This window comes from Nuphar pumila, chromosome 3 (assembly GCF_984573655.1).
Source record: "Nuphar pumila chromosome 3, dmNupPumi1.hap1.1, whole genome shotgun sequence".
Classification (NCBI taxonomy): domain Eukaryota; kingdom Viridiplantae; phylum Streptophyta; class Magnoliopsida; order Nymphaeales; family Nymphaeaceae; genus Nuphar; species Nuphar pumila.
This window is the reverse complement of record NC_143251.1, coordinates 115,412,564-115,556,742: the sequence shown is the minus strand read 5'-3', so window position 1 is coordinate 115,556,742 and position 144,179 is coordinate 115,412,564. Positions and strand designations below refer to the sequence as shown.

The following is a 144,179-nucleotide window of genomic DNA, read 5'->3' as shown; positions in this document are numbered from 1 at the left end:
AATATTTATAGTTGGGTCTGTATCATCCCCTACCCTTAAAAGGAAACCACAAAAAGTGGATCTTTAATAATGTACATGTTTTGGCAAAATTGTAAGATAGTCATATTTGTCTAAAGATAAGACCACTAAGCATGCATTAACAATTTGTACATGGGATTCTTTTTGGATTACGAGCAATGTTTGGAAAAAATTATCACCTAAAGCAAATATTTTACCACCAAAAGGATCTTTATTACCCATGATGTTCTAAAATGCTGTTACGGTCCAGGTAGACCCTGATAAAAAATCTTAGTCGTCTGGGGGTAGTTGAGAATTGTGGGGGCACATTCATGGGGTGCCCTCCCCTATTTTTGGTCATGCTTGAGGGGCATGAAACCCTCTTGAAAGTGGGGTTATGAGAAAGCTAAGAATGATAAATGAAGGATTAGGAAGTCAACTTATAGTCCAAGGAGGCTTAACTAAAATTAGGAGCATTTTAAAATTTTTTGAAATTTGTGTAAAGAACTTACAAGGGCCTCCTAAGCCTATATAAGGCCTTGTATTTTTCCTTGTTGAGCATGAATGAAAATTATAATTCTCTCTCTCTCTCTATGTCATGTTTCTCTCTCTCTCTCTCTCTCTCTCTTCTTTTCTCTATGGTTACCTGACCTTCGGTAGGTCGTGTGAAGTTTCCTTGGATTTTTTAGTGCTGCCCAAGGTCCAGCCAAGTCTACACATGACCAAGCTGAGCATACTGATATGTCCCTGCCATCCCAAGCCTTTCATAGTGAAGTGGACCACATCAAGTGAGTTTAACCCTTTTGGGAAGTCATTCACATAGTCCCTATGGTCTGTATAGGCTGAATCTCCTTCCTTCATCACCCAACCAAGATTGAACCCGTAGTCACCTAGTTAAGCCTATCTAAATCCTATAGTCACTATAAATCCTGTCAGACTACAAAAATTCCCTAGACCAAACCATGAAGAGTTTGGTCTTGATCTTTGTACTTAAGGTACTTCAAAGTGCTCTTGGTCAACCCTCCAAATTTCAGAGTTAATTGAGTGCCCAGTGCATAGAACCAAATTTTACAATCTTGACTGCCTGAACCATAACATGTTTGCCTCTGTCCTAACTCGAATAATTTGGCTACTTTAAAAATTTGTAACTCTTGGTTTCCATGCCCTCTGACCCTAAAATTTGGACATAACCTACCTTAGGGTGTCAGGAACCAACTCACAGATTTTATATTTTTCTGTTGCACCATTAGGGAGAATCGAATTTTCTTCAAGACCCTTTTTGTAGCCAGCCACCCTGTCTACCCAAGTTGACCAATTGTTGTCTTGCCCCTTCCCGTGTCCGAACCCTTGGCCCACATCCAATGCTTTAATGGCAAATTTGTTGGTCATTGGGGCCTCATCCAAAAAAAAAAATAGTTGTTGCCTTCAACAGTTCAATTATTGAGCTTGTTTTGGGATATAACATGTTGATGTCTCATTGGCTCTTCTTGGTATCTTGAACCTTGAGTGAGATGTTCTTCCACCTGACAATATAGTCACTGCCAGAAGTAGTTGTAGCAATGACTAAGTATCAATTAGAACATTTCATGCAAGTAGTGCACGATAAAGATATATTTTTCCAATACCACCAGGGCCATCAACAAAAAAACATGCACCCTCATTTTCTAAGAACCTTTTCCCAAATAGAATCAAAGGCAAACTTTTGCTCCTCATTTAAGTTATTGACAAGATTACGATTTTCCACAAATGCATCCTCTGCCAGCAATTCACTAATCAAAGGGTTCATTGAGTTAATAGAAGTGCCTATTTTTATTGTTGGAAAATCATAATCCTTGGTGCATTTATTGTATTGCCTTAAAAACAAATCAATTTCTTGTAGCACCAAGTTTGCTAGATATTATGTTGATGCAATACCTCTTTGTATATAATCTTCAGTAAGTGAAGAAAAAAATTCATCCCAAAGCATGCACACATCTATAGGTTCAGAGTAGACCAGAATTATGGAAAACAATTGTCGAAGGTTTCTTGCCAAAGAATATTCACTTGCCTCTAACAAATAATAATGAGATGCACAGTTCCACCAACGCAAGAAGGGGTCTAGCAGTCCAACTCTGGCTGCCAGAAGTGTCGCTTGACCCACCCTAGAAAACCATGTCCTCACAACACAAGTGGTTGTCTCTATTATGGCAGGATAGGCCACTATGTGAGGAACTGTGCCAAAAAAGCCTCAGATGAATGGTGGAAGAATGTTGGACCCTCCCAACAAGCGCAGCAGCGTCCTCCGTTCCAATGACCGCCACCACCGCCATTGACAGTTCTTAATTCCTCAAACCATGTATGACTACGAACATGATCAAGTAATAACTGTAAGTAAAATTTTTCACCTTTAGATGGATTATAAGTATAAACATGTCCAATTACAAGCCCTCTTTTTCTTGGGGACCAGTGCTTGTATTTTTTATTTCGAAATAATGTGTAGGAAATTCCTTGTGCAAATAAGCACGAGCTTGAGAATCATGTTGATTTCTAGTAAAAAAAACTGTCAACATTGTTTTTTGAAAAAGCTCATTGTTTAAAATGTTTTTAACATGATCTCCACCTCAAAACATAACAATTTATTGATCTAGTAGGTGCAACTGTAACCTGTATACAATTAGGCGAATCTCAAAAAGGGTAAACTTAAATATTCTCCATGCAACTTCTTGTGGCAAAATCCATCTAGCATCTCTAAAAGTATTGACTTCATTTGTAGCCTGATATGCTGATCTCAATCTATTACTTATACAAGTACTTCACCTCTTGAATGCTTGCACAAATTTCAATATTGGTATGACAATTATACCGCAACAACAAAAAGGGGCTATAAGGAAGGGCCCATCGATTATCTAGGTTATGATTTCAAACCAAAACAATACGACCATTGTCTCACTTGTGATATACACGATATGAATCTTCACCCTAAATCATCATTTATGAAAAACTTTTAGGATATTTTGCTTTGCACTTCCTTTTTTTTATGTAAAGTGACCTTGGATGGAATGCCCCACATGGTCCATGATTGGATGGAGTGCCCCTATCAAACAAAATCGAGTCCTCTTTTGGAACAAGTTCTACTGAAACATATTTATCATAATCATCTACTGAGTTCATTTTTTAATATGGATGCATGATTAGCAATATATGCACATGTGGTAGTCCTCTTTTCTGAAATTCAATTGTATGAGCAAATGTAGGCACATGTCCATGTATATATGCTTATCTAACAACTGGTGCTTCAAGTCAATCAACTTTACTCTAAATATTCTTGCTGCTAGATCAGACGATCAGGAACATGTTGACCTGACAAGAGTTCACTTTGGATCTCCTTCTAATCAAGATTGCATGTCATTGTAATAAAAAAATATGATCATCCAATCTGATGTACAATTACTATGACATTCTGAAATCTTCTTCCTCAATCCTCCAATGGATGATGAAATTGGATGTCATTTTCTACAGAACAGATAGAGTCTTCCATGCCTTTGTACATGTCAATTCTTAATTTTTGTTGATTACCTGGGATGTATCTCAATTTAGATGTCTCAAGCTTTATAAATATCATCAAGATATTGTTAAAAAAGTTTGCCTCCATACAGAAACATGAGCCTTGAATTTTTAAGGATTTAAAATTTATAAGCATAGTATTCACAACATGTGACATTTCTCTCATTTCCATAAGGTGTTGAAGATCTTTGAATGTTTGGGTGCCAAGTCACTTCTGCCTGTAAATAAAATAGTGGATATTGAAGTAAATCATAACAATGTGATGTTCATGGTATTCTTATAAAGCCTTCAGTTCTCGATAAAAGAATAATATCTCTATCCTAAAATCCATGTTCTTCTAATTTCTCTTATATTGATAGTACAAATTGTCCTTTATGGCCAAGTGAGAGATGTTGAGAATATATAGCCATAAGGTAATCATTGAGAAAGGCTTTATATATCTCCCAATGATTATGAGGCTATGTAATAAGTTAAATAAGTAAAATTAAATTAAATTAAATTAAATTAAATCAAATTAAATCAAATCATAAGATTATAATATATGTTAATATATAGTTACATACTCTCTTTGAATTCAATGGATGCAACCCTTGAGTTGAAGAAGCACTTCTCCATTGGACATGTCCGAATCCGGTCTCATTTCAAGTGTTACAAAAGGGCTTTCAAGGTTATATTAGAATACATGAGAAAAATTTTGAGATATAATAATCCCAACATACTGTGTGAAAGGCAAAAGGTTGTGAATAAAAAATTTGTTTGTGTTACATAACAACATACAACCTTTGATTCGGGTTCACCCATTTCTATACCCATATAATGTTGGCGTATTCGCATAAATTGAAACCTAAATGCAAAAATACACATACCGGTAGATGCCATGGTCGATGCAACTGGAGGGTGCTTGGCATTTTCCTCAGCCTATCGACACCCACGATGAGCCCAGGCCTTGGAGTTGATGACGAGCAAGACTCTGAACCCAATGACAGTTATGGGAAATAGGCTAGAGGCTATCGTTTATGACTACTTCTCCTCATACAGTCTTGCCCTCCATTTATAATAGAAGATAGGGGGTGGTTACAGAATGTGAGATCTTCACATTCACGTAACCTCCACCCCACTAAACACCCATTTAGTGCCTACTAACAGCCCCACTAACCCACTCATAGTGTCAAACAGGGTCACACTATGGGTTGGGCCCAAATCCAAATGTCCAACATTCTCCCACTTGACCCATTGACACTAAAAGGGTAATAAATTGAGGTTTATACCGTTATCTTGACCCATTGATGCGTCTGCACTGCATTCAGATCACCACGGACTCCATCGAGCGTCATCACACCCTTCTTTGAATTAAAGCAACCCCTCCTTATTGCGTCCGATTCAGATTCGCCATGCTGGGGTCACTGTCAACCCCAGTGCGCACAACCAATGCGGGATTTAAATCGCAACTGGACAGCAGAATGTCACCCTCCGAAACAGCCTGCACACATGGAGCAACCATGGGAGGTCAGCGGGCCATGCACCCGTTGCACCAGCAGAGCAACGATTGCTTCTTACGCCAACTGCAGGCTCCATGTGGCAACAAACGTGCACACCACACACACATTGTGCGCAGTGTGACAATAGTTGCACTGCCATGCATGCACACACTGTGCGTGGCAGTGGTTGCTATGCGTACACCACATTGCACGTGATAGCGGTTACACATCAGCGTGCACAAGTTGCGTGTGGCAACGGTTACGCTGCTGCACACGTGAGCCGCGTGCGACAATCTACATTTGAATTTCAAATATGGCATGCCTTCTGCACGCCGCTATGTGCCACGCACCACGCAGTGCGACAAAGGTGTTGCACGATCGCATGTGCCTCTACTGCTTGTAGCATGCGCCCTTTTAGCGTGCAGAAGCGGTTGTCGCGCCAGCCGGGCATGCTTTCCCCCTTGGCGCCCATTTTTTATTTTTGAGAAATTTGAATTCCAAGAAGGCTATTTAAATCCATGAATGTAATGTGCTTGATATCTTTTAAAAAATATATGAATTATCGCCTGTTAGGCTTTGGTCTTGCGAGACTCTTCCATCTTCCCCTCCACTGAAGAGAGGTTTTTCAGTATAAGGGAGTGAGATCCCTTCTCACATTGCCATTTCAGCTCACGCAAGTGCTGCGAATCACTTGGGTTTGCTTGGGCCATCAACGATGCATGATCGACGATATTGGTGGAGTAGACGTATGCCCGACGAGCCAAGGAACCGATCGGCGGTCTAGGAGATTTCTCGTTCCCCCCTTCACCAAAGGAGGTTTACAGTATCGGGCTGATCAACCACACGGTTCGCACTTCTTCATTCAACCGTGTTCAAGTTCTCACTTCGGTAAGCACTTCTCCCTGTTGAGTTTATATATCTTGCACGGTGGTTTTCATTACCATGAAACCCTCCTTTGCAAGTAACTCAACACTTTTTGAGTTGGCCTTGCTGACTCACTACTTTAGCGTATGGACACTCCATAGGTGCCTACGCTATTGTCTGTTTATGACACTTTACTGGGAAGACTCTTCACGGACTGGAAGAACGCGGGTCACACACAACTCCATAGCCTTTGGAGGCTTCAATCCCTGCAGTGTTGCTTTCCTTTTGTGTAAGTGTGTTATACACTTTACAACACTTTACGCGTCACACTGCAAATACCATATTTCCCTGTGCCTTGCCTGCGGACTGCCCTACATTGCATCACACCACCCTGCACACCTGCATCGCGCATAGTGTTGCACTTGCGTGCCTGTCGCCCATGCTGCGTTTTCCCTACACGACTATCATGCATTGTGCGTTATGTCGTGCATCCATCTCGCGTGCTACCATATGAGTGTCTGCCACACGTGCCACATCTCCCCACGCAACTGCTGTGCTTTGCACCCTGTACTCATCCTGCACACTATGCAGCGCCCCACATGTATTGTCATGCATGCTACCATGTTGTGCCCTGTGCCTTGCACAGTGACCCGCGTTCGCCATCACGCGTTGTGCATCCTATAATGCTCCGCGCACCTAGTGCACCCCACCCTGTGCGTCGTCACACTGTCAGTGCTACATGCTGCAGCACTACACGCGCTGCGCATGGTTGCCTTCTGAGCATGTTGCGCACTGTCCTGCGCGCATAGTGCGCCACACCCAAGGGTTCTGTTCTACACCCATGTGCAGCCACTGAGCAATGCAGTGTCGTAGGCCTCTACGACCACCACATTTGTGCATGCATCTGTGATATGAACCTTAATCAAAAGGCTGATCGAGAATCAAGCGGACTAAGCCACACAGGACAACATAGGGTCAACTATGTTCAGGGGAATTCGGTTGGACAATGCACATGCTTGAGTCGGCAGTGAGAACTGAGCAATGACAGTCAGAAGGGTGAGTAAGTGCAACATAGTAGGCAACTGGATCAGTTGAAGCAAATCAGCATGTGCAGTAAACACAGGTTAAGTGGTTTCAGTAGAGGTAATAAGCACAATAACAAGGGAATTTGAAGCATGGGCCATCCAAATCCATTTGGCGCCATTTCTGTTCCAAACTATAAATAGGGTCAATGTGTTGTAAAATGTATTCTGGACATTTGTAATCTCAGATTTTTTATCAATAACATTTCTGGTTTTTTGGATCCTTAGGGAGAAGGCCTCAACTTGAGGATTGGGCCTTACTAGCCTTTGCATCGGCTAGTGAGGATCATATTTTGCTAGATCAGTTCATTCCTTTCTATCGAAAAGAAGTCTATGATCGGATCATTTCTCACGGTGACATAATTGATAACTCCAGCTTGTTACAATACCGTGAAGGATCCAAGATAAGGCTTTGGACGAAATTAGAGTTTCATAAACTCTAGATCATTGAAATTTGAATTGCAGCTAAGTGCAACTACACTGCCACATTAACACTGATTGCATAATCTTTTCTTAGACTTACTTCCTTTACATGTGACTATCCATTTGATTGATGATTTGGTAATGCATACAGAAGATCGAACAGACACCTGAACAGAATCTATAATCTTACAGCTTCCAGTGAAATTGAGCATCTGCTCAATTCACTGAACTAATCATTCCAGCTAAGTGCATAAGCACATCGTTGTGACTTAAACTGATTCTCTCTCAAATACTACAAGATCTAAACTGTGTGCGCAGATCTGGATTGAAGATAGATTTGCTATTGTCTTATGGATGAGAATGTCGTTGTATGTACTAAGAATGAATTCCAGTATGCACATAACTGAAGATTACGCGCCTATATGCACTTAGGCAGTGAAGCACCTGCATGCGCTAGAAAGCACAATTGTGTGTGTTATCCAAGCCACGCCTGTGTGTGCTGAAGGCTTAAAGCAAATCAAGTGCCTATATGCACTAACTGGAGGTAGGCGGTGAACGATCTTCAGCTAGAGCCCTATCAACCGGTATCAAAGCTGATGTCACCTAAAGCGACACCATTCAAGGAAGACATGTTGGACGCGTTGCAACAATGTTTTGAGGAAAAGCATGAGCGGATCGTGGCGCGAACCACATCAATTGAGAATAAGCTAGATTAGTTTGATAGAAAGCTATCAACTCTCCAGTAGGATCTCATAGAAAAAATGGATGAGGTGTTGTTGCATTTGCGTGCAAGTGGGAAGCAAAACTTGTCGCATGAGGAACCAGCCACAACACAGTCCCCTATAGAGTTGATACGTGCAGGTGAACCATTTGCGAGTTGTGCGCACGAAATGTGTGGCCTGCAATATCCTGTGAATGAATCTATTGTAGACCGAGTTGATGCACAGAGCAATAATGCCTTGTGGCAAGACGGTTATGAGCCTGATGCTAAGACAACAGGTGCATTTAGGAGTCAAGCGGAGGCGCACTACACCACAACAAGTAACATGCGTAGTGCACTGGCATGCGATGCACACAACATGTGCGATGTGCACTACGCACGCAATGCAGATTATGTCGCTTACTGTCACAGGCCTTCCGATTACTCACTTGATGCTTGCGAAAGCTTAGATAACTTAGAGTACAAGAGAGCGAAGGAAGAGAGAGGGAGAAAAATTACAATACCTTGAAAGTAATCACAGCGAGGGTGAACAAAAAAAAGCTCAACACATTTGCATTCATTCATAATTTTGCCTGCAGGCTCATTACAGTTCAGATCTACGGGCTAACCCTTCAAGGTATTTATCAAGCTGAACCAAAGTGCAAGGGTGGCCTGGAGAAAGTTATAAGTGATTCGACACTTACATCAAGACTCAACCAAAGTAAAACAGACTCTAAACACAACTATATAAAGTAGGTCACAAGCTCCCCTCTTTAAATCATGCGCTGCCCTCGACACCATCTATTTCATGGTAGGCCTTGACTTCATCTGGATAATGGCTCTTCATCCAAAACGTTAGCTCTTATGTCAACTTCATTGTCTCCTCTCACTGCACAAAATACTTCTTCGCTTTGCCTAAGTAGTTGACCTTGTGGTGAAAGATCTTGCTGAGATGCTTCTCGACCCGTTGTGTTGTTAGGGCCCTCTCCCTCTGTAGGATAAAAGCGCATTGTGACACGCTATATTTCGGATCCTCCTCGTCCGCATAGAACGGTTTTAGGTTGCACACATGAAACACTAGGTGCACCTTGAAGTCTTGGGGTAGGTCCAACTTGTATGCTAGGTTTCCCACTTTCTTGGTGATAGTGAATGGTCCCTCATACTTTTTGATCAGTCTGCGCCACCATGAAAGATGCTTGTGCGATCCGAGTAAAGCTTCACCAACACCTAGTCCCCCACACGGAACTCAGCAGGCCAATGACGCTTGTCTGCCCACTTTTTCATCCTTTTAGCCACCTTGTGTAGAAATGCCTTCGCCGACTTAGTCTACTCATGCCAGTCTTGAACAAACTGATAGGTGAAAGATGACCTTCCCGTCTCTTATGCGGCTAGAGTATGCAGGGTCAGCGGTTGCTGCCGGTAGCTATCTTGAACGGGTTGTGGCCTGAAGACTTATTCTTCTAAAGATTGTAGTAGAATTGGGCCACGTCCAAAAGCTTCACCCAATTTTTCTGATTGGCACTAACAAAGTACCTGAGATACTGCTACAATAGTCCTTTGATGTGCTACGTCTGCATATCGGTCTGTGGGTGAGAACTTGTTGAAAATAGCAGATCAGAACTGATTAACTGAAATACTTCATGCCAGAATTTGCTCATCAGGCAAGGATCATGATAGCTCACAATGCTTCTTGGTACACCCCAATGCTTCACCACATGCTTGACGAACATCTCTGCAGTCTTCTCTATAGGGTACTCCTTGGAAGCTGGGATAAAAGTGACATACTTAAAGAAATGATCCACCACCACTAGGATGAAGCTAAAGCCATCCACCTTTAGTAGACTAACAATGAAGTCCATGAAAATGCTTTCTCAAGGACGTTATAGAATAGGTAGAGACTCAAGGAGACCGACAGTCTTCTGGTTGGTCCCCTTGTCTTGCTGACAGACGATGTACGTTTGCACATACCTGTCTCCATCGTCTCTTATCTGCGACCAATAGTAGCCACATTCAAGGAGTGCTAAGGTTCTCTCCTTACCTGAATGACTGGACCATAATATATCATGGCACTCTTTATGCAATTCACGACAAAGGCTTCCCCACTGTGACACAAAAATGCGTCCCCTTTTAGTCACAAAGAGGTTGTCCTGTAGCCAAAATTGCCGAGTCCTTCCCGCCTACGCTAGAGAGACAATGTGTTATGCTGCCGGGTCTTGTTGCATTCCTTCGTAAATGTGATCCAGCAATGCGCCCTTCAAGTAAACTTTGGAAGGCTTCGCTTGCATAGCTACCAGTTCAGCCTTGCGACTCAAAGCATCCACAACAACGTTGGTCTTCTCCACCTTATACTCTAAAGCAAAGTCGAACTCAGCTAAGAACATTTGCCATCGAGCTTGCTTGGGCATCAACTTCTTCTGTGTCTGGAAATAGGTCATGGCAACATTGTCTATCTTGATGACAAACTAGGCACCCAGAAGATAGTGCCACCAGGTCTTGAGGCAGTGCATGATGGTCGTCATCTCATGCTCATGCACAATGTAGCGCCTCTTCACATCCTTCAGCTTTTGACTCTCGTAAGCAATCAGATGTCCCTCCTGCATGATAACTCCGTCGAAGGCAAAGTCCAAAGCATCTGTGTGGACTTCAAAGAGTCTTGAGTGGTCCGACAACCACAACACTGGTTTCCTCACCAAGGTCTTCTTTAAGCCTTCGAAGGCATCTTGGTAGGCTCCTGTCCAGAGTCATACCTGATTCTTCTTTAGTAAGTCCGTGAGGGGCGCAACAATGAGAGAGTAGCCTTCAATGAACCGTAGATAATAGTTGGCCAAGCCAAAGAATGACCACAACTCTGTCACTTTGGTTAACGGATTTCATTCTTAGATGGCTCTTATCTTTTGTTCGTTCATGCACAGTAAACCATGCCCCACGACATGGCTAAGGAAGTTGATCTCCTCCTGGACGAAGAGACACTTCTCTCACTTGATACATATGTCATTCTCCTTCAGCACCTGAAACACTGTTTACAAGTGTCCAACATGCTCCTCCATGCTGCTATTGTAGATTACAATATAATCAAGATAGACCACCACAAACTTGTCTAAGTAAGAGTATAAGATCTTGTTCATCAATATCAAGAACGTGGTCGGAGCATTAGTCAACCCGAATGGCATCACCAAAAATTCATAGGCACTATAGCAAGTGACACAAGTTGTCTTTGTCTCATCACCGTCAGCAATCCTCACTTGTCAGTAATCGATCATAAATCTAGCTTCGAAAAGATACGAGCACTGCCTAGCTGGTTGAATAAGTCCGCTATCAGTGGAAACAAATACTTGTTCTTCACTGTGACCTTGTTCAATACACAATAATCCACACATAGCTTTTTAGAACCATCATGTTTCATCTAGAAGAGCACATGGGCGCCAAAGGGTGCTTTAGAAGAACGAATAATGCCTGCCTCCAGCATCTCGTCGAGCTGCCTGTGCAATTCCTTCAATTCAGTTGACCCTATACAATAAAGGACCATGGTAGGGAGCTTTGCTTTAGGGGTCAATTCAATCCTATGGTCAACCTCGCATCTCGATGATAGTCACTTTGGCAGTTTCAGGGGCATCACTCCTCAAAATGCAGCCAACAGTGAGGCAAGGCTCGATGACACTGCTGCTTCCACCTTTCCTTCTTTGGTGCTCACGGCAACTAGGAATGTCTGCTCTCCCCATTTGATACCCTTCTTCAATTACATAGTTGTTAGTATTGAAGACTTGCCTCCTAAGGCACTATACCGTGTGTGAAGAGTTTAACCCCATGATCGTCAATGAGTTAATCTTTCGCACCATCATCATATTCTGGCTGCAAAGAAACTCTATGCCAAAAATCATTTGAAAATCGTCTAGGGACACCACTGAGAAGTTGGCTTTGCTGGCGCAACTCCTGATTTGGATAGCCACATCCCTTGTTTCACCAAAGATTGACTTGGCCTCAGAGTTCGTCGTCTTAATGGTCCTCTGCTTTGGCCTAGGCTTCAAGCCCAACCGCTTTGCCTCTTCCCGTGAGATGAAGTTATGCGTGGCCCTAGAGTCTACCATTGACATAGTAGACTTTTTATTCACAATGACTTCCAAATATATGAGTTCTTTGTTAATCGATATACTTTTGGTTGCATAGCTTCTAACTGCATTGATAGTCTATATGGATCCTATCTTGGGCTGCACGACCTTGACATCATTACTTTCTGCTTGCATTGCATTGACCCATCTGTTGTCCCTCACGAGGCGCTTTAAACATTGCCTAGTGATATGTCTATCGCCACAGAACCAACAAGTCACAATCGACTCTTTATTGTCGTTAGTGTTGTGCTTTTTATAATTTTGTCTATTGTCAAAATAGTGTTGGGTCGATGCCTCACCCTTATTGTCGCATCAATCCTCCTTCTTGCCTCTGTGGTCCGGCTTCTTCCCAGTCTTAGTCAATAGAGTGAAGAACTTGCATTGTGTATCCACTAGTCATTCGGTTGTCACATACACATCTTTCAAAGTCTCAAGATTGCTCCTTTCTACTTTGGACTATGCTCACGGCTGTAGTCCCATAATAAACCAGTTGAATTTGTCTTCATCTAGCATATTGGGTACGTCTAGCATAAGCTTCTAGAATATCCTGATGTAGTCTATCAAGGCTCTAGTGTGCTTCAATTTTGACATCATCCAATAATCTTGACACTGTACAATCCTCGACATAAAGTAGTTTTGTAGCTCAGTTTTGAAGGCTTCAAAGGTATCAATTATTCATTGCCTTCTTTCCATGTTGCTATGTTTTCTTCTCCACCAGGCTATAGCATCTCCATCAAGTAGATTTGCTGATCACATTTGAATTAGATCCATGATCCAATTAATGTGATTTGGACTGGATTGAGATCCGGTTTGCCTCAATATTTGATCCAAAACTGTAGAACAACAATAATTTTCTTATTTTAACTCTAAATTTCACGAGATTCGAATCGTAGCTCCTTGATTCTTGAAACATCATAAACATGAGATATAAAACAATAAAAGACATATAAATGTATGATTTTTATACTAATCATGAATGCATTATCAGAATATATCATTTACAGAATCAATTGTAAACTTACAGAACATTTAACATATCATACAATTTACCGATCATATCAAACTATGAATATATATAAGTAATACATGAATGTCAATGTTGTTTGTATAAAAACGTGCAATTTATACTCAAAGAATATAAACAATAAAAAAATATGCACTCATTGTTGTTGTAGATGAGTTATATGCGCTCATAGTTTCTTGTTTACCTTATTTACATATTCGAGAAGACTAACTTGAGTCTGTAACATCACTTTCAACATGCGGATTTTGTCTAGTGCAAGAGCTAACTGAGATTCCACAGTGGAATAAGTCTTTCTCTGCTTTGTGACATTCTCCTTCTCCTCCTCAATGACCCTCTTTGCGGAGGGACTAGTGGGAACCTGTTGGGATACAACAAGTACATCCTTGTCATCAATGGCACATACCATAGATGAAAAGTCGATATCTTTGTCGTTATTACGCCACTCTTCAATTTCGAACAAGAATAAAGTAGGGGTAATCTTTTTTTTATCATTTGTTTGCAGCGAAACAGATTTGATACGGTGCAAAGGAGACAGAGTTGCTAAACAAACCCAAACTGTCGGATGACTCAGTTGACCATTTGACACTCAACTTCATTCATATTGTGCAACCAAATGTCTATCCTCGTGTTGTCCTTTACTCCCTCAATCACATCAACATTCTCCTCGTCCACCATCATGCCTTCATAGGGGTACCACTTTACCTATAGAAGCTCAAATAATTCATGGTTAGTCATATATCACATTATGTTTCAAAAAATAGAAAAATCATCAACAAAACTTACATCTAGCTTGCTCGGCTTGCGCAATAATTTTATAAATTGGTCATGTGACATGTGATGACCCATCAATCTTCCGCTAGTCACCTCTTTTCTTTGTGATTGACAAAATATTACAACACATAAAAATCCACATACACAATGATGCATTGGAGGTCTTATAGTGGTTATGTGCTCCAATATCCAAACCTACAAGGATTAATACACACTATAGTAATCAACAATTTAAAATAATGTTTGATTAATACACAAAAATAAATATCTTTAACAATACCATCCCCGCCATGTTTTTTCTTTCACTCCTCACACTACTTAAACTTGCATACAAGTGTGAAAGTGAGGTTTCTCCTCATGCATATTGATCAATGCAATCCAAGTCTTACAAAAATTGCATGTACGATGCATGGATCAACTTTTTACCAGTGTTGATAAATAAGCATATCCCAAAAAAGTAGAGCAAGAATGCTCTCACTTCATTCTCCACCCTACTACCGACCTTCCCTCCCACACACGATAGTTTCTCCATCTTACCTCTCCCCCCCCCCCACCTCCCGCCCTTCTTTTGAAGACAAAAAAGGACATCAACCATGACAACTTAACATTTTCTCCGTTGAACACATCATCCTTCAATCCGAAATAAATATCACACAATGTTTAAAATCTTCCCACCGATGTTCACTCATTAGCTCTTCATGACACTTCAATCTGGTGATTTGTGCTATGTCCTCCAACATGATGGTCATCTCAAATCTCTGAAATGGGATGTGTTGGTTGCCGAATTCTATAACTGCACAATAGCCTCTAAGAGGGGGCGGTCAATGTTTCATGGTGTGATCTAGAAAAATTGTTGAAAATGCATCCCATGCAGCAACTCCTTTGCTTTCTCTGTTAGTCTTATGTACCACTGGTATGCTTGAAACCAGTAGAACCATTGAAAGTGGGATGACCGATCTTTTAAATTTTTTGGTTGTGGATCTTGCAATCATAATTAATTTTGTTAAAATCAATCAATTAAATCATTTTATGAAATATATATAACAATTTATACATTATACTGCAAGAATCAAACTAGTTATCCTAATATGTTTCACACATACATGAATCAATGAAAAAATAATAGTTCATGATTCACACACACACGCACACATATATATACATATAACATTTTAAATATTGAATCAAACAAGGAGATAAATATATAATTGATACCTGTCCAGGAGCACCAGACCTTGTTTCCTGCTGTAACATCTTCTTTAGAGCTTGCACTTTATCCTCTAGGATTGGATGCTCTGACTCATAAGGTTGATCCCCTCCTTACGATCATTCAATGCACTTTTTATCTCAGCTTGATCATCTCGCTCAGCATCCAAAATAGCCACAGGACCTTGGGATACATCTACTTCCTGAAACTTAGCTTTGGGTTTTTCATCATCCACTTGATGAGGTACCTCAATCCTCATCTCGCTACTGCCACAACAGTTGGCCGCATCTCCAGCCTTATATATCCGAGCATTCAAGTCCACAACAATATCAGAGCGTGCCAATAGGCCACTTTTATTTACCACTGAGTGACTCTCTCGTTCTTTAAATACTTTCAGGATAGGAGGCAAGATTGTGGCAGCAAACCCTGCAATTTTTTCTACACATTTATGGGCCACTGTGAAATGACTAGTTGTTGTTTGACCAACTTGATTTCTATATTGTGCTGAGTGTGCAGTTTTCTGAGTTTACATAGAGTGCCTTTTCTGTGAAAAATGTCAGTCACCTAAACTCTTGGCATTAGATGTGGCTCCCTCTCTATCAACGAGTCAGTCCAGCTCCTTGTTTCATAGTATCATTCATGAGCCAATTTGTATTTTTTATGTTGTGCACTAACAATAGATGTGGACTCTACTGACATAGTCCTCTTAGTTTGCATATTATATTAAACAAATTAAAAAGTTCCAACAATACCAAGACATGGAATATAGGTAAACAGACATACAACATGTATATGCAGACAAAAAACTCAAATTGTTGAGGAAAAAAAACAAACGATTGTGCTAATTTACCATGTTTATTGTACAAGATCAGCAAAATATAAATAACAAAACTAGAGGATGAAATAAAAGCATACAAATCATCGAAAAAAATGAAGAAAAAACATGTTAAAAAAAATAACTCGTTTAATAGTTAAATATGTGCTTATCAGAAAAAAATGACATCAAAGATTTCAGAATACTTGAGGATGAAGTCCCCCCATAATAGTTGCCAGAATAGTTATCAGAAAAGTCATTGTCAGGAAGCAGGTTAGGGACTGCATATATACCTAAAAAATTCTGCGAAAACAGTATGGGTTATGATGTTTTGGTTTTTATAGTCATGACGTTCGCACATAAATTATCTGTGAACTTTGTGAAATATGTGAGATGTTTCGAAGTTCGCACATAAATTATTTATGAACTTCGTGAAATATATGTGAACTTCATGAGTTTTTTGTGATGTTTCAAAGATTGATAGTAAAATGAGGTTCACATAAAAGTATTTATGAACTTCATGATATATGTGCGATGTTCCAAAGTTCAAAATCAATAGGAAGTTCACACATAGATTTATGACATTCGTGATGTCCACAAGAAAAAATGTGTGAAACTCTTTTTAAGTGGTTGCTTGTGTTTCTCGAGGAGCAGAGCCATATATCACGTGAAGTTTGCCAGTTCTGCAAATGCGAGGTTTAAAAAGGTCACAGTGAAATTGGGTATTTGTGATTTTGGACATCGAGAGAATAGCAAAAATTGCAGGGCATTTTCGAAAACAAGTCATATTTTTTGTACAGTATGGTCATTTATCGTATCTGAAATATATCCAATAAAGTATACTTGAATGTATCTGCCTCGTAGATGGTACTATCATATCTAGTATAAATAGGTCAAAAACATGCATTTGTGCATAAAAAGCACAAATTGGTTGGATTTTATCTGGATCTGAATACTGATGGAAAAGCTAATCTAACTTTAAGTTTGGATTTGTAAAGAGATTGATCGCGCATATGAATCCAAAACACATCCAGGTTCTATTTCATGTCCATATCCAAAAATAATGTATTGAATTCATGTTAGAGGTCTTATCAGATCTGATCCATTTGCGTCCCTAGTTGTGTAAAAATCTTATATAATTTGATTAACCAAATGGTAATCTAAATATTGGCTTCGAACACCTAAATCCAGCCCCAAATCCAAATCTCACAAAATATCTACCTGCTTGTATGTACAACACAGATCAACCAAAGTTCAATAACCCAGATCAACTAATGTTTTGGATGTGTGTAGACTTCGTTTGGTTCGTGAGTGCTCAGGTCGGATCAACACTTACATCCAATACCAAGTCTGACTCGTATATGTTCCACCATTTCTAGTATTAGGTGTCACATAGAAGGTTGCAAATGGACTGGATTTGGATAGACCCTAAATTTGGATTTGAATTCTGATATAACTTTTTGGATATGGAGATGCAAAATAAACTTCAACTGTATAGTTGGACCGCATGTCGCAAATATCAATATATTTTGTTGGATTTATATTTAAATTGGAAAATGACCATACTGTATGACAAAAATAATATGTTTTTTAAAATGCCCCTTAATTTAACAAATCCACATAATGGACAATATTGCAGGTTCCTAATTTTTTCTTGTCACTTTTACCCCTCACAGGTATGAATTTTCAATTTTTGCATGCCATGACTTTAAAATAATACACCCATGAATGCAATGCTCACGTGCAAAAATCATAAAATTTATGGAAGCCTAATAATTGCGAATTTAGGGATGAATATTACATGAAGTGTTATGAAATTATGTAAAATTGTGAAAGTCTAATATTGTAAAATTTTTTATTAGAATCACACTCGTATTATAAAATTTTGTCCCATATAAATGACATTTCGTTTTGCAACCCCTTTTTTCATTCAGATGCCTTATTTTCATTACACCTATCATTCTTGTGGTCCTCAATCCTTTCGACAACATTCCAGCGACATTTCGATAACATTTAGGCAAATATTTTGGTAGATGACAACTTTGCAAAAATCCCTAAATGCATTGATGATGATTTATCGACTATTTTTTAGTTTTTTTGGTATGTAGAACGTTGCATGTTAGTTTTCTCATTTTTTTTTCATCCTATAAAATGTACATATAGTTACTTATTTTTGTTTGTTGCTTATTAATATTTGGTGGTTTTATCAATATTTATCTTTGTTTGATTGGGGCTATGGTTGATTGTGAACAATCATTGAATAGGAGTTGGTTGTGTGGGGTATTGTGGGTTGTTAACAGAGTGATATGTTGTGTGGTTGGTAGGCAGTTATGATAACTATTGAAATGGTATTTATAAATTACTATAGCACTGAGAAACCCCTTTGGAGATCTATAATGGTCTCTAAAATAATAACTATAAGAAATTTGTAGCATTAATGTCTTATAAAAAAAACATATAGAAGAGTTAATGGTCTTTGAGTATAAGTGCACTACAAAATTAGTGAAGATATATGAATACATCTCTTGGATGACAATGATGTTCAATCAATGTTATATAGGAGCAACATTTACTTAGTTGCTAGTAAAGCTATACGAATTGACAATGTTTGCAAAGTGAAACAAGTTGGAAGATGCATAGTTAAATATCATGTGGGAGTCTGAAGTGATGTACAATAATGAAATGATAAAAATCTTGTGGATAATGTGCATCTATCTCAACCACCAACTATTGAGTTCACTTCTCTGACAAACATCCCACCGTTCCCAACATCTAATGATGATGAGAGGATCACTGCAAACAATATGAAACCACTTAGACAAACCAGTGCCAGCGATTTGTATGACAACCAACCTTCCAATATAGATGACAAATCTAGGTAAATGTTGAAACTCTTTCTAATTTATGCTTGAACTGGAGGTGTTATTTTTTTTGTTAATCTTGAAAGTTAAGAATGCAAGAATATTGCATTTTTTAAAGCAAAGAGAGCCATAGATGCAACATATTTTTATTTACTTTGTGCAACAAATTAGTCATTTTGCACTAGTAGCAATGACATGCATAATGCAAAATTAGATGATTCTGAGTATTACATGTCAACTGAGTCAGACTAAAAAACAATAGGGGAATACCAAATTAGTGATGATTTAGAACAAGTATTGGTGGGTGAATACGATGCACTAGTGACATTTGAAAAGTCAAACCCTTAGTTCTCAATGAATGAATTCTCATTTAATGAAGAGCAATTGAAAATAATTGATGCAGAGGCTTCTTAGTTGTATGATGAGTTGCACACTGAAAAATGACTCAGAAATGATAGGGGATGACTAAATTAGTGATGATTTGTAATAAGTACTAGTAGGTGAGAATGATGCACTAATGATATTTGGGATGTCAAACCCTTAGTTCTCAATAAACACATTCTTATTTAGTGAAGAACAATTAACAATAATTAATGGAGAGGCTTCTCAGTTATAAGATGAGTTGTACAACAAAAAACTTAACGAATGTAAATAATTTCAATACCTATCAACAGAGTCAAGCGATTACGAAATTGCTTGTGGAAAAAAGTTTACTGATCTTGAGCAATGTCACGAGTTTTTGAGAGATCATATGGTTAGAAATAACCTTAAAACAAAATTTATGAAGAGCTGCAGTAACAGAGTTACTATCGTTTGTACGAGAAAGAACTCTTGGACTATGGTAGATTGCCTCTAGAAGATCCATTGCACAAAGATGCGAGGAGCAATGTTCTTTAAAGTGAAGAGGTATCAAATAAAGCATACATGTGGTGGACTAGTGGGCAACCTTATTATGGAAAAAGTGCTTCAAAGTGAATTTCATGTGTTATTCACTGACACTTGCACGATAACCCGAAGATGACTTAAAGAGAAATCATGAACAACCTCAGTCGCGATGTAGGTGTGAAGCTTTCTTGCAAACAAGCATGGTGTGGACGTGGATACTAGGCTGATGTTATATGGTTCATTCGAGGAGTCCTTCAAGATGCTTCATGTTTATTGTCATAATTTGATTACGACTAACCCTAAATCAATAGCTTTCATTAAGACTGATGCAGACAATAGATTTATGTATATGTTTTTATCCTTCTGGCCATGCATCACTGAATTTGTCAAAGGATGCCCTCTACTTCTGATGGTAGATGCCACCTTCCTAAAAGGAAAATACATATGTATTTTATTATTTGTCCACACTATTGATGCTTTCAGTGATATATTCATTGTAGCATTTGGAGTAATAAATAAAGAGTTGAAGAAGTCATGGAAATGGTTTTTGAGGCATTCAAAGAACCAAATAAATATCTACGATAATGATAAACCCAAGGTTAAACAACAATTGTCAGTTATCTCAAATAGGCACAAAGGACTTTTGTATGTTGTCTATCGCACGTGGCGTAACTGTCATTATAGATATTGCATGAAACACCTGACAGAACTTTTCAAAAAAAATTGGTGCACCACTTAGTGCATACTGGCGGTGTGCCACCAAAGCACCCATGAAACAATAGTGTCATTTTTATATTTTAAAGATACATGAGCAAATTGAAGAAGCCTATAAATATGTTGCTGATATGATAAAACTGATACATTAGGCTAACAATCATTTTTCTGCTACATGGTATGCATGCTTAACTACTAATATAGAAAAGTGCTTTAATTTGTGGATTCTCCTCATACTTGACAAGCCCTTAATCCCACTTATTACGAAGCTTCATCTAATGTTGATAAAACTTTACGAGAAAATGGTTAATAGAAAAAAATGACTAAAATTATGGTACCTGAGGTGATTACAAAGATTAAAGAGTGTCAGATAGAAGCACAAAAGCTACACATCCATCATCGTTACGAAACCCGTGACTGAAAGCATGACTACTATGTTGCTCTTGAAAGTATGCAATGCTCTTGTAAAGAGTGGTAGGTTAGCAGGATTCCTTGTGAACATGCCATCACATGCATTTTATATGAGGGCAATCTTCCAACTGATTATTACAATAAGTTTTATACAGTTGAATCGTATCTAGCTACATATGATACTTATCTATTTCATTTAATAGCTGATAATGTCCCACACGTCACTCCTCCGACCCTTATTCTCGTCTTACCACCAATGCAAATTAAGAAAGAAGGGCAACCTAAAGTGAAGAAATGAAGAACGGAACAAAAAGAGGTAGTGCCATACAAGTGCAGTGTATGTCATGAGCTTGGTCATAACAGACAAAAACACAATTATGAAGTAATGTGTGAGTATTCATTGCATTTATAAAGTAGTCTATGACATGCTTTTTTGTAGTTTACATAATGTTTTTTCAATATTGTGCTTCTTTTATTCAAGTACTCATTTGGTTTAATGTTGTGTTGCATGTTAGTTTGTGGCAATGAAGTGTCTAAGTCGAAAGATGAACTTGCTTGCATTTGTGGATGCAAGTTGATGAAGGCAACCATCACTCTTTCAACAATGTAAGTTGTTTGTTTTTTGTTTTTTAAGGAGAATGAATTGTGTATATATATAATAGGGAATGAAGTTGTTGGATTATTGTTTTTTGAGTAGAACGAATTATTTATATAAAAGAAGAATGAATTGTGTATATAACCAGAAATGAAGTTGTTTGATCTTGTTTTTTGTTTGATATGTGTTGTTCATATAACAAGTGATTGATTTATTTATTAGAATAAATTGTGTATAATGTGCATATAGCATAGAATGAACATGTTATGTAACTGGTATTTTTTGCCTCAAAAAGGAATTTTGCAAGGTACATACAAATTTCAGTTTATTTTTTTTTTAATTAGAAAGAAATTTTACAAGGTACATGCAAATTTTAGTTTACTTTTTTAAAATAAAAAAGGAATTTGGCTTCAGTATTGCAAAATTAGGTCTAGAGAGAGAGAGAGAGAGAGAGAGAAGAAAGTTGAAAAACAAAACTAAATTGTGAGAGCTTTCTCGTGGATGTAGGCATTCATTGCCGAACCACGTAAAATTGAGTGTTGACCGGTGTGTTTGTGTGTCAATCTTTGCATTATTTATCTTTAGAGAGAAATTGTGATGAATAATCAGGTTTTGTAGAGAAAAAGAATATCCTAAGAAGAAGTTAGGATGAGTCTCTAGTATGCAAGTCCGCATGGTCTCAATGAGCTGAAACTCATAGGTGCAAGTTGTTTCGACTCAATCTCATACTGTAGGTTCAACTTGGCCAAATTGCTAAGCATCGGCACTTGGTTCATGTTTTTTTATTAAAAAGGAAAACAATACTTATAGCTGTTCATTTTTTGAATTGCCAAAAAGACCTTTTCGCACATGTGAATCTGCTGATTCAAGGGTGCCCTGATCCTCTCTAAACAAAACTTATAGATTACATCTATAGTGTTGATTGAGTCGAAACAGCATGCACCTATAAGTTTCAACTCATCGATGCCATATGCATGCGCAAACCAGAGAATTGATAATGAGACTTGATCTTCCAACTTGAAAGTTCTTTCTGAACGAAGATAAGGAAATATTTATTTTTTGCTCTTCTACATACTGAAATTAAGGGATGATAATTTAACGAAAAAGTTTTTATTTCCAGTATTGAACATCGTGGCATGATAAAGCTTCAGACAAATTAAAGATGACATCAAGCGTACGTTTGGTTGCTTGTGGTCTGCTGTGCAAATGAGATTCACTTTCTAAATCTCATAACTCAAATCTCATGAGATTAGAGTTCTCATACAAATACTATTCACTTTCTAAAACAAATCTCATTTGCAAAGGCAAATGAGATTCACTTTCTCGTGAGGGTACCTTTTATGTTTGGTTGCTTTTGCAAAAAAAGCAAATGAGATTCACTTTCTAAAGTGTGGGAGTAAATCTCATGTGATCCAACCAAACATACCCCAAGGCACTGTCAGAATTCTTGAACCATGAATTTTCTTTTCGAAGAATTCTAACTATATGGCATTCATCCTAAATTTTGGATATGCATATCATGAAATATGGCCGAGTTCATAATCTCAAGTTTTCTGCTACTGGTAGGAAGTGTGGATTATCAGATATTCAAACAATAATGATCACAAACTTGACTGGTATTTGAAGCAACGGACTTCATGAATTGCCAAAATTTGATCACGAATGGATGACATTTGAGCCATTTATGTGCTTCATAACTATCGGTAAAAGCTTCAGAATGCTAAGATTTATGAATTTGGTAGTGTTTTAATGAAGGAAAATGAATTTGGTAGTCTTAGGAGCCGGTTGTTTCACCCTGAATGGAGGGAAAGAATCCCACTTTCACAGTTTGCTTCCCCTCATCCCTTATCTTCGTACCCCTCTTAAGGGTTGTTTTGATCAAATCTGACCTTATAGATGATTTCCTCAACATCTAATTGATAAGAAACAACCCTTGGATTGTATTTTTTTAACAAAAAGTATGATTTTTTTTAATTATAGAATTGTGTTTTGTCAACCATTGGTTTTGAATTGCCAAAAAGTCCTGCACACAAGTGGGTTTTTGACGAATTAAATGTTGATCTTCACTAAATGTGTAACACCCCGATCTGAGACCTCAGGAGTCTGAGTTCGGTTGGTATTACTTCCCAGAGGGAAGAGTGCAAAGCTTACACAGAGAAAAATGTGGTTGAAAAAAAACTTTTCATTTCATTCTCATAAATCAACTTTTTCCTTACAATTGTTCATCATTCATAATAAAATAAAGCAAATACATCTTATTCAATGACAATGAAAGTAAAAGATACCAATGCTCTGTTGAAGAAGAAGAAGTTGCTCACAATTGAATGATTTAATGTCTGGAACCTACAGTTGTAATTAAACAAAAATGGGGGTGAGTCTACAACCCAGTAAGAAATAATCATAAGTAAATAAACAACAATTTACAACTGTAGTGGGCTCTAAGCCCCTAGTCTTATTTTAATTCTCGATACACCACACATGTTTGTATATTTTAATTTTTCCCATTATCATTCTCAAATACTCTCTTTCACACAACTATTTCTAGGCTGGCTATACCGGTAATAGCCATCTATGGGCGTAGCAACCCTGTAGAACACCTCAATTCTACATGTTGGCCAAACAATGAACCATACACTCCCAGTGGTCCCCAGACCACCAGGCACTGCAGTGAACCACCACGGGGACCCCACCGGTAGCTAGCCGGGAGGTCAAGCTCTCAATCTCGGCATGGTTCATGCTACATCCTAAACATGATGGTTATCAACCATCCATGATCCTCTAGAGTCCCAAACCAGTGTGAGTGAAATCCTAAGTCATAACTAAGTTCACACATTGAACAATTTTCTCACATTCAAAGTCCACTCGTTCTCTCACGAGTGGTGTCATGACTAATCACAACAATCTCATTCTTAATCTCATGGTGACATTAGGACTCACACCTCTCTCACTTAGCATGCAATGATGTAGTGTCTCTACATCGTTAAATCACCGGCGGCCCACTCTCCATGGTGGCTGCACTCTGGCGACGAACCAGGTAGCCCTTGCCACAGGTCGCCACTTCCGGGATTTAAGGGGTCATGCATGCTGATCTCAAAGTATCTATTCACACGTGAATAGATTAAATGAGACTCTAAACTAAACATGGACTCATCACAATGCATAATATTTAGCAATCATATAAACATGCAATCACAATTCGAATTTCTTTTCATCATGCATGACATATCAAAACTAACTTGCATATCACATCAACATGTATATAAATCAACTCTAAATGTCAAGCATGGAATTTATGCATGTCTTGGTCTCTCAAAACTATCATGCTAATCATTAACAACATAATAACAACCAACGTAAAAATGTTTATTTACATCTAGGATTACTTATAATATCCCTTACATCAAGTGTTGACTCTGTGCTCTCTCCGAAATCGAGCCTCACGAAGCTCTAACACTAGGATCTGGTCATTAAGGTAATATACTTTAATCAGTTCACAAACTTCTTACTAAAATTACCAAAATACCCCTCTCAAATCTTATTAAAGAAACCACGGTTTCTGTATTACTAGTTTGACTGGAGTTCATAGACCAATGGATTCCTCTTTTCAATACGAATCCAACGCACCAAACCTCACTCGATTTCGAGTTTGGAGTGCGAAGATATGTCCATTTTACTGAAATGGATCTCACGGATCCAAATGGATCTCTTGGTACATTTCGGATTTCGGGCCACTTTGAGACTACTTTCTGATCAAATTCTGATCTGGATCCAAACCCTGTCTGTTTGGATTTAGATCCTTTCATAAATGGATCCAAAACTGTTTGACTGGATCCAGAAAGTCTGATTGGGTCTGAACTGGATCCATTCTATTCTGACTGGATCCGGAATAGCCTGACTGGATCCAGGACAGATTGATTGGATTTGGGCCTGCTGGGCTGGATCTTGGACAGTCTGATTGGATCCAGATCTGCCTGACTGGATCCAGGATCATCAAACTGGGTCCAGACCTGTCTGACTGGGTCCAGATCCGAGACTGATCCAGTCAGATCTGGACCTGATTAATTTGGATCTGAGATAGGTCCAGACTGAACTGGGTCCGAACTGGAAACCTAGATCCAGACCCGAATGGTTCGGTTTGGATTTTGGTTCAACCGGATCGGTTCAGACTCGATCCGGTCTGAACCGGTTCTACTTAAACCCACAATTAACTGAATCGGTTTGGCTTGAACCAGTTCGACTTGAACCGGTTCGGCATGAACCGGTTCGACTTGAACCGGTTTGGCTTGAACCGGTTCGACCCTAACCGGTTCGCCCAATCCACGTGACCCGGTTTGGTCTGGGTCGCACCCAGGCCGAACCATTTTTTTTTTCTTTTTTTTTCTTTTTTTTTTACACTTGGTCTGGGCGCGACCCAGACCGGAGGGCTCGGTCTGGGTCACACCCAGACCGAACCGGTTCCCCCCAACTAAAAGGGCGGAAGGGGTTGTGCCCCTTCCAATTTCTAAAGCAGAGGGTCGGCCCCTGCCGACCCTCTCTCTTCACCCATCTATCTGGGCCGGCCTCCAGGGCCGGCCAAAGGCGTCGGCCGGTCGCCGGGGCCGGCTGTCGGAGTCGGTCGCCATAGGGCCGGCCAACCCCTCCCTCGTTCTCTAACTGTTTTTTTTTTTCTTTAACTGTAACTCGCTGGCAGCCATGGCTGCCGGCCCACTAAGCTCTAAACCGAAAAGAAGAACGAAGAAGGGCTTACCTCGCTGCTGCTGCCGCCGTCCTCGCCGGTAAACACCTCTCTCGCTCCCCCTTCTCTCACGGTCCCTCCCTCTCCCGCTCGTTTGGTGCGGTGGAGGGAGGCTGCGTGAGGGTTTTTATAACCCTCACGCAGGGTGAGGATAACCCTCACCCCCCGTGGATTTTGGGGGGTGAGGCTTATCCTCCCCCCTCCCGTTACGCGGTTTCCCCTTTGGGGAAACCGCAGTTTCCATATATATATATATATATATATATTTAAAAACTTAATGTTTATCCCCTCCGGCAGAGTCGCTAGAGGGGATAAACATTAAGTTTTTAAAAAAAAAAGTTGAACCAAAATCCAAACCGAACCATTAGGCTCTGGATCTAGGTTTCCAGTTCGGACCCAGTTCAGTCTGGACCTGTCTCAGATCCAGATTAATCAGGTCCAGATCTGACTGGATCAGTCTCGGATCTGGACCCAGTTTGATGATCCTGGATCCAGTCAGGCAGATCTGGATCCAATCAGACTGTCCAAGATCCAGCCCAGCAGGCACAGATCCAATCAATCTGTCATGGATCTAGTCAGGCTATTCCGGATCCAGTCAAAATAGAATGGATCCAGTTCAAACCCAATCAGACTTTCTGGATCCAGTCAAACAGTTTTGGATCTAGTTATGAAAGGATCTGAATCCAAACAGACATGGTTTGGATCCAGACCAGAATTTGATCAGAAAGTAGTCTCAAAGTGGCCCGAAATCCGAAATGTACCAAGAGATCCATTTGGATCCGTGAGATCCATTTCAGTAAAATGGACATATCTTCGCACTCCAAACTCGAAATCGAGTGAGGTTTGGTGCGTTGGATTCGTATTGAAAAGAGGAATCCATTGGTTTATGAACTCCAGTCAAACTAGTAATACAGAAACCGTGGTTTCTTTAATAAGATTCGAGAGGGGTATTTTGGTAATTTTAGTAAGAAGTTTGTGAACTGATTAAAGTATATTACCTTAATGACCAGATCCTAGTGTTAGAGCTTCGTGAGGCTCGATTTCGGAGAGAGCACAGAGTCAACACTTGATGTAAGGGATATTATAAGTAATCCTAGATGTAAATAAACATTTTTACGTTGGTTGTTATTATGTTGTTAATGATTAGCATGATAGTTTTGAGAGACCAAGACATGCATAAATTCCATGCTTGACATTTAGAGTTGATTTATATACATGTTGATGTGATATGCAAGTTAGTTTTGATATGTCATGCATGATGAAAAGAAATTCGAATTGTGATTGCATGTTTATATGATTGCTAAATATTATGCATTGTGATGAGTCCATGTTTAGTTTAGAGTCTCATTTAATCTATTCACGTGTGAATAGATACTTTGAGATCAGCATGCATGACCCCTTAAATCCCGGAAGTGGCGACCTGTGGCAAGGGCTACCTGGTTCGTCGCCAGAGTGCAGCCACCATGGAGAGTGGGCCGCCGGTGATTTAACGATGTAGAGACACTACATCATTGCATGCTAAGTGAGAGAGGTGTGAGTCCTAATGTCACCATGAGATTAAGAATGAGATTGTTGTGATTAGTCATGACACCACTCGTGAGAGAACGAGTGGACTTTGAATGTGAGAAAATTGTTCAATGTGTGAACTTAGTTATGACTTAGGATTTCACTCACACTGGTTTGAGACTCTAGAGGATCATGGATGGTTGATAACCATCATGTTTAGGATGTAGCATGAACCATGCCGAGATTGAGAGCTTGACCTCCTGGCTAGCTACCGGTGGGGTCCCCGTGGTGGTTCACTGCAGTGCCTGGTGGTCTGGGGACCACTGGGAGTGTATGGTTCATTGTTTGGCCAACATGTAGAATTGAGGTGTTCTACAGGGTTGCTACGCCCATAGATGGCTATTACCGGTATAGCCAGCCTAGAAATAGTTGTGTGAAAGAGAGTATTTGAGAATGATAATGGGGGAAAATTAAAATATACAAACATGTGTGGTGTATCGAGAATTAAAATAAGACTAGGGGCTTAGAGCCCACTACAGTTGTAAATTGTTGTTTATTTACTTATGATTATTTCTTACTGGGTTGTAGACTCACCCCCATTTTTGTTTAATTACAACTGTAGGTTCCAGACATTAAATCATTCAATTGTGAGCAACTTCTTCTTCTTCAACAGAGCATTGGTATCTTTTACTTTCATTGTCATTGAATAAGATGTATTTGCTTTATTTTATTATGAATGATGAATAATTGTAAGGAAAAAGTTGATTTATGAGAATGAAATGAAAAGTTTTTTTTCAGCCACATTTTTCTCTGTGTAAGCTTTGCACTCTTCCCTCTGGGAAGTAATACCAACCGAACTCGAACTCTTGAGGTCCCAGATCGGGGTGTTACAAAATGAATGATGTATATCACATCTATAGAGAGAGATTCATTTGATAAAAACAACTTGCCTCAATGAAATCTGAAAAAGGGGTACGAAGATTGGGATGAATGGAACAAAACTACTACTTTCAAGGGAAAGTTGGCCTCTTACCAGCTCCGAGTGAAACCAACACCCCAAGTGGAAAGTAGCATGAGGGGCCGCCCATTTAAATAGGCGAAGGCACAAATGCCATCAAAATGGTGTTGCACAGGAATGACGCCTTCCGCCCTAGAGGAATGCAGCCGGCCTCTAATTATGAGTTGAGATCAAAGGAGCGGCTAAGTGCCATGGCTATGTGACACTGGCCAATCACATGACAGCATTGCATGGGGCCCGTGGCCGCAGAGGGCAGGCACCACATGAAATGCTGCCATGTGATTGGCTGTGTCAAATAGCCATGTCGCTTTGCCACTCTCTGGATCCCTGCTCCCTTAGTTATTCCATTGTGATGTGACCAAGTTCATGAACTCATAGCTTCGGGCATTACCATTTAGAGAAATGTTGGACTTTATGAGCTTTAATGTGTAATATATACCTAAAGCTAAACTTGGTTATGTGGTAGCCATTATCCAATATGAGTTTCATTCATATCATTTCTAATGCCCACAATGATGTAAATGGTGCTCACCTTTGACACAATTCTTTGTTTTGGCTGTGATTAGATAAATATGTCACTACTCAAAATATCCAAACATGGCTACTTGATTTTTTTCTTGATCATATTATTATTTTTTCGCCTAAAAAATTAGAAGCCTTGGTCAAACCACTTGTCTAAGTTGTCTTCTGAAAAAATCAGGCGCCATGTAAGTTGTTGCATGGAAAAATCAGGGATCATGTAAGTTTTTGCCTAAAAAATTAGATGCCTAAATTTTTAGGCGTGCAAAAGTGTTAAACTAAACACTAAATTAGCCATGTTGGTCCTATTTTTTAGCTTGCTGTTAGTAATGGTATTTCCAATAAAAATGAGTCATCTACGTAATTGCCCATTTCTAATAATATAATTTTATCGAGGACTTTACATTCCTGGTTCATGGACTCCCCAAGTTTGTTTGATGTCTAGTGACATGACACGGTTAAGCTCGAATCAATCACAAAGCCTTGCATGATTAAAAAAAGAGAAAAAAAATGATACCAAGGGTAAGTACTTATTCAGGCAAATTTTGGCCATTTTACATTATAAATGCTAATAATTTATGGGGTTATGAATGACATCTTGGTTCCTAAGGTACCATTTGACATTCTAATATGTCAATGTAGTTACAACAAATTGTTGGCCTTTTCATTATCAATTTCTAAGTTGTTCATGACCAAGATCTCCATCCTTCTGATAATATTCCCAAACTCTTTTTAACAATTGCTTAGCACATAATGCATCCACTGCAAATGTTTACAGTGTTCTTGGTACATGAGCATCGCATTATCATCTAATTCTTAGGAATTGTTTGAAATGCGATGGAATTTGACAATATACGCTTAGTCTATTTCGTGTGTGCTTGTCACATGCTGTGGAGCATTAGCTGTTAAGAAATGGATCCTGCCAATCTTCCACAGCCCACATGACCAAGTTTCTCATTGAAGCAGCCAATCAGGTAATCTTCGGGTGGGACACCCAAGCCTTTACATACCAAAGCTTGTCTTGTCCTCATGCTTAACAATGGGGGCGCCGTTTGTCTGGCAGGACCAGTTAGTGCACGTCAACGTTACAAGTTCGAATCCCAATGATACTGGTAGGGTCTGCCTAACCTACCAACCAATGAACCACAGCTTTCTCTGTCTGAAAAAAAAAATCAAGAGGTATATACGTTGTGCACCTACCAACCAATGAACCAAAGTATCGACGTATTGCAGTAATGTGTGGTATATAAGGCTCCCAAATATCTCCAACACTACGAAAAAAGAAAAAAAGATCTTATCATCCAAAACGATATTTCACTGACCCAATATGTGCAGAGGGGCAATCCTTCCAGCCAATAGGATTGCTCCGTGCACATACCCTGTAGCTAAAACTCATCATCAGCATCAGCCAGTGAGATTTGCAAAAAGGAAGATGCCACCAAACCAAAAGTCCCATTAATGAAAAACCAAATAGACCCCCACTTTTTGCATGTAGTCCTTAGAGCAGCCACGTTTCATTTACTCTCCCTTGTGATCCCACCACGAGGGAACAAATACTAAAAATTTCATAAAACTAATGGCTACCAATTTTTCAATGCTCTGACCACACAATTTTTATACATTTACAAATTATCGTGTCTTCATTAGAGTCCCCCCCCCCTCTCTCTCTCTCTCACTCACTGAAATCTCTGTTTGAACTGAACCGACAAGCTAACACAGGGTCAGTGAAGAGAAGAAGTGCCATGGCCTCTGTAGTTCCATCACACTTCACCTTCTCCTCTAGACACACATGCCCTGCTTCCTTCTCCTATCTCTTTAAAACTACTTTTGGCTCTACCCTTCTGCAGAATGGGGGTCTTGGGCATGGTAGACGTGCAGATGGCAGGCCTAGATTGGCCAACATAAGGTGTGCAGCGGTGGGCAATGGCTTATTCACTCAAACCACCCCTGAGGTCAGGAGAATTCTGCCTGAGGGGAGCAACAGTGGCCTCCCCAGAGTGAAGATTGTCTATGTGGTGCTTGAGGCCCAGTACCAATCTTCACTCACTGCCGCAGTGAGGAATTTGAACAGCAGGGGCAGGGACGTTGAGTTTGAGGTTGTGGGGTATCTGGTGGAGGAGCTCAGAAGCGAGTCCACGTACCAGACATTCTGCAGGGACCTAGCTGATGCCAACATCTTCATAGGATCGCTCATCTTTGTCGAGGAGCTGGCGCAGAAGGTGAAGGCCGCCGTCGAGAAGGAGAGGGATAGGCTTGATGCTGTTCTGGTCTTCCCTTCCATGCCTGAGGTGATGAGGCTGAACAAATTGGGCTCTTTCAGTATGACCCAATTGGGGCAGTCCAAGAGCCCCTTCTTTCAGCTGTTCAAGAGGAAGAAGCAATCTGCCGGATTCGCCGAAAGTATGCTGAAATTGGTCCGGACGTTGCCGAAGGTGCTCAAGTACTTGCCAAGTGATAAAGCTCAGGATGCCAGGCTGTATATACTGAGCCTGCAGTACTGGCTCGGTGGGTCGCCGGAAAATCTCGAGAATTTCCTCAAGATGATATCTCGTTCTTACGTTCCGGCGCTCAGCGGAGTGAAAATGGACTATTCGGAGCCGGTGCTGTTCCTAGATACCGGAGTTTGGCATCCCATGGCGCCCTGTATGTACTCGGATGTGAAGGAGTATCTGAATTGGTATGGGACAAGGAAGGATGCTATGAATATGAAGATCAAGGATCCGAATGCGCCGGTTATAGGCCTGATACTGCAGAGGAGCCACATTGTGACCGGAGATGATGGCCACTATGTTGCAGTGATCATGGAATTGGAAGCGAGGGGCGCGAAGGTGATACCAATCTTTTCAGGGGGACTGGACTTCTCGGGTCCGTCGGAGAAGTTCTTCGTGGACTCCATAACAAAGAAGCCATTCGTGCACTCAGTCGTTTCGTTGACAGGGTTCGCGCTCGTAGGTGGACCTGCTCGGCAGGATCACCCGCGGGCAATCGAAGCATTGAGGAAATTGGATGTCCCTTACATTGTGGCTCTCCCTCTGGTTTTCCAGACAACAGAGGAGTGGCTTGTAAGTAGTTTGGGGCTGCACCCAGTTCAGGTGGCTCTTCAGGTCGCGCTCCCGGAGCTTGATGGCGGGCTCGAACCGATCGTTTTCTCTGGTCGGGATGGTAGAACAGGCAAGCTCTGACTCTGAACCCAATCTATGACATTGCTGGTTGCAGTTACTTTTGATGCTCTGCTGATACTATTTTTGGTTTGCTACTCAATAGGTAAGTCCCATGCTCTTCACAAAAGGGTGGAGCAGCTATGCACCAGAGCCATCAGATGGTCAGAACTGAAAAAGAAATCAAAGGTACATGGACATGTTCAAAACGGAATTCATTTCTTTTCTTTCTTATCTGCTGCTTTTTCCTTTCTCTTTTGGCTGGTCTGCTTGGATTTTAAACATGAATTCTTGTTTTGCTCATTGAGGTTGTGAATTAGTTAAGACTGAATTCATATTTTGGCTAATTAGGAAGGTTCCTCCTCTTTAAGTTGTATCGAGTAACACCATACTCCGATCACCAACTTGTTGGTGATGTTTTACGGTCGATTAAACATATAACTTTGGTGGTGATTGTATCTATAGGAGGAAAAGAAGATTGCAATCACTGTGTTCAGCTTCCCTCCGGATAAGGGCAATGTGGGAACAGCGGCATATCTCAACGTCTTCTCCTCCATTTTCAGTGTGCTCAAAGATTTGAAGAGAGATGGATACAATGTTGATGGCTTGCCAGAGACGTCAGAAGCTCTCATTGAAGGCGTAATTCATGACAAAGAAGCAAAATTCAGTAGTCCAAACCTTAACATAGCTTATAAGATGAGCATTAGGGAGTACCAAAACCTCACTCCTTATGCAAAGGCACTGGAAGACAGTTGGGGAAAACCACCAGGAAACCTCAACTCAGATGGCGAAAATCTGCTTGTCTATGGCAAGCAATATGGCAATGTGTTCATTGGTGTCCAACCCACTTTCGGGTATGAAGGTGATCCTATGCGCCTTCTATTTTCGAAATCAGCAAGCCCACATCATGGGTTTGCTGCCTACTATTCATTTGTTGAGAAGATCTTCAAGGCTGATGCGGTGCTGCACTTTGGAACACACGGTTCACTAGAATTCATGCCAGGGAAACAGGTGGGAATGAGTGATGTTTGTTATCCAGATAGTCTCATTGGAAACATTCCAAACATATACTATTATGCTGCAAACAACCCATCTGAAGCCACCGTTGCCAAGAGACGTAGTTATGCAAACACCATCAGTTATCTCACCCCACCAGCAGAGAATGCTGGTCTCTATAAGGGTCTGAAGCAGTTAAGTGAGCTTATATCCTCTTATCAGTCTCTCAAGGACACAGGCCGTGGTCCACAGATTGTCAACAGCATTATTAGTACTGCTAAACAGTGCAACCTTGACAAGGATGTGAGCCTGCCTGATGAAGGTAAATTTAAGGGCTTTTAATATTTCTAAACAACTGAATCGAGAGAGTGTGATGGGATTGTTTATATTGAAGTGATGCATTACATTCTGCTTTTTTAATTGCTAAGTTATAGAAATCTCAAAAACTGACATTTACTTTGCACTAGAGGGATTATATGTATTCTAATAATTTAGAAAACGAACACCAACTTAGAGCGGATAAGCAATAGTTGTCTATGAGAGTCAGAATGTTGAATTTCCTGTATAAATTTGATATTTCCTTTGGAATTATAACAAACATTCACATACTCTTTCAGTGAAATACATTATTTTAGATCTAGACTTGATGACAGATATCTAGAAGTAAAATGGGCTATGCAGAGCATTCAAGTTGTTCACTTGGTCTTGATATCTCTCTTATGTAGATCAAACCAGAAGCTACTGATAAATATATAGAATTATAGATCAAACCAGAAGGGAATGTAAAAGCTAATGATATGATTATATTTTAGTAAAGCTACTGTCAAAGATCCAGTATGCTTGTGTTGTTGGAACTACTGAATACTGTATCTTTTTTGAAGAACTTAAATGTGCTTTGCAGCATTTTGTCATTGTTCTTCTGTCATTCTGCCAATTTCCATTACCTTGGCTAATTATCTTTTTCTTGTTCTTGAGCAGGTACCGAGCTAACATCTGACGAGAGAGATCTTGTGGTTGGGAATATTTATCGTAAGATCATGGAGATCGAGTCTAGGCTCTTACCCTGTGGTCTTCATGTCATTGGGGAGCCACCTTCTGCTATGGAAGCAGTGGCAACACTTGTTAACATTGCTTCCCTGGACAGAGCAGAAGAAGGAATACAGTCTTTACCAGCAATACTTGCTGATGCAGTCAACAGAGACATCCAAGAGATTTATAGAGGAAGTGACAAAGGAATCTTGAATGATGTTGAGCTCCTTCGACAGATTACAGATGCTTCACGTGGAGCCATCTCTGCCTTTGTTGACCAGACTACCAACAATCGTGGTCAGGTTGTAGATGTTGCCGAGAAATTAGGATCAATTTTTGGGTTTGGTATAATGGAGCCATGGGTTCAATATCTTTCTAAAACGAGGTTTATGAGTGCCGACAAGGAAAAACTGCGTATGCTTTTTACATTCGTGGGCGAGTGTCTGAAACTGATTGTGGCTGATAATGAGCTTGGAAGTCTCAAGCAAGCACTTAAAGGTAGCTATGTTGAACCTGGTCCAGGTGGTGATCCTATAAGGAATCCTAAGGTCTTGCCGACTGGGAAGAACATTCATGCCCTTGACCCTCAGTCAATTCCAACTGCTGCAGCCTTGGAGAGTGCTAAGATTGTGGTTGATCGTTTGCTAGAGCGGCAGAAGGCTGATAATGGTGGAAAGTATCCTGAAACAATTGCATTGGTTCTGTGGGGAACGGACAATATCAAAACTTATGGTGAGTCATTGGCTCAAGTGTTGTGGATGGTCGGAGTGAGACCGGTCACTGATACTTTCGGTCGTGTAAACAAGGTTGAACCTGTAAGCCTTGAAGAACTTGGTCGCCCAAGGATTGATGTCGTTGTTAACTGCTCTGGAGTTTTCAGGGACCTCTTCATCAATCAGGTAAACCAAGAATACTAACCTTATTGAGTGCCCTAACTCAAATTTCACTTTCATATATACTGCAAGGGAAAAGAACCACTGTCAGCGTTGTTTTTGAAAAGCACTAAAGAGCCTTTACATTTCCCAACTAAGAATCCGGATTCTATGGCTGACTGAGTTCACAAAATTTCATATCGATCATATTTTCAATCAGAAATGCAGCACTAATTGAATGTAAAATCATTACTATTATGATAATGATATGATAATGACTTACTCTAATGCATGCAGATGAACCTTTTGGACCGTGCTGTGAAGATGGTAGCTGAGCTTGATGAACCAGAAGATATGAACTTTGTAAAAAAACATGCAGCTGAGCAAGCAAAGGAGCTTGGAGTGAGTGTGCGGGAGGCTGCAACGCGTGTCTTTTCCAATGCCTCTGGTTCTTACTCCTCAAACATCAACCTTGCAGTTGAGAACTCTTCGTGGAATGATGAGAAGCAGCTCCAAGATATGTACTTGAGCAGGAAATCCTTTGCTTTTGATTCTGATGCGCCAGGGATCGGCATGACAGAGAAGCGTAAGATGTTCGAGATGGCGCTCAGGACTTCAGAGGCCACCTTCCAGAACCTTGATTCATCCGAGATCTCCCTCACGGATGTCAGCCATTACTTCGACTCTGACCCCACAAACCTGGTGCAGAGCTTGCGCAAGGATGGAAAGAAACCAAATGCATATATTGCTGATACAACAACTGCAAATGCACAAGTGAGGACCTTGTCTGAGACTGTGAGGCTGGATGCAAGGACTAAGCTTCTCAATCCAAAATGGTATGAAGGGATGCTGTCAAGTGGGTATGAGGGTGTAAGGGAGATTGAGAAGAGGTTGACCAACACTGTGGGCTGGAGTGCGACATCTGGTCAGGTGGACAACTGGGTGTATGAAGAAGCCAACTCCACATTCATTCAGGATGAAGAGATGCTTAAGAGGCTCATGAACACCAACCCGAACTCGTTCCGGAAATTGGTGCAGACCTTCTTGGAGGCAAACGGGCGTGGCTACTGGGAAACCTCTGAGGAGAACCTTGAGCAGCTGAGGCAGCTCTACTCGGATGTCGAAGACAGAATTGAAGGCATTGATCGATAAAAACTGAAACCTGTCTCTCCCAAGAGGATCTGTTTCTAATTCCAGACATAGTATTAAAGCAGCTTGTATCATGTTTCCGTTAATTGCACGAGTCTTTTTTAATGTAAAACAAGTGATATTCTTTCAATGAATTTGAACTTGAATTAAAACTCAAGGATATCATTATAACTCAGAGCAAAGCATGCCAATTAAATGTCTTCGACTTTGGTTGCTCTCACAAAGAAGGCCACTTGACATCCCAGACTCATTTTAGTTGGATTCGTAAATGTTTCCATATCCAATTATCTAAATAGGTCATATTTGGTTTTAGACTTTTACATCCGAATCCTAACTGGAACCCGCTTAGCACTTGATTCCAAATACAAAGTGTATCTAGTTAGCTTGCTCAATCAACTGCAGTTCGGTAATATCTTTTCCCCATGCATACCAAATCCGACACTATCGAATTAAAGTCACATCTGATTAAGTCGCAGGAAACTTAGTAACATGCTCATTCTTGCGGACATTTCCAGGAACAATTATGTGAGCTAATTTTTAGAAACTGTCGGACCAAACAAAACGTTTCCATCTATCACAAAGCATTTTCAAATTGACTAAAATGGCCGGTACCACCAGACTAATTCTCAGCCAATCTGACATCAATGGCACTCAAACAAGTTAGAGTATCAATGCCATGATAACGTTTCAACTCTCTCTCTCTCTCTCTCTCTCTTTATATATATATATATATATATATATATATATAGGCCCCCTTTTTTGTTAGGTCTCGTTAGGCCCCTTAAAAAATCACAGTTTTAAGTATTTTTTCACACATTTAACACTGTAGATGTGATCTATAGGTTTTGTTTAGTGGGAACCGGATTTTTTGGATCGCCGGAATCTGACCTGTATACAGGTTTTTCCAGTGATCCAAAATCAATGGCTATGAAGGTACCAGTTTTTCCCGACTCATAAAAACATGTTTTTTTGTCGAAAAAACATGATCCAAGAGTCGATTCTCACTAAATTGATTATGCTAAACACATATAACGGTTCAGATATATCATAAAATACCTAAAACCTATGGGGCAGAACGAGAAATAGGGCCTAATATGTTCAGTTCTCTCTCTATATAAATATATATGACATCAAAGGCACTCAAACATGTTAGAGTATCATTGCCATGATGACGTTTCAACTAGCAATGGACGCTCAGCATTTTTCACTTGCAAAAATGGCGAAAAGGGGGCGCTTTTGAAGCGCGGGTAAAGGTCTCAATTCCGCTGGGATCTTTAGCAGTGCTTCAAAATGCTGCTAAAGCCCCTTTATATAAATACCGGGGGAATCCTTATGACACTTTAACAGTGTTTTAAAGTGTTGCTAAAGGTCTCAGTGAAAGTGGGACCTTTAGCAGCGCTTCAAAAGCACTAAAGCATAATTGTTTGCCTTTACTCAACATTTTATGCTTTTTTTTGGTGTTTTTGTATGCTGACCATCCATCAAGCACGCACTATGGATGGTCAGTGTGTTTGCATTCCGTTTAAGCAGCTATTGATTAAGCAACTACCACTTTTTGTATATATAGGGTAAATATTGGCTACTAATGAAGGTATGAAATTAATGAGCTAGAAATCATAGGTGCATGTTGTATGGACTCAATTTAACCACATAGATGTGTTCAACATGGTTTTTTTTGCTAAGGATCAAGCCTTGTATCGTGTTTTTCTAATGTAAAAAAGTGATCTTTTGAGTTATAAAACTTTGATACATTGTGTGCCATTGATTTTTGGACCCCTTTAAAAACCTAATTACGTGTCATAATCACATGATTCAAAACAAGTTTTCTACTAAACAAACCATGTAGATCACATATGTAACATTTGATTTACAAAAAAATTGAAAAATTTTGAAGAAAAATGTGATTTCTACTCATTAGTTTTTTTACTTCATTAGTAGCCTATATATATATATATCGTAGTTTTTTGTATTTTTTTCTCACATCTAACACCATATATGTGATCTATAGGTTTTGTTTAGTGGGAACCGGCTTTTGGACCACCAGAATCTGACCTGTATATAGGTTTTTCCAGTGATCCAAAATCAATGGCTACGAAGGCATCAATTTTTTTTTGTTCAGCTCTCTCTCTCTCTCTCTCTCTCTCTATATATATATATATATATATATATATATATATATATGTGTGTGTGTGTGTGTATATATATATGTATATATATATATATATATTATATAGTAGGTAGTAAATGTCTACTGCCAGCCTGCTAAGCTTTTGAAGGGTTTTCCATGTTTTTCTTAAATTTGGCCGTATAGATGTTTACATAGTTGATTTTATAAGAATTGACTCTTGAATTTTCGATTCCAACATGCCGTTAGGTTTTTATAAGGTTTAAAAATCGATGATATAAGATTTTCATAAATATTCAAGGATTAAACAACCATGTTTTATAAAAAAAAAACATGATTTGTAGGGTCAAATTTTGCGAAAGAAAGCACTTGTTCACTCGCGATGGGCCAAACAATGTACCTTACACCATTCAACTTTTTATGATCAATCAAACATCTCCCTACATAGTCATCATTAGGCATGATGTCACTTTTAAATTGTCTGAATTTTTGCACAAAATGGCTTAAAGGTGCACACTATGCCGCTTTCTTAAAAGTGACAATTTTTCCCGTGAGTAAAAAATGAGGGTATATGGGTGAACTGCAACTTCACTTCTGAGATACAATCAAACCCTCACCGCTTGTGCTTTTCTTGATCATCTTTCACATTAAGACAATCAACTACCATGACACGATTATCCCGAGCAATCACATAGAGAAAAAAAAAAAGCAAGAGTGAAAAGATGAAAAGAAGAAAAAAAGAGCCCACCAGCTAAGCCATGAAAAGTCACACTAAGACTAAAGAACCTTTCAAGCACGCACCGACTAACGTCTAGAACATTGAGCTAGCCGTTTGGGTTAGGTGGTGCACTCAATTATGGTCCAAAATGTCCCTTGATTGGTTGGTCAACCTCCCAAACTATTTTTTGTTTAAAATTTTCTTTAAGACGGTTTTAAATATTTTTTAAAAAGGTTTTATGGGGTAGAAAAAGGTCCACAAAGAGTAGAAAAAAAATGATCAAAATCAAATAAAGACCAAGCTAAACCAAATTCGAATCAAAATACAAGTTCAAAGCCAAAACCAAGTCTAAAGCCAAATCCAAATCTAAATTCAAGTCCAAAATTAAAAGTTTAATTAATAAGCCCTCATAGTCTACTCAATTTAAACTCATTTGTATTTCTCAAAAATGATAGATGTGGGAAATGTGGGACTAAACGAATTTTATAAAGTGAACTTTCCCTCCAAAACCATTTTCCAAAAACTTAAGCAAAGAAAGGGTTATTTGGCCAATGAGCTTTGTTCAAAAGACAAATAATTTTGACCCAAAACAACACATGTAACTCTAAAACGTGAGAACCATCCTCAAAATACTAATTCAAATGCTCTTCAATATAATTCAAAGGTTGCTATAAAAACATATATCTATTTTAATATGGACACTGATGCAAAGTCATGGCCCTTAGGTGTTTTGGCATTCTGCAGAAACCAGAGAGAGAGAGAGAGAGAGAGAAAGAGAGAATCACAATGTTATTAACTTATTCCAGATCCCCATAGAATGTCATATAAACTAATCAGAATCTGGAACAAAGTTGATTGGAGGTTTCAAAGATCAAACAAATCCAAGTATGATCACAATTTAGTCTGCCAACTAACACAAACATATATTGTAGTCTATAGTTCATTATCATCCAGCAGAACATTTTATTCTCGCCCACTACGTGGTTCACATCCAACAGCCTTTAAAATCAACAGTCGGAAGCAGTTCATGCCAGCATGCCAATTGGGAAATGCCATATTAAAGATTGGCAAATTTTTTCTCCTTCAGGCTTTCAACAGTCTCTTTGAGGCTCACTTCTAAAGGAATATAATTGATTCCCAACTTTTGAATTTTCTCTTTGGATACTTGGTATGTAGGAACAAAAGGTTTGTCATCTTCACACCTGCAAAACAAGGAATCGATCATTAACATCTCTAGCAGAACCAAGAAATGCACAACTTGCAGGTGAAACCATACCAACCATGGACCATTTCATGTGTAATAGAAACTTAACATATTAAGATGGGCACATGTGGAAGGCACATGCATATATGATGCATGATGCACTTCAAACATAGCAAGATCAATGCACAACTGTAACAAGTGCTACTCCTAGTAGTAGTATCACATTAACAACAAAGAACAGACATATACCATGAAAAAGTCAAATATCGATACACATTTCCAAAATATACTTGAGCAAGATCATCAAATGGAGCCAAAAAGCATAGTAAATCAAGCAAAACTGCAAAACCCACTACATGTGTGTCCCGCATCTTTAGCACCAAAAATTCCTTTTTTCCCCTCTTATTAATAGATTCAAGATGCAATATATTACTTATAAAGAATGATTAATATTTTTCTTTATGAAATAAAGAATTATTAATATGTATTACACTTCAGAGTCTCAGACACCTTTTGAAAGAAACATATATCTTACAACAAAAGTCTGAGAACCAACACTTTGTGCGGTTGACTGCAAAATATGAAACCTGAAACGAAATGCAATTCAAGAACCCTCCACAAAAGTTTGTGGCAATAAATAAAAGAGTTCACAAAATTCAACTCTGGAAAGCCTACTTTTCTGGAAGCTTGCAATCAGGGTATAGCTCACGGAGAATTTTCACTAGTTCTGAACTATGGGCAACCCTCTCAACCATACAATATCTTCCACTGGCTGAGGCATCCTCAAATGCTAGAATATGAGCCTCAGCAACATCTTTGACATTAACCCATCCAAAACTTGCATTTCGAAATGTTGGATTACCTGTATGTGGCAGAAAAATAAAGAGAATAAATTGTTCGGCATTCCATTAGAACATAAAGGCATTAGAGATATCACCAGCCAGAGTTTTAATCATGCTATGCTTACAGGTCAACCCATCCATCAACACGGCATTACATGCTTTACAAGTGATATAGTTAAGAATGACCTATGTGATACATCTACAGATAATGCAGGTGTGCGGGCCAAATGTTGAGCTGATTGTAGAAACCATATCTGCTACACATTTTAGATATATACAAACCATGGATGCATCTCGCTGTTTGAAAGGTGCCTAAAACCATATACTCCAGTAACAACTTCAAGCTCTCAAGAGAATAGCTGCATAATATGAAATCTATTATAGTCAGAAAGGAAGACCCACATATTTTTAGGAATCCTCGCCATTTATGTTAAGGAAAAAAGAGTGTAGTCCAGATAAAGAAAGTCCCACCTTTTCAGAGACTATCCAAAGACTAAAAGTCCAACTAAGCATTGTTGTAAGAATCGTTGTGAATCGGCCTGAATCAGCCGATTCATATCGATTCGGCTCAAAATCGATTCTACAAAGGGCCGATTCAGTTTAATAATTTTTAAGTTCTTTTAAAACATTTTTTTATATTTTTCTTTTCTTTTTTATTTTTAATGACATTTGTCATGTTCTGGCAAAACATTGGCTGATTCAGCTCAATTAGGCTCAAATCTAAATTGGCCAATTCTCTGAATTATTTTCAAAATCGATTATGGCTCGATACTGATTCTGACAACATTGCTCATAAGCACACTGGTTCCATAATTATGTGTTTTTCCAACCTCTTTCTTCAAACTAGTTTAATCAATGTAAGCTATATGATGATCTCTTGCCACCTTTTGTACTTTTTCCTGATAAAAGTCTTAATTATCACATATTCATTATTGAAGTAGTAGCTGGCTATTTCGTCGGTAGATCATGCTATTAAAACTGGCCAAACTTGCCTCAGTGATTGCCTTCCCGGATTTTGCCACTATTTACAAATTTTCATGATATTTATGAAGTTTTTTTGTTCTTTTTCTTTTTTAATGAATAAGCTGGGTGAATAAGGGCTCCTCTTATTCATCAGGACATATCAATCAGTACAATCAACCATTCTATCTGTATATTTATCTTTCAACAAGCCAAATCCCTTAAGTCCTAGCATGATAAAATCATTTGCAAAAGAGGAGTTAAGAAATAAGGTTTCATGTTATTAATTGCATAAAAATTAAAAGAATAGAATCCTTCATTTTGTCCTATTTCAGCAATTGACTCCTCCACAGTTTATCTTTGCAAGAACTTGCAGACTTTTTAAGCCTAGCATAAACATTATTTTATTTTGCTGTCTATGGTACATAAAGACGAGTTGTACATATGACTTATCCAGCTTTCCCAATGGATCTTCATTGTTGAAAAGTATAGGACAGATTCTAACATTGAAAAATCCAGACTGTCAAATTTTCTGAAATTCTTCACATCAACAGTGGATGCAATTTAAGACAGCTGCTCTCAGTCACTGATTTAATTATATCTAAGATATATCATATAGACTTTTTTTCTATACCTAAATGGATGTGATTTTTTCCTTTGTTTCGGTCCATGTCAGAGTACAAAGTGAAAATGGTTAGAAATCCCATGCTTACCATTTGTAAGATTCAAGATTGCAGCAGCACTGGTATTCAGTGTCGGCTGCAAAAGAGGACCAATAACCATTGCAGGATTTATCGTGACTACGTCCATTTTGGTCTCTCCTGCAAACTTCCAAGCATTCTCCTCAGCCAAGGTTTTTGAAAGTACATACCATGACTGCAAGCAGTAGAACACTGTAAGTAGAAGAAACTTATGAAGTGACTGTTAAAGTGAGAATAATCAGACATGATGAATACAATTTTGAAAAAGAACAAGAATTAATTAATGAGTAAAAGATGCTGATCTGTCAGAGAAAAAATTTCTTGCAAAAATAGTTCTCCATTTGATAAAACCAGGAGTAGCAGCATAGAGAGAAGTATCAAGAGGTGGAAATGACAGACCACCAAAAAAATATATGAAAGCATAGCCAGGAAACGCCCAAGAAACCCTAAAGAAGAAAGACATGGCAGCAGAATCAATGCAGCTTCTGCTAACCACTTATTTCCTATTAGCCCACATAACTAAAACAGAGGAACTAGACACAACTTTCCTTTTAGATCTAAAACAAGAGCACAATCACTTCAGATATAACACAAAAAAAATCAACCAAAGGATATAATCGGAGCATTTTACCGTGTTAATTTTTTTTCTTGATTATATAGTACTAATCTTAAAAAAAAAATCCGTACTTGTTACACCATTATGAATAAAAGGTTAACCAGAAAGTCCTCAGGTAAAGGAAGTCATCAGAAAAAAATTTGAGAGAGAGGGAGAGAGATGAATCACTGTATAAAGTCCATCAACCTTTGCTTCCCTACAGAAATCTGCATCTGAAAACCAAGTCTCATCAACTACCACATCAGGAGTACGTGCCCATCGATTAAAGACAACAGCAGCCAAAGATGATGTCACAACCACCCTTCTAATGGAAAAAGACTTGGCACATGATCCGAGAACATTTAATGTGCCTTTAACTGCAGGATCAATTAATTCAGCCTGATATGTAAGAGCAAACAAAATGAAAATGGTCAAGAAATGAATATAACAAGCGAGGAGTTGAAGATGCTAAAAAATTATCAAATAAATACAAGTATAAAATGCTATTGGATAAAATAAAGATGCAAAATGGATGGTTATTAGCTTTTTTATGTTCTTCTCTACTGTTCATGTACTTGAGTTGTGCACGACAAACAGAAACAATATTAGGAAAGATAAGGCATACCAAAAAGAGCAGAAGTGCATGAATAGAGCAAGAAATGAATGGCAACTGTCTGAAAAGAAAAAGGGCATAGGATGAACCCGTGGGTCTTGCACATTATGGTAGAACGGTGATGCTGTATGGAAAACACCTGCACAGCCACTGACAGCATCATCAAAGGCTCCCTCATCCAGTAGGTTGGCTTTGAACAAATGAAGCCTTTCACTGGCTCCATCAAGAGCACGCAAATGTTGTGTCTTATTTGCATCATCTGAAAATCCATATGTTGATAATAAGCAGATTAATCAAAAGGAAAAAGTCATAGAGAGACCAGGGCAAGCTACTAAAAAGATTTCCAATGCCAATTATGTACATAGATACAAGATATGTTACATGACATCTGAATCCAAATGATGTGTTGGTGTAAGCACTGGAATAAAACGAAAAAAAAAATTGTTCGAGCAATTCTAGATGGATTAAAAAACCAAAATGATAAAATATTTTTCCAAAAGGAAAGAGAAATAATTTAAAAATAGGAAGAAAAATGAGCGGAAGAAAATGATTTGAAGAAATTGATAGGACAAATTTGAGAAATCAAGCAAATTTCTTAGTAAAAAACCTAACAATTCTGGAAAGGGAAAATGATGCTTAAGAGGAATGAAATCCTCATAAGAAATGTATTCAAAATGGAACTTCAATAAAACAGTGTTTCACATCACAAAGAATATGAGAACTGCAAACACTACAATGTGTTGCTTATCCAGTCCTCAGAAAGAGGATATTGGAAGATAGAGTAAAGAGCCAATCCGATGCAACGCCACCACAAATGGAAACAATATCAACATGTAAACCTTCAGCATAAATCAAGACAATAGATCTCAGCTTAAATAAGATATATGGACCAGATAATCTCGGGCTTGAATCCCACCACAGGCTAGCCCCATTCTTGGCTATCCAAAAGTATACAGAATTCAGTACTTCAAGTTTTTACCACTTCCTCATATTCATTATTTCACAATGATCACATGTTCAGAGTCTCATCCGTGCAATTTCTTCTTTTTCAATCTTTTCTTTTTGTGGAGCGGATAAGGAGATTATTGTTCAAGTTCTCCATTCGTATTGTAACAATCCCTTGTTGGGTCTGGCTGGGGGTTTTCCCGGCGACGGCAACCATTCGGCATCCCTGTATGGCGGTGACCCTGCAAAAACAAAACAGAAAAAGCAGACAGCGTACCTGAGGCTGCCATTGACGGAGGGCGGAGGACGTTGCCGGAGAAGGGCGCTCTTCAACTCAGCCGGTCTGCAGCCACCACAAGCGCAAGCTACCGTATGCAAACGGTGAGTCGATCTTCTTCCCTCCTAATCTTTGTATTTGTACACCTTCATGGGTTGCTTATGAAACCCTTTTATAATCATCGAATGGAAACGGTTGAACAACCGTTTCCCTTTTATTCGGTAATGAGTTTAACGGAAAGAGCAAAACTAATGGGGAGCGTTACCCACATCGTGGGTAACCACCACCAACGTGGTGGTTAATCCCAACATTCTCCTACTTGCTCCGACGATAAACTCTTTAACTAGAAAATCTTATGGGAATAACTTGATGAATAAAATGACCTTTATATTCTATTCTAAAGGTCCTTAGTTGAATCTCTAATCCTTAGGAGATTGACAACAACCATAATGAGAATCAAAACTGAAAGTGATCACTTTATTTACATGCATATGTCAAAAAGAGTTTAACAATCCCATCCTCATTACATGTTCGAAATATAATCCCGGTGCTAGCCCTTTAGTAAGAGGATCAGCTATCATCTCTTTGGTACCAATATTGACAATATGCACTAAATGATTCTCTGTCCTTTCTTTAACAACAAAATACTTCAATTCCATATGCTTGCATGACGTAGTACTTTTGTTGTTGTTTGAAAAGGACACCGCAACTTCATTATCACAGTAGACCTTCAGTGACTTCCCAATGGAATCGATCACCTTTAACTGTGATATGAAGTTCTTTAACCATATAGCCTGCGAAGTAGTCTCGTACAATGCAATGAATTCTGCCTCCATGGTGTAGGCAACAGTGAGAGATCGCTCCCCCAGCAAGTAAGAAGATGTAACGACCCCAATCCATACCCTTTAAAAATGCGATTTTTTTTTTTAATGCGGAAACCTTCCCAGAGATCTGGGGTCCTCACAGTTCCACTTTTCATTGGATAGCCCAACCACCACAAACGAAGTTGCAATCATCATCCATAAGAACCAACTAAAACTCTTTTATTAAAGAACCAATAAGAGTCTCATACACAACTCAAAAGTGAAGTAATCAACTGCAGAAATTAAAAGAACTAAAAGAAGTAAAACTAGAGCCACTATGTCCCCTGCTGAAACTGACAAGCGCAAGTATGACTCTCATCCATCCCCAGTAGTCAGTCCAGCCTCATTGTTCACCATGCTCCTGTAAAAAACCAACAAAGTAGGGTGTCAGAACCGAAATTCTGAGCACAGCTACTTCTAAAGAAACCAGGTGAGACAAATAACATGGATAAGATTTCAAGTAATGATTTGAGTGAATGCAGATATAAAGTTGCAACATTCAAATATTCATGACTACCGACAATTTCATATGCTCACCAGTCAAGAATAGTAAAACAATACCATATATCAGGAACTAAATAGCCAAACCTTGCAGCATGATTTCACAAAGTAAATCATATGCTACCATCAAATGATGCCATGATATCAAGAATGATTCAAACATGCATGATCTAATGCATAACAGAAAAATGCATGATTATCTGCAATGCATGATTTCTTCTGTTATCTTTCATTTAAGTTTCATCTTTCCATATGCATGCCCTATTAGATGCACACAACCTTAAGTTCCTCTTTTTAATTTCTGTTGCCCGCGGATACACCAAACAGGTACAATCTCCGAGGTCAAGTAGGTTCCCAGGGTAGCTTAACACACAATTTGTATTTTATTACTGGGTTCCAACTTAGCCCTCGACCGATATAAGGAAACAGCACCATCCATCGGAACATTAGACCTCCACATCTAATGTCGGGGACACAAGGGACACCCCACGCCCACAAATGCCACTTCCTTGGTACCATAAACCTCACAGTTGTGACTAACACACCACTCCCGGGTAAAGTGGCGGATTCTCCCTAAAACCGTGGCCAGGAGAAAGAACCTCAATATCGGGTTCGGGGGACAATTTTACAGCACACGGAGTTTTCGTATCCTCACAGTCTCCCCAAGACCGGATATCCAAGATTCTCATACTCCAGATGAGATATCCCAGAATGTATATTACACTGTTCTTATCCATTATATTTTTATTTAAGTCCATTCTTTAAGTTTGCAACACCATATGCAAAAGTAAAGTGAAAACCCGCATCCTCCCTTGCGGGGACCCATTCGGGACTCCAGCCCGTATAAACCACTAGAACAGTGTAGTAAAGTGTCAAACCATCTTATGTGGTTCAAGTGATGCAGTTAAATACATATGTGAAAGAAAACCAAACCCACGGCTCACCAGGCCAATGATGTCCATTTAGGCCATCAATGCACCACATAATAAAACCAAATTAGTGTTTCATTCATAACACTAGGCCAAAGTGCCAAAAGCATGTGCACTTATGAAATCATAAACCCAAATATATGCATGTCATAATTCATTCATATGCATTTTCAATATGTGTGTGTTACCTACATCACATATGGGCATTAACCAAATCCATGGTTTCTTTAAGTGTGTGAGTGTACATGTACCATTTCACATATAAATCAAGCGTACATGTTCAAAAAGACTTACTAATAATTGAATCATGCTCACACTCATGCGTACCATAATCATAACAGTCAAGTGAAAGCATAAACCTCCACGGCAAGTGTTTCCATACAATCCAATACACAAGCTTTTAAATAACACATGGACTCTAGACAAAAATATAATGTTCAACTAGAGACAACAAAGCAAGATACATTACATATAAAATTTCAGTTTTATATGTCCATCCTCCCTAAACAGTGTAACATGAGCACTATTATACACAACTGAAAATTTTCGGGTTATGTTGCAATGATTCCACGCTACATCTTACAAACTTTGAGCTTAACCACACTCAAGCACCATCTTATGCCAATAGACAGCCTACAGCACCACATTAGGTAATGCATGCAAGATTCTGTCGGACTTTAACAATTCATGAACCTAGCAGCAGTGTATTACACTATTCATGCTTTAATCTGGAAATAAAATTTCAGGAAAATATACAATACATAGTTCTGATATGCAATTTCATTTACACTTACTGGAAAATTTTCTGTTTTCCATGTACAAGTTCCATACCGAGCCACAATTTTGTGTTATTAAACCAAATTTGGTTGTCTTATACTTACAGAAAAGTCTCCATATCCGTGAGTATATAGCAACAATTGATTTTATTTAATACCCCAAAAATTCAAACATTATCAATGGACTTAAAACTATAAACCGAAGTTAATGTACAGTATGTAATTACTTTGAACATCTTTATGCTTAACACTGAAAATCAATGTATTCTGAAACATAGAGCAGAATTCCATTAACTGTCATTGAACTCGTTCTTCATTAGGTTGTGTACAACCCATACATCTGACAGTCGATGTTGTGATGCAACAATGAAAAAAAAAATCCAAAATGGGTACTAATGCCATTTCCTCAGAACAAGAGAATGTAAGTATTACATGTTATCGACATAAACAAGTATATCTGGATGTGCTAATATATTGAAATTTACACTCATTACACGGTGTATTCTTATAACAAGCAGGACTTAAAACATTCAGACATTACAAGAAGCTACACTTGTAACTATACATTACAGATTTCTTACTTATTTTTAATTTTAAAAAAAAACCAAAAACGATTTTACTCGATAACCCAACAAGAGGCCATCATCGTGTCAGTCGATCGATGTATATATATATATATATATATATATATATATATATATATATATATATATATATATGCATCTATCATTAGTTGCACTGTTTCACATTAGCCTCATGGATTTTTAGGGAAAATATAAAATCAGGAATGGACTAATAGTTAATATTTGCACCCAAGTTACGATACATAAAAAAATCAGCTCCAGGAGTCGAGTAGCATGGTGACAAATTTGCAGTAATGACTTACCTGATTCTAGGTTTGGGATTTTTACCCCAACCGAGATCCCCAAACAGGGATCAACAAACATCGTACCTCCCCTTCTATCAAGAACACTGAGAATCCCAAATCTAAAACCCTTAACCGACAAAAATTTAGACCCCCAACTAAAAACAAAGGAAAACACCCCTCATCTGGAAAGACCCGAAACCCCCAAATCATAGATTTGGGGTTTTAGGTTTAGGTTGACATAAACCCCAAATCCTTCCCTCAAACCCCCACATGGAATCGAACCCATGTTCGATCCCTCACCTCGTTTCCAAGAAGACCCGTACCTTTTGAAGAATTTTCCGGCGATCTCTCCGGCGATCGAAGGCTGCAATCGCGTGGGTTGGGTCGGCTGATGTTGCTCCACCCACTGCCGTGACCGATGAAGCCCCGTTTGGTTGCGGATGGCCGGAGCCTTGCCGGCGACAAACCCTCACTCTGGCATGCCCTTCTTCTCCGATGTACACACAGACAGAGAGAGAGAGAGAGACGAGGGAGAGAGAGATCGAGTGAAAGAAAGAGAGAGAATGAGTGGAGAGGGCAAAACTCTCTCTCCACTCCCCCCTTTATCGGCGGGACGCGGGGTTGGTTATGCCCTGCGTAACCCCCCTCCCCCTTCTGTTTCCCCATTCTTGAAAACAAGAATCGGGCTTCTGTTTCACGCCCCCCCTTAATAAGTGAAATCAGGTCCGGGTCCGAGCCCGTGACCCGCGATACCAAATCCAGTCTACAACTGGATCCGGGTCGCCAAACGCTAGCGGATCCTCAGTTGGATCCTTGCGGGTCCAACTGTGGGTCCGACAGTTGTTTATTTATTTTTTATTTTTTATAATTAATGTTAATTATTTATTTAATTTGAATTTCACATTATACATATAATTTAACCCCCATCAATATGGATCCGCAAGTTGGATCCAAGTGGATCCAACTGTGGATCCTCGAGTTCGCTTAATATATATATATATATATATATATTTAAATAAATGTCTAAAATTATGGTTATTACAGAAGACGTACCCAGTAGTAGACTTTTTACTATCAAGGCATCCTCCTAAATCCGCATTTGAGTTGCCAATGACCTCGAGGTGATCAACTTTATGATACGTTAGCATATAGTCTTTTGTCCCTTGCAAGTACCGCAAGACTTTCTTGGCAGCCTTCCAATGGGGTAAACCTGGGTTAGACTGAAATATGCCAAGTACCCCTACTGCAAAAGAAATATCTGGTCTAGAACATGTCTGCGCGTACTGCAAGCTGCCAACAACTGATGCATATGGATAAGCACTCATCTGTGCTTTGTCAATATCGTTCTGTGGACAATCCTTTAGGCTCAGCTTGTCACCTTTTGATATGGGTGTAGAAGTAGGAGAACAATTCTCCATCCCATATCGCTTTAACACCTTTTCTATATAAGATCTTTGGGAGAGGCCTAGAAAACATTTTGCTCGGTCTCGACGAATCTCAATGCCAAGAGCATAAGCAGCCTCACCCATATCTTTCATATCAAAATGTGATGCAAGAAACTGTTTTGTCCCTGAAAGTAACTTTATATCATTGGTTGCAAGTAAGATGTCATCCACATACAACATCAATATAATGAACTTACTCCCACTTTCCTTAAGGTATATACATTGATCAATAATGTTTTCTGTAAACCCGAAAGTCACAATGACTTGGGAAAATTTAATATACCACTGTCGGGAGGCCTGTTTAAGTCCATATATTGATTTGTTAAGCTTACAAACCAAATGATCGTTTTCAGAGAAACCAAGAGGTTGTTTCATGTATACCTCTTCATTCAGATCCCCGTTGAGGAACGCTGTTTTCACATCCATCTGATGTAGCTCTAAGTCATAATGAGCTACGAGGGCCAGAATAATCCTCATTGACTCTTTAGTTGAGACATGAGAAAATGTCTCATTATAGTCAATGCCCTTCATCTGGGTGAATCCTTTAGCAACCAATCTTACTTTATGTCTCTCTATGTTACCTTTGGAGTCCTTCTTGGTCTTAAAGGCCCATTTACACCCTACGGGCTTTACTCCTTTAGGTAACGTGACAAGATCCCACACTTGATTTTTAGCCATAGAGTCTAACTCTTCTTTCATGGCTTCTATCCAGTGTGAAGATTGTTTGCTTTCAACAGCTTCCATAAAAGTCAACGGGTCATCATCCATATCTATGAAATCACCAGGCTCCTGAAGGTACACCACATAATCAGGATGTATGGCAGATCTCCTAATCCTTGTGGATCTCCAAACAGGTCGTTCCTAAGGCTCAGATTGAACCTGATCATCCTGTTCGTGCTCTTCCGCATTGTCCACAATAAGTTCACTTTGGATTTGTGCATTAACAATCGAATGATCAACCACACCATCATTAGGAATAACAATGTGGTATCTTTCGATGTTTTCCTTAACAGGTGATGAAACTGGATCATGTATTTCCTCAAAACCAATGCTTTGAAGTGCATTCAATCCTACTGAACCATCTTCTAGGAATTTAGCCTTATCCGTTTCAACAATCTGTGGTGAGTGAGATGGGCAATAAAACCTGTACCCTTTTTTATCTTTCTGGATAACCAATGAAATATCCACTGGTTGTTCTTGGATCAAAGGCTTTAATGTGGGGGTTATATAGTTTAACCTCTGCAGGACATCCCCATATGTGCATATAAGACAGTGATGGTTTCCTACCTGTCCACAACTCGTAAGGAGTTTTAGGCACAGATTTCGTAGGAACCTTATTTAAAATATGCACAGTTGTCCTTAAGGCTTCACCCCACAACTTTATGGGAAGTGTTGAATAATTTAACATGGCCCTGACCATTTCTTTAAGCGTACGATTTCTCCTTTCAGCTACACCATTTTGATAGGCACTACCAGGCATAGTATATTGAGGCACAATGCCTTCCTCTTTAAGAAATCGCGCTAATGGTCCTTCCCTTTACCCCATCTCAGTAAACCTACCATAATATTCGCCACCTCTATCAGACCTGACTATTTTAATAACCTTATCGGTTTGTTTCTCTACTTCTTTCTTAAATTCCTTAAACATCTGAAAAACATCAGATTTTTCGAAAATCAAGTAGAGATACATATACCGAGAATAGTCATCAATAAAGGTGACGAAATATTTTTCGCCTGTGTAACAGGGAGAAAACGGTCCACATACATCCGTATGGACTATTTCTAATATCTCACTACTGCGTTTGACACCCTCTTTATATGTGTTTGTATGCTTAGCCTTTATGCAATCAACACATGGGTCATTGTCAGTAAAATCTAGAGATTGCAAGATCCCTTCATTTACCAGTCTCTTTATTCTCTTTTCAGAGATATGACCCAACCTTCGATGCCAAAGCATGTAAGATTTATCATCTGTCATGCTACGTTTATTTCCAACCAATGCGTATTCAGAAGTCAAAGACTCCTGAGTTTGGATCTTCACATTCAATCTATATAAACCATCATAAACTGATGCAGAACTAATTTTAATTGAATTTCTGAATATGAACAATTTGGAATTTTCAAACTTAAAACAATATCCAAATTTATCCAACTTTGAAATTGAAATTAAGTTTCTACTATACGATGGAATATAAAAGACATCATGAAGATCTAAAACTACGCCTGTATCCAGAGTAATCCTGCAAGTTCCAACACCCTTCACATGTGAACGCATCTTGTTTCCCGAATAGATGCTTTTCTCATGCATTGTTGGTTCCCTTCTGCTCAGGAACAACTGTAGACAGTTGGAAATATGAACAATAGCACCAGAATCAATCCACCAGCTATTTTCAGGAATTTGTAATAAATTACATTCATGAAAAACAAATGACAAATTACCTCTCTTTTCCAACCACTTCTTGTACTTTATGCAATCTGCCTTTATGTGTCCCTTCTTCTTGCAAAAGAAGCACTTTATGGGAGTAGAGTTGGATTGCTTGTCTTGAGATGACTTATCCCCAGTTGGCTTCTTCCTAGCATTTCTCTTAAATGCATTCTTCCTTGGTCCTACCTTGGACGTATGAGAAGCCATATGTGCACTCTGCACCTTCTCACCTTTCATCCTCTCTTCTTCTTCAACACACTTGGACATAAGTTCATTAAATGTCCATTCATCATTATGTGTGTTGTACGAGATTTTGAAAGGTCCGTATTCCAAGGGTAAGGATGTTAGGACTAAATCCACTAGGAAAGAATCAGAGATGGTGAGTTTCATGTCATTCAGCTGAAATGCTATGTTTCTCATCTCCAAAATATGCTGGTGAATGTTTCCCCCTCCAGTATATTTCATAGATATCAGTTTTGACATCAGGGTACTGGCTCTGACCTTGTTTGAACTCACAAACTGTGCCTCAATGGCATTCACGAATTACCTCACTATTCTGCATTGTGGGATAGCACTTCGAATGTTCTTAGCTACTTTAGATTGCAAAAGCAATAGGCTAAGCCTATTCGAGCGCTCCCATTTCTCAAAAGCAATCTTTTGATCAACAGTGCTCTGATCAGTGAGGGCAGCGGGTTCATCTATCCTTAAGGCAAGATCTAGATCCATTTACCCTAATGCAAATAAAACAGTTTCTTTCCAATCACTAAAATTAGATCCATCTAGAAAAGGTATAGAGCTAGAGCCATCTAAAATCACAGAACTAGAAACTGCATGACAAAAGACACGTATCAGGAAGCATTCATGCGAGAGTAAAACTTTAGTGGAAAAAGCAAAATAATAAAGGCCCTTGATATGCTTCTTTCCAGGCGAGTGAAGGGGGTCATCAGAGTCCTACTTTGGTAAGAGCTCTGACACGCGAAACCACTTCGCCTACCGACCATATTCGGTAAAACTAAGGTTCATGTGAAGTTAGACCATCAACACAAGGTACCTTTGGATACTCATGTGTGATGTATCTCGACACATTTACCTTATTCTACCCTACTTAAATTCCAAACACGATAAAACTACCTTTGGGTCGTCTATCGTTTCATGAATCTAAGTACAATGTGCATATCGGCTTAGGAACTGTATGATAGTATAAAATTCATTTATGACTCACGTGTATTCAGTCACTTTGGTGACATGAAAACACTCATTCATCTAACTATTCTTAATGCTAATATGCAAAATTATATCTTAAAATAGTCCGTAAACCGAATGGACCAGACATATGACTCTTGAAGTGGTTCTAAAACTGAATGAACATGTCATATGTTCCACGAACCAGTCTTAAAACACTCTGAACCAGTCTGAAACAACCCTGAACTGGTCATCCAAGGGTCCGAACCGGTTCTGAACCTTATGAACCGGGTCAAGTATGAACAAAAAGTTCATAAAAACCCTATAACCGTATGCCAAAATCCCTGTATTTTCTTATATTTAAGAAAACAGGGTCTTAGCATCTCGAAACCGGTGAAAAACTGGAAGGAACCGGCCAAAAACGGCTCTGAACCGGTCCCGGAAAGGGGTTGAGTCAGTCCATGATCTGGTTCAGGCCAAATAGTGCCTGGACCCTCCTGGATCCGGGTCAGACCCGACTGCAAACTGGATCCGGGTCAAACCCGGGGTTATCCGGATCCAGGTCGGACCCGGTATAGGCCGGATCCGGGTTGGACCCGGTATGGTCTGGATCCGGGTCGGACCCGGTATGGTCTGGATCCGGGTCTGACCCGGTTGCAACTAGATCCGGGTCGGACCCGGTACATACCGAATCCGAGTCAGACCTGGTACTGACCGGATCCAGGTCAAATCCGGTAATGACTGGATCCGGGTCGGACCCGATAATAACTGGATCTGGGTCAGACCCGGTTAAGATTTAGATCCAGGTCAGACTCGGGGGTTCCTTGATCCGGGTCGGACCTGGGGCATACCGGATCCGATAAATGGATCCCGATAAACACGTGAAATACGAAATAGGGTTTTTCAAAAAACCCTATTTCGCAGTTTCACTCATCGCCGCCGCCTGCCGGCGACAAACACCGCCGCCTGCCGGAGACAAACACCGCCGCCTACCGGCGATCAACATCGGCGCCTGCCGGCGACCAATGCCGCCGTCCGCCGGCGACCAACGCCGCCGCCTGATGGCGCTTCTTCTCCGACGAAAACAACCATTCATTCGCTAGTGAAAAAAAACTGGGAACTGCAGGAGCCTTTTTCAGAAATCCGACGACTCAATAGTCGCCGGCGACGGTCCCAACAGCGCTTTAAATGGCGGATGAGGAGTGAAACGCCGGCGGGGTCCTCACCGACAGGAAACCCCAAAAAACAGAGGTAAGAGATTTTTTTTTTTAATCAGTCTGTCGCCTAACGGCGACAGGCGCCGGTGACCAGCAGCACTGTCACCCCACAGTGACCTGCTTTGCTGGTCGACCTAGAGCACACCTCGCAGCGGAAGCGGGGTGTGGGCCCATAACCCAATGTTGGGTCCAGCTGGGGGTTTTCCCGGCGATGGCAACCATTCGGCATCCCTGTATGGCGGTGATCCTGCAAAAATAAAACAGAAAAAGCAGACAACGTACCTCTGAGGCTGCTATTGACGGAGGGCGAAGGACGTTGCCGGAGAAGGACGCTCTTCAACTCAGCCGGTCTGCAGCCACCACAAGCGCAGGCTACCGTATGCAGACGGTGAGTCGACCTTCTTCCCTCCTAATCTTTGTATTTGCACACCTTCATGGGTTGCTTATGAAACCCTTTTATAATCACCTAATGGAAACGGTTGAACAACCGTTTCCCTTGTATTCTGTAATGAGTTTAACGGAAAGAGCAAAACTAATGGGGAGCGTTACCCACACCACCAACCTGGTGGTTAATCCCAACATCCCTCCATTAAGAAACCTCCCAACATCCCTCCATTAAGAAACATCAACCTTATATAGTTGCGTCAAAAATCAATAATAAACAACAATCTTTTCCAAATGAGCATATGTGGAACAAGACCTCCTATTCCAACGTCCAAATTCAATCCACCCATTATTTAAGAAACAAACTTATATAGGAAATAAGACTAACGCAATCCAAATGGTCAGAGAGAAACGTTCATCTTCCATCATTGGACCAAGTTACCATATGATCGTCCATAACTCCAAAAACCCATAAAAAATAAAACTAAAATACGCACACGGGAATGCTTAGAATCGCACAGACATTCAAGTACCTATTTTTTAAGCAAATCATCGACAGCTGGGGCGATTGAATTTCACTTAGAACAAAACAAAACAAAACAAAGTAAAACCTGGGTCTCTGACAGTAGCTCTGACGGTGTAGCCTCTATGAAGGAGGAGTTTCACCAGCCACGACGCTATGTAACCAGACGCCCCTGTTACGCACACCACCTTCCTCATTCTCTCTCTCTCTTGGTTGCAGTAGGAAGTGGGAAGTCAACACACGAGCATTGCCCCCACACCTCTTTAAGATAATATTGGCATACTCTCTCAAAAAACAAAGAACAGACTCTATTGAAGACAGGAGTAAGGTACAACAAGGCTATTTTCGTCCATCGACCTTCTCACGGAGCCCTTACATGGACGTTATCGCTCATACAACCCTATAAAGGCATATTTCAAACATAGGAGTTCCAGTTCCCAACAATCAATGAGAAGATCATAGCCCCACTCGGTCCTCTATGAACCGTATGAGCATGTCCTCTGTCTCTCCCACTGCGCTTATGGCTCTATGCCCCCAACTTCTTTTTCGCCCAGATCTTCCCTTTCTATTTTTCGAGAAGCGGGCCTTAAGGGTTGACCAACGATAGGATATAAACGCGGGAAAGGCTGTTGAGAAGAGGACATGTGATCAATTTGTAATCGTTTCTAACTAAGTCTATTGGGTGCCACATCGCCCTATCCATAGAGGAAAATGACGTATGGGAAAGTTTATTTTCTTTCCTACCAATATCAATATTTGTAGTATAGTCAAGCTTTCTAACGTTAGGAGAATTCTGATTCGCTCTCGGTATAGCAGTGATAGGATGATTGATTGTCAAGTTCCTGATGAGGTCTTTAGTTGATAGCCTGCCCCACTAGGAGAAGTTTTTTTATTCTGTCCTATTACTTTCGAATCTATCAGCTTCCAAGTTGACGATGATATGACATGATGGGAAATAAACATTTTTCCAGCTTTCAGACTTTGACAAAAATAACCATAGTGTTTGGGAGGGTATCCCATAACGCATCTTTCATATTTGGCCTCCATTTTGTGTTTCATGGAAAGTAAGCACAACCAAATATTTTTAAAAATTTATAATTTGATTCCACTTTGAAGGATACTTTAATTGGACTTTTCCTTTTGATAACTTTAGTTGGAGTCCTATTCATAAGATACTTGGCAGCACTTTTTGAAGTATACTGGCTTCAGCCATCATAGTGAGTCCACATTCAACAATATGACGAGAAATTTTGAGAGCCCTTGATATTTGCCTCCCCAATCTGAGTGAAGAAACTTAATTTTAGAGCTTGTAACTAATTCAACATGGGCTTTGAATTTTTGAAAGACTTGAAATAAATTTGATTTTTGCTTAAGTAGATATAACCAAGTGTACTTAGAATAGGCATCAACAAATAAAGTATAATAATGAAAACCTTCAATACTAGTGACTGGGGCCGGACCCCAAACATTGAAATAAATAATATCGAGCAAACCGTTTATTGGTAAATGATGGCTTTTTTCTACTTGACATGCCTCACACACCTTATTCTCAATGAAATCTTGAAAGGGCAAACCAAACTTATTCAAAAATTTTGCCACAATATCAAGTGCAGGATGTCCCATGTGCTTGTGCCAAAGATCAATGCAGTCTTTTTCTGAAACACATGTCTGCTTATTTCTAGCGAGAGCCATTTTGTAAAGTCCTCCTTCACTTTTCCCTTGAATAAGAGTTCTCCCTGTGTTGCAATCTTTCACATAGCAACAACTTGGGTGAAATTCAAAAAATACATTGTTATCTTTAGCAAATTTCCGCACTGTTAAAAGATTTTTTGAGATTTGAGACACATGCAATATGTCATTCATCATGAATTTATCAAAAAATGAGGAACTGATATGCTTGATACTCAAACCTGACCTATCTCCAATTTTGACGTTGTCATCACCTTGATATTCTGAGTGAATAGACAAATTATTTAAGTCACTTGTAACATGATGCGATGCGCCTGAGTCTGGGTACCAGTTGTTGTCATCACTAGAGTCATTGTGAGGAGCCACATGATAAGCACTAGGAAGAGACGTTGGATTATTTTGAATATAAGTTTGCAACTGATAACATGTCCGGGATGAATGGCCCAATTTTTTACAAATTTGGCATATGATGTGTGGTTTATCATTTTAGTGTCGACCACCTCTACCACAAAAGTGACCTCGATTTCCATGGCCTCTTGGAGTAAATCCTCCACAATTTTGATTTTCACAATTAGGTTTGAGTATCGTGTTCACAAATGCATTAATCTGATCGGACTTGGTTTTATTGATGCCAATGAGATGTCTTTCTTGAATTAGAAGAAGACTATAGAGCTCATTCAAAGAGATTTGATTTGGACGAGTCTCTATAGAAGTTTTAAAAGCATGAAAATCAGAGGGAAGGCCTTTCAACAATTGCATAACCAGATCCTCTTCAAGGACCGGTTTAGATGCAACGACCAACTGATGAGATATAAAATCCGACCTACTGAAAATATCTATCGATAGATTTGTTTCCTTTCTTGAGGTCCTGAAGTTGACCTTTTAGTTGCATCACACATGATCTTGAATGAGCTGCATATGACGACTTGAGAGAGTTCCAAACCTCGAAGGAGGAACTTAGCCCAATCACTTGACTGTAGACTGATTCACTTAATGAGGAGATCAATCAACTCATTAATAGTTGATCATGTTTTAGCCAGGCAATATACGAGGGATTTAATTCTGTTGATCCTTTGACATAACGAAGAGGACACCCTTTACTACCATCAACATAACCCATAAGATCATTGCTGATCAGAATGGGTTTTAATTGAGAACTAAACCGCCAACGTTTGATGAAGAATATTGATTTTCGGTGCGACTGGATTGAGAGAATGACATTGAGCTTGAGGCCATGATGGCTGAGCTCCGATACCATAAAAGAAAAAACTTTTAAAGTTAAGATCCAATATCCACGGTGCCCTCTCTCTCTCTCTAATGATGGTTTGAGAGAGGCTTTCCATTAAATTTATAAGTCACAATACACATATGATCCCTTGATTCAAGGGATCAGTCAACAACTGATTTGCATGACAATAGGAGCTATCCTTAGCAGTTACATATTTCAACAACTTTCTATTTAAGTCATCATCATCCTCTCTTCTTTTACCAGTGGTAAATGGCGTGAATGCTGGAACTGATCTGGAGTCCGGATTCAGTACCGGTTCATGATGGCTAACAAGTTGCCATCGGTGATTTAGGGTGGGGGTGGTGTTTCCCTTGGATTATCAAAAAAAAAAGTAGGAAAACATCCAGTCTATGCCTTGTTCCTCCACACAAGATGTCCAAGACAGCCTTAATTTTTTGTTTGCAACCACACAAAGCTCTCCGTCCTGAAAAAGAAAATGTCCTTGCTTCCCTGTCATTTTCTAAAAACTATTAAAATTAGCCTTACCATTTCTCTCTCTAGGCCACGATTTGAGATTTCCTTTCAACTCCAGTTTGAGCACTTACATTTTGTCTTCTTCCCCTTATTTCTCAAAAGAGGTTACTGTGCTTTACTTGTTCCAAGTTTCTATCCAAATTTAGTTTCCCAGTGTGGGCCAAGAAAAAAAAAGAAACAGAATTGGTTTAGTTTGTTCCACAGAAAGAAACTCTTATTATCAATAGCTAGAATAATTTTTTGTTTTAAATTTTACAGAAAGGAAAGAAAATCAAATGGGTAGATCTTTGACATCTTAACCAGGGTTCTCTGCATCATAGGATGAATCTTTTAGAATTTGTATCAAACTCATGATTTAGCTATAAAAAAGAAAAAAACAATTCAATTTCTAAATGATTGAAGGAGAACACTGTATGTGTCATATTGTGAAAATGTGGTAAAGCATAATAACCTGCCACCATGCCAATGTAAGGTGGCATATGGGACAAAATCCAGTAAAATATGAGCAGGAATATTATTTAAAAAAGAACAGACTCATAGCTGAAAGAAACAAAATTTTCCATTAAATACTTAGACAAATTTTTCAATTTTCCTTTGGAATGGTATTTGGAGATTACACATAGGGATGGAAAAATTTCTGCAGAATGCAATGAAATAGGGAAACTATCGCTATCTTAAATGTTTTCCTCCGCATAATTATTAGTTTATGATTTGATTTCAGCTATATAGACTAGAAATTATATGAAATAATGGTTGAAAAAACAAGGAAACAAAAAACTGACAGAAATTGGTTGAGGAATTACCTGTGGAAAACACAACTCTTTACCTCTTCCACAGAGAGTGAGTGTGCGTTGCTGGTTTTCTGAACAGCCATATACATTCCCAAATACAATCAACCGTTATTTGATGAGCGGACAGGGGAGAAAAACCACCATCAATCATTAAAACAAGTTAACGTATTGTATTTCATGTATTATAAGTATTTCATATATCTCAAACTAATCCCATTCTCAAATTATTAGTATTTCTAAAGCGAGGAAAACCCCGAGTGGGGCCCCCAACAACAACAACCCTGTCTTACGTGGCTCACCTCTAAAAGTTATGGACACATCCGTTCACCGTTTTGGTAAGCAAACAATTACTCACTTCAATACCGAACTTGAATTCCTATACCTGCCCGGGTTTCCCGAATGGCAGCAGGCCCGCAGAAAAGGTGTTGACCCCTTTGTCCCATGTTCGACTCACACCAGATGTGTGGGTGCTTTTAACTGGTGGGTTCTGAAGGGGCTTGGATGTCGGTGACCACTTGGGATTTACCTTGCTGGGGGTGCTGAAAAGCGTTTCCTCGTTGAAAAGGAATTAGCAGTGTTTTTCGAGTGATGCTAAAGGTCCCAGTTCCTCTGGAATCTTTAGTGGTGCTCGAAACCGCCACTAAAGCCTATAAAGGATGCACCCATCCTTTTTTAAAAAGAACTTTTAGCAACGGTTTCAAAAACCGCTAAAGCCATTTTTGGCATTTGACGCTGTTTCAACATTTTTTCGTAAAAAAAAAAAAACGCTGAGCATCCATCACGCCCATGATGGACTCTCAACAGCTTCTCGTAGGTAGCTGTGCACCTAAGGGTTGTATAGAGAGACTGTTAGCTACTTTAAAAAAATGCAAGAGTGACGGACGCTTAGTGCCTAAAATTGCAAAAAAAACTCAAAATAGAGGTTTTAGTGATGTTTTTAAAGCGCTAAAAAACAAGAAAATATATTGTGTGTGCCCCTGCTGCGCTTTTAGCGATGTTTTGAAGTGCTACTAAAGGTCCCAGCAGAATTAGGACCTTTAGTGTGCTTCGAAAGTGCCGCTAAAGGGTATTTATAACCAAAAATGCATGTTTTTAAGGGAATAACGCACGTTTTTAAGGGGAAAACATGTTGAGTCATCCATCATGCGTGTGCTGAGTGTCCATCGCAGTGATGGACAATCGAGAATTAGTTTTCTAGAGAAAGATCACTTTGGATATTTTTAGACTAATGACATTTGCATCATAAGGCAAACATTGTTTTTGTTTGGCTCAAAATTTATAGTTTTTTGAACCAAGCTCTTTGGCCAAATAAACCCTCCGGTTATTTTTTGAAAAATAGATTTTGGAAGGAAAGCCTACTTTATGAAATATGTTTAGTCCCATATTGAATATTTTTTATAAATGCATTGGGTTTAAAATGTATAGAGTTGACTTAGAGGGAAGGACCCTCAAGGGGCATGTCAATTTGAATTTTAGACTTGGATTTAGATTTGGACTTGGCTTTGGTTTCAGATTTGAATTCAACTCCACTCAGTTCGGGCCAGTCTTGATTTGACTTTGACAAATCATTTTATCACTTATTTTGGATAATTTTGTACCTCTTAAAAAGATTTTACTTTCCAAAATAGTTTGATAGTTGACTAGGGTAACCAAAGGTCATTTGCAATCTAAATGGCAACACCTAGTCTTAATGGCTTGCATCTTATTTTAGATAATTTTATACCTCTTAAAAAACTTTTATTTTCTAAAATAGTTTGGTGGTTAACCAAGGTAGTCAAAGGTCATTTGCAACCTAATTGGAGAGTGACACTTAGCCTTAACGGCTAGCATCAATGTCAATGGACACGTTGGGATGCTAGTAGGCACATGAAGCCTGTTATGGGTAGTCGTTTAGGTCGTAAATGGGTGTGTGTCATCCGTTTAGCCTTTATAGACCCATGCAAATAGTCCTCTAAACCATTCTACTGGGGTCTATGTAAACCCTAGCTACCTCAGGTCAGTCTATTAATGAGCTTATTCCATCTCCACTCTCTCTTCTTCGTGTTCTCTCTCTCTATCAATTTTTCGTGAAGTTGTTCAAAGTAAGTGTGATGTGGTGGTCAATCTACTCAATGCTATGAGTGGTTGGTATTACATGAGAGGTGCATGCTTAGATATATCTCAGAAACAAGGTTGTGTTTAATCCTGTCGCAACCAGGTTCAACCCCGATGGGGCAACTGTCGCTTTTAAGAAAGTGTCATTGTTGTGCACCTCCAAGCTTTGGTCTCACCTATTGCAAAAAAAAATCAATAATTTAGAAATGACATCCTAAATCCATGGTGTCAATGGTGAAGGTCGGAAACCAGGCGCTTTCTAATCCCTATTCGATGGGACCAAGGTGAACTTTCTTATCGTGGGCAAGGTGAACTTTGGACTTAGATTTGGATTTGAAGCTTTAATGGGTGCATGCCACCTGTTTAGTCTTTATAGACTCATGCAAACAATCATCTAAACCGTTCTGTTGGGGTCTATATAAACCCCAACTACCTCAGGTCAGTCCATCTGTGAGCTTATCCCTTCTCCACTCTCTTCTTCATGTTTTTTTTCTCTCTACCATTTTTTTGTGAAGTTATTCAAGGTAGCCATGACGTGGTGGCCAGTTTACTCAGTGCTATGAATAATTGGTATTACACCTAAGGTGCAAGCTTGGTTGTATCCCAAAAATGAAATTGTATTCAACCCTACTACACTCATGTTCAACCCCAATGGGGTAACTATTGTTTTTAAAAAAGTGTTGTTATTGCGTGCCTCCAAGCTTTGATCCAACCCATTGTAAAAAAATCTCAATAATTTAAAAGCGACATCCTAGCTCCATGGTGTCAACGGTGAAGGTAAAGAACTAAGATATTCCTAAGCTCTCATAATTTGATGAGACCAATTTCAAGCAATGACAAAATAAGTTGATGATCTTCCTTACTATGACTAAGGTGATGTCCCTGTTAAGTGAACCTTGTCCTCTAGAACAAGAAAAATAAACTATTGTTGATAATAGGAAGCACCACAAGTGGAAGAAAGATGACGATGTGTGCCGAGAGTACATATTGAATGTCATGTTCGACCGTTGTTTGATTTTTACTCAGAAGTGAATTCCACGCAAAAGCTTTAGGAGCTCTTCAGAATAAATACAACATGGAGGATGTGAGTAACCGTAAGTTTCGTGTTAGCAAATATATGAATTTCAAGTTTTTTTATGACAAATCATTTCTACCTCAAATTGATGAAATGCAATTGTTGTCTCACCAACTTAAGATAGAAGGCATGAACCTTGGTGAGTCCTTCCAAGTGGCTACAATAATTAAAAAATCACTCAATTCATAGAAAGACTATTGTAATATATTAAAACATAAGAATGAGGATTTTACCTTGGAGAAACTTCTTTCTCATCTTCAAATTAAAGAAGAAGTTCGCCACAGAGATAAGAAAGAGAAAAAGAAGTTGGCACCAAAATAAATATGATAGATCATAAACCAAGGTTCAAGCTCGATTTGAAGTCTAATATTTTAAGAAATTCCAACGTAAGATTATTTTTTTCTATGTATGTGGCAAACCATGACACTATGTGAGTGAGTGTCATTATCGCAAGAGACATGCCACCAAGGCAGAAGCTCTTGGAGAGAACCTACAGGTTATAGTAAGCTCAATTTTATGGTTTAAATAGACAAAGGATGGTATGTGGATTCAAGGTCTACAATTCACACTTGTAATGACCAAAGTATTTAAAACAAATGATGTCGTGGGGGAAGACAATCGTGTTTACATGAGAGATTTTCATCCTAACAAATTGAAGGAAAAGATACTGTAAAACTCCAATTCAAAATCAAGAAATATCATCTTACCCTCACGAATGTATATCATGTACCAACCGTGACTAAGAAGCTTGTATTAGCCTTCCTATTAATCATATATGATTTTAAGCTTGTGTTTGAATCTAGAAATTTAATATTGTTAAAGAACTGTGTGTTTATTGGTAAAGGCTTTGTTTTTTATAGCCTATTTAAGCTAAATGTGATCACTTGCTTGACTCTCTTGAAGTTTGGCATGCTAGACTTTATCATGTGAATTTTGGTTATATTAAGAAAATAAGTAATTTAGGTTTAATTCTTGTTTGTAAGCATGATCATTATAATAAATGTGATGTGCACATTCAAGTAAATTTTTTTAAAAAACCTTTTCATAGAATGAAAAAGGGTTCTAAAATTTTTAAACTCATACATAATGATGTTTATGATTTGAGAAAAAATCCAACTCATGGGAGTAATCTTTAATTGCTAACATTTATTGATGTTTTTTATAAATTTGCTTATGTTTATCTTATGAAAAGCAAAGATAAGTCATTTTAAAAAATTTAAGATTTTTAAGGCTGAAATTGATACTTTTCATAACTGCAAAATTGCTTCAATTAAGTCAGATAGAGGTGAAGAATACTTATCTCATGATTTTATTAAAATTTGTGACTAACATGGCATACATAAAAAAAACAATGCACCTTACACTGTACAAATTTCATCTCCACATGATTGATAGAGATCTGTTAACCTTTCTTGAAGTCATATCCTCACCTGATAAGAAGCTACTTAAAGTGAAATTAATTTTATTTTTAGAAATAAAACATGGATTTTATTATATTTATCATCTGGTTTAAATAGATTTTCAAAAGAAAACTTAGAGTCGATGAATCAATTAATAAATTTAAGGCGAGATTAGTAACAAAAGACTTTAAACAAAAATATGGGATTGATTATTTTGACATGTATATTCTAGTCTCTAGAATTACTTCAACTAGAGTTCTTATATCATTAGCTTCAAATTTGAAGCTTGAAAATCATTAAATAGATGCTAAAATTGCCTTTCTAAATGACAATTTAGAAAAAGAGATTTACATGGAACAACTAGAAAGTTTTGTAGTTCTTGTTAAATATTACAAACTGTCAAAACAAACTCCAAAACAATGACATGGAAAATTTGACCAAGTGATTTTTAGTTATGGATATAACACCCTTGAATCTAAAAAATGCATTTATACTGGGGTTGATTATGAAAACATTGTCATAATTTGCTTATATGTATATGACATGTTGATACTTAGCAATAGTATAGAATGCATAAATGACATTAAGAAATTTTTGTTATTTAATTTTGATATGAAAGATATGGGGTTTGCATATGTTATTCTTTAAATCAAACTTGTTAGACATGAGCATGGTTATGGTTTGACTCAATCACTTTATATTGAAAAAATGCTTGGAAAATTTGATTGTTTTGATTGCAAGGTTGTTGACACTCTATTTGATCATTGTGTTAAGTTATCTAATTACACTAGACGAGGTATTTTTTAACTTGAGTATTCTAATATTATTAGTAGTACTATGTATGCTATGAATGAAACTAGACCAAACATAGTGTTTAACATAAGCAAACTAAGTAAATGTATTAGCAATTCAGAACCTAAGCATTGGGATGCAATCTTCAAAATCATAAAGTACCTTAAAAAGACATTAAATTATAAGTTATATTATATGAGAGAACTCACTAACCTTGAGGGACATAGCAATGCAAATTAAAATTCGGATAAGAATGATTTCATGTCCAAAAGCGGATGAGTATTTACCCTTGGATTTGAAAAAATATCCCGAGCATTCAAGAAGCAAGCTATTATAACCCAATTCACTATGGAAGTTGAACTTATAACACTAGCATCTACTAGTATAGAAGTCGAATGCTGAGGAATCTCTTGATTGAGATTAGATTAAGTAGCAAACTCTTGCCACCTGTAGCAATTCACTGTGATAGCCAAGTTGCTATATATAAAGTAAGGAGCAATATATATAATGAAAATCTAGACATCAGTCTAAAGCACAATACTACGAATAATTTACTCAAGCAAAGAGGAATTTCAGTAAAATGTGTAAAAAAAATTCAAAATTTGGCAGAACTACTTATAAAAGGATTTTCACAAAAAACCATTAAAAATACATTAGAGAGAATGAAATAAAAACTTACTAAAGAAATTACCTATTATGGAAACTCAACCAAGTGACTCGGGTTGGCTAAATTCTTTGTTCAATTAGAAGAACATGTGATTGGAGTAATTGGGTGAGCACTAAAGAATACATAAAGATAAATAGTGTTTTTATGTCACATTTTGATGTAAGTCATCAAAAACTTGTGATATGAGTAAGAGTCCCACGACTCTTAATGAGAACTGTAGACTAAATTTGCTAAAGTAGTTTAAACAAACTTTTACTTTTGACAGACTCACCTATATGAGTGTGAAGGTGTGAGTCACCTTCTATGATATTGAGGTTGTCACTAGAACACTCATGATGTAGGATACTGCATAGGACTCTAATATATATAACCGTTTGTAAACACCCCAAAATTTCCACCTTCGCTCACAAACCCTTTCCTCTTGCCACTGGGACCCGCTCTCTAAATCTTTCAGTGAACCAGTTGGTTGATACCTGAGTCACGGCTATTCAGAGCCTGAATTTTGCCCCAAATATTTCAAAATTCAATCTCCATTTTGGCTCAATTTCAATCATCAATTTTTGCCTTCGAACAGAAATATTCAATTATTTGTCTCTGACAGGGGTCTAGGACTTCAAATCCCTCACCCAGGGTTTACCTTTTGTAATCATTTCATATTATTTCCTATCATTTCATACAACTTCTTGTCATTTCATGTCATTTCATTGCATTGCATGTCATCCTTGAGATCCAGTACTCTGGTTTTTCAAAATCTTTAATCCAGATTCGAGTTTTAAAACCACTATTTTGAAATTAATTTTAGAAACCTGGGTTTTAAATCGACAATTTGCCATTTGGCCAACCCCAGGACTTTGCATTTTTCATTTCAAAAACATTTTCCTCAGAAAAATAGTTTGGATTCATTTTAAACTTAATTTTTAACTGATCTCAATTCTCGAATGAGACCCATCTAGGTGGTGTCGCTTCTGAATCTCTCTTTTCATCCAGATTTCTCAAATTTCAGAGTTTTAGTTGATTTAGGACTCTGTCTTTTCACCTTTTCAAACCTTTTCAAAATTTCATTTTGATTTTAAATCAGAGGTAGCCTTACCCCTCGTCCATTTCCTTCATTTTGTCCAAAATCTTAGAGTTTCAGTTAGACTAAGACTCTGTCCCAGAGTTTTAGTCGGATTAGGACTCTATCCCGATTTCAGCCTTCATTCCTGTTTTTTACTTGTTTTCAAAAACCTTCTTATCTGACTTTCAAAAGAAACCAAAATCTCAGAGTTTCAGTCGGACTAGGACTCTATCACGGAGTTTCAGTCGGATTAGGACTCTATCACGGAGTTTCAGTCGGATTAGGACTCTATTTCTCATCGCTATTTTCACATGTTTTCAAGAAAATCTTTCAAAATCTTTCGAAAGAAATCAAAATTTTAGAGTTTTAGTCGGATCAGGACTCGACACTAGAGTTTCAGTTGGATTAGGACTCTAACCCTGACTTCAATTTTGAAAAAATCTTTCAAAATCTTTCAAAATCTTTTTTATTTATTTTTCAAAAAATCAAATTCCAAAATTTTAAGACTTTATTGTAGAGTTCCAAAATTTTAGGACTCTACCTTAGAGTTCCAGTAGATCCAGAACTCTACTTTGATTTCCTCTTTTACTATTATTTCACTTATTTTTTGAAAACAAATTCAATTCTAAGAGTTTCAAAATTCTGGTACTCTATTTTAGAGTTCCAGTTGATTAGAACTCTAACCCTGGTTTCATCTTTTTGTTTATTTTTACTAATTTTTGAGAAGATCTTTCAAAATCACTTCGGTTGTCTCTCAAAAACCAAAATTTAAGAGTTTCAAAATTTTAGGACTATAGTCAGGAGTTTCAGTTGGTGTAGGGCTCTAATTTTCTCGAATTCCATCCTTTGCTTTTATTTCCATCTGTTTCAAAAACTTTTTTTTAACTTATTCAAAAACTCAGATGCGAGGCCCACATACGGGGCACCACCTTCGAGATATTTTCAATTCATCTAGGACTCTAGAGGATTTAGAATTTTGAACTTTACCTTTTGTTTTAAATCATTTTGAAAATCTTATTTTTAACCCCTTTATTTTCAGGTTTTTAAAATCATTTTCTAAAAAACAAGTGAGGCCCACAGTAGGTGGCGCCACATTTGAAGAAGTTTTGATTAGTCTAGAGTTTAGTTAGTGTTCTAATTAGATTAGAAGTTTGAAAAAAAAAATTATTTTAAAACCCTTTATATTCACTTTAGTATTTAACTTAGGTTTTTAACTTTTTTTTTTGGTTTAAAAACCAAATGTGGGCCACATTAGGTGGCGCCACATTTGAGATACCTTAGAGTCTAACTAGGAGTTAATTAGGGTTAGTAATTAGAGTCTAGTTAGGTTAGGACTCTCTTAGAAAATCGCCCCTCTCATTTTGAATTATCTCTTTTAATTAAGAGAGTTTTAAACCAACCAAAACTCTTTCTAATTAATGTTTTGAAAAATTATAAATAGGGGACTCTAGGGGGGGGGGGTCAAGCCATGTTGTTCTCTCCTTCTCTCTCTCCCAAAATTCATGGTTCTCTCCTCTCCCTCAACCTTTCTCCTTCCTTCATTGGTGCAGCCAAGGTAAGCCTTCCTTCTTCTTCCTTTTCTCCTTCTTTTTTTTGTATTTTTTTTTATGAATCTTTTCCATTGTCGCCTCTTTTAGCATGCTTCTCCCTCATTTTTATTTAAAAAAAAAATCATGTGAGGGCCTCAAGATGAAGATCATCTGATGTTTGATGGTGCCTTACACATTTTTTATCCATTAATAATATTTATTTTTTTGTTTATTATGTTAAATGTCTGAAAAAGATCACGATTCGACCGTTCAATGGATCAAAACCCTCTCTTAGTGGCTAAATCAAATTCCAATCATGTTTTCCGTAATTTTTTATATTTATTTTATCATGTTAATATTTATTTTATGTGTTCATGCATCAAAACATGATTCATTGCATTATTTGCATTTTTTAATAGTGTTTATATGCTTAAATTAGGTTTATTCTTTCGCTTTATTGATAATATGCATTCTTGATTCCGGGCATACAGGAACAACATTATTTCATGTTTATTTTTCTGTTAATAAAATTTGATTTTTTTAGGGTTAAATTATGCATGTGTCTGAGTTTTCATAAAAAAATTGGATTATTTTGAGTTCTATAACCCTGCTAAAAAAATCAGAAACTGAACTCTAATTCTGGTATCATAAAAGTGTTGTACAAAATTAGATATGGTTTGTCGAAGCAATATCTCCCTCATCGAAGATCCAATCGATGATCCGTAAAAAGGAATGGGTTTGTTATGCTGTATCACATATTCTTTGAAATTTTTAGATTCTTTTGTGGTTGTTTGCTATTTCTCCTCTATCAGGAATCATAATCTATTTCACAGTAACCATTATGTATCGTTTAAACCCTAGTTCAACTTGCGCAGTATGTATCTACCTAATCGGAGATCTGATCGATGATTTGTAAAAACGTACGAATTTAGTAGCATGTATAGTTTTATCTGTGTAATTTATTTCATTTTTGAACTCTGTCTACTATTTTTAATTGAGCAAAAATCAGAACTGTCTTTTTTTGGAGCCGTTATGTATTCACCGGAATCAAGTGTATATTGCCGGAACGATATCTCCCTAACCAGAGATGCTTTTTTTTATCTATAAGAGGAAATATTTTTGTCCAGTTGTCTAGTTTCTCCATGCAAAATTTTACTAATTTTCATTACTATTTGATGTCTTATTCGGGTCTGACACTGGATAGGTACGTACCCGCAGGCAAAATTGCATATTTTAGGGTTTTATTTAATTTTCATATCAAAATAATACCAAAATATATTTTTTTATTGCACTTTAATTTTAGAGTTATTATAAGTGTCTATGTTGATTTTTGTAAATTTTGGAATTCATTTGATATATTATTTAGTTAAATCATAAAAATAGGGTGCCCGTAGAGTCCCGATTCAACTGAAACACATAAAAAATTTGATATTTTTAGAATATTTCAATTTTTTTATGAAAGGTTTTATATTTTTAGGATTTTATCATGTTCATAAGCATGCTAGGGTGTTTCACACTTGATTTGATATTGATTTGAATCCATTTGATCCATGAATTAAAAGTTTTACAAAAATCTTTTCTAAAAACCCTGATTTCAAAGTGAGTCTTGTTTTCAGGGGCATTTTCATCATTTTTTTAAAATTCTAAATTTCAAAGTTATTTACTTTTATTATTTATTCAATTTTGCATCATCTTTTATTATATTTATCTTAGGAAAACATGGAAAAAAGCTTATATCCGGATAAATCCAAAAATTTCTAGATATTGATGGATAAATCCTAAAAAGCCAACATTTGTCCACTAACAAGTTTGCTAGTTTTGCAGAGACATTCAAGACTGTATTTTATTTATTTTTTTTTTCTTTTTTTTAAAATTTATTATTGATGTAAATTGTAAAAATTTGGAATAAGAATTTAATTTCCTTTTAGAATAGGGTTGCATTACATATAGTTTACTTTTTTATATAAATGTCAATGTGTGATGGATGATGATTCATGCATATTTAAACTCACATTGGTCTACACGAATGGCACATGCATTTCCTTCTAAAGAGTTGATAAACTCAGTGTGTTTCGTATTTGTGTCCATAGTGAGAATATGAATGAAACCCAGATTTATCATCTTTTTCTAAGTTACAAACAGCCTACACTCTTAGGCAATCTTCAGAAATTATTGTATATTTTTAAAACTTTTCTAAGTATTTTCTCATTTTAGAATCAAATGAAGTATATTCAATACATATTTGTGGTCATAGTCTGGGATATGTAAAGAATTTATTTCATCTAAATTCTATAAGACACAAAAAAATTTCTTGTCAAAGATTTTCCATAAATTCTTCAAAAACAATTTTCTCAAACTGCATCCATACATCATCTAGGTTAGATTACATCATGAAAATACTTTTACAGAACCACACACCCATCCCTTTTGATATTTTCAATCCATTTCAGAGAAATTGATTTTCTCAAAGTTATTCTGAGCCTTTTCCTCAGAAATCGATTTTCTCAAAACATCAGGTTTTCCTCAAAAATCAATTTTCTATTTCTTCAAAATACTTTCCAAATACAATTCATGATTTTTAATGGTGTCTTTTCTCCAAGTATTTCCAAAATTTCTAAGTATACATCATATTTTCAATCTGCGTTTTTTAGAACTTCATAGCACATGCCTGATTCTTTGTGCATTTAGGAATAGAACATTGATTTAGACAGTTGAGTAAAGCAAAGCACATAATTGATCCTTGGTTCGATTATCCCTGGTTATGACACTAGAAACGGTGGAACCTCGTACCGACATGCGAGTCTCATTCTTTGGAATTATCTTGCATTTTAAAATGGAGGCGAGTTATTTTCAAAATCCCTTTTCAAAGGTCAGTTTGACTTACAAAAGTAAAATTTTGCAATGATAACAGGTTTGGCAACTGATATGGGACCTCTCTTCGCCTGATCAAACTTTTGTTTTGCTCTGTTCAATGTGTCAAAATCGTATTCTACAATGTCAGCTTTATTTCATGTGAACCTAAGAGCCTAAAATCAAACCTAGTTGACATGGATCACATATAAACTTAGGCATGATTTTGTAGGACTGATTGAGGAGGCATTATTCATGTTCACATAGACTTAAGTCAAATACAATCCTCCTCAATCTAGGATCTGATTGAAAATATTGTTTGCTTCTCATAAATTTTTCAAAATTCTACTTCTTTAGGTCATTAGAGCCTTCTGTTTTCTTGCATGTTGATCATATTTCAAAAATAACCCCACCTACTTTTATGTGACCACCACGTTGCTGGACTTTCTTTTAGAACTATAGTTCGGGATAAAGCCTCACAACTCGGCCACCTATTTGGGTTGATCCCCCCTGCCACATACCGAGGGCCATAGTCCAAAGTATGTTGGCAGACGCTCAAGGATGATGGAAAACATGAGCCTAGAATAAGAGAAATTCTTTTTATGCCACGTACATCGAGCTTCAATTCGAGTATATCGGCATAGCATGATTGGATACAGATGATCTGAGCCTTAGAGTTAGGGTTCTACAACTATTTTCAAACTTGTGTATTTAGAATCAGCCTCTTAGAGAATTTTGTATGTGCATACTTATTTGTACAAGATGTGATTGAATGTATCTTAGTTGTTTCCCTTTATTCCTTTTATTCCTTTTATTCCTTTTATTTTGCCATAATTTTTCTGAAAATACTGGATGATTTTTCAAAACCCCTTATTTTCCATGTATTTTACAATCTCTTTACAAGAATTTCATAAAACTCTGGATGATTTTTCCAAATCCTCTGCTTTTCCTTAAAACTCCAGGCAATTTTCTATCCTTTCGTTCCTCTGGATCTCGAATTTCTAACCTTGTTTTTATCCTGCCTGCAATTTCTTCAAAAAATCATGTGCATTTCTCAAGTTTGGTCCAGATTTCTTCTTTGTTTACAGTCTATCCTGATGACATCCAGTTAGCTTAATTCAGTCTTTCTTGAGGGCCATATCTCTTACGAGGTACGACAAGGTCTTCCTGATCATCGGATTCTGAACACTAGATCCTTCATTTCCCGATGGTATTATTCCTAGCTCAACAACTTCTCCCGTATGTTCTCGGATCATCTGTGCGATTGCGGATTGAAATTGACAGCATCCGTAGGAGAGCAGATCATTAATAGCAATTTGATTCAAGCATTGGCAGAGCGATGGAATCTGCACACCTGTACCTTCTGATTTCCATGAAGAGTGATGACTCTACTATTGGATGAATTTTCAGAGATCATGGGTCTACCTGAGTCAGCTGGTCAACCAGAAGATCCATTAGAGCAGCAATTTTTTATCAATGTCAAGGGACTCGACCCCTAAAATGCTTTATCCTGGATGACTAGATGCAGATCCTGGCCGCTGATAGAAGTCTATGGGACTAAGTGTGTTGACTTGTTCGAACTATACCAATGATATAGAACTTTTAAAGAAGTCGATTCCTTATCCCAAGCAACACGAGAGAGGATTCAACATGCAATGGTCTTATACACAGTAGGACTAGACTTCTTTCAGGATGGAAAGAACTACATTAATATCAGAATTGTATAGCTTTTGCAAAGATGGGAAAGTCGACAAACCAATCGTCTCTCAATTGCCATGGACGCACTTGTTTTCTTATACCGTGGGTTGACCCGCTTTACGCTCAAAGATTTGATCTTAGTAGAAGGGTGTATCTACGCATTATAGTCTTGGTTCCTCTGACATGTACCAACTTGAGCCAGCTCATTCAGATATAGCAGCAAGAAGACACTACCTACTTCCCGGTATAGATTCTTGATCGAGAACCTCCATGAGGAATAAATCGTGTGGGACTACTTCGATCGTCAGGAGCCACCCCCTCGATATACTTATGTATATGGCAAGAGATCCAAGTTGCTCGAACCCTTCTTCTCCATCTATTACCAGTCAGTGCGATGTGTCAGGTAGTTCTCGCAGAGGCAGAAGCACATTGAGGCACGATTATTGTCAGGCATTGTGCCAGATTTCGATCTAAAGTCAGCTCAGTGGTCCAGAATATACTATTCTGCCAAGCATAGCTGGGATTCTTTTGTTACTCTCATTGTTTTTCGTAGTCCTCAAGTGTCTTCTGATTACCATGAGTGGTGACAGATTGTTTGTTCACCCCTTCTTTGTCAAGATTATTATTAATAAAATTATTTTCCTTCAACAATTCTTATTTTATCATGGTTTGACGTCCTCGCCTAGGTAACAAGGCATATTTTAGTTGTTTATTTTTTTTACAAGAATATCAACGCAATTATCGTGATTCCAGTGATAACACAATCCCTAGTAATGGGATATTCTTTAAATTGTCAACCTCATCCTCAATAAATATTTTCCCTCTATTTGTCTTTATCCCAAATCGTTTTTCAGAGCCTAATAATCCATCCTATTTTACAGAGAGCACTTGTGATTCTACATGGTTCAGATAAGGTCCGACAAGAAAATTGCACTCGTCCAGCATATCAGCTATTCTTCTTTATCTGAATAAGAAATGACCTCTCCACGATCTGCCAAGGACCAAAGCCAGCAGTCCAATGATGACATTGATCCTCACATATACTCGTTGTTTTGGAAGATGATGATTAGAATATTGTCTGAGCAAGCTGAAGCCAGTCTCAGAAATAACCCACCAAGAAGAAGACTCACTTCACTCTTTCTGTCAACAATAATAAAGGCAACAAAAATGATTGTGATAACAATTCAGAGGGATTCAAAGGCCAAAAAGAAAAGTTCTTCAACAATGATAAGCCTCTTCAATCTAGTCTCCAACATAAAGAGAAAGATCAGGAAAAATCAAAGCGCAAGGACTAGAGTACTGATCGAAAGTTCACCCCTCTAGACCAGACACTCGAGAATGTTATGGAATACATGCTCGCGAGAGATATGATCTGTTTGCCTAAAGTCACTGATCCCAGAACAATTATGGGAAGATTCAAAGAACAGTCCTGCAAATTCCATCGGGCAACGAGACATGATACCGAGCACTGCTCCATCTTGAAGAACATCATCCAAGATTGCATTGACAAGAATCTCTTCATTGGGGACGAAGAAGAGGATCAACCAACCATCTTGACCAAGCATTTCCAATCTAGCTCTTAGAAGAAAGCAAGCACCCGACAAAAGATAAACATGACGGTTGGGGTTGCGATCACGAATTTACTCATCTAGATCAGCCCCTCGAAAAGATTCTTGAATATATGTTGGTCAAGGGAGTGCTTAAACTCTAAAAAATTGTTGATTCTCCTGTCACAAAGGGCAAATGGAAAGATCAATTTTGCAAGTTTCGTCGAGCATGGGACATGATATCGAGCATTGTTTCGTCTTCAAAAATATCATGAAAGACTACATTGACTGAAAGCTTCTTGTAGAAGGCAAGGAGGAGAGTCAACCAGCTAGCTTGTTCACCTTTTCTGACCACTCAAGAGAATGATGATGCCAATATTCCCTCATCTCTTTTATTTTGCTTTTGTCATTTTGAAGAAACAATTTAGTCTTCATTTGTCATCTTTTCTCTCCAAGACATCAATAAAATATCAAATTTTCTCATAGCTTGGCACCATCTTCTTTATACATTGTCGCTCTTTCTCTTTCTTTGCAATGTCTTTTTGCAAGGAGTAACCTCTTTTGGAGTGCCTCTCGAGTCAATCAAGAAATGCATTATCAATTTTTCACTTGTTATCTTTAGAGAGCGTTCGTCAAATACCAATTATTTATCCTTCTGTTCAATGTTTTATTTCCTAGTCACACTGGGCATCCTTTGAAAGTCTATTTTTACCTTAAAATGTTTTGTATGCAGGCGGGATCAAACAAAATCTTTCATCGTTCATTTACATCTATTTGCATTCATTTGCATATATTTGCACTCATTTGCATTTGTTTGCATTCATTTGCATTTGTATCAAATTTATAATCATTCAGGATAAGGGATAATCCTGAAACCCCGATGGTTGTCCAAGTCATCGTGAGGGTGAAGATTAAAAATCTTCCATCACAATCATCAAGCACTTTCAAAACACCAGTCTTTTCCAAATTCGACCTTCAAGTCGAGTCTTTTATCAAAACCATCTTCGTTGGTCATGCCAAAATCAACCTTTGGGTTGAGCCTTTTCCTAAATCCAGTTCTTACTAGTCGAACTCTCTAAATCTAGTTTTTACTAGTCAATGTTTCTAAACTCAGTCCACACTGGTCTAGTTTTCTTTTAAAAATTTAAATTTTGACTCGAATTTCCTTCTTTAAAATTTTAGAATTAATCTATAAAATCCGAGTTCTGACTCAAATTTTCTTCCAAATCCAATTCGTCTAGTTTTCCCTTAAAGATTCAAGTTTTGACTCGAATTTCTTTCTTTCAAATTCAAGAATTGGTCTAAAAAATCTGGGTTTCGACTCAAATTTTCTTTCAAATCTAATTCGTCTAGTTTTCCTTTAAAGATTTGAGTTCTGACTCAAATTTCTTTCTTTCAAATTCTAGAATTGGTCTAGAAATTCTGAGTTTCGACTCGAATTTTCTTTCAAATCTAATTTGTCTAGTTTTCCTTTAAAGATTCGAGTTCTGACTCAATTTTTCTTCTTTTAAATTCCAGATTTGGTATAGAAAATCTGAGTTCTGACCCAAATTTTCTTCCACATCCAATTCATCTAGCTTTCCTTTAAAGATTCGAGCTTTGACTCGAATTTTCTTCTTTTAAATTCCAGAATTGATCTAAAAAATCTAAGTTCTAACTCAAATTTTCTTCCAAATCCAATTTGTCTAGTTTTCCTTTAAAGATTCGAGTTCTGACTCAAATTTTCTTCTTTCAAATTCAAGAATTGGTCTAGAAAATCTGGGTTCCGACTCGAATTTTCTTCCAAATCCAATTCGTCTAGTTTTCCTTTAAAGATTCAAGTTATGATTCAAATTTTCTTCTTTCAAATTCTAGAATTGGTCTAGAAAATCTGATTTTAGACTCAAATTTTCTTTCAAATTCAATTTGTCTAGTTTTCCTTTAAAGATTCAAGTTCTGACTCAAATTTTCTTCTTTTAAATTCCAGAATTGGTCTAGAAAATCTGGGTTTCGACTCAAATTTTCTTCTAAATCCAATTCGTCTAGTTTCCCTTTAAAGATTCGAGTTCTGACTTGAATTTCTTTCCTTCAAATTTCAGAATTGGTCTAGAAAATCTGAGTTTTAACTCAAATTTTCTTCCAAATCTAATTCATCTAGTTTTCCTTTAAAGATTCGAGTTTTGACTCGAATTTCCTTCTTTTAAATTCAAGGATTGGTCTAGAAGATCTAAGTTTGACTCGAATTTTCTTTCAAATCCAATTTATCTAGTTTCTTTTCTTCAAATTCAAGAATTGGTCAAGAAGATTAGAGTTTCGACTCGAATTTTCTTTCAAATCCAATTCATCTAGTTTTTCTTTAAAGATTCGAGTTTTGACTCAAATTTTTTTCTTTCAAATTAAAGAATTGGTCTAGAAGATCCGAGTTTCGACTCAAATTTTCTTTCAAATCCAATTCGTCTAGTTTCTTTCCTTTAAATTCCAGAATTGGTTTAGAAAATCTAAGTTACGACTCGAATTTTCTTCTAAATCCAATTCATCTAGTTTTTCTTTGAAAATTCAAGTGTCTACTCAAACCTTCCTTCAAATTCAAGAATTGGTCTAGAAAATATGAGTTCTGACTCAAATCTTATTTCAAATTCAATTTGTCTAGTTCTTTTTGAAGACTCGTGTTTTGACTCAAACATTCCTTCCAAACCCAGCTTTGCATTGGTCCTTTTACAAAATCTAACTTTATGTTGGTCCCTTCACAAAATCCAGTGTTTTTGTTGGTACTTTTTCAAAATCCAGTGTTTCTGCTGGTACTTTTTTCAAAATTTAGTGTTCGTTCTGATACTTTTTTAAAATCCAGTGTTCATGCTCGTGCTTTTTCAAAATCTAGTGTTCGTGCTAGTACTTTTTCAAAATCCAGTGTTTTTGCGGGTGCTTTTTCAAAATCCATTGTTCATGCTGGTACTTTTTCAAAATTCAGTGTTCATACTGGTACTTTTTTAAAATCCAGTATTCATGCTGGTACTTTTTCAAATCCAATGTTCATGCTGGTGCTTTTTCAAAATCCAGTGTTCATGCTGGTACTTGTTCAAAATCCAGTGCTCGTGCTGGTACTTTTTTAAAATCCAGTGTTCGTGTTGTTACTTGTTCAAAATTCAGTCCTCGTGCTGGTACTTTTTCAAAATACACTGCATGTGCTGGTACTTTTTCAAAATCCAGTGTTCATGTTGGTACTTTTTCAAAATACAGTGTTCATGCTGGTACTTTTTTAAAATCCAATGTTTGTGCTGGTACTTTTTCAAAATCTAGTGCTCATGATGGTACTTTTTTAAAATTCAATGTTCATGCTGGTACTTTTTTAAAATCTAGCGTTCGTGCCGGTACTTGTTTAAAATCCAGTGTTCATGCTGATACTTATTCAAAATCCAGTGTTCATGCTGGTACCTTTTCAAAATCTAGTGCTCGTGCTGGTTCTTTTTCAAAATCCAATGTTCGTGCTGGTACTTGTTCAAAATCCAGTGCATGTGCTGGTACTTCTTTAAAATACAGTGTTCGTGCCGGTACTTTTTCAAAATCGAGTGTTCATGCTGGTACTTTTTCAAAATCCAGTGTTCATGCTGGTACTTTTTCAAAATCCAGTGTTCGTGCTAGTACTTGTTCAGAATCTAGTGTTCATGTTGGTACTTTTTCAAAATCTAGTGTTCATGTTGGTACTTTTTCAAAACCCAATGTTCGTGTTGGTGCTTCTTCAAAACCTGGTGTTCGTACTGGTCGCCCTTCCAAAATTCAATCCAAACACTAGTCTCGCATCAGGATTCAGGCTCAATGCCAATTTTCAGACCTGCAAGCTAGTCAATCTTTATCAGACCCCCGGGTCATTCAAGTTTACCAAACCGACCTTTGGGTCACCAATTTTTAGCAATCAGAACTCCGGGGTGCCATTTTGTCAAATCAATCTTCGGGTCACTAATTTTTATCAAGCAAACCTTCAGGTTATCAATTCTATCAAAGTCAATCATTTTTCTGACCTTCGGGTCACATCTGCAAATCATGGTCGTCCAAGATTCAACCTTTGTGTCAAACTCGTTTCCAATTGGCCCAAATAAATTATTAATCATTTTTCTTGCGAGAGACCCTTTCTTATATGGAGAGTTCGAGGGAGCTCATTCTTTTTGCAAGTAATTATTGTTCATTCGCCTAACCTCTTTTCTAGGGAGAGTTTGAAGGGACTTGTGTTTCATGAATAGTTTGCAAAACAAATTTTTTTATCACACAAGAAACCTTATTTCCAGGGAGAGCTTCGACGGAAGCTCGTTCTCCTTGTGACCCCCCAATATTTTTTGTTAGGTCATCCCATCAATGAGGACCCTGTTTCCAGGAAGAACATGATGAACTCGCTCCTCTATGATAATTCATCAACCTTATCTAATCGGCTACCTTTCTATAAGAGAAGCATAGAGTTAGGGAGTTTTGACGAAAACTTAATTTTTCTTCGAAAGTTCATTTTGTAAACACCTCATCTTCAGGGAAGATAGGAGTATTTCTTATAACCCGTTCATGTAAGGGTCTATCCTGAGTCTCTCCTTAAGGGAAAAGAGATGAGAATTTAGCCACAGATGTGTCGATCAGATGTCAAGCAATTTCTTTCACCAAGGATCTCAAGAATATTTTTCCAATTTGTCATAAAAGAAAAATAATTATTGATCTCAAAATCTTTATTGCACAAAATTTTACCTCATGTTACCTTCAGTATTCCCCCCAAAAGGACAAAGCTTTTATGAAGAAAGAAGAAAATTCAAGCTCTTTTCTATTGGTCAACCAAAAGGATGAAGAAAAATCCTTGATATGACCGACAAAAAGAAATCCAATAATGTTGAAAAGTAATAAGTGAATTGATATTGATCATAATTATGGCACATTTTTAAAGATCATTCTTTTGGTAATAAGGCAGTGGAAATATCCTGAGTGAAAAAGAATCACTCAATTTTAGTATCTCTCCAATCAATCAAGTTACAATCAACTACTTGCAAAAGGGATCTCTCAATCATTGTCAAGTTGAAGACTGATGGATGAGTTAGACCCCCTGGGCCAAAAGAGACTCAGATCATCTCCAAGTTGAAGGAGTATGTGATGTGTTCTCTCAGGAAAAGTTTAAATCATCGCCAAGTTGAAGGCTGATGCGATGAACCTCCCACCAATCCCTAAAAGATATTTGATCGTTGTTATCATAAAGAGATTTTCAATCCAATGAGACAATTTTATCAATATAATTCTTGGGACTAAAGAAGACGCAGATCATCTCTAAATTAAAGGAGTGTGTGACGTGCCTTTTCAGAGAAAATCAGAACATCACCAAGATGAAGGCTGATGTGATGAAATTCTTTTCAAATCTCAAGAGAACTTACTTTTCATGTCTCAAAAGAGCGCAAAAGATTATCAAGAGATTTCAATTAAAGAGACAACATCAATATGATTCTGGGACTAAACAAAATTCAAATCATCTCCAAGTTGAAAGAGTTTGTGACGTGTCCTTCTAGGGAAAATCAGAACATTATCGAGTTGAAGGTTAATGTGACAAAATTCTTGTCGAACCCCAAGAAAGTTCAATTCCTATGTCTCAAAAGATTGCAAAAAGATCATCATGGGTAAACTCCAAATATCAAACTGCCAAAAATCCTCTTTATGCATGCGAAATTCTTTTATCAATATTTTTTATAAAACACTTATGATACTAAAAACAAATTCCTTTCTTTTCATATCAAGGAAATGGATAGCTTCCTTGAAGAAACTCAATAATAAATTTGATTTTGATTCTAGATTCTACGAAGTTAACCCGGTTGGAGGTAATATCATATATAGAAAAGGGAATATCTTTCAAACATTTGTGTTTATTTTCAATTGTTTTGAATCAACTACAATTTTTATCTTATTGGCAATCTTTTTAAGTTATCTTGACATGAAGCGAAGAACTTGATGTCTATTATGATATATCATGACATTATTATTATCCCTCTTTAGGACTTGTTAACAAGAGTTTTCAAGATCCTTTCCTTCTGTTTTAATCTGAGTGCCTAGGCTCTCAGGTTCGCACACTTCTCTGTGTTTCCTATTGTCCCACCATAGACAGTTCCCGTTCAGGGTAAGGGTTAAACTTGAATTATTTTTGTGAAAGGTTATTGTTTTAAAAGTCATTCAGCCTCAGCAATGAGATGCCCAAGATCAGCCCTTTTTCAAGCTTTAGGAAACCTCATTTTGATCTTTTTACAAACCCCTCTCGGATTTATTGTGCAAAATCCGAAGGTTCCGTCATGGTTTCTTCATTTGAGGATTTCGTTATCCATACTCGTTCAAGTTAAGGGTTACATTTGAGTCTCACTTCATGAGATATTTTATTTATACCTGTTCAGGTTAAGGGTTACACCTGAGCCTCAGTTCATAAGGTATTTTATCCATACTCATTCAGATTAAAGGTTACATCTGAGTCTCACTTTGTGAGTTATTTTATCCATACCCATTCAGGTTAAGGATTACACCTGAGCCTCACTTCATGAGGTGTTTTATTTATGCTCATTCAAGTTAAGGGTTACACCTGAGTCTCCTCCGTGAGGTATCCTTTGTCCTATCCAGGTCAAGGGTCAAGCCTGAGCCTCATTTTGATGAGGTGAATTTTATTCTCCATTCTTTATTTCATATCTACCATCATTACAAGAATCAATTCTTTCACATTCAGTCAGATTCGTCTAACTGGGGCATTTTTATAGCCCAAATTTGATGTATTTTTTTGCCACTAAGCTCGGCTTTCAACCGGCTTAGTAGCAAAGATGGGTATCTATAAACACCCCAAATTTTCTACCTTCGCTCAGAAACCCTTTCTTCTTGCCACTGAGACTCACTCTCTAAATCCTTCAGGGAATCAGTTGGTCGATACCTGAGCGAGGGCTATTTAGAGCCCGAATTTTGCCCCAAATTTAAATATTTCAAAATTCAATCTCTATTTTGGCTCAATTTTAATCATCAATTTTTTCCTTTGAACAGAAATGTTCAATTCTTTGTCTCTATCAGGGGTCTGAGACTTCAAATCCCTCACCAAGGGTTTACCTTTTGTAATCATTTCATATTATTTTCTACCATTTCTTGTCATTTCATGTCATTTTATCGCATTGCATGTTATCCTCGAGATCTAGCACTCTGGTTTTTCGAAATCTTCAATCTAGATTCAAGTTTTAAAACCTCTATTTCAAAATTAATTTTAAAAACCTGGGCTTTAAATCAACATTTTTCTATTTGGCCAACCTCAGGACTTTGCACTTTTTATTTCAAAAATATTTTCCTCAGAAAAACAGTCTGGATTTATTTTAAACTCAATTTTTAACTGATCTCAATTCTTGGATGAGACCCATCTAGGTGGTGTCACTTCTGGATCCCTCCTTTCATCTAAATTTCTCAAATTTTAGAGTTTTAGTTGATTTAGAACTCTGTATTTTCACCTTTTCAAACGTTTTTAAAATTTTATTTTGGTTTTAAATCCGAGGTAGCCTTACCCCTCATCTATTTCCTTTATTTTGGCTAAAATTTTAGAGTTTCAGTCAGACTAGGACTCTGTCCTAGAGTTTTAGTCGGATTAGGACTCTATCCCGATTTCATCCTTCATTCATGTTTTTCACTTGTTTTCAAAAACCTTCTCATCTGATTTTCAAAAGAAACCAAAATCTTAGAGTTTCAGTTGGACTAGAACTCTATCACAGAGTTTCAGTCAGATTCAGACTCTATTTCTCATTGCTATTTTCAAGAAAATCTTTCAAAATCTTTCGAAAGAAATCAAAATTTTAGAGTTTTAGTCGGATCATGACTCTGCTCTAGAGTTTTAGATGGATTAAGACTCTAACCCTTACTTCAATTTTGAAAAAATCTTTCAAAAACTTCTTCATTTATCTTTTAAAAAATCAAATTTCAAAATTTTAGGACTTTATTGTAAGTTTCAAAATTTTAGGACTCTGCCTTAGAGTTTCAGTTGGTCTAGAACTCTACTCTAATTTCCTCTTTTTACTTTTATTTCACTTATTTTTCAAAAACAAATTCAATTCTAAGAGTTTCAAAATTCTGAAACTCTATCCTAGAGTCTCAGTTTATTAGGACTCTAACCATGGTTTCGTCTTTTTGTTAATTTTTACTAATTTTTCATAAGATTTTTCAAAATCTCTTCTTTTGTCTCTCAAAAACCAAAATTTAAGAGTTTCAAAATTTTAGAACTCTAGTTAGGAGTTTCAGTTGGTTTAGGACTCTAATTTTCTTGAATTCTATCCTTTGCTTTTATTCCCATCTGTTTTAAAAACTTTTTTTACCTTTATTTTAACCTATTCAAAAACTCAGATGCGGAGCTCACAAACCTAGCACCACGTTCGAGATATTTTCGATTCATCTAGGACTCTAGATGATTAGAATTTTGATTTTTACCTTTTGTTTTAAATCATTTTGAAAATCTTGTTTTTAACCCCTTTATTTTTATGTTTTTAAAATCATTTTTTGAAAAACAAGTGGTGTAACGCCCCAACTTTTTATAGTAAAAATTTTGGAGTAAATATTTTTTTTTGAAATAGCGGAAGTGCGAAAAACACAAGTCGGGTGCATTACAGGGTAAAACAGAGAAGTACTAAACATACCATTCATTAATTGAAACATTAATGTCATTAATTACATCTTTTTTGCCCTCTCGTGCTTGGGAAAATAGGTGACATTGAAGACTTCTACAAATTCAGTCCATGATACTGGGTCGTCCTGGAACTTGATTGCCCTGGTGGTTTCCCACCACTTTTCAGCATAATCCTTGAGACGATATGTCCCAAAGTCCACCCAATGCTCCTCGAGCACCTCCAGTACACGGAAGATACGTTCGATCTCTCGTATCCAACTCTCAACAGCTTCTGGATCCGTCTTTCCGGAGAAAGCAGGAGGATCCATGTCCATGAATTTCTTGTAGGACATAGTCCCACCGTTTGTACTCTTCTCGTGGGCAACCTGATGTAAATTATTGCCCATCTGCTGCATTGCCGAAGCCTGTTGACCAACCACCTCGGCCAGGTTGTGCAATGTCTCCATTATGTCATTGCAACGATTTGACCACGTCATCTATGTGGACAAACCATTAAATAAACAAAGAAAAAAAAATGAATTTGTCACCATCCTCTATTTATAATTTCATAGAAACACAATATACAATTTTACTAATTTACTTCGAAGATATTAAAATCACATTATACTCTACCTACAAAGTCATCGCGGTCGCTGGAAGAGCCAAGATCTCATGTTTTTTAGTCCCGCTCTGATACCAAAGCTGTAACGCCCCAACTTTTTATAGTAAAAATTTTGGAGTAATTTTTTTTTTTTGAAATAGCGGAAGTGCGAAAAACACAAGTCGGGTGCATTACAGGGTAAAACAGAGAAGTACTAAACAAACCATTCATTAATTGAAACATTAATGTCATTAATTACATCCCATAACAGAAATGTAAATCTACTAATCAGAGTTCAAACAGTAAACACTGAAAAACTGAGATCTCTTGACTACTTCCATACGCGATGCCCACGATACTCCAATTTAATTGCTTCCTGAAAAATATTTAAAGCAGAAGGGTCAGACTCCTCTGTCTGTGTAAGAAGCATTATATTCCTATGTGGTGCTCAGTGTCCTGTGTACAAATATGTGCAACATTTGTAGATATAACTAGCATGAAAATTTATATCATTCTAAGGAAAAGATTATGCTTTCTAATTCATGATACTGTGCAAAGGATAACTGAATTAAAGATACAATTATTCACATTAGCAAAATCTGTAGATTCTACAAGTTTTATGAAAGTCATATCAACAGTACACCATTCTTCAAGGATGAGTATTTCATTTAACTTAATCTATTTAATGATTATCTTACTCTTACCTTGTGGGTACGCACAGGCATAGACCTCGTAGCGGACCGAGACCATACGGGGGTCTATTATTTAATAACCCGTATGACTAGCCGTACGGATATCCAAAGGGGACGGTCAATGACCGAGAGAGAACTCCCCAGTGGCTAGAACAATTATTAGGATGCACCCTGTACTTCTGCAGAAGACTTGGATTTACCACCTAGGACGCACTGGTAGTCCTGGTCCCCTAACTTCGTAGACTGAGGACCTGGTGAGACGCCTAGTTCTCACGAAAACAAGAATGTCCACGAAGCTTGTACCACCTACCCTCTCTACGGTAGACCATGGGTCCAGTAACATACACCATCTTTCAGGTGTACCCAGAGCCCGGAGAATCCGGTAACATATACTGTCTTTCAGGTATACCCAGAGTCTCAAAGGTTTTATGTTTTATATTTAATTTTACATTTTCTTTATAACCATGTGCGAGCTATCGCACTACGAGGGGTCTGGTAACATGTACCTTCTTTCAGGTATACCCAGAGCCTCAAAAATCTCATATTTGATTTCTCAATTATTTTCCTGTGCGAGTCATCGCACCATAGAGGATTCTCAAAATCCCGAACCCGCCTTGGGGGTTCACACACATTGTATGGTTTTCTTTTGTTTTTTTGTTTGTTTGTCAGGGTGCCATGAGCACCATCAAGATAGCATTTCTCGGAACATGGCTCGACTCGGAGCCCAAAATTTTCATATTTGTTTTACGAACTATGTAAACATTCGTACCCAAGAATCATGCCATTCATGTGGCACGGTTGGCTTGATCTAAACATATGAATGACCATGATCTGGTGAGACTGGTTGTATGCACTCGGCCGCAATGAGTCTGCACTCGACAATGCTTTATGATTGCCACCCTGGGGTAATATGACCCGAAGCATGCGGCTTTCCCATCGCCCACGATTGGGGAGGAGTTGGACCCATGGGTCCAGCCTGTCACACTGTGGTCTCACCAAATTCCCCGAAATGGGAAATTATCAATTTTATATATATATATATATATATATATATATATATATATATATATATATATATATATATATATTCTGCTGGTTACTGCAACCCCCCTTGCAGATCTGCAGCTTATAAGCACCAGCATCCCGATTGTGGCAAGCCTACAACCAGTATTTTTGATGCCACATTTTCGCAGCCCAACAGAGGCAGCTATGCCATTGGTACAAGTGGTACCGATGACACTAGCATGAGCAGCGTGTAATGCCCCCACAAAATGGGTCACTACCCAGCTTAGTAGTAGACCGGCCTGGTCGGGCCAATCCCCCACAAGGTAACCCACACGATCAGTTTGTGCCAGGGTAACGTGCATCCTATTGGATCACGTTACCCCACGTTATATCCAGAATTTTTTTTTTTTTAAAACTTGTGACCGTAGCATTGTTGGGCAAGGCAGACCATCATGGATGCCTAAGATAACACCCCTTGAACTGGGTGTCTTTTAGAGATCTAGTTCCTGGTATAAAGTCTTAAAGTTATACCAAAAATAAAAATAACAAGGCATACCTATACCCAAGTGATTTTTTTTTCTTTTTCCATATTCAGGTTAATGGTATGTGTCTATGTAAGACTAGTATCGTATACAGCCTCCTGTTAAACAATCTACTTGAGTGTAAATTCATATTTAACAGCACATGTAACATGGGAAAAAAAATCATCTAATTTAATTAATACCTAGGATGTATGCCTAACAATATTGGTTGGTTGTCATATTAAACATGTCAACAGAAGGTAAGGTAATCACAAAGATACACAGTTACAAAAAAAGTCGGATATACACATTTTTTCACAATTAAACCTATATATATATATATATTTTGAAACTAAGTGCCTTTATGACAACCCATCATTTGGATCCCTTATAACAGAAATGGAATAACGTGTACAACCTTTAAATTGACTATATGATCAAATTACAGGTTATAACAAGGTTAACATACTAGTATATATATAGTAGAAAAAAATATGTTTAGATTTATTTCAAAAGTATGCATTAAAGACAAGGTCATATGTACATCTCGTGATCTTATTGAGAAACTAAATGTATATAACAAACGGACATGTATAACATCACAACATGTCTAACGTGATCTTCCAGCATGTTATTTCAACTACATATTTGTATTTTTTTTTCTGCCCAATAATCGTTTGATAGTAGCTGGGTCATGGATTGAAACACGTTGCTGCCAGCCCTTATTGATGGTGTCGACTCAATACATCGTGATAGTGCTGCAGCATAATTACACTACAGGCCATCGACCACTACATACAACATAAGACTCCTTACCTTGTTGGAGCTTCTTGCTGGCAATAATGGTGATTCTCTTTCCTTCACGTTGGAGCCAACACACACCTTGATAATGGGAGTCCACGCCGTCCGACAATGGGGGTCGACCACCACCGTGAGAGAGGGAAAGGAAAAACGTTGAGAGAGAGAGAGAGAGAGAGAGATAGAGGGAAATCTGAAACTCTTTCTCTTCCTCCACCTTTAATTCCTTCTCTCCCCACGTAGGGGAGTTTTAGTTTTCAAAAACCCAACTTCCAGCCCACCTTTTTAGTGGGTGCTTGGAAGTCCCAACTTTGCCCCTCCCTCACATTAGCAAAGTTATTCAAACTTCATTTTTTTTTCTTTTAGTGGTACCCTCCCCCATTTGGTGGGATTTTCCTTATTCCTTGAAAAAGTGGAGTTTAAACCAACTCCCACGCGTTTTTTGTGGGAGGTGGTTATGAGATAGAAGTTTTTTTTTTTTTTTACATTATCCCCTTTTTGTGCAAAAAGGAAGAATCCATGCACAAGGGGTTTTGAACCAGGTTCATCAACCTACGGGGTAACGAACCCCACCACTTGTGCTACACTATTTTTCGTTACAAAGTGTGTGAATTAAAGTGTATTTAACTCTTTTAGTCTTGTTCCGGATTTTATGAAAAAAAACTATGTTTTTCATTTCTACGTGAGCACTCCGGGGTTTTGAACTTGGGTTGTGGCTCCCCACAACCGTGCATCCAACCACTACACCACACCATCACTTGGTGTTTACTTTTGCAAGAAAATTGTATTTATGTCATATTTGGACATTTTTTCCTTGTTGATGGATTTCTTCCATTTTCAGGTGGATTTTTCACCCGTTGGTTCTAAACTTGCCCTCTCTTACCTTAAATATGTTTCGGATCTCATGCTATTATCCCAAAACCATTTAATTTATCATTGGTTCCTGTGAACCGGGTCGGATTATCGGATCTTGCCAAGATCCGGATCCAAATACCACTTTTGAGAGTTTGTTACAGGTTTCGTTCTAGAAACCACAAGTCATAAAAAAAATTATACTGCCTAACTTAAAATCTTACTATTTCACATAACTGTTCCCTTTTATTCATTTAGAATTTCATAAATTTCACGGATTTTACATCCTTCCCCTCTAAAAAGAAATTTTGTCCGCAAAATTTGTAATACATATCAATCAAACAATTGTGGGTATTTGTCCTTCATTGCTGCTTCTGGTTCCCACGTGCATTCTTCTAAGCCATGATGTCTCCATCTCACTTTGACTAATGGGATGACCTTATTTCGTATCACCCGCTCACTGCGATCTACGATTTCAATCGGTCTCTCTTCTACGGTCAGATCTTCTTGCACACTGATGTCCTCAAACTGAATCACGTGTGATGGATCTTGAATGTATTTTCTCAACATCGATACGTGAAATACATTATGAATCTTGGCAAGTTGAGATGGTAGCTCAACTCGATAAGCAGTTTCGCCGATCCGCTCTAATATTGGGAAAGGTCCGACGTATCTAGGACTCAACTTTCCCTTCTTTCCGAATCTGAAAACGCTCTTGGTCGGCGATACTTTGACAAACACTGCATCTCCCACTTCGAAACTAAGCTCTCTGTGTCTCTGATCCGCATAACTTTTCTGTCGACTCTGTGCTGCTCTAAGTCGATCTCGTATCTTCTGTATTTGTTCAGTGTAATGTTGAAGTACCATTGGCGACTCAATTGTTCTTTTGCCAACTTCATCCTAATATACTGGTGACCTACAAGGCCGCCCATACAGTGCTTCAAAAGGCGCCATGCCAATACTCGCATGGTAGCTATTGTTGTAGGCGAATTCTGCTAGTACCACTTGAGCATCCCATTCTCCTTTCCAATCCAGCATACAAGCACGTAACATGTCTTCTAGTGTCTGTATGGTCCTTTCCGACAGTTCGTCGGTTTGTGGATGAAAGGCAATGCTGAACTTCAACTTAGTTCCCAATGCCTTTTGTAACTGCCCCCACAATCGTGAGGTAAACCGAGGGTCTCTGTCTGATATGATAGAGATTGGCACTCCATGTAGTCATACTATCTCATGGATATACAGGTCGGTCAAGCTCTCAAGTGACTGACTTTTCCTCATCGGTAGGAAATATGCTGACTTAGTGAGTCGGTCAACCACTTCCCAAATAGAGTCATGGTTCTTTCGGGTTCGTGGTAACCCCATCACGAAATCCATCGTGATATGTTCCCATTTCCATTGATGAATTTCCATCAGCTGCATCGTTCCTCCTGGCCTTTGATGCTCGATTTTGATTTGTTGACATGTCAAGCACTTTGCGACGTATCTTGCAACATCGCGCTTCATACCATTCCACCAGTACCTGTATTGAAGATCTTTGAACATCTTGGTACTGCCCGGGTGAATAGTATACTTGCTCTTATGTGCCTCTGCCAATAACTCTTCTCTGGTCTCTGGGTCACTCGGTACCCATAGTCGATCCTTAAACCATATACTTTCATCCTCCTTGCGCTGGAAAGCCGTGTCTTCTTGCAATGTCAATGCCTCCATCTTCCCGTACTGTGAATCTTCCTTTTGCTTAATCATGTTTCGCTCTTGCAGTTCCGATCGTACCGTCAGGCTAGTCAGCCTAAGTATGCCTTGATCGTCGGAGAAAGGTCTCCATTCTATGAACTCAGAAATCATCTTCCATTCAAGACTTACCAGGCTAGAAGGATTCCCCCCAGCCTTACGACTAAGGGCATCAGCAACAACATTTGCTTTCCCGGGATGGTACGAGATTGTAAATTCATAGTTCTTGATGAACTCGAGCCACCTTCTTTGTCGCATATTAAGTTCCTTTTGAGAAAATAGATACTTCAAGCTCTTGTGATCAGTGAAGACTTCGAACTGCTCCCCATATAAATAATGTCTCCAAACCTTCAAAGCAAAAACCACGGCTGCCAACTCCAGGTCGTGAGTGGGGTAATTCCTCTCATGAATCTTCAGTTGTCGTGATGCATAGGCAATGACTTTGTCATGCTGCATCAGTACACACCCCAGTCCAGTACCAGAAGCGTCTGTGTACACCACGAATCCTCCGCTTCCAGACGGTAAGGCTAACACTGGAGCCGTAGTAAGCTTAGCTTTAAGGGTTTGAAAGCTTTCTTCACTCTTCTCATTCCATTCGAACTTTACCCCTTTTCTTAGAAGCTTTGTCATTGGCATAGCGATTCGGAAGAAGTCTTGAATGAATCGCCTATAGTAGCCAGCTAATCCTAGGAAGCTTCGGATTCCACTGACATTCTTTGGTTGTGACCAATTCATCACAGCTTCCACTTTGGCAGGATCTACTGAAACTCCATCTTTCGAGATCACATGTCCAAGGAACATGACTTCTTCAAGCCAGAATTCGCATTTCGAGAACTTGGCGTATAACTGATGTGTCCAGAGGGTTTCTAAGACGATTTTCAAATGTTCTTTGTGTTCCTCCTTATTTTCTGAATATATCAGTATGTCATCGATGAAGATGATGACAAAGGAGTCCAAGTATGGCCTGAATACCCGATTCATTAGGTCCATGAATGCCGCTGGGGCATTAGTGAGTCCAAATGGCATTACCACAAACTCAAAATGCCCATATCTGGTTCGAAACGCTGATTTTGGAATATCTTCATCTTTTATTCTCAACTGGTGATAACCTGACCTCAAATCAATCTTAGAAAAGACTTTTGCTCTTTTCAGTTGATCAAATAGATCCTCAATACGGGGTAGAGGATATTTGTTCTTCACAGTTGCTTGGTTCAACATTCTATAGTCTATGCATAGTCTCATAGACCCGTCCTTCTTTTTCACGAACATGACCGGTGCTCCCCATGGAGACGTGCTTGGTCGTACAAAACCACGCTCCATCAGCTCTTGCAACTGCTTCTTCAGTTCTTCCAACTCTGCTGGTGCCATCCGATAGGGTGCTCTTGATATTGGCTTTGTACCTGGCATTAGTTCGATCCCGAACTCGACTTCCCGCTGAGGAGGAAGTCCAGGAAGTTCTTCTGGAAATACATCGGCAAAATCGCGGACGATTTCCAGATCCCCAATCGGAGTCGACTTCATTTCTCCTTCGATCATACTGACTAGGAAAGCCATATCTCCCCGACGGAGATACTTTTGGGCCTTGAGGGTCGAAACAACCTTTTTTTGAATACCTGGTCTTGCTAGACGAAATACAACCTCTGGCATGTTAGGTCGAGACAGGACAACCTTTCCTTCTCTACAGAGAATCCTGGGGTAATGTTCAAACAGCCAGTCCATACCTAATATGACATCATACTCGGTCATATCGAGTAATACTAAATTAGCAGGTAGGTTGTGATTCCCTAATATGATCTCTACTTCTGGCATATAGTTCACAAAGATTTCATTAAGCCCTATGGGGTTGTATACCACTAATTCATGGTTTAATGATTCAGTGGGATTACTAAGTTGTTTTGCAAAATTTAAAGAAATGAAGGAATGAGAAGCTCCACAGTCAAATAAGACAAGGGCAGCTTGGCCCGAAACAAGCATGGTACCTTGCATAAGGTCCCCCTTCTCCAGTTGGTCAGCTGTGGTAGCATACACGCGTCCTGCTACGCGTTGCGGGGCCGCTTGAGGCTGTGGTGGTGGCGCACGGTGCTGTTGAGGTTGTTGTCCTCCAGTGCCGCACCGTGCATCATCAGCTTGCTTCTTCCGACACTCCTTGATATAATGCCCCATTTTTCCACAGTAGAGACACCCTTCTGTCTCACGGGGACATTGTTGTCCCGGGTGAATGCGGTTGCACTTCTGGCACCTCTGATTCTGCCCTGACATGGGTCTAGTACCTCCATCGTGCCTTGGTTTCTTGGTTTGATGGTTGAAACATTTTCCACCAAACCTCTTCTTGAACTCGGGTTTCTGAACCCCCGTTCTGTTCTTTTGCGACTTTTGTCCCTCCTTCCAGTCATCGTCGAGGAGAGTCGCAACCTGAATAACAAGGATAGTTTGATAACTAGTCAACGTTTCTTGATAGTCTAAGTGTTAACTTTGATAACTTAAAACAAGACTTGTATCACAATGAATATAGTGGTTTTACCTGAATGGCTTCATCGAGGCTCTTGGGCCCTCGGGTATATAGACGGTTCCGCAAACCCGTCTTCAAGCCTCGAGCAAATTTCATTGCCCGATCCTCATCCGATGTGTACACATTCGGACAATATCGTTCCAGACTGTGGAACTTAGTGATGTAATCGGCGAGGGGCATCTCGCCTTGTTGCAGATCCAAGAATTCCTGCATCTTCTTTGCCCTCTCGTGCTTGGGAAAATAGGTGACATTGAAGACTTCTACAAATTCAGTACATGATACTGGGCCGTCCTGGAACTTGACTGCCCTGGTGGTTTCCCACCACTTTTCAGCATAATCCTTGAGACGATATGTCCCAAAGTCCACCCAACGCTCCTCGGGCACCTCCAGTACACGGAAGATACGTTCGATCTCTCGTATCCAACTCTCAGCAGCTTTTGGATCCGTCTTTCCAGAGAAAGCAGGAGGATCCATGTCCATGAATTTCTTGTAGGACATAGTCCCACCGTTTGTACTCTTCTCGTGGGCAACCTGATGTAAATTATTGCCCATCTGCTGCATTGCCGAAGCCTGTTGACCAACCACCTCGGCCAGGTTGTGCAATGTCTCCATTATGTCATTGCAACGATTTGACCACGTCATCTATGTGGACAAACCATTAAATAAACAAAGAAAAAAAATGAATTTGTCACCATCCTCTATTTATAATTTCATAGAAACACAATATACAATTTTACTAATTTACTCCGAAGATATTAAAATCACATTATACTCTACCTACAAAGTCATCGCGGTCGCTAGAAGAGCCAAGATCTCATGTTTTTTAGTCCCGCTCTGATACCAAAGCTGTAACACCCCAACTTTTTATAGTAAAAATTTTGGAGTAAAATTTTTTTTTTTTGAAATAGGAAGTGCGAAAAACACAAGTTGGGTGCATTACAGGGTAAAACAGAGAAGTACTAAACATACCATTCATTAATTAAAACATTAATGTCATTAATTACATCCCATAACAGAAATGTAAATCTATTAATCAGAGTTCAAACAGTAAACACTGAAAAACTGAGATCTCTTGACTACTTCCATACACGACACCCACGATACTCCAATTTAATTGCTTCCTGAAAAATATTTAAAGCAGAAGGGTCAGACTCCTCTATCTGCGTAAGAAGCATTATATTCATATGTGGTGCTCAGTGTCCTGTGTACAAATATGTGCAACATTTATAGATATAACTAGCATGAAAATTTATATCATTCTAAAGAAAAGATTATGCTTTCTAATTCATGATACTGTGCAAAGGATAACTGAATTAAAGATACAATTATTCACATTAGCAAAATCTGTAGATTCTACAAGTTTTACGAAAGTCATATCAACAGTACACCATTCTTCAAGGATGAGTATTTCATTTAACTTAATCTATTTAATGTTTATCTTACTCTTACCCTGTGGGTACGCACATGCATAGACCTCGTAGCGGACCAAGACCATACGGGGGTCTATTATTCAATAACCCGTATGACTAGCCGTACGGATATCCAAAGGGGATGGTCAATGACCGAGAGAGAACTCCTCAGTGGCTAGAACAATAATTAGGATGCACCCTGTACTTCTGCAGAAGACTTGGATCTACCACCTAGGACGCACTGGTAGTCCTGGTCCCCTAACTTCGTGGACTGGGGACCTGGTGAGACGCCTAGTTCTCACGAAAACAAGAATGTCCACGAAGCTTGTACCACCTACCCTCTCTACGGTAGACCATGGGTCCAGTAACATACACCATCTTTCAGGTGTACCCAGAGCCCGGAGAATCCGGTAACATATACTGTCTTTCAGGTATACCCAGAGTCTCAAAGGTTTTATGTTTTATATTTCATTTTACATTTTCTTTATAACCAAGTGCGAGCTATCGCAATACGAGGGGTCTGGTAACATATACCTTCTTTCAAGTATACCCAGAGCCTCAAAAATCTCATATTTGATTTCTCAATTATTTTCCTGTATGAGTCATCGCACCACAGAGGATTCTCAAAATCCCGAACCCGCATTGGGGGTTCACACACATTGTATGATTTTCTTTTTCTTTTTTTTTGTTTGTCAGGGTGCCATGAGCACCATCAAGATAGCATTTCTCGAAACATGGCTCAACTCGGAGCCCAAAATTTTCATATTTGTTTTACGAGCTGTGTAAACATTCGTACCCAAGAATCATGCCATTCATGTGGCACGGTTGGCTTGATCTAAACATATGAATGACCATGATCTGGTGAGACTGGTTGTATGCACTCGGCCGCAATGAGTCTGCACTCGACAATGCTTTATGATTGCCACCCTGGGGTAATATGACCCGAAGCATGCGGCTTTCCCATCGCTCACGGTTGGGGAGGAGTTGGACCCATGGGTTCAGCCTATCACACTGTGGTCTCACCAAATTCCCCGAAATGGGAAATTATCAATTATTATATATATATATGGTACTATTCTGCTGGTTACTGCAACCCCCCTTGCAGATCTGCAGCTTATAAGCACCAGCATTCCGATCGTGGCAAGCCTACAACCAGTATTTTTGATGCCACATTTTCGCAGCCCAACAGAGGCAGCTATGCCATTGGTACAAGTGGTACCGATGACACTAGCATGAGCAACGTGTAATGCCCCCACAAAATGGGTCACTACCCAGCTTAGTAGTAGACCGGCCTGGTCGGGCCAGTCCCCCACAAGGTAACCCACACGATCAGTTTGTGCCAATGTAACGTGCATCCTATTGGATCACGTTACCCCACGTTATATCCAGATTTTTTTTTTTAAAACTTGTGACCGTAGCATTGTTGGGCAAGGCAGGCCATCATGGATGCCCAAGATAACACCCCATGAACTGGGTGTCTTTTAGAGATCTAGTTCCTGGTATAAAGTCTTAAAGTTATACCAAAAATAAAAATAACAAGGCATACCTATACCCAAGTGATTTTTTTTTCTTTTTCCATATTCAGGTTAATGGTATGTGTCTATGTAAGACTAGTATCGTATACAGCCTCCTGTTAAACAATCTACTTGAGTGTAAATTCATATTTAACAGCACATGTAACATGGGAAAAAAATCATCTAATTTAATTAATACCTAGGATGTATGCCTAACAATATTGGTTGGTTGTCATATTAAACATGTCAACAGAAGGTAAGGTAATCACAAAGATACACTGTTACAAAAAAAGTCGGATATACACATTTTTTCACAATTAAACCTATATATATATATTTTTTTTTGAAACTAAGTGCCTTTATGACAACCCATCATTTGGATCCCTTATAACAGAAATGGAATAACGTGTACAACCTTTAAATTGACTATATGATCAAATTACAGGTTATAACAAGGTTAACATACTAGTATATATATATATATATATATATAGTAGAAAAAATATGTTTAGATTTATTTCAAAAGTATGCATTAAAGACAAGGTCATATGTACATCTCGTGATCTTATTGAGAAACTAAATGTATATAACAAACGGACATGTATAACATCACAACATGTCTAACGTGATCTTCCAGCATGTTATTTCAACTACATATTTGTATTTTTTTTTTCTGCCCAATAATCGTTTGATAGTAGCTGGGTCATGGATTGAAACACATTGCTGCCAGCCCTTATTGATGGTGTCGACTCAATACATCGTGATAGTGCTGCAGCATAATTACACTACAGGCCATCGACCACTACATACAACATAAGACTCCTTACCTTGTTGGAGCTTCTTGCTGGCGATAATGGTGATTCTCTTTCCTTCACGTTGGAGCCAACACACACCTTGATAATGGGAGTCCACGCCGTCCGACAATGGGGGTCGACCACCACTGTGAGAGAGGGAAAGGAAAAACGTTGAGAGAGAGAGAGAGAGAGAAATCTGAAACTCTTTCTCTTCCTCCACCTTTAATTCCTTCTCTCCCCACGTAGGGGAGTTTTGGTTTCAAAAACCCAACTTCCAGCCCACCTTTTTAGTGGGTGCTTGGAAGTCCCAACTTTGCCCCTCCCTCACATTAGCAAAGTTATTCAAACTTCATTTTTTTTTTCTTTTAGTGGTACCCTCCCCCATTTGGTGGGATTTTCCTTATTCCTTGAAAAAGTGGAGTTTAAACCAACTCCCACACGTTTTTTGTGGGAGGTGGTTATGAGATAGAAGTTTTTTTTTTTTTTTACATTATCCCCTTTTTGTGCAAAAAGGAAGAATCCATGCACAAGGGGTTTTGAACCGGGGTCATCAACCTACGGGGTAACAAACCCCACCACTTGTGCTACACTATTTTTCATTACAAAGTGTGTGAATTAAAGTGTATTTAACTCTTTTAGTCTTGTTCCGGATTTTATGAAAAAAAACTATGTTTTTCATTTCTACGTGAGCACTCCAGGGTTTTGAACTTGGGTTGTGGCTCCCCACAATCGTGCATCCAACCACTACACCACACCATCACTTGGTGTTTACTTTTGCAAGAAAATTGTATTTATGTCATATTTGGACATTTTTTCCTTGTTGATGGATTTCTTCCATTTTCAGGTGGATTTTTCACCCGTTGGTTCTAAACTTGCCCTCTCTTACCTTAAATGTGTTTCGGATCTCATGCTATTATCCCAAAACCATTTAATTTATCATTGGTTCCTGTGAACCGGGTCGGATTATCGGATCTTGCCAAGATCCGGATCCAAATACCACTTTTGAGAGTTTGTTACAGGTTTCGTTCTAGAAACCACAAGTCATAAAAAAAATTGTACTGCCTAACTTAAAATCTTACTATTTCACATAACTGCTCCCTTTTATTCATTTAGAATTTCATAAATTTCACGGATTTTACAAGTGGGGCCCACCGTAGGTGGCACCACATTTGAAGAAGTTTTGATTAGTCTAGAGTTTAGTTAGTGTTCTAATTAGATTAAAAGTTTGAAAAAAAGCAAAATTGATTTTAAGACCCTTTATTTTCACTTTAGTATTTAACTTAGATTTTTAACTTTTTTTTTGGGGGTTTAAAAAACCAAATGTGGGCAACATTAGGTGGCGCCACATTTGAGATACCTTAGAGTCTAACTAGGAGTTAATTAGGGTTAGTAATTAGAGTCTAGTTAGGTTAGGACTCTCTTAGAAAATTGCCCCTCTCATTTTGAATTATCTCTTTTAATTAAGAGAGTTTTAAACCAACAAAAACTCTTTCTAATTAATGTTTTGAAAAATTATAAATAGGGGACTCTAGGGGGGGTCAAGCCATGCTTTTCTTTCTCTCTCTCTCTCTCCCAACATTCATGGTTCTCTCCTCTTCCTCAACCTTTCTCCTTCCTCCATTGGTGCAGCAAAGGTAAGCCTTCCTTCTTCTTCCTTTTCTCCTTTTTTTTTTATGAATCTTTGCCATTGTCGCCTCTTTTAGCATGCTTCTCCCTCATTTTTATTTAAAAAAAAATCATGTGAGGGCCTTAAGATGAAGATCATCTGATGTTTGATGGTCCCTTACACATTTTTGATCCATTAATAATAGTTATTTTTTGTTTATTATGTTAAATGCTTGAAAAAGATCAAGATTCGACCGTTTAATGAATCAAAACCCTCTTCTAGTGGCTAAATCAAATTCTAACCATCGTTTCCATAATTTTTTATGTTTATTTTATCATGTTAATATTTATTTTATGTGTTCAAGCATCAAAACATGATTCGTTACATTATTTGTATTTTTTAATAGTTTTTACATGCTTAAATTAGGTTTATTCATACTCTTTATTGATAATATACGTTCTTGATTTCGGGCACACAGGAACAACATTATTTCATGTTTGTTTTTCTGTTAATAAAATCTGATATTTTTAGGGTTAAATCGTGCATGTGTCAGTGAGTTTTCATAAAAAATTGGATTATTTTGCGTTCTATAACTCTACTAAAATAATCAGAAACTGAACTCTGATTTTGGTATCGTGAAAGTGTTGTACAGAATTAGGTACGGTTTGTCGAAGCAATATCTCCCTCATCGGAGATCCGATCAATGATCCGTAAAAAGGAGTGGGTTTGTTATGATGTCTACTATATTCTTAGAAATGTTTAGATTCTTTTGTGGTTGTTTGCTATTTTTCCTCTATCAGGAATCAGAATTTGTTTCACAGTAACCGTTATGTATCGTTTAAACCTTAGTTCAACTTGCGTAGTTCGTATCTCCCTAACCGGAGATCAGATCAACCGTTATGTATCGTTTAAACCCTAGTTCAACTTGCGTAGTTCGTATCTCCCTAACCGGAGATCTGATCGATGATCTGTGAAAATTCACGAATTCAAAAGCATGTATAGTTTTATCAGTATAATTTCTGTCATTTTTGAACTCTGTCTGCTATTTTTAATTGAGCCAAAATCAGAACTGTTTTTTTTTGGAGTTGTTACGTATTCGCCAGAATCAAGCGTATATTATCGGAATGATATCTCTTTAACCAAAGATGCTTTTTTTGATCTGTAAAAAGAAATATTTTTGTCCAGATGTCTAGTTTCTTTATGCAAAATTTTATTATTTGTCATTACTATTTGATGTCTTATTCGGGTCTGACACTGTGATAGTTACATACCCGCGGGCAAAATTGTATATTTTAGGATTTTATTTAATTTTCATATCAAAATAATACCAAAAAATATATTTTTTGATTGCACTTTAATTTTAGAGTTATTATAAGTGTCTATGTCAATTTTTTTGAATTTTGGAATTCATTTGATATATTATTTAGTTAAATCATAAAAGTAGGGTGCCCGCGGAGTTCCGATTCAATTGAAACACAGGCAAAATTTGATATTTTTAGAATATTTCAAATTTTTTATGAAAGGCTTTATTGTTAGGGTTTGATTATGTTTATAAGAATGCTAGGGTGATTCACACTTCATTTGGTGTTGATTTGAATCCATTTGATCCCTGAATTAAAAGTTTTATAAAAATCTTTTCTGAAAATTCTGATTTCAAGGCCATAGTCTTGTTTTCAGGGGCATTTTGATCATTTTTCTCAAAATTTTGAATTTCAAAGTTAATTATTTTTATTATTTATTCAATTTTACATCATCATTTATTATGTTTATCCCAAAAAAACATGGAAAAGACTTATATCTGAATAAATTCAGCAATTTCCAGATATTGTTAGATAAATCTCGAAAAGCCAACATTTGTCCACTAACAAGTTTGCTAGTTTTGCAGAGACATTCAAAACTGTATTTTTTTATTTTATTTTTTTTTTATTTTAATTTATTATTGATGTAAAATATAAAAATTTTGAATAAGAATTTAATTTTCTGCTTAGAATAGAGCTGTATTGCATACAGTTTACTTTTTTTATATAAATGTCAATGTGTGATGGATGATGATTCATGCATATTCAAACTCACAATGATCTACATGAATGACACATGCACCTGCTTCTAAAGAGTTGATAAACTCGGTGGGTTTCATTTTTGTGGTCATAATCAGAATATGAATGAAACCCAGATTTATCAGCTTTTTCTAAGTTACAAAACAGCCTACACTCTTAGGCTATCTTCAGAAATCATTGCATATTTTTAAAACTTTTCTAAGTATTTTTATCGTTTAGAATCAAATGAACTATATTCAATACATATTCATGGCCATAGTTAGGGATATGTAAAGAATTTATTTCATCTAAATTCTATAAGGCACAAAAAATTCTCTTGTCAAAGATTTTCCATAAATTCTTCAAAAAATATTTTCTCAAACTGCATTCATACATCATCTAGGTTAGATTGCATCATGAAAAGACTTTCACAAAGCCACGCGCCCATCCCTTTTGATATTTTCAATCCATTTCAGAGAAATTGATTTTCTCAAAGTTATTCTAAGCCTTTTCTTTAGAAAAGGATTTTCTCAAAACATCAGGTTTTCTTAGAAATCGATTTTTCTTTTCTTCAAAATAGTTTTCAAATACAATTCACAATTTTCAAAGGTGTCTTTTCCCAAAGTATTTTCTAAGTATTTCCAAAATTTCTACGCATACATCATGTTTTCAATCTGCGTTTTTTAGAATTTCATAGCACATGCCTGATTCTTTGTACATTTAAGAATAGAACATCGATTTAGACAGTTGAGCAAAGCAAAGCACATGATTGATTTTTGGTTCGATTACTTCTGGTTATGGCGTTAGAAACGGTTGAACCTCGTACCAACAGATGAGTCACATTCTTCAGAATTATCCTGTATTTTAAAACAAAGGTGAGTTATTTTCAAATGTCAGTTTGACTTGCAAAAGTAAAACTTTGCAATGATAACACCTTTACATATTAATGACACATATGGTTACTTGAAAGAAATGTGTGTGAATGAGCCTAGAAAGTCCGCAATATGGACTAAGTTTAAAGCTTAGCTACTTAGTTTCTGAGACTGTCTGAATCTTGTTCAAACTAAGTGAATGTTCAAACTCAAAAGGTACAATCATTTGTGCATATGACTTTTACGAGCAACTTCATGTTTTTCTTATTATAATTTTGACCCACATGAGAGATTGCTATTGTTTGGCTTAAAATTTATAGTTTTTTCAACAAAGCTCTTTGGCCAAATAACCTTCTATTTATCTAGTTTTTAGGAAAATATATTTTGAAAGAAAATCCTACTTTATGAAATATGTTTAGTCTCATATTGAACATTTTTTTAAAACGCATTGGATTTAAATTTTGTAGAGTTGACTTCGAGGACAAGGCCCTCAAGGGCTAGTCATTTTGAACTTTTAACTTTTGACTTGGATTTGGATTTTGATTTAGATTTGGACTTGGATTTAGATTTGAATTTGGACTTGGATTTGGTTTTTGTTTTGAATTCGAATTTGGCCTGGCCTGACCATGTTTGGTTCGGTTCGGTGTGATCTGGTATTGGTCTTGGATTTACTTTGACAAATCTTTTTATTACTTATTTTGGACAGTTTAGTACTTCATAAAAACCTCTTTAAAAGCTTTTATTTTCCAAAACAGTTTTGTGGTTGACTAGGGTAGTCAAAGGTCATTTGCAACCTAATTAGGGAGAGATACCTAGCATTAAAGCTAGCCTCAACATCCCTGGTCATGTTGAGATGGTAGTGGATGCATGAAGCTCGTTGTGAGTGGTTTTTTGGGCCTTAAATGGGTGCACGCCACCTGCTTAGCTTTTATGGACCCATGAAAACTGTCCTCTAGACCATTCTGTTGGGGTCTATATAAACTTCAACTACCTTATTTCAGTCCATTGGCGAGCTTAGCTCTTTTCCACTCTCTCTTCTCCGTGCTCTCCCTCTCTCACTCAATTTTCTGTGAAGCTCTTTAGGGTAGTGTCGTGGTGGCCAATCTACCTAGTGATGCATGTGTGGTGCATGCTTGGTTGTATTCCAAAAGCGAGGTTGTGTTCAACCTTATTGTGCTCGGGTTCAACCCTGGTGGAGTAACTATCACTTCTAAGAAAGCGTCATTGTTGTGCGCCTCTAACCTTTGGTACCACCTATTACAATGACATTCCAACAAACGTCAGATGGGTAGAATGCCCGGCATTGGTCTCGGGCTTGCCAGTGGGGGTGCGATCAGTGCGTCTTGTTCAACACTTTATAAAGCGTCTGAATAGGACACACTTTGTCCTGTACTGAACGTTGTGTGCCATACGTATCAAATGCGGGACAGAGCCCAAGCATGGACCGGTTGGTCCCCGCATGGGTGTGTCCTGTGTATCAAACACACCCTAAGTCGGCTTGTTTTTTCCAAACAGCATTGGGTCAATGTCCTCAAAAGACTACCCGTGGGTGGCATATGCTTGAAGGAAGATGAAGGGATGCTATCTTGCATGCTCATGTTAGGTTGCCTGCAACACGCTGAAATTCTCTCAAATCAAATGTGTGCAGTCTCCAACTCAATGTAATCTAATGGCTTACAAGCTATCGAAAATGGCAGTAATTGGTAAATCTCGCATTATAAAGAATAAGCCACCCAAATGATTTCCTTTTTTTCAAAATTGCTTCCCTCATGTACGAGGCATACTCCAGTCACAGTGTTCAGGGGCCAACACTTTTATAAGTGTTTGTCCCTTTCAGTAGAGAGGAAAGGTCCCCATTCTTAATAGGGGTTGCCCCCCCCCCCCCCCCCCCCCCCCCCCCCTTTTTTTTTAATAGAGAGCAGCCACTACATGGCTCCCTTGGTTGGGCAGAACAGAACACCTTATAAAGTGTTCTGCTCCGAACACTGGATCCCCTTCCTTCATGTAGTGGTAGGGTTCTTCCTAGGGGTGTCAATGGGTCGGGTTTTGTTCAGACCCAGGTGAAACCAGATTTGAACCCGATTTTCGGGTATAGTATCGGGTCCGGATTCGAGTCTAATCGGGTCCACTATAAGAAACACTATACCCAGACCCAATAAGAACTACATGAACCATACCTGGTAAAGCCATATTTTTTTATCATTTTTACATTGAAAAATGAGGGTCTTAATCGGAACTCGGGTCGTGTCCGAGTCTGGTATAAAATTTTACAAACTATACTTGGGTCCATGTATTAATCGAACTTTTAGGTCCGGACCCTGGTCTTAATCGAGTCTTCTTATTTATCACCATACCCGAACCCTATAGGGTTTGGTTCAGGTCAGGTTTGGGTAAACCAGGCCCGTTGACACCCCTAGTTCTGCCTAACCCTAGCTTGCTTAACTAAAAAAGCAAAAGATGCCTAAAATCCCATGTTGGGTGGCATGTCAAATCTCAAAAATGTTCACTTTGGACAAGCAACACCAAAAACCAAGTTTGAAGCCATGTCAGTCTCATGCATTTGTTTGGTCGAATATGACGTGCTATGTCACATGTACACAATAAAAAGGACATGAGATGCAGTAAAATTATGCAGCTTTTTTCCATTAAGGGGCGTGTTTGGATTCATGAAATTGGGTGGAATTGGAGTCCAAATCTATCATAGTTCCTTCTTTTGTTTTTGAATAAATAATTTTGATTAGGGATGGCAGTGGACATCAGCCTCCATCCCTGCCCCGTCTCAAAATTCTGCCCTCCATCCCCGCCTCCATTCCCGCACGGGTTTTGATTTTAACCTCCATCTTTGTTTCATGTCCTTCATCCCTGGTCCAAACGGGATGAGGTGGGGCTGGGCCCCGTTTCTCCCCGTTCCACTACCATCCCTAAAGGCATTTTAGTTATTTTACTAACGGAGATCGAGGATGGGGCGAGGTGGGGGAAAGCATAAGTCCATTCCCACCTCCATCTCCCCACGGGTTTTGATTTTAACCTTCATCTTTGTTTCATGTCCTCCATCCCCGGTCCAAACAGGATGAGGTGGAGCTGGGCCCCGTTTCTCCCCGTTCCACTACCATCCCTAAGGCATTTTTGTTATTTTACTAACGGAGATCGGGGATGAGGCGAGGTGGGTGAAAGCATAAGTCCATTCCCACCTCCATCCCCGCATGGGTTTTGATTTTAATCCTCATCCCTGCCTCCATCCCCGGTCCAAATGGGGGCAAAGCGGGCAGGGCCCTGTTTTCCCCTGGTCTACTGCCATCCCTAATTTTGATACAACTAGATTTCAATTCCACTCTATTTTTCAAATCCAAACACACACTAAAAACAGTATATAAGGAGACACAACATAGGTGAAATTGGAGTCTCTGAGATGGATGATGATATATTGCAACTGAAGCGGTAGAGTAGCGCCATCTTTAACTGAGAGGTCTCAAGTTTGAACCAAAAACCACCAGGGGCCAACCCCAGTTTGGCTTTCAAATAGAAAGAAAGTAAAAACAAAAATCATTTATTTTTTTTAATATTGTGGACAATCGATCCCTAGTCATCATTTATCACTACACCTGAAAATATGGTTCTTGGGGAATCCAAATTTTGAGAATTCTTACCGCTATCTCCTTAGGTTGGTAGGTGGTAATGAGAAGAATGTTAAAGTGTTCTTTTGGAAAATATAATAAATAAAATTATTTATTTATTTAAATATTTATAAAAAAAATTATATATATAACGTGACCCACCACGTCACCAAGTTGACCTGGCAGAGTGATGAGTCAACCCTTGCCAAGTGGATTGCCTAAGTCACTTGATCTGGCTTTATAAACGCACACGCATATTGCAACACCATTAGTTTAGTTTGGTTTGGAGTACAGATCCCATCATTTGATATAGGATGGGTTACATCCTACATTAAATCCTAACCGTCCAATCAATGGTTAGGGTTGATCCACATTTTCACCTGGATGTGGACTGATCTTAGACATCCAGATGCTTCAGCTGGATGCCTAGAATCAACATAGGATGAAAAATCATTCCATGTCAAAGGATGGGATGGCATTGTGGCCGTTACCATACTTGGTAACTAAGGGCTTGTTTGATTCCCTGTCCCAAATCACGCTGAGAACAAGGTGATGAAGCAAACCTTGGATGCAGCAGATGCACAGAATGCTTCGGCTGCCTCTTTATTCCACCGTTATTTTAGTTCGCCCCCCTGTTACAAAAAGAATAAGGATGGGACGAACGATGTAATAAAAAATGAGCAGGCGTCGGAATTACCCCCAACCCCCTCTCATTTTGCCCCCTCCCATCCACCGGACAGCCAGAGCCCACTTATTGACAAGAATTGCTCGTTCATATCGATTTACTCTACTTCGGATGTAGTTTTCATCTCTGCGTTGTTCTCCCGTTTCCATCACCACCATCATTCTCAAATAATGAGAGGACCACCCGTTGCCTTTTGATTTAGCTCTTGTTGGTGCCTTCCCAATCAGAGTTTTGTCTGAATTTTGGAGAGAATCATTGGGTTTTGGATTGTTGGGGGTAGCTTAAAATGGGTTTCCAACATTGGGTAGGACTAGGTTTTCTAGGGTTTTCATTCATTTATTATTTTTTTTTTTGTTTGAAAGGCAAGCTGGGGTTAGGCAGACCCCACCAGTTATTATTCAACTTACCACTGGGGTTTGAACCCCGTTGGTGGGCCTGCATTTATTATTGCCCTTTAACTCAGTTAAATCACAAGTCAAATTAAAACAGTGACCATCATCATTAAGAGTTCAAATTGTTTACTTTCTCTTTTTTTTTCTTGAGGATGAATGGGTACTTTTCAATTTTCAAGGGACAATACAAGATACCAAAAGGAAATCAAGTTTTTCAAGATGACAGATGTTGATTGAGGTCCCTATTTGACTGTTATCAGAAAAAGTTTGGCCTATATCTGGAATTTTGGAAAAGTATGACCCATTTTTTGGAATTAGATGCAAAAGGTTGGCCCCTAACCGACCTTTCAATTCATAGATGTGGATCTCGGACCTATGAATAAGGATATTCCCGATACTCACAAAGAAAAAAGCAAGTGACTTAGACAAAAAGAAAAATGACTTGGACAAAAAGAAATGAAGTGACTTAAACAAATCTTGTTTGTCTATAACCTTAGACCAATCAATCGAATGTTGATTAATACGTAATCGATCGAACACTACTTGAAAACGGTTCTTCTGTTCAGAAACGAAATGCTCCAAATGCTCCTGAAAATTCTTGCTCCCATTGGACCATTTGTATTTATATGCATTAGGATCCCGATTCATGGATCTCTCGATTCGAGAAATAAGAGGATCGAACCATTTCTTCTGACTCTTTTTCACATTCGATAAATGTTGGTTGATCATATATTTCATTATAGTTATATGATTCAGAGTATCATTTCCTATTTGATCCCTTTGAATTCCATATTCGAAGTTGCGATCGGATCTATTCATTAAAGAGAATCTATTCAATAGATTTCTTATGTACCCATAGGTGCTATATTGGATTTGAATCAGATTTCGGATCAATCTATATTGATTGACTGCCTCCATTATGTTGTTGCTAGCAAATACCACTATTTTTTGTTTTGGATCTTCCAAACCATTCCTGCAGGAGATCCGGACCCATTTTTTCTGATCCTTCGATAAAAAGATTCATTCTTTATGTAATTTTCCCTTTATAAAGGTGCTTCATGTTTTCGCTTAACAATTGTTTCCATGTTTCCAAGATGTTAGCAAAAGCTAATGATAGACTCAGTCTGAGAAAGCAAACAGAAGTATCATCTTAAAAATGTTATGCACTATCTGAACTAATATACACATTCCTTCAGAACTTATGAAGAGATTACTTTCTGAACTAGCAAAAAGCATACTAAGTTGCAAGATTAAATTCCATTGTTCCATTACTTTCTAAAAGAAGCTCATATCAACAGTTTTTATGTTTTACAGAACCTGTGAAGAGACATCCATGCGCATAGAAAATAAAGAGAGACATGTACATTGGCGAGCAGGATTCTGGGTATCTTAGTCGACCTTGTGCAAGTTGTGAAGGATGTATAGTGAAGCAGACGACAAGAAAATGCAGAAGGCATAACTTAAGAGATCCACGCCAGTAGCTATGGTCACCATTTTGCTCCTCTCAAACATCTTAACTAAGAGAATCATGACAATAACATGCCCTACTTTTGTCTTTAATTCGTCAAGTGAACTGATTTTCATCCACTGCGGTCGCTCCTGCATGCATGTAGTAGCCATTGATCGAAGTTCAAATGTGGCCTTCAACCATTATAAACAATGTGTGTAGACACGCTCGCAGGCATAAGTATAAGTTTGTGGATGTTCACGTGTGTCCCAAGAGGGGGTGGGGCAGAAGAAGATCTATATTGAGAATACTATATAAAAAGAGAGAAAGATTGAGGAAACTTTCGTTTAAAATGAAAATTTTCACAAACAAAGATACTTCAATAATTTTTATAATAGTATCACAATATATTGTAAAATGCCAGCCCTTTTATATTAAGATAAAATACCTCTATTGTCAACCTTAATGAAATATGTTGCTAATATAAAGATGTGAGATATTTGTGCCTATGATGCATGTGCGTGCAGCCATGAATATACACCCTAATCACAATCTATCAACTACAAGTGATATAAAACAATAAATGACATGATAAAACTAGCTAACAAAAGCATTCTATTAGCAACATATTGGAAGCCTTTGTAAACATATCAATGATGATCCTTGAGCCCTCAAAGGTCAGGTTCCCACATTTGACTTATCATTTCAGGAATAAAATGTTTTGATCAATCTCAATATATTTGAATCCCATGATGAACAGTATTGAAATTGCACCATGATTATTACAATGACATCAAAATTGCACTAAGATTATCATTTGGACATTGATTGCCAAGGGCAATAGAAAGTTCCAGATACATGAGATCTTAGCTGCAGTGTAAATGAATATCCTTAGCCCAGTCCACATTTAAACATGTCAAATGAATATTAAACCTTATGAAAGAAAGATCCCTAGCCCAGTCCACATCTAAACATGTCAAATGAATATTAAACCTTATGAAAGAAAGACCATATCGCCGACCCCAACTGTTTTGAGATGAAGGCGTAGTTGTTGTTGTATGAAAGAAAGACCATAGACATTAAATCATATGTAGTTCAATGGGATGACCGTGGGTACAGACCTTATGAAAGAAAGACCATAGACATTAAATCATATGTAGTTCAATGGGTCGACCATGGGTACAGATTGGTCATCGTTTCTTGATATTTAGGAAGGTAATGGACAGTGGAAGGGATCCATACAAGCTTATCTCCAACCAAAAGAAAATAAAGCCAAAGTGTGTGTCCGGGAGAAGAATAAGAGCTAGTATCAAAATAACAGGTTATTAATGGAGAAAATAAGCATATAAAGCTACAAAAAAGACTCGATAAGTACAACTCAAAAATCTGAGAAGAAAACTCTCTGTAATGATGCCATCACCAAAAAGTATGATGCATGAAACCACCATTGTTTTCAAAAAGTACCGATACCATAAGAATTTTCTGGAGATCTAGTGGCATCTCTACTTGACAATGCAGAAAAAATACATGACCTCATCTTACATGTTTTAGTCACCAAACTAATGTATCATAATGCTTGGATTTTAGTACTTTGCCTTGCAAATTGCAATAGTTCCTAAATGAACTTGTTTAGATATGAATACATACCTAGGTAAGATATTTTTATACCATTTTTTTCATACCACTAAATAAGTCATATTTCACTAACATCTTCAATGACTAGGTTATTTCATTGTTCAAGATTGCAAAAAATGACAAAAGGAAAAAGAAAGGAGAAAGGTGCAAACTGCAAAGGAAATACCTGTAACTACAACCTATTAGAATTGGCCCATTATTTATAACATTTTTCTTGTTATGTAGCATTTTAATTTCTTGTCAACATTTATACCATGTATTTTTTAAATGAAGATTTTAGTTTCTCAATTCAACAACGTGCATTTTGCTACTAGTGTATTTCCCTTCAATTACTCCATCAAGGTTGTATTGACATTGTGAGGACATGTAATCCCAGTATTTGCACAGAACCAGTTCAGAAAATTGGTCCTTAGGTGTAAGGGTTTCATTTCACAGTTCCTGAATACACCTTGTCTCCAAACTCTTAAAGAAGAGCCTACTTTAATCTTTGTCAGGAAAAAGTGACTTCCTAATCCCAGTGAAACACTTAGGGATATTATAATGAGTTCTTACCAAATCATGGATCCATTTGAAAAAGTGTACATAATACAGATTGTAAGAGAGTAAACAGAGGCTATTTAAGAATTAGATGGAAAGAAGAAAGTCTGAAGATGAATCATGCATAACCTTTTACATTAAGGTTTATACCTTCAAGGCAAACATTCCAAACAATGAAGAACCTTTCAGAGCACGGTCATGAGCGGCAGGCACATCAGGAGAATCATTACTGATGAAAAGGCCATATAGTCCCATACCAAATATCAACATCACAGTGCCAGCAAGGTAAACATCTACAAAGAGAAAAACGTAAGCCATACATGAAGGAGACTCTTATTCAAATAGAAAAATAAATCAGAAGTATAAAAAGCATGAATAGGATGAATAAGAAAAGAATTCCAGTAATAGATGCATTGACAAATCCAGGCTACACATGGTTTATGAGAAATAAAGTGTATGGTAATTGGAACAGAATACATGAAGAAAGATAGGTAAAAAGAAAATGATTAAATAAAGTTTAGGATATGAGTTCCTTTAATTATCAGTCCATTCAGCAACTTGTAAATAATAGCAATGAAAACAACATCTTTTTATATACCACTATTGCTATATCCTATGGTCTATCAAGCATAGAAATCACATGTTGCTTCAACAATTTCAACAAGACAATAGTAAAATAAGTACAACTTTTACAGAAAGCAAATTTTCTTAAGGATTTTCACCTATGGCTTCAACTAAGCGAATGACCATCTGGCCAGAATGAATTCCTTTCACACAGCTATTGAAATAAATCTTGTAGGCATCAACAATATGAACACAACCCTGAGAAAGAAAAAAAAGGAATGTAGCTAGTCAACGTACAGTAGAATGAACAAGGACACCAGACAAGTAAACAACAGGAAATGAACGTGTTGTAACTTTTTTTGACTTGATCTGTGGCCTATCTGGCCTTTACATGAAACCACATTAGAGCATTCAGACAAAAATCTTATGGTCATAACACTACTAGAAAACAAGTGCAAAATATTATGGTCATACTCAGTGTGACAAATATTGCGAGATTTACCAAAATCTCGCGAGAAATTGCCTGAAAGTTTAAAACGGCAATTTCTCGGGAAATTTTCAAAATATCGCGAGATTTATGAAAAAAACACAAATACCGCAATTTAAGTGAGATATTTACATTTTAAACGGCTATTTATCATGAAAAAAGCATATATATTTATTTTTAAATATTTTTTATTAATATTTTATTATAAAAAATATTTTATATATTTTAATTTATTTTTTTATTGCTGAGATTTTGCCGAAAAAAAACATGAGATTTATGAAAAAATTTCAATTTCTCGCGACTTTTTTAAAAGCCAGATTTTGCCGATAAAAATGTTTGTCACTATGGTCATACTCAATAAAAAACACATGCTCCTGGAACCTAAGCATGTTGCAAGTGGACATATTATAACCTCGATGATTTTCTTCTTGCAAAGCACTCAATCAATTAATGATTACCAAATTCAAGTTGAGACAGGTTTTAGGAATTCATGATATAAAATGCCAAAAATATCGCTTGATATGAAACCCATTCTGAGTGAAAAATATTATGTTGGTTAATGTATATGAAACACAGGCATGATTTCACATCCGCATGAACTATATCTACGGCAGCCGGGGCAGATGGAAAATTTTCCCTGGAACATCAGCCTGGAAACCAATCTGGTCTTCAAGATACCAACACTATATGCAGTCGGTTCTACTTGTATTATGCAGCTTCTCGGAAGTAGCACTTTTGACAAAGATAATGACACCATTCATTCTGCGGTTACCATTGCATTCATACCAAACATGACACCAAAGCAGAAGGTAGTGATTCCTTATTGATACAAATAGCAGGCTTTATATTGAACATTGAATCTACTTATCTAGCATGCTGCCATTCAATAAGATAGACTACTAAACATGATCAATTTTTCTTTAACCCAGATTCCTAGCATTAAATCCAAAACGTAGATAAAAAAATTTGTAATCTACTATTTGTATCTCAACACAAAGAGAGTGGAAGAGGGTGAATTACATTCAGAAAGCAGAGCACCGAACCGGCCAAGGAACCACCAACAGCCAAGAGTGCAAAGAATCGGAAGTCGAATATCACCTGAAGAAAAAGTCGCATATTCTAAATGATATTGTTAACAAGAAATGACCATCCAACAATCTTAATCCCAAAAACTCAAAAAGAATCAAAACCCAAAAAGGAATAGCATAAAAAGAATTTGAATTCCTTTCGAGTTCCGAGAACATCAATTGCAACAAAAGAGGACACCAACTAGACAAAACGAAAGAAGGGAAGAGAACGTACCCGCTCTACGATCGATTCAGCAGAACCACGGGACCGAGCGACGATGTTGGGGTCTCGGATTCCGATAGAGGAAGAGGGGGAATAGCTGAAACTCAGCTCGGATTGTTGTTGTTGGTGGTGGTGATGAGCTGCAGAGGGGGGAGAGAAGGGGGATTCGACGGTGGTGGGGAGAGGGGAGGAGTCTTGGTCCTTTTGAGAGCAGCGGACTCTTCGCCTCTTCGAGACCGAAGGCGTAAGTATCGACCGGAGGAGAGGGAAGGGCGCCGAAAAGAGAGAAAAAGCAGCAGGATGAAGAAGAAGAGAACTCATGCCCATCAACGCCATGAGAGAGGAGAGAGAGAGAGAGAGTGTGTGAGAGAGTTGGCCACTAGGCTTTAACGAGTGATGGCGGGTTGGAGGATAGGGCCCACAGATGTTATGCTGTGAGCCCCACTTGAAAGGGGACCCAACCTGCCCACATGGTCCAGCCCATTTAGGGGGGTGTTTGGTTGACTGGCAGCGCTGGACAAGGACACCATGAATTGTCCTGTTCGCTTCTGTCTTTGTCCAAGGCTACTTTTTTGTTTTTTCTTTTTTTGCGGTGTCCAAGGGTGTCTTGTCCTCCCCTGTTGCAGCGGAGAGGACGGGACTCCGTCGGGCACCAAAAAGCATCCCTGAAGAACACACGGGGATGCGATATCCCCCGTGTGTGCATGTTCAACATTTGTGCGGGTGTGTGGTCCTCACGCAATGCATGGACAGCGGACACAGAGCCTGGGTTTGTGTTTTGGCACTGCCGCACCGTAAAACTCAGACCTGGGTCAGCCTGGCTCCATCCATGGTTTGCACCTTACAAAACAGCAGGAAGCCCTCCAGCTGCCTTTCGCCTGGATCGGGGTGGGCTCATGGACCCAGCCAAGCGCTTGGCTTGACCAGGCCTCGACTCATTGACCAGCCAGCCGGACCAGATCGACCGTTGGCGAACCCTATCTGAATGATTTGTTTTACAAAGCTATATAAGACAAATCATTCATACTAGTTTAGCATAGTTCAGAAGCCCATATGAACTAAAATATATTCGATTTTTTTATGAGAAAAAATAAGGCTTTTAGAACCGTTTATAAGGGCTTCCAAATTACTATCTTAGATGCTGAAAGCAAATGAAGCCAAAAATTGCTTTATGGGTCGCAGGATTTAGCCAATCATGCATGCTTGTATTGGCTTATCTTGGGTGAGAACGGTTTCCTTTCCCCTTCATTTAGCCATCTGAGTTTTTTATATTAAAAAATAATAAATGTGTAATAACAAAGTTACATGTTGGTTTTATATTTGTGTTCATGGTACTTTTGCTCATGTTTTATATTGCTTTTTACATTTTTTTTTTCATTTTTCTCACTTCACACCCGTATCCTGCTTCTGGCTTCATACTACTTTTCAACACTCGCTTCTCTGCTTGTGTTTCATGCATCGGTTTTCATATCTATTTTGTTTACTGATAATTGAAGAAATGTGTCTTTTTTTTATGACGAAAGAACCCTTAATGAGAACAGGGTCACTTAATACCCACCTCCTTGCAAGGTAAAACTCTGGGTTGAGGGCACGACCACCCAGCCTTAAGGGAGCCAACAAGGATAAAGCAAAGGAAATGTTCATTAAAGCTGAAGCCAAATTGGCACAAGGGTTTGGATCACCGCTGCAAGGGTTTTGCACACTTGACCAGGAAGTCAGTTTAAGGCGTTGGTCGCAGGTATGCAGAAGAAAGAATTTAGACAAGGGCAATTGAATAGGTAATTTAGAGTGTTGTTGGACTTTGGATCTGCAAGGACTAAGACGATTTAGGCAAGCTCTTTGTTTCTGTACATGGGATAGATATTAATTCTCTCCTTGCTGCCTTAAATAGTTTAGCCTTGCTGAAAAGTAAGGGTATGTTTGATGACTTGTCCAGGGTTGACGGAACAAAACATTGGTTCTGTTTTTTTTGTAACAACTGTTCTAAGTCCAATGTTTGTTTGAACCGTACTCAGATGTTATGTTCCAAATGTCTGTTGCTTGATGATGATGTGCGAACAACTTAGACAGTAATGGATAATGAGTCAAATTACTTCATTTTGAATTGTATGACCCGATCCATCCATCATTTTACATGTTTTAACAAGTTTATTATGTTTTTTTGCCCGAATATAAATCAAATTATAAAATTGTGTCTAACTATTGAGCCCATCAATCATATCACTCATATGTACACAGTTCGCATTACAACCATCATTAACATATAACGTACAGGAATACATCAGAATGAACGCTACAAGAATGCACAAATTCCAGACCAAAATCATCAATCCAAGTTAGTCACAATAGCCCCCCTCCCAACATGCATTAACTAAGCCAAATACATACTCTGCAACATGAAACAAAGTGAAGCCCACTTTTCCCTTCAAGCTTAACGCCAGAAAATGAATTACAAACACCAAAAAAAGTTACAAATTTCCCAAAACTTTGCTCCTCCCAAAACTCAAATCATTAAATTCCTGCAACCTCAAAAACACAAGCCTAAAGAAACCAGAAATCATCAATACAACAACTTCAGTAGCACCTTGTGACAATAGCATCCTCAACAGGTGCAATGGAAACTTGATCAGTAGCACCTTGTGACAGTGTAGCATAAGGAACCAAAAATCATCAATATAACAACTCGCATCAAGCTGAAAGAAAAACACAATCAACATGAAATGAAATAAAAGCAAACAAAGTGCATGAAAGCAGAGAAGAAGAAGTGTATAGCAGCAAAAAACACTGAAATATGTGGCTCCTAATCCCAATCCTCTAGCAAAGCCACTCTTATATCCAAGCCTTTGAACTACTTTCAGTGCAGAAGAATAGGACTGTAACGTAATATGTGGCTCCTAATCCCAATCCTCTAGCAAAAGTTCAATGACATAGATAGGCTTAGGCCAATTATTGATCTTTTCTTTTTTAAGGATCCTGCACAACGACATCATGCACAAGTAGGTCTGAGAAACAAGCCAAGCTGCTGATTGCCCAACTCATGTTTGGCTTGTAAAGAACTCATTCAAATTCATAAAATAACCTCAGCATGGAAGCTGAACATGACCAGCAGGTGTTCCGCTCAGCTCAGCTCATATAATTAACCTCGTTAAATGGTAATATATATATATATATATATATATATATATATATATATATATTAGATATATTTTACATCATATAATATGTTGTAAAACAAATGATCAAAGTATTTGGTTTTGCAAGCTATAGGTTTAAAGATAAGATTTTATTGCTTTCATCTCTCAATCAACATATTTTTTTGAAACCCCATTAATTCTAGCTCTAAAACAATTGTAAACAAGCCAGCTCGAGCTCAGGTTGTTTAGCTCTTTATGGTCTCCAAATTGGCTTGACTGTAACAAACAACAACCGCTGTTGAGCTCCAATGTGCTTGTGGGTTAAAAAAAAAATCTAACCTCCTTCATTTTTTCTTTTTGATAGGCATGTTGGGGGATTATCTGTGTGGGATTTAAACCCAAGACGCTTCAGTTATGATACTAAGACCTAGCCATCCAGCTATCTAATTTGACCCCTAGTCTCTTTCATTTTTTCCTATGAACTTACTGATTATTTTGCTTGATTGAATTGGTTGAGGTTGTCATTTGGTTACAACCTGGGACTCAACAGAATTAACTCACAAGCTCGGTGCATCAGTCAGATCAACTTGGAATAACTCAGCACACACACACACACACACAATTCCGCACATTGTCCCTTAATTGATTTTAGATTACCTGTCTCTCCCACAGGCCATTCTAATTCCTAGAGTACAGCACAAAAAAGAAGACAAGCTAGAAAATAGGTCACCCTTTAACAACAATTTCAAGTGCAGTATGACATGAAGCTAAGGGACAGTGATCCAGTTCAGTCCCCCACCACTTGACGTTCCTATTGCCCATCTGCAAAGCAAAGTACAGCAGCACACCCATGAATGTAGTCCCTGCATCAAGTGCAGCCGACAGCGCATAGTTGTAGCGCTGCCACCACCTCTTTCGGTACCGAAAAATAAAGAAATTGAATACGGTGCTAGTGATCAACTAGCTATCAATGTTGGTCGGCATTGCCGGTGGAATGTTAGCGAATCCATAATTTATAACAAGAATGTTTATCAATGGGATCCATTTCTTCTCTGGGAATAACTACTTTCAGATAGAGAATTTCATTCTCCAAAACTAACAAAAACAGAAGGGAATTTGTCTATTGTGTATTGATTTTGTGTGTACCTGCTCAGAAATGTTTCCTGCTTCAGACAGAGACAGAGAATCTTGGCTCTTGGTGGAAAGCTTGGCGAGCGTAATTGTGTGAATAGCGCCGATGATGGAAATCAAAGGGACTACCGCAAGAGTCACGAACACAAGCTGCCATACTGCCGTAAACCTGATAACGGACCTGAAGACGAAGGTCGCCATATAGTGAATGAAATTCCCCAACTGCAAAGCAAAAAAAAACAGAGCACCTTAGATTCAAAAACTTCAAGTTGCAATCTTTTTTTTCGCTCTTTCTTTTCTCATTGTACCATCAAAAAAGTGACAAAAGGGCATTGAAGACTATATGAACAGATCGACGCCCATGAATTTCTTCATCTCTTCTTTCTGTAAACCAAAAAGGAACTCTATCACAATCGAGAGAGAGAGTTGGATTGAATGTAGAGCAGGATCGACCCAGATTCATACAGCTTGACCATGGCAGTGAACCGGGACCAGGACCTGCACGATGGGATCGAGGATCGGACCCAAGCAGTGGATCTGATCCAGTTTCAATCGGTACCGAGACGCCCCAGATCATTGCATACCTACTCCATACGAGCACAGACCCGAACGCCCCAGATCCAATAGCAAACAAAATTTGTCTTGGGTCTGAGACCGGACCCGAGACCCGGATCCAACTGAAGTCTTTAAATACTCGGTTGCATGCAGACAATTGAATTCTGAAAAGTTTCTCTGTTAGTTTTAGCTTCAGCTTTAGCCGCATGTTCCTTATGGTTTTTCCATTTCTTGTCATTTCAATCTTTCAGTCTACTTAGTATTATTAGATTGTAAGAACTGCCATTTCATTTAATACATTGTTGTTCAGATTCATTGATCTTAGCTTATTCTCTTCAACCAGACTATTGGGGAGCTTATTCTCTTCAACCAGACTATTGGGTTATCAAATATTGCACGGTCGTGCCTTGAAAGGGGCATCCACAACAATCCACCAGCAGTACAGTGTCGATCCCCCTCACTGCACCACAGCCTTCAGCATCGGCATCCACGTGTGACAATTGTTATCTTCCTCTCGCTGCATCAAAGTGGTATCAGAGCACAGTCTTCCTCCTTCGTCAGCAACATGGCTCAAGAGGCGAGGAACGATCATGTGAGTGAAAAAGAGCGGGAGGAAATTGACAACGAAGATCCGATGTTGTGTATGATGACCAAAATGCAAGAAAACATGTTGCGTATGAACAAAGAAGTTGCGGGAATATCCAAACGGCTGGACAGGATTGAAGGTTGACTCATCACCCTAGAGTCGCCAGCGGAGCCGCACACGACGTCAATATCAAAAATGGGTACGGGCATGGGCAACGATGTAGTCAATCTCATCAATATTGTCGTGATCGACCTCACCCAACTGAGTCGTGAGTCTGTCGTGCAACCGAAAGGCGCCGAGGAAGACTTGCACAATGACGTTGGTCGTGCGACATTTCCGCTGACGGTACCGTTTCTGAACCTTGTCCTGGTAGCAGCGAATAACCAGATCGACAACACTTTCCAGTCGAACATGCGGGTCATCATAAGGCCTTCTGACGCCAGCCTGAGTGTGCAAGCCTGGCATCGACCCCCAACATAGGGATGTAGGCCAGGCATGGCCTGCAGGGTTCGAATGAGACGCGGGGCTAGGCTGCAGGCGCGCCTACGTCGGCTTGAGTCAGAGCTGACCTAACAACCCTCCCGCCACGCGTGCCTGGTGGGTCGGTCGCAGCTCACCAACACGTCGGGGGGTGTGGACCCTTGTGGGTCAGACCGAACCCGGTAGGCTCCGGTCAGGAGCCAGTTTTATTAGGTCCTAGACCCGGATCCAAGGGACCATCCTTTGGGTCCCATGGGGCAGGTCCGGGCCCCGAAACCCATTACCCGACCTACCCAGTTGGGTTTGGTTCACGGTTCACCCCGAATCAGACCCAACCCACTATGTTTGAACCCTAAAATGGATCCAATGTCGATCCAAACCCCTATCAGACCCGGACGGAGCTCCAGTTTGAATTTGAGTCGGGTCAAAACTAGATCCATCCTGTTATGGATCAAGGATCGAGTTCAAACCAGGCCTTCTCACACCACAACTCGATCCATGATCTCACCTACACCATTCTGGGTCCGACGAATAGTTTAGGACTTGACCTGATCTAGATCCAATTGGGTGTATCATCCCATATTACACCAACCAAACCCAGTACCCACACCAGACCCAATCAATTAACCCATCCCCGATCTAGAACCCAGTACCATACCCGACTCACCACCCCTACCCTAACCCAACCCATAACCCAAACCCATATTATCTCGTTCCTACCCACCTAGAGCCTGAGACCCGACCAACCCTTCCCCCTTTAGCAGGACCCCCTATCATATCGGTGCCACAACGCCGGCCACAAATTGTTCCCACCCATGGGCAAGCCAGACTGAGGCAGTTCCCAGTAGCCGCCATGCAGATTCAGCAGAGGCCGGTGCGACCCGAGCGTCGACCACCCGTCATTGGAGTTCGTCAGCATTAGTATCCAGACGAGCAGTACCGTGGAGAAGGAGATGAGATTGTGATGGATGATAACACTTTTTGGAATGAGTACCCCGCAGGAATGGTGGAGACCCGTGAGCAGAGAGCACCAGAGCACCCCTCCACATACGGAGTGAAGCTAGACCTTCCAAAGTTCGCAAGATGATTCCATGCTGAGCAGTTCTTCGATTGGTCCTATGTCATATAATTTTTCTTCAACTACCACACTGTAGCTGAGCATCGTCGTGTTTCTCTAGCATCCACCAGGTTGAGGAGCCTAGCACAGACATGGTGGGTTGAGCTACAGAGATCAAGAGAACGGCAGAGACTAGAGCGCATCCAGACATGGGAGGAGATGCAAATGTTGATGCAATCCAAGTTCGTGCCGTCGGACCATGCTGAGAGAACCTACAAGAAGTACCTGACCCTGCGTCAAGGAACCCGCACTGTGGTGAAGTACACTGCTGAGTTTCATCGTCTATCCCTGCGAGTGCAGATCAAGGAGACCACCCGCCAATAGGTCACGAGGTATATTTCTGGTCTCTGTCCTACTATTTCTGATGATTTCAGTTGTGTCACAGTCGAGTCATTAGAACAGGCAAGCAGTTATTCCATGAATATGGAGGACAAGTTAAAAAGGAGGCAGGAATATTGGACCTTCCGTAGTGACCAATCCAGTCAGCCCAAGTCGAGTTTTCCAACCAGAGGAGCGAGCTCCCCTAGGAAAGAAGACTCAAAGTCCACCCCTAGAGTAGACCCTAGCAAACCCAACCAGTTTGGACTCGCATATAATACCAGATTCAAAGTCAAACCAAGTGAGTCTGCCATTCGTTATTTTAGGTGTCAAGAGTTAGGACATGTCGCGTCCAAGTGTCCCACCGTGAACAAGAACGCCCATCTCATCGAGGGTATAGTTGAGTCAGCATCCGACAGTGAGGGTGAGTCATTGGTTGAGGGAGAAGATGAGAGGGAAGTCGTAGAGTTTGACGGTAATGTCGAAAACTTATTGTCCATCCTTCATGTTTTGACCACACCCCGAGAGTCGACCCCAGCAAAATGGTTGTAGAATAACATTTTTAGAACCTGGTGCAACTGTGAGGGGCATACGTGTGATGTCATCATTGATACTGGGGCGTGCGAGAATATGGTGTCCAAGAGTGTCGTGTCTACCTTGAACCTAAAAACAGAGAAATTGTCCCAACCTTATAAGATGGCATGGTTCAAGAAGAAAAATGAGGTCCCTATCACCCAACGTTGTCTAGTTCAGTTTTTCATGGGGGGAGCATTACCACAATGAGGTGTGGTGTGATGTAGTCCCTATGAGCGCGTGTTATATCCTTTTGGGACGTCCCTGGCAGTTTCACCGCATGACCATTCATGATGGCCGTAGGAACACATACTCCTTTATTTTTAAGGGTCATAAGATAGTCCTTCTCCCCATCAAGGAGACCGGTTTTCCCACCGTGGATAAGCCTGAGCGAGTTCTCCGGCTCGCAGGCCTATCCTATCAGTCTTTCTTAAGCCATTGTCGGGAGGATGGTTATTGTTATGCCCTGGTAGCTAAGTCGTCAATAAGTATGTCTCTGCCCGTTCTCGTGGGCGTCACGTCCCTTATTGAGGACTTTTGCGACATTATGCCAAACGACCTCCCAGATGGCCTACCTTCCACGCAGGTGGTGTAGCATGCTATTGAATTTGTTCTAGGGTCGAGTCTTCCTAACCTCCCCGCGTATCGCATGAACCCATCTGAGCATGTCGAGTTGTTGAGGCAGGTTCAGGAGCTACTGCAAAAGGGATTTATCCGCGAGAGCGTGAGCCCTTGTGCAGTACCCGCCCTGCTCACTCCTAAGAAAGATGGGTCCATGTGCATGTGTGTTGATAGTCAAGCGATCAATCGCATCACTATCAAATATCGTTTTCTCACTCCTCGTTTGGATGATATGTTTGATATGTTGGTTGATGCCTCTATTTTCTCCAAAATTGATTTAAAAAAGTGGGTACCACCAAATCTGTATCCAGAAGGGGGATGAGTGAAAAATGACATTCAAGACATGTGATGGATTGTATGAGTGGTTAGTCATGCCGTTGGAGTTATCTAATGCCCCAAGTACTTTCATGAATATGATGACCCAAGTGTTGCATCCTTGTATAGAGAAGTTTGTCGTTGTATACTTTGATGATATTTTGGTTTGTAGCTCATCTTTGTCTGATCATTTGAGTCACTTGCGTCGGGTCTTAGAGATTTTAAGGAGGGAAAAATTGTATGTCAATGCCAAAAAGTGTGAGTTTATGACGTCAAGTGTCATGTTCTTGGGTTTTATTGTGTCGTCTTATGGAGTGAAGGCAGATCCTGCGAAAGTCCATGCGATTATTGATTGGCTTACCCCAAAGACTATAGGAGAGACCCGTAGTTTTCGCGGGTTAGCCACTTTTTACCGACGTTTTGTGAGAAACTTCAACACCTTCATGGCCCCTATCACGAAGTGCCTAAAGGGTACTAGTTTTCATTGGACGTCTGCGGCGGGAAAGGCCTTTACGCTCATCAAAGAGAAAATGACTAGTGTCTCTGTCTTAGCCCTTCCTGATTTTAGCGCAGTCTTTGAGGTTGAGTATGATGCCTCTAAAGTGGAAATTGGTGTAGTCTTGAGTCAGAACCGCAAACTCGTTGCTTTCTTTAGTGAAAAGCTGACTCAAGCCAAGTTCCAATATTCCACTTATGATGTCGAGTTTTATGCTGTGGTTAAAGCCCTTCGCTATTGGAGGCATTATCTTATTTATAAGGAGTTTGTCTTGTACACGGATCATGAGGCATTGAAATATCTGAATAGTCAAAAGAAGTTGAGTGCTCGTCATGCCAAGTGGGTCAGTTTCTTACAAGAGTACACATTCACAATTCACGACCAATCTGGTACTCTGAACAAGGTAGCTGACGCTCTTAGCAGGAAGAACAGACTTTTGATGACTATGTCAATACATGTCATTGGGTTTGAGCAGTACAAGGAGTTGTACCTGACGGACCCTGATTTCCAGCAAGTCTGGGAAGGGTGCCCCTCCTCTGATCTCATAGTCAACCAACGATTTAGTATACATAACGATTACCTCTTTCGTGGTAACAAGTTATGTGTGCCTGTATTCTCTCTTAGACTCCAGTTGATTTCCGAGTTACATGAAGGGGGATTAGCTGGGCATTTTGGACATGATAAGACATTCGCCCTGTTAGATGAACACTACTTTTGTCCCAAAATATGCAAAGATGTTATCAAGTTCGTTTAAAGTTATCGTGTGTGTCAAGTGTTCAAGGGTCGACGTCAGAACAGTGGATTGTATACGCCGTTGCCCATCCCTGAGCGTCCCTGGGAACATGTGTCCATGGATTTTATTGTAGGTCTTCCAAGAACTCTGCATCGTTTTGATTCCATTCTAGTCATTGTTGACCAATTTTCCAAAATGACTATTTTTATCCTATGTAAGCGAACCACTGATGCCTGTTAGTAGCTTCATATTACTTCAAGGACGTGGTCTGCTTTTATGGATTGCCACACACGATTATCTCAGATCGTGACACACATTTTATGAGCCATTTTTGAAAATTGTTATGGGCCTTATTGAAAACCAAGCTCCAGTTCAGTAGTGCTTACCACCCACAAACCGATGGCCAAACTGAAGTAGTGAACTGTACTCTAGGAAACCTGTTAAGGAGTCTAGTGGGGGAGAATGTCAAAACATGGGATCTAGTCTTGCTGCAAGCCGAGTTCGCCTACAACAGTTCCATCAATCGGTTCATGGGCAAGTCTCCTTTTCAGGTGGTTTATGGTCGGTCACCCACCCATGTAGTAGACCTAGCACTTGCATCCAGTATCCCAGCCCCAGATGAATTTGATGTCATCAAGTACTTGTGATATCCACCGACAGGTCCGAGCCAAACTTGTGGAAAGCTACGAAGCCTACAAAGCTTTTGTAGACCAAGGTCGTCGAGATGTCCAGTTTCAAGTCGGTCAGTTAGTATGGGTTTACTTGCGTCCTGAGCGTTTTTCAGTGAGTACTTATTGCAAGTTGAGTCCTAAGAAGTATGGCCCTTTTAAGATTCTTCGACGATTGGGCCCGAATGCTTACCTCCTTGAACTGCCCGAAGATTGACACATTTCGCCTATCTTCAATGTGTCTGATCTATATGCTTACTATGGAGACAACAAGTCGTCAGAGCCGACTTCTTCCCAACCGGGGGAGAATGATGCAGAGCAGAATCGACCCAGATCCATACAGCTTGACCATGGCAGGGAACCGAACCTGCACGATGGGATTGAGGATTGGACCCAAGTAGTGGATCTGATCCAATTCCAGTCGGTACCAAGATGCCCCAGAACCCTGCGTACCTACTCCAGACAAGCACAGACCCATACGCCCCATATCCAATAGCAAACAAAATTTGTCTCGGGTCTGGGACTGGACCCAAGACCCGAATCCAGTTGAAGTCTTTAAATACTCATCCTAGGGTTGTGTGCATACGATTGAATTCTGAAAGTTTCTCTATTATTTTTGGCTTTAGTCGCACATTCCTTGTAGTTTTTCTATTTCTTCTGTCATTTCAATCTTTCTGTCTAATTTCTTTTATATTAGTCTTTGTTATTGATTCATTGATCCGAGCTTATTCTCTTGAACGAGACTATTGGGTTATCAAATATTGCACAGTCGTGCCTTGAAAGGGCATCCAGAGCAATCCACTAGCAGTACAGTGTCGATCCCCCTCACTGCACCACAGCCTTCAGCATCAGCATCCACGTGTGACAGTTGTTATCCCCCTCTCGCTGCATCAAGATCCCTCTCTGCAAAACCCTAACTCTAATTTTCCAACGGAGAGAAGAGAGATGGAGAGAAAGAGGGAGAAGATTCACAAGAAAATGAAGGGAACGACGGAAAAGGGAGCGCTGGGAAAAACGGGAAAAAAGATCCTCGCCTCCCCCTTCGCCGGCCGTCCATGACCTTATTCTCCTCCTCTAACCGCTGTCCTCGCCTCCCCCTCTGCCGGCCATAGCCGCACCCGTCGATGTTTTTTTTTCATCTTTGCCCAATCCCTGTTATTTTCGTAACCGGAGGTATGTGGAACATGAATAACGCTAAATAATGGACACGGCAGACGGCGTTCCGTGCATCCGCCTCATCCCACGTTTTGTTAAAAAATGTGCCATCAAACATACCCTAAACCTCCACTCAACGGCCCGTCTATACATGTGATGCATGGAACTCCAAAAGGAACGGTAACAGACTTTATTTTCAAAGACGTGTGTTGAATTTTCAAAATGGTGCATTTTTGTAAAAACCATTTGGACTTTGTGTATGAGGCCATCTTAGCCATAACGCATATGTGAGCCATAGTTCACACATGCCAACATAAGGTATCTAAGTTGAAGGACATCAAGAGTTTCATCACCCTGGTGCATGTCCCTTGCCCTAAGGCCCAAGCAGCATGTCAATCAAAAACGGCTGAATCCGTGCTCCATAAGGTGCGAGACATTAAAAAGAAAAAGGAAAAAAAACACCCTTAAGCATCAATCACTGTTATGAGAGACACAATCAAACGTGGAACAAGACTTTGAATGACCAATATAGAAGAAGGATTTATCTCTCTTGTCATAAGCCAGACCCCAGTAAATAAATCTGTGATGCAAGGGTCTTCGTTTATATTTAATTGCAAATCTTACCATCCCAACACAAAGATATATATATATATATATATATATATATATATATATATATATATATATATATATATATATATATATATATATATATATATATATATATATATATATATATATATATATATATATATATAAGCAACCCTTAATATTAGAGACCTAGCGGCGCTGACTTTGCATGTCATACTTACGATCACTGTGCTGGTGGGCTTACATAGACACCTGCTGACTATGGAAAATCCCCTTAGCATTCACATTCTGCCGAGTCTTAACCTTGTATGATGACAGTAGTTAAGCAAAAGTCCTAATCCTTGGTGAAGGACCCCAGCCTGTTTTTACGGCGAAAAGATCAGGTGCAATATGATTGCACCAATATTTGTGTATTAAGCACTTGATCACCCTCCATCTTGGGGATCAGGTGCTTAATGCACAAATTTTGTGCCATGTGATTGCATCCGATCCTGACTCATTCTTATGTAAGGCCATACCGGGTGGTAAAAGCACCCTATAAAATTGATGCAACATCGGGCTGAACTGAGATCACAAGGGAATCTATCTAACCATGTCTACCACTGAATTATTTGAAAATTTCTACCACTGTCTAGAAAAAACAAAGGTAACAAAATTTAAATAAACTGAAAATTAAATGACAAATATCTCAATCTTCCATGCTATCAAGCTCTGGACCTCTCATCCATTTATAGATGAAAAGAACTTAATCCTGATGAGTCTAGGCTTTTTATTTTGATAAACACAAATTATGAAAGCATCCTAATCTGATAAAACGGTCAATCTTAGATTTCCATTTGGATTTGTTACATAAATCCAATACTCATAAAAGACTCGAACAGTAAAAATCCACAATAAAAGATATATATCCATAATGATCCAACAAGACAAAACAAAAATCCGCTCCTACATAAAAAACAAAGCTGCTGTTAAAGTCCCTCAACACTTGATGCTATCAAAGTGCTAAAGTTGCCAATAATAGGAGAGTTAGGCTTGTTTTGGAATTGCCACCATAGAAATGGGGAAGATCTTCTGTTACGTGCATGGAATAGTAAAAAGCTTGATAATTTTTAGGAATTGTGGTTTTTTATATAACTGGGAAGAAACCACCTCTTTGATTTGAACATCCTGTTTCGGTGTCTTAATATAAAACTTCATGGGTACTTTCCCACCCACCAGGAATGGTTTCTTGTTGGCTTCATTTTTGCAGCAAAGAGTCGCATCATGGGTGTTTTTCGGTACCCTTCACCTTGGATGCTTTATAGGCTGGAGAAATCATTTTCTCCATTCGGCAAAAGTTAAAAACAGAAACAATTTTTTTAAATTTATAACCCGAAGAAACTGCACCTGGCTTGAAGACCTGATTGTAGCTCAATCTGCCATACCTAAGGTCGTCGCTCCGGCAGCATAAAACTCCAAGGCTAGGACCCTTGCCCCTGGGGCCTATGCTACGCATTGGCATGCACAGAGAGGCAACGCCCATGAGAATCCAACCTTGACTGCCAGTCTAACAGCTAAGACAATTGGTCACGTAATGTTTTTTTTCTTTTACACAGAGAAACCTGGCCCACCCTCCCAACAAGGCCTATGTTGAGCTTCAGCTTATGCAAAGGGGTAACACCAGCAAAAATTGAACTCCGACAGATCGTCTGACAATCAAGGGTCGCTCCAACTACGCTAACCCCTTTGGGGCGCGAAAGACTTCTTTAGCTAAAACCCATCAAACAGAACTCCATTTTTTTAATTGCCAAGCCCTATTAGTCACACACAGTCAACTGTCTAAGAACACCCGAATGCACTCAAACCATCTTAAAGCACCTGAATGCCCAAAGGTTGTTGAGTTTTATACGCCATGAACTAGCGCAAAACAAACTCTTTTTGTTGGTGCACATGACAAGTGGAGTATGAAAATGATAATATGGCCAACTAAATTAGGAGATAAAGTATGATTTGCCCCCTGTTAAAGGCCAATGATAGAAGTCCCTGTGAGACACCTTCTAAGTAGATGGATGGTGAAAAACAGCAGCAAGATACCTCCTGTCCCCCCCTCACACACACACAGAGTATACAAAGTACAAACTACACATTTAACCGCATACATGATGTGATTTGTTGATGATAATCCCAATGAACTAAACAAACTTGAGAGCCAATTGCATGCATGTCTGCTCAGCACAGATAGATATAAATCCGATGGCATAGTAAAAATACATTTCCCCAGCTTTTATTATAAATAAAAATGAAGACATCAGTAATCTCATTGCAAGGAGTAAAAAAAGACATTCTAGCAGAACAATTTCGGTAACGTCCTCGCTTACCCCAACCCATGTAATTACTAACAGCACATATTTTGGAGAACATTGAGTGTCAATAGATTCATCGCAATGCTACACAAATGAGAGAACTTAGATTGACCGCTCACTAATCCAAAAACCCAGGCTTCTTTCCGTCAGGTTCTTTACCTGAAAAAACAGAGGCAAAAGCAAAGATGATAGGAAGTGTTAGGATGAACTTGCTGCCACCTTCTTGCGAACTACCCTCTTTCGACGTGTCCTGTTTGCTGCTGTCGTCTGTGTGGAGTCCTCATTGCCCTGCTTGATACCAAGAAGTCCAAGCCTAGATACTATGGCACTCTTGGAAATGAACCATTTTGAATCAGGTTTGCTATCAACGCCATCTGCAGGTCTCTCATAAGCCTTCAACAGGTTATAGGATTGAAGAAGAGGATCAACCTCCACTCCTAGCCACACAAGCCGAGATGTTTCTCCAAGCTTGATATTCAATAGCCTGCATTAATGGGGAAAAACATAATGTCTTTCATCCATCCATTTCACTAGTCACAATAAACACAAAAAGAAGTCTTTTAAACACAATTGTTTTCTATATTATCGTCTTCACTGATCACAATAAAGTAAGAAGAAAATCTCATTTTTCCCTTAACCTATGAAATAGGACAATGACACTCAAAGAAATTATGCAAAAAATCAGTAAACAATTTATGAAATTTTAGATGCATCATATAACACAATATGCCTACATTATATTTGCATATAAGTTTTATCCATAGGTAACCAGAAAAGCTGAATGATTGCATTGAAAAACACTTCATGAGCTATTAAGTTGACTGTTGTTTGCATGACAATACCCAAATCCTATAAAAACATGATTTTCTGTTATGACCCCACCCCAGCTAGCACCAGCAGCTAGAATGTAAAGTGACGTAAAAGGCACACCCTAACATTGCAATGCATTTGATTGCACAAAATGACAACATAAACTTACCTACATCTCTAATAAAATACATAAAAGCAAAGGGAGAAAATATGAAGAGCAAACGGTAACATTAGATTTGCTCAAATCTCAGATCAGAAGGATCAGATTTGGTTAGAGGACCACAGCAAACTGAGGCATTTCAGATATAATCAGATACCCATTTTTTGGCTCAAATTTTAGGAAAAACCCGTGTATATTAAGATCCTCATATCTCAAACCTAGCCCACATATTTGAGATGTAAGACATTCAAACATGCCCTCAGCATTTGTAGTAAGCAATTTATTATACCGTGGATCCCAAAATGGAGTTAAACCACAGCCTTTGAAGTAGTAAGCATGCTTTAGTAATTTATTATACCATGGACCCCAAAATGGAGTTAAAACGGAGATGGAAATATGTACAACCAATGAAGCTGAAGATGCAGCCAAAAGCATGAGATTTTCACAGGGAAAGAGATTATCAGCAACCAACTAGTGGCCGTCAAAATCTTATAAGCAATAAGAGCGCACAACATGAAACCGCCTTATGGTACGTCATAGTTCTTAGCCTATGGATCTAATTATATTATTTATCTGTTAAGTAAAAACAAAGTTACAAACATGAAGCAATAATTTATAAACATATACATTAAAATTTTTGACATTGACTAATGAGAGTACACTTAAGTTCATACTATAATCTGATAGTGACGAAACCATATATTCATCCAGAAGCATCAAATGACAACAGGCAGCTAAAAAATGTCCAAAGTAGTAACACAAGTTTACCTGAATGCAGTGCCGAAAAACATCACCACTCCAAGAACGTCAAAGTGATTATACATTGCTCTTTCTACTCCATGTAGAAGTTGATACCGCAGATTTGCGTAAAGGCCTAAGAACGCCCCATAACCAAGAGCATTTGTACTGATAGTAGGTAACATCACTGATATCCTGTAATAAATGCAAGAACTGTAAATATATGAAGATTCCATAAATTGGAGTAAATACTATCAGCTAAAGAGAGAAAAGGAAATACCTCCCCTCTTTCTTTGAGGCAAAAAGTTTTGATAAACAACCTTGAATTGCTCCACCAGCCACTCCAACCGTGCATAATTGTGCAGCTTTATAAAGGAATGAATGAATTCTTTTCTGTAAATCAAATTCTCGAAGAGGGTAGCTCTTTTCAAAGATGTTGTTGGGAAGTTTCTGCAAGGTATTTTGCAAATCAAATCGGAAAGTATTTCCATATGAACGACAAGGAGCAAGTGACCAAACGATCACAGCATTACAGGCTGAAACTGTCAAGATGTTAACAAGTGCAAGATCCCACTCCTTCTTCAGCCTGAAACAAGAGCCTCATCAATGATGGAATACAAACAAGTAAATTCATTAAAGGAGGGTTCAGAAACAAAATCAGTACCTTCCCTTGCGATTCTGGACCTCCCACCAAGCAGTGCAACCAATTGTAGCAACTTGTTCAAGAAGCATTTTATACAAGAACGATGGATCGGCAATCATTCTTCATGGTTTAAAAATAAAATTAGAAAAGCTAAGGTAATTCAATAGGCACTCAGGTAACAATCCTAATTGAAGTTTCAGCTTTTTTTTAACTCAATGGACTTGAAAAATACCAAAAACACAATGCTGAAAAAGTGACCTAGATATATCAAACACAAGACAAAAGGTACAACTGAAAAGCAAAAAGAGAATGAATCTCATGGAAACAGCAACAAATCAATTGGAATGATGTCAATATCTCAGATTCAGTTTTTGTCAATGGACTTTGCAAAAATGATAGCCAAACAACACCATTAAAAGTTATATATCAGTCATTAAAATTTTATTTGACAGGGGAGAGAGGTTGTTAGTGTTTGTGGGGTGGACAAAGACAAAATGAAACAGAAGGTTTTCTCCAATTTCTCAGGTTGCACGCAACAGTCACAAACTCAAACTAACTAATTCTTAAACTTAAAATATAATAAATACCTGCCAATGAAAGCTCTAGATACTGCCCGAGGGAGAGCCCTTGAAATAAACCTTGCAGTGGTTGGCCTGGCAGTGATTGATAAGAACTTTACCATCTGAGCAGAGCTAACCAAACCCTAAAGAAAATAAGGTCAGTTTCCATAAGCCACTTTCAAATCCTGAACAAGTACAAAGAATCAAAGACTTCACCATTTCATAGGCTTGACGAAGCCCAGAAGGCAAATGCATAATTGTCTTAGACCACTCTTGCAGAACTGCATCTACAAACTTCCTATCAAAAAGCTGGCAACAAGAACTCATGTTAGTTCTGAATACTTGATTAAGCACGTTACACATAATTTATTCTTACAAATAGACAAGAACCAACAAACCTCTTGAAGAACAAGCCGCCTTCTAAACCATCCTCCTTCATCTCCTTCATCACCATCTTCAAAATCACCAAAATAGTCATCATCATCACCACCATCATCACCTCCATCACCACCACCATGACTATTATGCTTCCCGATATTGCCACCACCACTGCCATCTGCTAACTACAATAGCACATATACATCATACAAGATAATTACTGAAGAAACTATGCCATTTGATATATAATAAATTCATAATGGAAAGATTGAATGAATCTCTAGGTATTTGTGTCATTGGATGAAAAAAATAATCGCAATATTAAAATTGGAGCAGTGTAATTTCACCACAAAATTCTGACAAAGCAACAAAAGCCATTAACACATTTGATTTAGATTCAACAGGTTTTATATTGATTCAAACACAAATCCGCTTGAAACAGTACAAATTTCACCACAAAAATTCGACAAAGCAAACAAATGGCCATTAACACATTTGATGAAGATTCAACAGGATCTATAGATCCAAACACAAATCCCTCCAATCATGATGGGTTCATTTAAAGAACATACAATTGTTCCATAGCAAAGGAGTATGACAATATCTATCACCTAAAACAAATTTCTCCAGCAGACATCCAACCGATCTGAACAGCATATGTTCATTTTAAAGCAACTCAATGTAAGCACTTCTCATGAAAAAAATTGTCACGGTCATGAAATTGAACTTCTTCCTTTTTCATAGCAGTGTCTCTGTCATGCTGAAAATGTTAATGACATGGTGGTGTAGGACTAGAGAAATTGATGGACCTGCATTCATGAAGTAATGATATGCTAAGATGGTTAACACTACAAGACAAATTAACATGCATGTGCATGTGCACACACACACACACATACTCAATAACTCGTACGCATACAAAGTCATCAGTATATGTTCTTTCCTGATGTTTCACAAGCTATTTACTTTAGCATGACACAAGGAGGAAGAAATTTCCTCAAAGGTGTCAAATTGGAGGGAGCTAGCCTTGAGAAGATGATGAGTGCCAAAAGCAAAAAAACAATGGCACTTGGTGTGGCTTTGATGCTCTTCTCCAGGTGACATTACTTTTAATTTTAAGGAAAGAAACAAGTGTCATTATAATGAATCCATGAAGGACAGCAAGGGGAAAGGAGTCACCAACTACTGAAATAGCATAAGTAACAAAAGAGATGCCTATGAGATGAAGATATCGCCATTTCCAATATGATAATTCACATATCCATGACACATTTAGATTATAGAACCATCTCACACAAATATTAATATGTTTGATGCAAATAAGACAACCATACTTCCTATAGTGAGAGAGCCTTGAATGTTGAGCCATACAGTCCTCTACATCAAGAAACGGTACAATCTCCATGCCGTAAGATGATCTATGACCACACAATTTAATCCCTTTGTATGATGGGATTCCAATGTCTCTGTTCCCCACCACACGTATGTCTATACTTCGGTCATGCAAGCATCAAGAGTCCATGGAAGAAGGTGCATCAGCCATATAAATGCCAAAGATTGCCAAAATTGATCATGCTGAACACATCTAACAGGCTAGATTGAGTCAAAAAACTTCAATAATGAGATTCCAACTAGATTATAGGCATAGTTGAATATATATATATATATATATATATATATATATATATATATATATATATATATATATATATATATATATATATATATATATATATATATATATATCATAGCCATAAATATCAGTCTCGGCTATACATCAGCAAGCCAAATCCCGTGACAATAGAGGTTGCATTGATAAATCTCGGGAAAATCATAGAAAAATCTCAGCACTAAAACCATATAAAAATATAAAAAATAGCAAAAATAAGTAAGAAAAGAATATGTTTACACTTTACATAATAAAGTTATTGTAGAAATGTAAATAAAAGTAATAAAAATATTGGAATACAAAAAATATAAAAGAAAGAACAAGAAACATATTCAAAATAGAGAAAAGAAATATAAAAGTAAAAGTGAGTGAAAATATCATGATACTATCATGATATTATCACAATAAACATTAATTTGAAATGCTCGTGATACTTTACCTTCAGTATCGTTTACCCATTAAAAAGATAGATATAGATAATATGTTAAAAATATAGCCAATATTTTGGATATATATATATAGAGAGAGAGAGAGAGGTGGGGTTGATTCTGTACACTTGTGTGCATAGGCAGCCCTATATACTCTAGAAACTGGCGAAGTTAATAGCATTTCAAAGGGTGTGATGCCCTCTACCCATATTTGGTCTTATCACAGCTCGTAACTGGCCATAAAATGTTTAGTCTCAAGAATGCCTTTCGCTACAATAGTTGAGAAGATTTTGGACTCAAGCTGACCTGAAACAATACACTCCATGTCTTGCATCCTTCCAGTATCAGATTATCTGTAAATCATCAGGGTGGCACCATCCATGCTGGCTGGTGCGACCCTGACAGTTGCAGCCAATCTGATACTGTGATGTGGCCAGAAAATGCTACTGTACCATCCTAATACACTCAAGTGTACAAAACATTTTCCCATATATATATATATATATATATATATATATGTGTGTGTGTGTGTGTGTGTGTGTGTCTATGTCACATGGGTGTGGGTGCGGGTGCGGGGATTCGGCACTTCCAAAAAACCCGGGTGCGGGGGTGCGGCAGGGGCAAAAATGTATATATATATATATATAAAGGGGGTCGGGGGTTCCCCGACGCGGGTTTTTCTGCTGATAGTTGCTGTCAGCAGAATTTTTTTAAAAAAAAAATCGCAGCCTTGACAGACAGCTGCTGTCAGCAGAATTTTTTTTAAAAAAAATCGCAGCCCTGACAGACAGCTGCTGTCAGCAGAATTTAAAAAAAAAAAAATCGCAGCCCATTTCATAGGGCAAATTCTTTTTAAAAAAAAATCCAAAAAAAAAATGGACCTAAATGATCCTGGGTGCGGTCAACACACCCAGGATCGGGTTGACCGCACCCGGTGCCGCACCCGCACCCGCGTCGAGTCGCGTCGACGCGGGTGCGACACCCTGCTAGCCGAATCCCTGTGACACAGGTGTGTGTGTGTGTAGAAAGTTGGTGATAGTAAATGCCAAGAGTTTGTTCTTAATCAGTGTTATAAAAAACGTGCCTTGCCTTGAGGCGCTGCCCTCTGTGCCTCAAGGTGCAAAAAAAATTACAAAAAGTTTTCTGAGACAATCAACAAAGTTTTTGTAGGTTAATCTCATATATTTTCCAGTTATTTCAGTTATGTAATAAGTTTCTTAGTATATTACTATATTTTAACTTTTGTTGGTTAATCTCGTATATTTTTCAGTTATTTCAGTTATGTAATCGGTTTCTTAGTATATTTTATCTTTTGTTGGTTAATCTCATATATTTTCCAGTTATGTAATCATTGTTTTAGTTACTTTTATATGTTAATCTCATATTTTTTAGAATAATCTCATATATTTTAACTTTTGTAGGTTAATCTCATATATTTTCCAGTTATTTCAGTTATGTAATCAGTTTCTTAGTATATTTTAACTTTTTTTGGTTAATCTCATATATTTTCCAGTTATATAATCAGTTTTTAATTACGTGTATATGTTAATCTCATATTTTTTAGTACTTATTTGAGATTTTCTATTTCTTATTGGTTGTTATTTCATCAATAAAGCATTTCTTTCTTTATTTGTATTTTTAGATATTTTTTTATAATTTTTTTAAAGTTTTCAAAAAAAAATGAGGCTTACACTTTATGCCTCGAGGCTTCCCCGCCTCACCTCAGTTTTTGGTGGAGCGCCCCGCTATGCCTTAACGCTTTTCACAACATTGTTCTCAATTAAGATGATTATATATTTTAATTACTGCAAAAAATTTACAAGTCTCAAATCCTAGTCATTGCCTTGTTTACTTCACGTGGCAGACAGAACAAACAAAATTTATTGGGAGAAAAGATCATTTATCTCGTTGTGATGCTCAATAGGAAAGATGTATAATGTTCTCTATGGCACAAAAGACAAACAAATGTTAAAGGATGAAAAATTAAGGAAGCACAAAATGAATGTGTATAAGATATAATTGAGGATGACGCTAATGAGTGAAGAAGAAATGGATGAAGGAGAAAAAAAACACATAAAATGGAATAGAAATAAGACCAACAATGAACACGAAAAGAAGAAGCTCCAACTGTTGGATTGAGGATTGCTCATGTATGTCACGAACTGAAGTATATGCCTTGATGTGCTACTTATGGCAAGAGAACACTTAGAGAATATAACCTCTTATGGGTCAACACATAAAAACACAAGAATGAGCTACTAAAGGCTGAGAACACGTAATAAAAATAATGGATATTATTGGGGAATAATCCCTTTTAGAATTCCTTATAAGAGAGAGGGGTCTCACTCCTTTATATACAGAGAGGCACTAGAGAGTCGTTGGGTAGAGTCCCGAGTCCCAACGACTCTATCCTAATTCCCCAAAAGCCCTCATGGCTGGGAATATTTATATTTCACAAAAAGAAAGAATACAAAAAATAAAGATAAAATACATTAGTTTCAGATTTACATGTAAAAAGACCAAAATACCCCTAACTAACATATGTAAACATATATGTTTACGTTAACACTCCCCCTCAAACTTACGGTGGGATCACCGAAAGTTTGTCCAACAAGAAATAAAACTTTGGAGAAGGCAAGGCTTTGGTGAAGAAATCTTAAAGCAGATATCTGAAGTCACGTATGGTAGTGAAATGGTCATTTTCAAAAACTCTTCTCGAACATAATGGCAGTCTATCTCAATATATTTAGTGCGCTCATGAAAAGTATGATTTTCAGCAATGTAGATTGGACTTTTGTTATCACAGCATAGTCTTGATGGCTACATCACAATTACTCCCATATCCTTGAGAAGATGCCTTAACCATACAATTTCAGTTGTAGTAGTTGACATGGCTCGATATTCAACTTCTGTAAATGATAGAGATACTTTTTGTTGTTTTTTACATTTCAACGATATCAGAGAATCTCCTACAAAAATACAAAAACAAGTTGTTGAGCATATTTCATTTGGGTCTCCCCCCAATCAAAGTCAGGATAAGCAATTAAATTAAGAGAAAACGAAGATAAAATAATTCTTTAGAAGCAAAAATTTTCAAATATCTAATAATACACATCCCAGCACTCGTGCACAGAGGTAGGAGAGTGATGAAATTGACTGGCCGGGTGAACTGCGTGTGTTATGTTTGGTCGGGTAATAGTCAAGTATGTTAATGCTCCAATTTTCATCTTTGCATTTATCACTTCAGGAATATTTACTCTTTTGTCATGAGTAATTTCAGACATGTCAACAATTTCAACTGCAAATTTGGATTGAGACATACCCTCGAGGGGAATATGCAACCTCAATCCCTAAGAAAAATCTGAGAAAACCAAGGTCAGTCATTTCAAAACTTTGCTTGAGAATAAATTGAACTTGATATACTCCTTGTTTATCTGCTTCAGTTACGATCATATCATCAACATAAAGTAATAAAATAATACTACCTGCAGTGGAATTCTTAACAAACAAATCAATATCAGTATAACAAAAAGTATATCCAAGCTTAATCATAACAAAACTAAAGCGATCATATCAAGATTTTGGAGCTTGTTTAAGAGCATACAAAGCCTTTTTAAGGTGTAGAACTTTTTCCATATGAACATTATATTTAGGAGGTGGATCCATATATACTTCTTTTAAATCATCATTTAAAAATGCATTTTTAACATTCATTTGATAAATTGGTCACTTCTTAGCAGGGCTAATGAGAATTCTAACCATAGTCATACGTGCTACAGGAGCAAATGCTTCATCGTAGTCAATACCATATTCTTGAGCATATCCTTTAGCGACTAACCTATCTTTATGTCTCTCTAGAGATCCATCACTTTTAGTTTTGACTTTAAAAACCTACCTACATCCTACTGATTTCTTGTTGGTTGGTATATTAGACAATTCCCAAGTTTGAGATTTTTCTATGGCTCTAATTTCTTCACTCATAGCATTTTTTCACTCAGGAGGTTCTAATTTATAAGGCTCTAATTTCAGACATGTCCTTTGCTTGATTATATGTGGAAGGTTCAAAGTATGAATATTTTTTTGCTAAACAAGCTTTACAGTGAGGTTCAAAATATTCATATGGCACAAATCTATTTGGAACTCTATGTGGTCTCTCTGATTGCTCAATTCTTGTGTTTTCTTGTTCTTCTATGGTTGAATATTTTTCAATAACACTTAGTTGTTCATTATCTTGCCTTCTTTGATATTCAATAACATTTGGATGGTCGTGGGGCTTAGTAGTTTGAGATTTGTTGCAAGTTATCTCATTAATGTCTTCATTTAGTGGGGATATTTCTAAAAATTTATATTCACTTTGGACAGGGACAAAACCATTTTCTTGTTCTAGAAATGTGACATCATTAGAAATATAAAGTTTGCTATTTTTTGTATCATAACACCTAAATCCTTTTTTGGATTTCTCCATATCCTAAGAATATACAAGGAATTGCTTTAGAAGATAATGTATCATTCTTATGGGTGAGAACAAAGCATCTACACCCAAACACCCTTAGTCTAGGATAATCAGGAGAGACATTATAAATTTTTTCATATGGTGAAAGATTTTGATTTTTTGAAGAGGGTAGTCTATTTATAAGATACACAGAGGTGAGAGCTCTTTTCAACCCAAAAATATTGGGAAACATTTTTAAATATGAGAAGAGTTTTAGTGGTCTCTATTATGTATCGATGCTTTCTTTCGGCCAAACCATTTTGTTGTGGCGTATTAGCACATGACCTTTGATAAAATATTCCATTTTCTTTTAAATATTATTGAAAGTCATTAGATATGTATTCACCACCCCCCGAGTCAGAACGAAAAATAGATATATTAGACTTTAAAAGATTTGTCACTAGCTTATGAAAATTTTTAAAATTTTCAAATACTCCATGTTTATGTTTAAGAAAATATATTCAAGTATAGTGGGAGTAATCATCCACAAAAATAACATAATAAGTGTATCCTCCTTTGGAGGCAAGAGGGGCAAGACCCCAAACATCAGAATGAATTAATTCAAGCGGTTTAGTAGCAGAGAAAGACCTCTCTTGATATGGAATTGATTTCATTTTTGCAAGAATATAATCGGTACAAGAGATTTGTTCATTACAAAAAATCCTCAAATGAGGAACATTGGATAATTTACACATACTAGGGTGCCCTAGTCTTTGATGCCACAAAACTTTATCCAATTTTTTAACATTAAGGGAAAAAGTCTTGACAAAAATTTTCAATTGATCCATATAGTATAAGTCTTCTTCTTTATGCCCTTCCCCAATCTACCTCCCGGACTAGAGATCTTTTTATTAAGCATTGGTTAGAAGTGAAGGAGACCCTACATCCATGATCAGTGATTTGAGAAACAGAAAGTAAATTTAAATTTAGTTTTGAAACAAATCTTATTTGAGAAATATTAAAACTAGGACATTTTTCAAAATTTTCAATTTCATTAAATATCAAGAGAGGTTTCATCGACAGTGCAAACATTTCTTTTACTAGTAGAACTTCTACAATTGGAAAGTATAGATTTATCATATGTCATATAAAATGATGCACTCGAGTGTAATATCCAAGAAGTCATACCTGAAGGAGAAGAAGAAGAGACATCGACATCGATCACAGATTGTCCTTTTTGAGTAAAGGTTACAAAGCCTCCACGAGTTGAGAAGGAAACATGTTCGAAATTGATTTGCTTGAAAAAACTTGGTTAACTTGTAAAGTACCAACCGAAGCAACCTTCTTTTCATCTTTGTTCTTGAATTACGGACAAAAGGGTTTAATATATCCCGGTTCCCCACAATTATGGAAAAAAATATCTTATCTTTTCCTTCCATCTCTTTTTTCTTCATACATGCGATTCTTCTCATAGTTATTGTTTTTAGAAAAGTATGGGGTTTGTATGTATGAGTGTTGGCACCCGGTTTTGAAACGGCCAACACATTATCCTTAGCTTCTTTTGCTTCATTTTGAGACCTTAATCTAGTCGCTTCTATGCAAACTTGAGCTAAAACCTCTTGAATAAGAAGAAGCTCGTCTTGTCTTCTATGTATGATATTGCTAATCATTTGTTTAAACTCGGGTCGCAACCCTCTCATAAATTGAAAGAATTGTTTATTGTTTATTGTTTATTTGGTTCTTTCTAATTTGAATATCATTGAGAGTTTCCCAAACGGTCTCTAACTTAGCCACTTGATCTTACAACTTCTTTAAAGAGCCAAAGTACTCTCTAATACTCTTGTCTCCTTGTTTATAATTGTTTATCTTGTCTTGAAGCTCTCATCGAAATACAATGTCGCATTGAGTATATGTCTATCATGCTTCATTGGCTCTTTCAAACTCTAAAATGGTTTCACATGTATCTTCATTCATACTTCCCATAAATAAGAAAAATACCTTGGGATGAGCAATTTTTCATTCCTTCAAAGCTTTCTTATAACCAATAAGAGCTTTTACATTTTCTTCTCCTTTAAGAACCTCCTCTTTAATGGTTTCATTCTTTTCTTTAATGGATTTTGTGAGAGTGAGTAATGGTTCTATTGCAGAACCATCAACATACTCTCACGATCCTTTACCAATAAGGATTCTTTTGATGGCGGTAGCCCATAAATTATAATTCTTTCCATTAAATTTTATTCAGACTAGCGTCACCACTTCTTTTTCGGCCATAGAACCAAAGAATACAAAGTAAGAGAGAAGAAGAAAGAAGAAGAGAAATAAATACTTGAAAAATATTTCAACTCCTTTTGAAGGACCAATGTCTCTATGCATTCATAAGAAGACCAATCTTCAAGAAGGTTGGTAGGCATGTTTCCCGAGACAAGGCCCAATCTTCACACCACCTCGAAATGTGCTTGATAAAGAATTGAATAATATTAATCAATCGATAGGCTCTGATATCATGTCACGAACTGAAGTATATGCCTTGATGTACTACTTATGGGCAAGAGAACACTTAGAGAATATAACCTCTTATGGGTCAACACATGAAAACACAAGAATGAGCCACTAAGGGCTGAGAACATACATAAAAATAATGGATATTATTAGGGAATAATCCCAGTTAGAATTCCTTACAAGAGAGAGGGGTCTCACCCCTTTATATACAAAGGAGAGGCACTAGAGAGCCGTTGGGATCTACCCAACGGCTAGAAATCTAGCCATTGGGTAGAATCCCAACGACTATCCTAATTCCCAAAAAGCCCTCATGGCTGGGAATATTTATATTTTACAAAAAGAAAAAAATAAAAGATAAAATCATAAAAGACATTAGTTCCAGATTTACATGTAAAAAGACCAAAATACCCCTAACTAACATATGTACAAAAAACATATGTAAACATATATGTTTATGTTAACCGTTAGTCTAGAAGTGCCACTAGAATTGAAACCATTTACCATGTTAATCATGGTATATTTGAAGGTTGCAAGGATATTCTACTTAAAGAGGACTGATTGTTGTCTATTCACATAATCATTTTGAATGAGGGAGCATATGAGTGTGTGGCCATGAGACTGTGTATGTAGTTGCATCACTTAACACATGGGATTGTGTATATATTTGGACAAGAATACTTATTCAATCATTTTCATTGTTCTTATACATCATACATTGTAATAGATAATATTACATTAACATAAAAAATGATGAAAAAGGAAAATTCTTGTAACATTTTCAAAATAGCCTAGTTTAAAAAATATCATGAAATTTTACAATAATATCCCAATATATCATTATATTAAAAAAGTTATTGCTCTTATTTTTTACATTTTAAATAAGATTTTTCTAATTCTTTACCTTTTACATTTTATAATATCTAAGATCTTTTCTTTCCAAGATATAGCTGACATTGATGTACGTTACTGTATTCTTACATATCTCAATTTATATTGTCTGTTATATCACATGGACACAACTAAAAGGATATGGGACAGCTGTTCTTGTTCAGTTTCTAATTAAAAGCAGTATACAGGAGGAAGTTTGGACTTTGAAGTATCCCTGTGACAGATTTTGGGCAGGTAAGTGTGTACAAGTATGGCAAAACAATCAAATTGCATGACTATAATTGATAATAGCTGAAGAATACAATGTTTATGATTTGAAATAGTACTAAGTGCTAGTCAATCACTTCGATTGTTCTAATATATCTTGCCACCCACAAATTCAAACTGGGTGCTTCTCATTTCATAACAGCAGTTAGCCTTTCTTATTAAGTTATAGTTTTTCTTCAAAATGTAAACTACTTCTTGGCTAATTAATTTTTGTAGTCAACCCTACTTTTTATATGTTTCTTTATATGCTTTACATGTTTTCATTGTTTTACAATTTGATCTGGTAAGTTATAGGGCAGAATAAAGTAAGTTATTCTACGCCTTAAAGGTTCATATTTTATAAAATTTCAAAAAATTGTCTCAGCTGAGCCAAATCCACTGTCACCAGGGTATGGGTGCAGGTACGCGTACGGCAATTCCAAAAAATGTGGGTACAGGGACACGGCTATATATATATATATATATATATATATATATATATATATATATATATATATATATATATATATATATATATATATATATATATTGGTAATGATAAGGTGCTCCTGGAGTACCTACTCCCACCTAATAGAAACTTTAGATTTTCAAAATTCTTTTTTGTTGATCAGACCCTGTAGATATGATCTATAAGCATTAGTTAGTAGAAAACAAGTTTTGGATCATGTGATTATAGCATACATGTATGCTTTTTAAGACCTTTAAAAATCAATAGCTCACAATGTATCAAAATTTCATGACTTAAAAAATCCTATTTTATGTCCCAAAAATATGATCCAAAGCATGGTTCCTATCAAATAAACTATGTTGAGTACATCCATAAGGTTTAATTGAGAAGATACAACCTACAACCATGATTTCTAGTATGTGGGAGTAGGTACTCCCGGAGCACCGGAGCATTACTCTCTCTCTCTCTCTCTCTCTCTCTCTCTCTCTCTCTCTATATATATATATATATATATATATATTAAATATCACATAAATACAAAATAAATTCAAAATAAACTGAATATAATCTAAACATATATGCTATATCTAAAAATATATATTATATACTGAAAATATAAAGTTATAAACTGAAAATATAATTATAAATTAAATACAAACTTGTATGTATAGAGGGTAAAATGGCATGTCGACACAGGTACGGAGGGAAAAATGGAGTGTCTGTGTACCATAGCAAATCCAAATCCATCTTTGACTGGGTCTATGAATGCAGATCTAGGTTTAAGTCTAGGACTATAGATTCAAACTAGAAATAACTTAACTAAACAGGCCAAGTCTAGATTGGTACAACAATTTTAAATAAATGAAGGAATCAAGTTGGGCCCAGCTCTAACGAAAGTATGCTTGACCAGATCCCAATTGGTTTCCTTATAGAAACCATGCTTAACATGTTTTCTTAAATACACTTCAGTCCTATCTCAAAAGAAGGAACACGGATCCATCTAATAAACTATGGGTATGTTGCCATTTTTTCAGGTATCTGTCATGATTGTCATTGCATCCCCTTATAAGACTGTCTGATCTGGGATATCTTTGGCCACCAACACTACATCCTACTACTGGTTATCCACGATAAGGTGCCCCAAAAAGCAGCACCAAGACACAAGGTGTATCATTTTGTGGCTACTCCTTCTGGAATCCCAGCCACAATAACATCAGGGTCTGCTGCCTGAGCCTGAACCTCCAGCTCACTCTTTTGAGAAAGTCCAAACACCAATATTTTGTTTGACAGGCAGCTAGCTAAGTAGAATCCTAGAAGAGGGATATAGAGAGATGTTATGCCGAGTGACAAATAGCAAGCAGGAAAGAATGATTATAGCATTTTGATCAGTGTGTAAAGACAATTTTTTCATGAGTGTGTCTGTACCATGGTAACCGGAAGCTTCTACCTATCTTGAGAAGCTTGATTCCTAGGAAGCCACATTGGAAGCTGGAAAATAATCGCTTTTGAAACTCAGTTCCATTATCATGGGAAGTACGCTTCCAAAGACATCAGATATCCAGCACAAGAATTAAAAATATTACTGAAAAAACAACACATTTACATAATGAATGAATTGTGATTCCTATAATAGCTAACCACAGGTGATCTATTTTAATTAGATTAAAGAATAAAACTTAAATGACAATATATCTTCTATAATTCCGTGAAACGTCATGCAATTTTAAATAAAACTTCTTAATTCAGTTTTAATAGTTCTTGTTCATTTCTTGTTTCCTACTTCACATGTACATGTGAACCCCTCGCTTCTCTTTTGTATTTCTCAAATTGTTTCTCAATTTCACTTCTCTTTTTTGCAATCTTGATTATAGGTGTTCCTTGACTTTGAAATCAATGCCTTCTTGTATGCCTACGTGAGGCCATCTACCTAGATATCAGTGTTCTCACTTTTTTCACTTGTGTGAACTAACAAATATGAGCAAAAAAATCCTATTGACGTCAACAATTTCTTAAAGCTAGAAATATGGTTACATTCATTTTGGTGCAGCAAATACATAGCCAACTATCCAAAACTCTTTCTCCTAGAGAGAGAGAGAGAGGGATGAAGATGAATAATCATCGACCAGAAGGGCCCTATTACAGTCAAATTACAAGTGTTTAAATAATGATGCGTGCACTCATGAGTCATGGCTTCACACCGAAGGTTCACAATTAAACCAAACCTTGCATGACAGGCAATCCTATATAACTGACTGGAAAAATACAGACAAAATCAAAGAACAACCCAAAACAAGGTAGCTGAACGATGTACTTTAACAAACACAAACATGCAATCAAGCGGCACATGCTAACAATATAATCATCCACTCCTTCAACAGAACATGCTAGAGCACAACTTACAATTCCATTCCTATAATTTTCAAAAGGGTAAGAAATTCCAACGATGCACAATCATTCTTAAAACAAGACAATGCTAACCACCACGACCATCACATTTCTTTTAAATCTTCATACCGCTAAACAATCACCAGAACATTATTGTCACCAAACCACGAACCCATGTTGCTCACATTCACCATTTCGCACTTTATCATCACAACCAACAAACAAGAACCAATCCTTTGCATTTAGACCCATTTATTTTTTTAAGATCAGACGTTCCGACCATTTTTTCTTTTATCCATAGCCACCTCTGGACCCAATCCTTCATTGAGGATGCCATTTCAACCATTTCCAGATCAAAAAAATCTAAAATCCTACTTCCACCTTACCAACATCGCTAAACACATATATTCCCAATTAATTTCTTCAAATACACTGCCAACATAACAAGCATAAAAAAAGTCCCAAAAAGGCAAAAAGAGATATCAACAAAGAGAGGCGGACTAACCTGAGGGCCAACTTTCGACGTCTTCTGCGCCATATCAAGCTTCCCTTTCTCGAGGGTCACGGTGCCGAACGCCCCGTACTCCCGCTGCTTCATCACCGGCACCACCATCACCGAAGAAGACGACGATGAAGCCGCCGAATCCGACCCACCCGTCGAGATCTTCCAGCAGCGCTCCAGCGCCTCCCTGGGGTCCGTCTCAACGACGGCCCTGATCCTGCGCGAGGAACGGAACCCCAATCTCCTCGGGACGACGTGAATCGAGGGAAGGGAAACCCATTCTAAGGCCAGCGATCGTGGGGGGTTGCCGGAATTGAGGGGCGTGACGAGCGACGCTGGAGACAATGAGGAGACACACATCTCGCCGCCCTCTTCAGAAGGAAGGACTCACACACATAACCTCTTTGGAAGACTCACACGAAGGGCGCAGAGTAAAACTAGGGTTAGGGTTTTCGGGAAACCTCTGGCTCGCTGTCTCCCTCTCTCGCTCTGTTACAGAGAGGGCGATGGCGCAAAGAGACGTTTGAAGGGCGTCGTCCCAATCCTTTTATACACACCCAATCCGGATGGACTGTGGAAAACTCACGTTCTTGTATTTACGAATATGCCACACCATCTCATTTCGGACCCTCTTGGTCCAGGATCCGGTATATGGGTCCTGTAGGTAAGCTCAGACCCAGACCAAACGCTAAAGGGTCCAGGTATGGCGACAAATAAGAAGACTCAGGTCTGGACCCAAAGGTCCGATTAATACATGGACCCGGTAGTTTGTGAAATTTTATACCAGATTTGGGCCGGACCCAAGTTTTGATTAAGACCCACAAATTTTTAATGTAAAAGTAATAAAAAATATTATTTTATCAGGTTTGGGT

The 144,179-nt window shown here is 38.3% G+C and overlaps 5 protein-coding genes across 6 annotated transcripts; 1 reads left to right on the top strand and 4 right to left on the bottom strand.

Annotated features, from left to right (window-relative positions):
• Window positions 1-30,837: 30,837 nt before the first annotated feature.
• On the top strand, window positions 30,838-36,609 carry LOC149843390 (magnesium-chelatase subunit ChlH, chloroplastic-like). Its single transcript, XM_089999758.1, has 5 exons — window positions 30,838-32,424; window positions 32,518-32,600; window positions 32,877-33,729; window positions 34,386-35,335; window positions 35,606-36,609. The coding sequence occupies exons 1-5, from the start codon at window positions 30,996-30,998 to the stop codon at window positions 36,458-36,460; spliced, it is 4,170 nt and encodes a 1,389-aa protein (XP_089855884.1). The 5' UTR covers window positions 30,838-30,995; the 3' UTR covers window positions 36,461-36,609.
• Window positions 36,610-40,197: 3,588 nt separating this feature from the next.
• Window positions 40,198-59,475, bottom strand: LOC149843389 (cinnamoyl-CoA reductase CAD2-like). Of its 2 annotated transcripts, XM_089999757.1 has the most exons (7): window positions 59,459-59,475; window positions 56,639-56,742; window positions 44,305-44,474; window positions 43,810-44,001; window positions 43,020-43,182; window positions 41,180-41,366; window positions 40,198-40,502 (listed from the first exon to the last, which is right to left on the bottom strand). In XM_089999757.1, the coding sequence occupies exons 1-7, from the start codon at window positions 59,473-59,475 to the stop codon at window positions 40,358-40,360; spliced, it is 978 nt and encodes a 325-aa protein (XP_089855883.1). In that variant the 3' UTR covers window positions 40,198-40,357. The 2 variants fall into 2 exon arrangements, with proteins under 2 accessions (XP_089855883.1, XP_089855882.1); XM_089999756.1 differs by lacking the exon at window positions 59,459-59,475 and having other exon boundaries at window positions 56,639-56,747.
• Window positions 59,476-75,273: 15,798 nt separating this feature from the next.
• On the bottom strand, window positions 75,274-93,277 carry LOC149843388 (uncharacterized). Its single transcript, XM_090000903.1, has 5 exons — window positions 93,188-93,277; window positions 92,816-93,034; window positions 92,274-92,706; window positions 91,695-92,129; window positions 75,274-75,506 (listed from the first exon to the last, which is right to left on the bottom strand). Exons 1-5 carry the CDS (start codon window positions 93,275-93,277, stop codon window positions 75,274-75,276), a joined length of 1,410 nt encoding a protein of 469 aa, XP_089857029.1.
• A 13,690-nt stretch (window positions 93,278-106,967) lies between these two features.
• LOC149843387 (uncharacterized) lies at window positions 106,968-112,037 on the bottom strand. Its single transcript, XM_089999755.1, has 5 exons — window positions 111,698-112,037; window positions 111,416-111,493; window positions 110,067-110,166; window positions 109,495-109,637; window positions 106,968-107,324 (listed from the first exon to the last, which is right to left on the bottom strand). The coding sequence occupies exons 1-5, from the start codon at window positions 112,019-112,021 to the stop codon at window positions 107,115-107,117; spliced, it is 855 nt and encodes a 284-aa protein (XP_089855881.1). The 5' UTR covers window positions 112,022-112,037; the 3' UTR covers window positions 106,968-107,114.
• A 14,359-nt stretch (window positions 112,038-126,396) lies between these two features.
• On the bottom strand, window positions 126,397-143,812 carry LOC149843386 (uncharacterized). Its single transcript, XM_089999754.1, has 8 exons — window positions 143,311-143,812; window positions 129,810-129,974; window positions 129,628-129,720; window positions 129,439-129,554; window positions 128,873-128,971; window positions 128,489-128,794; window positions 128,239-128,403; window positions 126,397-126,984 (listed from the first exon to the last, which is right to left on the bottom strand). The coding sequence occupies exons 1-8, from the start codon at window positions 143,665-143,667 to the stop codon at window positions 126,699-126,701; spliced, it is 1,587 nt and encodes a 528-aa protein (XP_089855880.1). The 5' UTR covers window positions 143,668-143,812; the 3' UTR covers window positions 126,397-126,698.
• Between the last annotated feature and the right edge of the window lie 367 nt (window positions 143,813-144,179).

Coding starts and splice junctions, on each gene's coding strand:
- LOC149843390 (XM_089999758.1), top strand. CDS start 30,996: ATGGCCTCTGTAGTTCCATCACACTTCACCTTCTCCTCTAGACACACA. Junction 33,730..34,385: donor TGTGAGCCTGCCTGATGAAG/GTAAATTTAAGG, acceptor GTTCTTGAGCAG/GTACCGAGCTAACATCTGAC. Junction 35,336..35,605: donor GGGACCTCTTCATCAATCAG/GTAAACCAAGAA, acceptor TAATGCATGCAG/ATGAACCTTTTGGACCGTGC.
- LOC149843389 (XM_089999757.1), bottom strand. Junction 43,183..43,809: donor ATTTCTGTAGGGAAGCAAAG/GTTGATGGACTT, acceptor TACTGCTTGCAG/TCATGGTATGTACTTTCAAA. Junction 40,503..41,179: donor GATTGCAAGCTTCCAGAAAA/GTAGGCTTTCCA, acceptor CTTGTTTTGCAG/GTGTGAAGATGACAAACCTT.
- LOC149843388 (XM_090000903.1), bottom strand. CDS start 93,277: ATGGATCCTCCTGCTTTCTCTGGAAAGACGGATCCAAAAGCTGCTGAG. Junction 92,130..92,273: donor GAAGGGGGACCTTATGCAAG/GTACCATGCTTG, acceptor ACAACCCCATAG/GGCTTAATGAAATCTTTGTG. Junction 75,507..91,694: donor CGGGATCGAACTAATGCCAG/GTACAAAGCCAA, acceptor TGCTTGGTCAAG/ATGGTTGGTTGATCCTCTTC.
- LOC149843387 (XM_089999755.1), bottom strand. CDS start 112,021: ATGGCGTTGATGGGCATGAGTTCTCTTCTTCTTCATCCTGCTGCTTTT. Junction 109,638..110,066: donor TCGCTTAGTTGAAGCCATAG/GTGAAAATCCTT, acceptor TTCTCTTTGTAG/ATGTTTACCTTGCTGGCACT. Junction 107,325..109,494: donor TTGGAATGTTTGCCTTGAAG/GTATAAACCTTA, acceptor ACATGCATGCAG/GAGCGACCGCAGTGGATGAA.
- LOC149843386 (XM_089999754.1), bottom strand. CDS start 143,667: ATGTGTGTCTCCTCATTGTCTCCAGCGTCGCTCGTCACGCCCCTCAAT. Junction 128,795..128,872: donor GTCCAGAATCGCAAGGGAAG/GTACTGATTTTG, acceptor CTCTTGTTTCAG/GCTGAAGAAGGAGTGGGATC. Junction 128,404..128,488: donor GCCTCAAAGAAAGAGGGGAG/GTATTTCCTTTT, acceptor CATTTATTACAG/GATATCAGTGATGTTACCTA.